The sequence below is a fragment of the Accipiter gentilis genome, chromosome 17, assembly GCF_929443795.1.
Source record: "Accipiter gentilis chromosome 17, bAccGen1.1, whole genome shotgun sequence".
In the NCBI taxonomy this organism is placed as follows: Eukaryota; Metazoa; Chordata; class Aves; order Accipitriformes; family Accipitridae; genus Astur; species Astur gentilis.
Genome location: NC_064896.1, coordinates 4,994,709 through 5,110,735, shown reverse-complemented (window position 1 = coordinate 5,110,735; position 116,027 = coordinate 4,994,709). Strand labels below are relative to the sequence as shown.

Genomic DNA, 116,027 nt, shown 5'->3' with positions numbered 1-116,027 from the left:
CTGGAGGTGAGAAAGCAGCACAAGAACTGCAATGCAAGCCAGGGAAAGCCTGGGCATCCAACACTTGGGGCTGCTCATCTTGCCAAAAGCAACCCTCAGCCCAACTGAAAGCCATTGCACCCAGCTACCCAGCACTGTTTTCTTCAAATTTTGGGCAAAAATCCAGTAAAAAGGGAAGTCAAGCACTGGGGAGGGGGTATAAAAATCATAGCTTCCCCTCTATTCATCACAGCCCGGAATTGTCACAGGCAGGATTCAGGCTGACTGCCAAAGTGGAAATTGTATCAATATATAAATATTAATATATATTTATATTTTTATATATTATATTTATCTTATAGTTATATACCTGGCAAGCTGCCCTGGTGACCTGGCTGCCCGTCTCACACCTCTGCCCCGTGGCCATCGTCACAGGACGCAGCCGTCCCAGCGTTGCCGGAGCCCTGACACAAGGCCCTCTCCGACAGGACCACGCCAGACAAGGTGAGCAGCAGGTACGGAGGATCAGTGTCCTCCCGAGTTTCTGAAAATCTTTGGGGAGAAATCATCTCCCCTTGTTTCCTCCTCCATTAACCTCCAGAGATTCCCATGGATTTTGACTGGAGTCCTGCCAGAGCAGATTCATAGCTCCCGCATGTTATTTTTATGGCCATTTTAATTAAAACCAATAAATTCCGGAGGGGAAGAGGGTCTTCCCATGGTGAAATATGCTTTGTCGAGTTTGCAGCCTCTGAATAAATCAAAACGCCGCCGTTAGCAGCCGCGGCTGTAAATCCCCCCCAGATGGACCCCAGCTCGCCAGGCAGATGAGCAACATGAATTTTCCTCCTCGACAGCCTCAGCATCGCTCTCGCCACCTCGATTTGATTTAAATCCTCTTCTGTGCAGGGGCTGTTTGGAGGGGGCAGAAGAGGCAGCCTCCCCCCGTTATCCAGGATGTGGAGGAGAAAATAATACGAGCTAAGGCAATGGCATGGAGAACTTCCTAAGAGGAGCAATCCCCACAGAAGAGCAGGACTCAAGCCAAGAGAAAGTGTCACTGATAAAATTCAGGGTGCAGAGAGAAGTCCCGGCTGCCCGGGCATCCTCGATCCTGGCTGGGGACTGACTGGCACCAGCGATGGGGGTCAGGACTTGCAGGAGCCATCGCTTCCCTTCACCTGCTGTATGCACGGTCCTCGGGCTCCATGCATGGCAATAGGGTGATGCTTTCCTCTCAGACTTGACCTCCCTACCTCAGTTTCCCCAATTTTGGAAACTACATCCATGGCAGTAGCCCAGCTCAGCAGGCGGAGCAGCAACAACGGCATGCAGGCAGATGAACAGCACAGCCCTTTAAAGATTTTCCATTTGTTTTATGTATTCACTGGGTTTATTTTTAACATTCCAGCTGAAAAAAATAAATAAAGGCTGGAGCTGAGCCGAGAGGACATGTTTGCTGGAACCTGTCAGGATGATTAGTCCTTTGCAGATAACTCCTTGGAAAAGGGTCAGTACGGGTTCTCCGGCCATGCCGGGAGCTGAGCGAAGGGATGAGCCTTCTTCCAAAGAGCTCCTCAGCCACGCTTAAAGCTATTTTGCACTCCCCGATCTGACGTTTCCCTCCCGCCGGGAGCGATCAGCAGCCGGACTGTGTCAGAGCTGTGCAGAGCAGAGACTCGCCGCCTTGCTCTGGGCCTCGGAGGCTGTTTTCACCCCGGGAAGGTGTTTAAAGCCTGTGTGCTGGAGGACACGCACATGCAGGACATAGTCCTCTGCCCTGCCTGGGTTTTCGGTGCCTCCTTGCAGAACCATCACAGGAATGGAAACACCTTCCAGGCAGCGAGGCTGATGCATCTCATGAGGATGCAAAGTGCAGGACCCAAGGCAGATATAGCACATTAAAACCATCCCTGTGTTCCTAATTCCTGCCTGTACCCATCGCACTAGCCTTCCAGGACAAAGCCAGGACCACTGCCACCAAAACCCTTGTACCGTGATGGCAGAAACCCACCACATGTCATTGCTGCCCCCTCGGTCAGCAGCCCAGGAGCTGTTTACCATCTGAACCATCGGATGAATGAAAAGCTATTAATTCCCTCCTAGGTGTTTTTATGAGGCTCTTGATGAAATATCTGCATGCTTTGACACTGCAAGAGCTTCATGCTGGCAGAGCACTACGCACACTGAAAACCCCATCTCGAGGGTTGAACCAGCTGCTGGCCTTTCCTCCATGTCCTGTGTCCCCTGCTCCGTTCCCTCCTGAGCCAAAAGCACCCAAAATTGCAGCAAACCATCCTCCCTGGCCGAGCCAGCTCTGTCCCAGGGCACAGGGCAATGAATGAACCCACCCCCAAAGCAAAGAGGCGACGGAGACACCCCAAACATGGGTTCCCACAGCCCCTGCATCCGCTGGGTCTCCAGGAAAAATAAGGCTCCCGCCTCTCTGCTTTGCAGACCCTGAAAGGGGGGGAGACCCGTCAGAGGAGGGGGGTGGTCCTGCCCCAAGGATGGTAAGCATCCTTGGTAAGGGGAGGGTGACCTTCAGCATCCCACAGAGCCCAGCTCTGCTGAGCAGGCGGTGCTGATGGGTCCGTGTTTGCACCCCCACCCTGCAGCATCCCCCTAAATCCCTCACCCTGCAGCAGCATCCCTCCTGAACCCCCCCCAGCATCCCTCCTAAGCCCCCCCAGCATTACTCTCCAAGTCCCTCTTCAGTATCCCCCCTAAACCCCTCACCCCACAGCAACCTCCCGGATGTCCCCCCAAATTTCCCCCCCCAGCATCCCTCCTAAGCCCCCCCCCAGTGTCCCTCTAATTCCCTCCCCCAACCCCCCACCCCACAGCATCCCTCCCAAATCCCCTCGCAACAGCTCCCCAAACCCCCTCAGCATCCCCTAAACCCATCCAGCACCCCCCACCCCCCAGCATATGGGGGGAGAAAAGGCAAAGGGGGGAGGGAACAGGAATTGGAGGAACCTCAGCTTTGCTTTGGGGACGAGGGGGCTGTTTGTGTCCCCCCCCTTCTTCCAGACAAAGAAAATCCAAACCAGCCATAGCACCGAGATAGATCGCACTCCCCTTCGAGCCCGGAACCCCCCCGGGATGCTCGGGGCCTCCCCCGCAGCCCTCGCTGGCTCCGAAGGAGGGCGGCAAGCAGGGATTGGGGGGGAAGCAGGGACCGAGGGGGGGGACACACACAAACAGGGATTGGGGCGGGGAAAGCAGGCAGGGATGGGGGAGAGGCAGGGATGGAGACGGGGGGGGGGGGGGGGGGGAATGCAGGTAGGGAGCTGGGAGGGGGGGAGAAAAGCAGGGAGGAAGGGATGGATGGGGGGAGGCAGGCAGGGATGGGGGGAAAGAGAGACGGGAAGGGAGACAAGGACCTGTCGGGGGGGGGGGGGGGGAGGCAGGAGTGGGGGCGGGGGGGGCGACAGATAGGGAGTAGGGGGGGAGGGTAGCAGGATAGCAGGCAGGGAGCGGGGGGAACAGGCAGGGACGGGGGGGGTGCAGGCAGGGAGCTGCTGGCGGGAGGTGGGAGGCAGGCAGGGGTGGGGGCAGGCGGGTGGGCAGGGCCGCCCCCGGCCCCACGTGGCTCGGGGGACACGCCGGGTTTATAAAGCGTCCCCGGCCACCGCACGGGTGCGGGAGACGGCGGCGGCGGCGGCTCTTGCCGGGAGCGGGATTCGAACCCGCGCCTTTCGGATGCGCCCGGTAGCCACGGCGGGGCCGCGGCCGGCAGCGGGTCATGGAGCTGCCCACGGAGCTGCCCACGGAGCTGCCCACGGCTGCCGCTACCACCTGGGGCAACGGGACCGCCTGGGCCCCCCTGCCCGGCCACGGGGTCAACGAGACGGGGCCTCAGCGGGCCAAGAACGCCACGTCCATCCTCATCGCCATCGTCATCACCGCGCTCTACTCCGTGGTGTGCGTGGTGGGGCTGCTGGGCAACGTCCTGGTCATGTACGGCATCGTCAGGTGAGAGCGGGGTGCCCCGGCGGCACCCCACGCCGGCCTCGGTCCCGGGGAGGGCGTGAAAAGGGCGAGCGAGGGAGCGTGGGGAAGGCCGGGGGCGAGAGGGGAGCGTGCGTGGGGGGGCGAGCGTGCACCTTGGGCGAGCGTGCATCGAGTGCGAGACGGCAGCTGGAGCCGGCGTGCACCGGGATGAGTGCGCACCACGTGCGAGATGGCAGGAGAAGCGAGCGTGCCCCGGGACTGGGTGCGCACGGTGTGCGAGACAGCAGCAGAAGTGAGCGTGCACCAGGGGTAAGGCAGCAGCAGGAGCGAATGCGCACCAGGACCGAGCGTGTGCCGTGTGTGAGACAGCAGGGGAAGCGTGCACCGGGGATGAGTGTGCACGGGGTGTGAGACAGCAACAGGAGCGAGGGTGGGTGTGCACCAGAAGCTTGTGAGCAGGTAGCACCGAGATGGGTGTACCCGACGGGTGTGATGTGTGTGTGAACGGCGTGTGTGCGAGCACACACGTGAGCGGGGGGTAACCAGATGCTGTGCGGGAGGAAAAAGCAAAGACTGCGTGTGCATGGAGCAGCGCCGGGGTTGCACGGAAGCCGACGTTTGGGGGAGAAGCTGGGGGGGACATACCCGACCCCAGCAGCTGCGTGTTCCTCGCCCCTGCGTGGGGAGCCGAGGGGAAGAGGAGCCGCAGGGCTGGTCACATTGCGGTTTGGGAGAGGCGAGAGGCTGGCAGGGTGTTTCTTTCCAACGAACAAATGGCAAGAGCTGCCCTATTCTCAGGGAGGGTCCCGAGCCCCTCACGCACCCACCCCACAGCCAGGGGAGAGGGGCTGGTGGGCTCCCACTGGTACCTACTCCACTCCGTCCCTGGGACCTGAGATGCACAGAGCACAAATTACCCACCCCAGCCCATTCCCAGCTCCACCGCGAGCTCCTGTTCGTGCCGTCGGCACCTCCCGCAGCCGGCTGACTCCTGCTTTTCTCTAACAAAGAGCAGGAGCCCGCATTGCCCAGCCCCAGCTCACACCACGGCCGAGCTGTTCCCCAGCCCCCCCAACACCAGGTACCAGCTCCAGCAGCAGACACCCACTCATGTCCCAGGGGAACCCCGAACCCCGCTTTGACTCCATCCATCCAGCATTGCAGTGGGAAAGCAGGAGCCAGGGCAGGACCTTGGCTGGCAGAGGCACCTCTGCCGAGGTTTCCTTGGGCAGGGAGGGGGTCTGCTGGGTCTCTGCACCCCAGGACAAGCAACAGGACCCCAATGCTCCCCTTTTCAGTAGACGGGGCACAGTGAGACGCTGCTATACCCAGCCCGGTGCTTGTGCCGGGGTGCAAAATTTCCTGCCCCTTTGTCCGAGATGCTGGTTGATGCTGTCTGGGTAAGATGGGTTGACATGGCCAAGGCTGCTGTTAATATGGGACAATAAAGCCAAGTCTTGCAGACCACAGGACCACCACCCATGGCCCCCAGACCCCACTGGCAGCGGAGGCAGGAGCCGCGCTCATCGTCACACCATTGTCGGCGACGGCACAGAGACTTCGCCACCTCCAGCCTGGCAGGAGGGAGCAGGGGGTCTCGCTGGGTGCCTGGGCTTCACAGCACCCCCTCCCACACCGGAGAGGACTTGTCCTGGGGGGCCCAGGATTCATGGGGTTAATCCCAGTTCCCATTGCCCCAGGGAGGGGTTGCTGTAACTCCAGCCGGAGCCAAAACCCTGGGGCCAAACCAGAGCTCGTGGCTGGATTTAGGCAAACCCCCCAAATCCTCATTTTTAACCATTTCCACCCCCCCACCCCCCCCAAGCACTTTCAGTCCATAGCGATGGTTACAGGAGGTCAGCACAGCCTGGCACTGCCTGCGCACGAAATAAATGCGGTGACTCACCGGGGGGAAGGAAACCAGCCTGAAACATGTCCATGAGCCACAACAGACTGCCCATCACCCTTGCGCCTGGCTCCCTGCTCTTTGGGTAGCTCTGCTGTGTATTTTCCAGCATCCGAGAGGGTGGGCGGATGGGTAGCGGGACGGGGGTGTCACTCTCTGACCCTACCCAACTGGATGGGATTTTTCATCCACTCGAACTAGCTTTAAAAATCAACCTTAGACTGAAAAAGCAAATTAAGGTAATTGTTGCAGAGACATACGCCACATACGGTGTCAAGGTGAAGGATGAGTGTTATTAGACCCCCTCCAGCTGGTTCTGCTCTGTGAGAAGAGGGAAGGCATTTTAAAGAGAAAGCTTTAATGTTCAAACAACATCCTCCCTATTTAACTCACTAAGTAACCTAACGTTACCCATGCTTTAGAAAGCCTGACTCTACAGCATCCACAGGTCCCATCGCCGTGGTTTCTAGCCCCCCATTTTCCAACCCACCAGCTGATGCTGGAATTAAAGACATCTCCCAAGGAATGAATAAATGCCGTCCTTCGAGTACCTGCGACTGGAGGGGCTGCGGACACACACGGAGCCCAGCACGTGCCTTTGCCCCTTATGTGGCCGAGCCCACGTGGAGTTTCACAGGGGTTCGTTGGCAGAGTTCCTCCACGTTGGCAGGGTTTAGGCCAGGACTAGGTAGGCTCCACCAAACCCATGTCCACGCACGATAGGGCTGTGAAATGGGATCAGCTCAGGTTCAGACCTCACTGCCGGGAAGATGCTGGGCATTTGCCTTGCGGCCCTGGGGACACCTCCCAGTGTCATGTCCCACCACCCTTAGGGCCCATGCAGGTGCCTGGGCAGCCTGCAAGCATGGCTGGAGAGCATCCTGCGGGGCTCAGGGACCTCGGGGTCCCTGGGGATGCAGCGCTGAGGATGCCGCAGAGCCCGTGCGTGCCAGGGAGCAGGTACACGTAGGATCCTGGTCCGCAGCCCCCAGCTGAGCTCCCTGAATGGGCAGCCGGCACCCCAGAGAGCCGAGCACAGCCGAAACCCAAAGCACTTCTTCTTACCCAGAGCAGCCGAAAGCCAGCCGTGTGCCCAGAGGGAGCTCAGCCTGCTCAGCACCCTCCGTCAGCAGCTCTGATGGAGACCGGTGCTGCAATTACCACTGCATTGTCAGGAGCTTTTAAAAATACCCCTGGAAGCAATTTGCAGCTGCGAGCTCAGGCTTGCGAGTGCCCATGTCCCCGCAGAGCCCATCAACCCCCCGCCAGCTCCCGCACAGGCTGCAAGGGCATCCTTATGCTGGGCGCAGGTTTTGTTAAGCCAGGCTCTTTAAGGCGGTGGCTTTTAGCAGCTCCAGGAGTTTTGCAAGTGGTTTCTTTCACTTATTTATTTTTGGAGAGGTTTGGAGAGCTAAGGGGTCCTTACCTGGGAGTCCAGTTGCTGGCATCGCTGCTGGAATGCAGAGCCGCCCTGCGCTCACTCCATCACCTCCAGCCTCATCTCTCCCTCAGCACCTTCCAGATTGTTTCGTTCAAGTGCATAACTTCCCAATCAAGGCGCTCACTTAATTGCGATGGGTTTGGCAGCCCGGGGAGCTCCATCAGCAGAAGCGGCCGGTTTGATCTTCTGCGCGTGATAAACCTCTTTCCTGCTGCATCGGCTTCGTTTGCAGCTCGGGGAGTCACCAGGATTGACCCCCCCCACCTGTGCAGTGGGTTTGACCCTCAGCCCAATCCTGGAGGGGGCTGAATCCTGCCCTGAAACCCCAGCTCTGGGGGCTAAATTTTCATCCCCATCATCCCAGTCATCCCCATTGCTGCTTTGCCCTCACCAGCACAGCCCCATCCTGCCTGGGGAGGGGGCTACAGCCCCGGCCCCCCCAGCCTTCCCACCCCTGGCACATCTGGCAGGGGGTTGGGGAAGCGCTTACCCAGCACGGCCAAGCACGCCTAGCAGAGCACGGCGTGAATAACTGATTTTTTCCACTTTACTCAAAAAGCAGAGATCAAAGAAGTGTGAGTCTACCTGAGACAACTATTTTTTAATCTAGGTGAGGCAAAACCTGACAATAACACAAATTCTCAGCTTTTTGTTTAATTTGGAATGAAACTTTTCTAGGAGATGCATTTGCAAAAGAGCTTGGAAAATAAAAAGAACCGAGAAGGACTTTTCAAAGAAAAGACATTTTTTATGCCATATTTAACATTTTAAAAAGTTCAATTCAAATATTTCCACCCTTGAGCAGGGGGCTGCCATTTGCAGCCAAAGGTGAACAAGGAAGGAACACTCTTGGTGCTGGATGCTGGTCCGAGCTGCTATTTTCTCCCAGAGAGAAATCGTTTTTGCAGCTTCCACCTCCCAGTTCTACTGACAGCATAACCCGATGGGTCTCTGTCCCTGCTGGCACAGTCTCCTGACCCTGCTGAGATGGAGAAAAGGATAAAGAGAAGGGAATTGATATTACCATTGAGGCCAGGAACCTCTTTCCTACACCAACCCGCTCTCCTGGTCTCTAGCCAGGGCAGCAGAGCAGCAACCATCTGAGATGGGCGCTACTCAATCCCCTCACTCCAATTTACCCCAGGTACCCCGTCACACGATGGGGTTCTTCTATGAGCGATGCCAGTTACCTTTTCATTTGGCAATCAAGGCGTCCCCCCCCATGCACCAGGGCTGAATTCAGCCCCCTCTCTGTCTCGGGCTGAACCTCACCCCGGAGATATTAGGGGCAGGTTTAGCCATGCAGAGAGATGCTTGTGTTCAAACTGACACTTTTGTTAATTAATTAGGGTGCATCTAAATGAGGCTGGGGCTGCGGAGGATGCTCTGAGCAATGGGAAGGGAGTGCAGGCGTAGCCCTGACCTCAGTAAACAACCGGAGGGTGCCGCAGAGCCGCCCCGACCCAACCCCAATGCATTGCCCTTTGGGGACCCCCGACAGCCCCTTCGGCAGCAGGGATGTACATCCATTTCAAACCAACCGCGCCATTCAAAGCATCGCCTTGAGCAACACCTGCAGGGCTGGATGCTCGGAGGACACACACTCATTCATCCCCGCCAGCCTCGGCGCCCACCGAAACGATGCCTCATCACTTCAGGAAGGGTTTCGGCACTCACGACCGGGCATTTCTCTTACTGTGATGTGACAAGGACCAGAGCTGGTGTGCCAGCCATGGGTGGCTGCAGCCCTTGCCAAACACCCCGGGGGAAGCCACGTGCCGTGGCCGAGGCAGCCAGGCTTCCCCAAAGGCTCTAGAGCTCTAGCCTGGCTAATTGGGCCGCTTCCAGATGGCCTGTTTCCGGGGGTAATCGATCCAATTTCTGCAAGTAAGCTCAACAGGGAAGCAAGCTAGATAATCACGATTTACTGGGTGGAAAATCAGATAAAGGAGATTTCAGGAGGTAAAGGACATTGCGCAACTGATTCAGGGAAATGGAGTAAATCGATTTAATTGGAGAATTGATTTCTCTGCAAATTTCCTCAGATTTCCTTTGAATAAAGGCAACCACGGGAATGAGTGTCACCTCCCCGGTCAGGTAACGGATAACGGCTTCGGCAGGGTCCAAGCCGTGTTGTGCAGGTGCTCGATAAGGTCCCAGCTCAGCATGTGTCAGTGCAACCCCGTGCTCAGGCACCAGGACTTCAACACACACTAAACCCTCGTACGAACACAAGTATTTTCTCAAGGTGCTCCCTGGTCCATCTAGAAAGGTGCTGAGCACAGCGGTGCTGCAGAAAGCCACATTACAAGCCCGTACCTTTGCCCACCACGGGTGATGGCACTTTGTGAGCAGCCAGAGAAAGCCGGGCTCTGCCCCCTCATCATCATATTGGGTGTGCACACACATACTTGAGCACGGTAAGCCAGCCCTGACCACCTGTAACGGCTCCCTTCTCTGCCACCCCCAGGTACACCAAGATGAAGACGGCCACCAACATCTACATCTTCAACCTGGCCCTGGCAGACGCGCTGGCCACCAGCACGCTGCCCTTCCAGAGTGCCAAGTACTTGATGGAGACCTGGCCCTTCGGGGAGCTGCTCTGCAAAGTCGTGCTCTCCATTGACTACTACAACATGTTCACCAGTATCTTCACGCTCACCATGATGAGCGTGGACCGCTACGTCGCCGTGTGTCACCCGGTCAAGGCCCTGGACTTCCGCACGCCGGCCAAGGCCAAGGTCATCAATGTCTGCATCTGGGTGCTCTCCTCCCTCATCGGGGTGCCCATCATGGCCATGGCAGTCACCAAGTCAAAAGGCAAGTGGCTTCTGGGGAAAGATCCCCTCCTTTCCCATCTGTCCATCCCGGGGTGACCTGGCAAACCCAAGGCACGTGGTCCTGTAGCAGGTTTGAGCTCAGTGATGGGCATCCCTCCATGGGACCATGAGCATGCCCTGCCATGGAAAAATCATCACAGTGTTATTTTCCATCTTGGCTGCTGAGGTTGGAAACTGTCCCAGAAATTGTCCTCCCCCTTCCCCATCTCCAGTGCAACCAGTGCCTCTCCCCAGCTGCTGGGGTACAAATCAGTGCAAACCACCCTCAGTGGTATTGCAAAGTCCCCAGCTGGACCACGCTAAGCTCCGCAGCTCCTGTGTGAGGACACCAGCCCTTGGCTGCTAGGAGAGCTCTGGGCATCTTGAGGAAGTGGACAGGTTTCAGTGGAAGGTGACACGGGGTCGTGGCCACGATGGGGGTTGGGAGGAGATAGCGTGGGGATGGCCCAGGAGGCTCTGCAGGGACCAAGTGCCTGGGTCACTGCACCCACTACATCCCCTCGGCACCCTGTGGGCAGGGGACTGGTGGCACAAAGCTCCTGGGAAAGAGCTGGCAGGTGGGCACGCATCTCCTTGTGTTTTTAACAAGCGTTCACATGCCTAGCCGTGACCCAGCAGAAGGCAGGCAGTATTCATAGCAGACGCTCTACCGGCTCCCTCTTTGATCGTCCTCTCTCCTACAGACGGGATGGTGCTGTGCACGCTCCAGTTTCCTGATCCTCCCATCTACTGGGACACTGTGACCAAGATCTGCGTCTTCATCTTCGCCTTCATGGTCCCCATCTTGGTCATCACCATCTGCTATGGGCTGATGATTCTTCGACTGAAGAGCGTCCGCCTCCTCTCGGGCTCCAAGGAGAAAGACCGCAACCTGCGGCGCATCACGCGCATGGTGCTGGTGGTGGTGGCAGCCTTCATCATCTGCTGGACGCCCATCCACATCTTCGTCATCGTCTGGACGCTGGTGGACATAGACAAGAAGAACCCCTACGTGGTGGCCAGCCTGCATTTCTGCATCGCCCTGGGTTATACCAACAGCAGCCTCAACCCCGTCCTTTACGCTTTCCTGGATGAAAATTTCAAGAGGTGTTTCCGAGAGTTTTGCCTGCCTTTCCGAGCACGCGTGGACCAGAACAGCTTCTCCCGTGCCAGGAACACCACGCGGGAGCGCATCTCCACCTGCACCCCTTCTGAAGCCCGCAACAAGCCGGCATGACTAGACGTGGGCAGCCTCCAGCGGGGCTGCCGGGGCCACGGAGGGGACGACCTGCGCTCAGAAGTGACCCAGGTCACCACCACGGAGCTCTAGCAGAGCGGTGGCCCGGGCACTGCTCCGTAACACCGCTGGGTTTATGTTCAGACTGACAGCAAGTGACTGCAAAGACTTTTTTTCATCCTGGAGAACCAGGGATGGGGGAATTGGGACTCACCAAGCAATGTAGGGAGAGGACCAAAACAAGAGGCAACCTGGGCAGAGCTGCTCTGCTGCTGCTTCCACCGTGGCCGGGGACAGCCGGCAGCTCCATACACCCAACAAGGGCTGTCACCCTCCGACACACGGCTATTGGCAAAGCCTAAGCATCGTGGGACACCATGATTGCAGTGACCAGGTGCTTCTTCTCCTGCATGGGCCAAGATGGCACCACAGCCCATGGCAGGAGGGGAAACACTCCTGTGGCAAAAGGGAGCTGTGCCGGGGGTTGATGCCACATCATGGGACTTCACTCCATCCCCCTCTGAGCTGTGTCCAAAAAACGGCCAGAGATGGGAAGAGAAAACGATGCCGCTTCAGAGACACTGTTATCAAAGAGCTCCAGATCCACAGTAAAAATTTTACTGGAGTCCTTCACATAAGAACTGCCGCGGAGGACAACTTTCTACTGTTAATGTCATTACTGTATTATTTAGAGACCTCTGACTGCAGCCGTAGTCACAGATGTGATGCTGGGAATTCGGATACGGCCAGGGGACGGGTCAGGGGATGAAGCAGAGCACATTCCAATCTCACCCTGTGTCCACGTGGCAATGCCAAATTCCCCTGGCCCAGCATCCATCAGGGTGATGGGGAACCGCTCCTCACCCATCTGCCTCCAAAGACAATTAAACGGGAGAAAGATCTCATTAAGGGAGCAACTGTGGGGACTTGAGGAGTTTCTCACAGTGCTGAAGCAATTAGGATGGACTAACGGGCGGTGCTGCGAGGTCTCTTCCTCCCCTGCCCATTAGGTGAAGGATGAGCAACAGCGCTGCCCACATTTCCTTTAGCAAAGCCAAAAGGGATAGGATGGGGTATTTTTTTTGTAGGAGATGGGAAAAACATCACCATCATTTCATAATTCCCCAAACAGGGACAGAGGTTGTGCAAGCACTGAGAAAGGACGCACAGCCTGCGAGAGGCAGAAATTTTGGGATTTCATGCTCAGCACTCATCTGGATGGAGCAGCCATCCCTCCGAAGAGGCGGCCGAGCTTGAAGGCAGGGCATCCTGCAGGAGCCACTGGCCAGGGACCTCTGGACCACATTATCTGCTGCTAAACGATGACTGATGGGTTCTCCCAGGCTTCCGCTCCCTGAACGCCCCCGCCAGCCCCACGCCGGCTGCAAGCGGCATCCGGGAGCCGCGACTTTTCCTTCCTCTCACCTTCCCACTGCCGCGGCTGCAGCCGGGAGGTCAAACGACCTGAGGAGGAGGAGGCTCAGAGGGAGCAGTAATAGCATTTAGTGGACAAATTGATGCAGCTGGAGGAAGCAAGCAAGTGCCCGGGTGCACCTGGGGCTCGTGGGCTGGATGGAGAGTCTGGGTTGTGTCTCTGGTTTTTCCAGTTGCATCAATTTAGCCTAATAAAGGCCATTACCTCTCCTTACCAGTCCAACGTTTCTCCAGAGCCTGTGGAAATTGCAGCCTCCCCTTTAGGAAGGCAGAGCTGATGAGGCAGCCAAAACCAATTTCTTTTTCAAAGGAATCAAACAGGATGAAATTGCCCATTTGGATCTCAAATGAATTGCCACCAAAGCATGCAAAAGCGATCCTCATCTGCCTGCACCGTGTCCTCCCGGCCTGAGCAAAAGTCCCTTGCTCAGCGTTGCATCAACCTGGACATCTCCAGCTCCTTGGGATCCCTTTGCAGGCATGGATGGAGTCCTGGACCACTGGCAGGGCCACGCTTGGTCTCCTCATCCTCTGCTGCTGCAAGCCTGGCTGCTCATAGAGCATCGGGTGCAGGAGGGTGAGCAGGATTGGCTCCAGGGCACGAATTGGGCGAAAACCCCCAGGGTCCCGAGAGGCTGAGCTTTGGCTCCATGAGAAGAGAGACTAAGGTTTCTAAGGTGGCCCTCTGACCACCCTTCAGCTCTCCACCTCCACCCGCCCTGGGGGCAAAACCCTCAGTACCATGTGGTGGGAAAGGCTCTTGGTTTGGAAGCGAGGTCTTGGCAATGGTGGGATGTCCCAGCAGGGCTGGATGTCCCCGCAGGGATGGGATGTCCCACGCTGTAGACCAAGACATCTTGGGTTTCACTCCAGGCTTCAGTATGAAGCTGAATTCTGGCTTGATATCTCAATTTGGGGGGCAACCCCCAAAAATGTGATGACCCAAAATCATTGAACTCTTTAACCTGCCTTAGCCAGTGCCTCAGCGTCCCCTAGAAACACCGATCCTGTGATCAAGTCTGGTAAAGACATGAACGAGAGCAGCGTTTCCAACCGCAGCAGCTGCTGAGAGCACAGCGAAGAAACTGGGGGACATGGAGGAGGTGAACCCCACCATCCATGGATGGGGCATCTCTGCCCCAGCGCAGCCCCTTTGAGGACACGCCATCGTGTTGGGGGGGACTGAGCCGCAAGTGCCGGGGGCTGTGGGTTGGCTTGGGACTCCGTGGGCAGCTCCCCAAAGCTCAGCCACCCCATTTCCCATCTCCACGGAGCCTTTTTGCCAACTGCCAAATTCCCACTCCGCTGGGAAATGTGCCTGCGATGGCCTTAAAGCGGGTTAAAAGGCTTCAAGTCATTATTTTTTAAATGCAGCCACACTTGGGCAGAGCTCAGAGCCTAGGACACAGAGAGGATCGTGGCTTTTCTTAGCTTAGGTTTTGCTGAAGAAAAAAAAAAAAAAAATATTCCTGGGGAAAAGGGGATGCTGATGACAAACGCCGCACCAGAGCCCTTGCGATGACACCGACCTAGAGCATCACCTGCCTGCCCATTTCAGCACCATCCCAGCAGGCACCCGAGGGCTGATCCAGCTTCTCCGCGCAACGGCAACCCCCCAAAAACCAGCTCCACCAGCCCCTCGTTTGGGTTGGGAAACGGGGGTCGAATCCTGACCCAGGGAAACCCCACTGGGAGCTTATATCTCCCCATGCAGAGCCATGCCGCAGCTGGGACGCTCGGAGGGCTCTCTCTGTATACTTATATATATATATATATATGTATATCTCTCTGTCTATAGCTGTATGAAATTAAAGTGACCACGGGTCACCCCATCCCGCCCTCACCCCCCCGCTAAAGCAGCCCCCTGCTACCTGGTGTGTGATGGAGCCCGGGCTCCTGCTGAATCCGCCGGGTCCGCAGCACCAGCCGGGACTTTGCAAAGTGCTTCAGCCAGTATTTCCAGCTCCAGCCCTCATGATTTTGGGCTTTTGATGGCATTTCTGTATAAGAACCGTGCTTTCTAAAAAAATAAATAAAATAAAATGAGAGATAGCAAGCAGTTTCCAGCTCTTCTTTGACTCTCAGGCACTGCAGATGAGCAGGGTCTGGCTCAGGGTGGTGTTTTGGGGAGTGATGGGAGAAGAACTACCTCTAAATTCAAGTTTTAAAAACTCTCCCGTACTGGGAAAAACCCACCTTCATAAAACCCCGAGCCCCTTTTAGCTGAGGTTATTTTGCAAGCCCCGGTAACTAAAAGCCTTTGCACCGCACTGGCGGCATTCGAGGCGTCCCTCTGCTGCTGGTCGTCAAGATATAGTTTTATTTTAATAGCCCAGCAGCTCAAACTCAGGTCCAAATTACATTTGTAATTTAAATGCAAATGAGGATTTAGTGAAAACGCAATGGAAAGAGGTGTTTGAGCCTGTAACTCCACTCTCGCTTAATGAGACTTTGGATTTTACAGTATTTATTACTTCTGCCATGTAGATTTGTGAAGTATTTTGTGAGTTCCCAAAGAATGGGGAAACCGTAAAGAACACGGGGTGGATGCAAAAACCAGATTTCCAGCCTGGATGTGATTTGTAGCAGGGGCATCGCTGCTCCAGCACCCCTCCAAGACCCCGCTCCATCATCCAGTGCCCTCGGAAAACAAATCCAGGCACCGACTCCAGCGATTTCACAGCCCAGTTAAACCAGCAGCCAGCCCAGTGAATAATGCAGTGACGTGTGCCAGCACACGGGAGCTGCCACGCACCTACAAGCTATTTCCAGGGCCCGTCTTTGCAGTCTAATAACACATTTGCTACTGCAGAAAACGTTCTTGGGAGTTTTTTTTTTTTTTTAATTAATCCACCAAATAATGAACCCTAACGTAACAGGCTTTATTCTTACACGTGTGATTAATTATGAAGCCGCCTGTTTCTTTGTCTGCACCGCAGGTTTAGGCTGACTTCGTAATTGCATTATTATGCATATGGAAATGAGTAAATCTGGCTTTCCTGGCAAGGACGCGGGTGATATCTCCCACCACCCTTGCTCCGGAGCAGCCTGGGGTGGATTCAGGCTCTCAGCCCTGAAGAGATGCTTTTTGACTTGCAATTCATCATTTAAAAAGAAAAAAACCCCACTATGAATAATTACTAAGGCTTCCCCCCCCCCGCCTCCTTTCATAGTTACAAATTCTGCTCAATTTGTGCTATTTTATTCCCTGCACAGGCGAGACTGGGAAGAACACGCAGAGCCCAGGGACCGGCCGTGGGGGGGTGGTTGGTGTCCCGTGGGAGTGCCGGGGCGCTTCCACACAGGGAAGGAGCCGAGCTCCCATTCCACAGCTCTGGAGGGATGTTCTGAGCCGGGTGAGAAGTTTTCTCTGCTTTTGGCATGTTGCTAAAGGAGATGAACCAGGACTTCAGCAGTTTTGGGAGGGGGCAGAGAGCTCCACGTGTCGCTATTTCAACCCAATTCCCATCTCCCAGAGACCCAACGTGCTTCTCTACCAGGAGCAACACCAGACCATTGCACACCCCAGTTATACTGGGATATACTGGCCAGGTTCCCAGCCTTAACAACAGGACTCAGGGAGGGGAGACCGCCCCGTGCAATGACCAAACTCTCTCCTTCACTTGCAGATCCATCATTAAAGACCCACACGACCCGACATACTGCAGCAGGCTGTTTAATTAGCCAGCTCCCAAAGCCCAGAGAAAACCACACGGCCCTGCCAGCAGGCAACTTGGCAATAATTAAAGCTCGTTTCCTCTTTGAGACAGGAAAAGGAGAACAAGAAATCAACTCAGTATCCCCCAAACCCTCATGAAGACGTAATTCCCTCCCAGCAGATCCTGCAGGAGCATTGCACAGGTAGATTTTTTTGCACCCAGAAAAGCAACACGTTAAAAAAACAGAAAAAACGCCACTCCACTCATCGCTCAAACACCACAAAATGTGCTTTTATTCCAGAGACAAAAGCGCCTTACAATACCACAGCTCATCCTCCACAGATGCTAAACGCCCCAAATCCCATGGTCCCATCTTTTGTCTGTAAATTAAAACCCTTTTACTCACTTCTAATAGCAACAGATGGGGATCGGGAGTGCGGGATTGGAGCTGCCGATCGGGGACCCCCTGGCAATGAGAAAGAGTCTGGCTGTGCCGGCGGTGGAAAACCTCTGCCGTGTACTGAGGCTGGACCCTGGCACAGCCAGGGATCCCACCCAAATCCTACCACAGGACCCAAATTCCTCCTCCTCATCCCCCAAAATGCCACCACCTTGCTCTGCCGGTGCAAAACCTCATTAATGAGATGTTTCCCTTTCCTCAATTAAGCTGTTTTCCTTTGCTCACCCTCTCCACCCTGCGTGGGGGCTCATCCTTCCCCCAATTTCCAGCAACTTCCCATTGAAGTGTCACTCCAGCTCCCAAGACAACGCCGGCTGATTCATCAGCTCCGAATATTTTAAACTCTATTGTTCTCCCAAGCCCTGTTTTCCCCTCTTTCTTGAAAATACCAGCGGGCTCCCTACTCACGAGGGGATGTTTTGCCCTTCCCAGGAGCAGGAGCAGCCCCTTGAGAAGGGGTGGATGGCAACAATCCCATCCTATTTGGGAACGACTGGGGTTTTGTTCCCAGCTGCAGGAGATGGAGGAGGGAATTGCATTGAGCTCCTGGCAGGATCTGGCCCTGGGGGGAGCACGCAGGATGATACCACCACCCTGGTCCTGCTTGTACTGCAAGAAGTTGCCCAAACTTGGGGGACGGATGCAAAAACCTGCCCATGCTAAGGGGCCAGGGAGTAACTGGAAGCACTGGGATGGGGGCTTCTAGCTCACACGGCAGGGAAATCTGGGGAAGAGGTGGAGGTTGGGCAGGACCAGCATGAGCCGACCCCTCCATGAAGGTGTCCCAGCCCCGGGGTCGGTGTTACCCAGAAGGGACAAACCAGCCCTTGGCCACGATGCTGGGCAGGCGTTTGCTCTCAGAGGTTATCGACTCCGTTTGGGAAGCAGAGCCCGGCCACCGGGAGAGGATCCCAGCTCACCGACAGCTGAGGCGATACGGGATGACCAAGCAGGAGGCTTTTGGCAACTGAGGAAACAAGGAAAATCCTGCTCGGGGAGGAGGAATCCTCTCCATCCGCCTGGCCTTGTGCCGTGTGCCTGAAGATGCTGCACCCTGATGGGGACACCCCGGTTCAGAGGGACAGGAGCTTCCAGGAGCTTCTTGGTGCAACCAGAGCAACTGGGCTAGACTCCGTGGGGAAAAGCCTCCCCAGGTACCAGCTTGAGCCCTCGCACTGGCTTTTCTTGGTTCAGTTTTGCATCATGAAACCCTTCCATGTCCAACAGTGGGACTGAGAAGGAGGGATCGGGAAGACCTGCCCTGAGCTGATGGTGAGGGAGACGCTGGGAGCGGAGCTGAACCCACTGGGGACACCAGCCCCAGGGAGCAGCAGCCAGAGGGGTAACGAGGAGGGGAGAGCCAAACCCCAGCCAGCCCCAGGTTTGCACTGGGGAGGTTGCAAAGGAAAAGGTTTGCTGCTGATGGGCGACGGTCGCTGGGATGCGGTGCCTCGGCCAGGCTGGTCGGGTCCCTGCCCGGCTGCTCCGCGTGTCCCTTCCCCTCCATGCTGCCAGTGACACCTCGGGGGGGCTCCAGCCCTTACCAGGGCAAGTTTTGTCCTTCCTAAAATCATTTTCCACAGGGTTTTGAACAGCACATCACCTCCACAGAGTCCTTACCTTCTTAGGGAGACATTCACGCCACCCAGAAATAGCACCAAAACCCACACCTCAAACTCCCTGGACCCCAAGCCCAGTTTGACTGACAAATTTAACCCACCTGCATCTTACCCCAACCCCAACCCCAACACAGCCGGGGCCGGAGCCACCTCCTTCCACCCGGGCGCTGGGAGCCCCACAGAGTGAGCAGCCACTCTTCCAGCCCCCGCAGCCTGTCCTGGTTTTGGCTGGGATAGAGTTAATTTTCGTCCTAGTAGCTGGTATAGTGTTATATTTTGGATTTAGTATGAGAAGGATGTTGATAACATGCCGATGTTTTCAGTTGTTGCTAAGTAATGTTTATACTAACTGAAAGATTTTTCAGCTTCTCATGCTTGGCCAGCAAGAAGGCTGGAGGAGCACAAGGAGTTGGGAGGGGACACAGCCAGGACAGCTGACCCAAACTGGCCAAAGGGGTATTCCATATCATGTGACGTCATGTCCAGTATATAAACTGGGGGGAGTTGGCTGGGGGGCACGGATCACTGCTCGGGAACTGACTGGGTCAGCAAGTGGTGAGCAATTACATTGTGCATCACTTGATCTGTATATTCCAATTATTTTATTATTATTATTATCATTATTATTTTCTTCCTTTCAGTCCTATTAAACTGCCTTTATCTCAACCCATGAGTTTTACTTCTTTTCCCTGATTCTCTCCCCCATCCCACTGGGGGGGGGGTGGAGAGCAAGCGGCTGCGTGGTGCTCAGTTGCTGGCTGGGGTTAAACCACGACAGAGCCACTATGACTTGTCAGCATCACCCCGATGCCGGAGGAGTCCCATGTCTCCCTTTATTAAGTCTCTCTGCATTTCTTAGCTATAAATAGGTCAGCAAGGTTCGAAGCGAAGGGCGTGAAGTTGCATGAAAAGCAGCCGCCGAAGCAGGACTTTGCAGAGCATGGCACAGCCGTCTGTGTCACGGTGGCATCAATGGGCTTGGAAAAAAGGTGGCAAAGCAACTCAGAGTGGGGTCATTTTTTTTCCCTGGAAGGGGAAGTTGTTTTTGGAAACATTAACATTGAGCTTGTCACTGGGAGTCAGGGCCAAGACAACGAGCAATTTCCCCATCAGGTATCCAGGACCAGCAGGTCACATTTGATGGAGGAGCATCAAAAGGAGGGTGACGGTCCCCAGGGAGCAGCATTAGCAACGAGATTAGTGAACACTCGCCCACGGCTCAGCCCGCAGTGTCGGCACATTATGGGCTCCATCTTTGGCAATAAAACACTCCCCATGGGCCCACATCCCAACTTCACGCTTACACGGAGAAAAAAAAAACCAAAACAAAGCCCTTTGCAAGCCCAGCGCTGCAACCACCAACCACAAACCCGGTCTTTAGCGGTGGGAGAGGTGGGTGCCTGCAGCACCCCCAGCCTCATGCTGGACCCTCACCAGCTGCCCGCCGAGGCTGTCCCTGACTGTATATCAAAGCTCTTAAGACGTGGGAGCAGCGGAGGCAGGAGTCTGCCGGCAGCCCAAGCTGCTCCCAGCACCCACCAACCACCTGCCCAAAGCCCATCCCTGGCCGGAGGCTCATTGAGGAACCCGCTCCATCCCGAACTAATTAAGAGTAAACAGACACCAGCGGCTCCGGTCACACCAGGATGCAGAAATTTGCTCTGTCAGTGCCAATATCTGCGCCGGAGCGCACACACGCGTCCAGCTCAGTTCCGACAGAGCCGCTGTCAGCACCCAACCTGCGGCAGGGATGTGCCAAGACATCTTCCAGCCGTGCCGGTGGGCCCAAAGATGCCGGGGATGGCCCGGCAGGCAGGCAGGGTGTTGCAGGGAGGGTGATGGGGACAAACAGGTCCCCACAGGGCCCGTCTGCTCTCCCTATCCCACTTCTCCCAGTCCGGCGGTCCAGCAGTGTCCAGCGCCTTCTCCTGCTGCCATCCCGCGGCCGTGTCCCACAACTGCACAAGTACACCCACGTACGGCACCGGACACGGTTATGGCCAGGCTGGGACCACCGCAGCACCCAAGGGTGGTTCCGCACCCCTACAAAGCGGACACCCATCTCGACCTGTCCCCAAGCACCACGGTCACAGAGGACCGGCCCCACGCTGCAGCGGCTCCTTGCCCAGGGGTGGCAGGAGGCCAAGGTGTCCTCTGTCCATCCCCATCTCCCCCCTGAGCACGGGCTGAAGGATGCTGAGCACCTGCTCAGCCCTGGGCTCCCCTTCCCCAGGGCCACCTCGGTGCAGATGCCAAAGCCGAGCTGGCAACGCGGCTCCCGTGGCAGCTCAGGGACAGGAACGCGGCAGGGTTTATGGAGAGAGGTGGCAGGAGGGGACACGAGAAGCCCTTTCTGGCGTAACCACCCTCAGATGTGATCCCAGAGCAGGCCCGTGCCCACCCAGGGAAGAGGGTTGCCCACCCCTCCAAACCACAGGAAAACCCAGGGTTTATAAAAACTCAGTTTATTCCAAATGTTAAAAGATTACAGGTTTTTTTCCTCTCTTCCTCAATTAATCAACCAAAATACTTTACATTTTCTTTTAAAAAAATTCAACCTATTCTGAGCCATTGTACAAGTCGCAGCCCCCCACCCTGCACACACCCCCTGCTTCCCCCTATTGCTATAACTTAACATACAAAATTTAATCTTTGCAGACCCCCTTCTCAGTCCAGGTACCTGGAAGGCAGCACGGAAAAAGAAGATGGGGCAGGCCGGGTGCAGGGAGCAAGACCAGTTGGACCAAGACCGGCAGCAATGGGGAGGGAGTCCCATCGTTTCAAGCAATTCAATGCATAGCTGGGTTTTGGCTGTCTTCTCAGCAAGGCCCTAACAGCAAATGAAGCTCCTTCCTCAGCAAAGGAAAGAGAAAAAATTAAAATAACAAAGTCCCCACCCGTGGGATGGATTTTGTTGGGTTTCCAAAGGCAATGGGAAAGAGCAGGAGTGGCTGGGACTGCAAAAAGCAGTGCTGGAGGCGGCTGCTCCAGGCAGGAGAGAGCGGGGGAACCTGCTCCCGGCCTCACTGCCTGGGAGATTTTGGCTCAGATCTGTAAGCAGTGATGGGTAGGAGGCAGGAGCCCCCCTTCTTCAGCAGCCACAGCTCTGCGTTCAGCGTAGGGCAGGCATCATCCAGTGGCGTTCCCCCTCGCAGGCTTCCAGCCACCCGGCAGGATCTCCCCACCGCAGCCACAAGCATTGGGTGCGAGAGGAGAGAGCTCCCTGGGAGCGTTTCTGCTGCGCCGAGAGATCTCACCTGGAACGAGCCCAGAGGGCTTTGGTGGGCAACAGGAGACAAATCCAAGTCGGAGAGGTAAAAGATGTTTAGGTTAAGGGGATGGAGGAGCACCCAGAGATGGTGAACATGGGGACCTCAGAAAGCCCAATGCCCAAACCCTTTTGTGTAGTGAAGCACAAGGCCCTCAGTTTTGCTGGGCCAGGAAATATTAAAAAAAAAAAAAAAAAAAAAAAAGCCAGACAAGAAGTGGAAAACCCATCCACAGTACTGAGATCAGTTTAGGACCAAGCCAACCCGGGGGAGCTGACAGAGCACCGGGCACCACAGGAAGACAGACACACGCTTGCAGAAGAAAACACAAGCATCCCTGAAGACCCCTGCTCCAGCCACGCAGACGCTGCCAGGGCCCGGCTCCGGGAGCCTCCTGCCCTCCCCACTGCCATCGGCGGGAGACCAGAGCTGGAAACTGGGCACCCAACCCAGACAGAAGGTGGGGGTGTGTGTGCGGGCCCCGTGATCCCGCTGGGCTCGGCTGCGCAGCATCACTTCATCAACTCTGCTCCTTGTCCTTGACCAGCAGCACTGTGTGTTGGCCACCGCTGGACACGGCCAGGACCGTGCGGTTTTCCAGCTGCTTGCCCGTCATCTCCACAGGGCTCCAGACATCATCCTCCTCCCCTGTGCCCAGCTGGTAGTTGGTGCCCATGCCCCAGGCAAATGCTCGTCCTGCAACAGAGGTGATGCAAGTTTGCACTTCAAAGTGGCTGCATGATACGGTGGAAAGGGGACCCACCAGCCAAACCCAAGAGGACTTCACACCCAGGCAGGGGGATGAGCAACAGGTGCCAGAGACACCGGCAGCGGGAAGAGGAGCAGTGCTTGGCAACTCAAAGAGACGTTTCATCACACAGCTAAGGCACTGTTTTGTCCCCAGGGAGCAAACCAAATCCATCAGCCCACTACAAACCCTCTTTTGCACCTGCCATGGGCTGCAGATGCCATGCACAAGCATGCACAGCACCAGAGCACAGAGGTCTCACAGCACCAGAGTTCAGGGTGCAGAGAAGGGACCGGCAGGCCAACGACCCCCTCCTGGTCAACACCCTGTTACGAACCTTGCTGCCAAGGGCCCACAAAAATATTTGAGCAGCTGCTGCCCAGCTGCCCCCAAGGCTGAGTGGTCGATCAGCGCCAGGACCTGGCTCCAGTCCCGACCCAGCCAGCAGTGTGTGATGAAGCTGTACGGGGCCAGCCGGATCCAGGGGGGCCAGGCTGGGCAGAGCACCAGGATGGATGGATGAGAGGTGGGGAGAGTAGTTAGGACAACATTCCCAAGCCCACGGCCCCGGCACTCACCGTCACTGCTGACGGCGTAGCCGACTGACGCACCGCACGCGACAGAAGAGATGCTGGGGAGCTCTGGGATGACCGTGGGTGTGCTCTTCTCCTCCGCCCCAGCCCCAAGGCCCAGCCGGCCGTACTCTGCCCTGCCCAGGCTGTAGGCTTTACCTGGAGCACAACAGATGCACAGGAGAGGTGACTTGAGAGGAGCAGAAGCCCACAGCAGGCCACAGCCAGACCCTCTCCTGCCGGTCTGACTCCTGGAAGAGCGTCACTCCTCTCTATGACACCCTAGATCCCAACCAGGAGGTGCGGGGTGGGATAGAGACCCTTGAGCTCCCCAAAATCAAGAGAATGGGCAGGTGCCTGGACAGACTATTGAGCCTGTGAGAGCAGAGTTCACAAGTGACTCCGGGTTCCTGTCATCCTCCCTGCCCTTGGCTGCAAATTCACGCCACCCTTGTTGCCTTCCAACACCAAGCACTTGCGAGGGCTCTAGTACATCACCCTCACCCCAACACCTCCCCCAGCTGGGACGAAGGCCATGGGAGTCACCCCCCCATTCCACTTTGTGCAACTCCCAGCCCATCAGTCATGCCAGTGCTCACCCTCTGAGTCGACGCACACTGTGTGGTGCTGCCCACCGGAGAACCCGACCCAGGACTTGGTGGAGTTCTTGAAGCATGTCAGGTTCTGCGGGGAGAAGCAGGGCTCGGTGCCCTGGGTCCCTGCGGGGTGGGACGCACAAACCCAGGCAGATCAGATCCACAGGCACAGAAAGCCCAGGCCAGGCACCAGCACTGAGCCATTCACCCTAGGGCTCACCCCACCAGAGACTAACACAGACCCCCATGACCCAAAAGCAAATTTCTGCTCAAACCCACCAGCTGCAGGGGCTGGGACCTAAACCCAGAGCTATGCAGGGTGACCCCCCCCAGACCCGATTTCCAGCTCCGGTCCGGTGTGTCCGGTGGGCGCTTGGTGTTCAGGATCCAGGGTGCCCAGCAGCATCCCCCCCAGCAGGCCAGGGCAGCATGGGACCTGGAAGTCTGCAGCCAGACCAAAGCAGGAACGAGATCTGGAGGGACATAAGCGAGGCTCACCCAGCTGGTGGTAGTTGGAGAGGCCAAATCCATAGATGTGTCCCTCCTGTGTGATGGCGAAGGTGAAGTAAGCCCCGCAAAAGGCATCCTGGAAGCGCATTTTGCCTCTGTTGCCTTTGCCTTTGACAGGGACGCGCTGGGGGACCAGCAGGCGCTCTGGGGGCAGGAGACAAGGCGTCATACAAGGTCTAGTGATTTACACTCTTTCCATCCCCCCTTAGATACAGCTTGCTGAATCCAAGCAACTGATTTACACACAAGCCCATGAGCAGCAGGGGAAGAGACTGGGTCTCTTTGCTCCTCTGCAAAGCACAGAGCTGGAGACGAAGGACACAGCACCGTGCGCCTCCGAGCACCAAAGCAACTCACGCAGCCCTTTCCTTCCTCCTCGGTTGGCAAAGAGCGCCGGCACTCTCCCCAGCTGGCCCTGCTCGCCGCAGCCACACGTAAAGAGGTCACCGTCCACCGTCAGCATCACTAAGTGGTCATTCCCTGGGAGGAGACGAGGGAGAGGAGTGAAGCAGGAGTCATGCTCCATGAACCCAGCAAGACCCAGGGGCTGAGATCCCACGTGTAAACCCCAGCTGTCCCAGCTTTCTAGAATTCAGTGGGGTTTGCTGCACTGGATACCTTGACACCAGATTCTGGCACAAATTAAAAACCCAGGATCTCCCTTTTCCTGATCCCAGTTCCCCAACTGAAACTCCAAAGAAGTTTCTCTGGGAAGGTTTAGGGGCACATGCCCCCTCCCTGCCTCTCCTGGGCCCTGGACAAGTTCCCTGGTTGCTCTGCTCAGACTCCCCAAGTCTAGAAGAGGCCAAGCGGTTTGACCGTGCAGGCTCGTGGTTAGGGCGCTCTTGTAAGGCATTTTACATCAGATTGTGTCAAATATTAACAATACCATTGGGGCTAGAAGAGACACAAGGTCTGTTCTCTCAAAAGCCAGAGAAGAGCAAGCACACTCTTGTACCTGGCTCAGAGCAGCCAAGAGGGAGGAAAAGGACATGGACCTTCTGGACCTTCACCTTCTCCCGACAGTTGCAACAGCCTCGTGCACCAGCCTGACCCACGCACACCCCAGGACCTTGCTCACCTGAGACAATTTTAATGACAGGTGCACTGAGCTGGAGCAGCACAGGAAGGGAGCTCGTCTTCATGGGCTCCAGCAAGCCGATCACCCCGTTGTTATCCTAGGTGGAGAGACAGATGCGGGGACATGAGTCACAGAAGCAGCAGCCATCAGCAGAGCTTCCAGCATCCAAGAAATCAACATACCCGAAAAGAACCCCAGACAAAAACCCTGCCGTCCTCTGTCAGCGCGGCCGTGTGACTGTCCCCTGCAGAGACCTGCACCACCTTTTCCTGCAGCTCCACCAGCCCCGGTGTGGTCTCCGACCCTTCTGCTGAGGTGTCACGCCCGAGGGCGCCTTCATCATTGCAGCCAAAGGTGTAGATCTACAGATAAAGAGCGAAGATGGTCAGGATCATAGAATCATAGAATAGTTGGGGTTGGAAAGGACCTCCAAAGATCATCTAGTCCAACCCCCCTGCAATGAGCAGGGACATCTCCAACTAGATCAGGTTGCTCAGAGCCGTGTCCAACCTGACCTTGAATGCTTCCAGGGATGGAGCATCAACCACCTCTCTGGGAAACCTGTGCCAGTGTTTCACCACCCTTGTCATAAAAAATTTCTTCCTCATACCTAGTCTAAATCTCCTCTCTTCTAGTTTAAAACCATTACCCCTTGTCCTATTGCTCCAGGCTTCTCTTCTGCAGCCTGAACATCCCCAACCCTCTCAGCCTTTCCTCACAGGAGAGGTGTTCCAGCCCTCTGATCATTTTTGTGGCCCTCCTTTGGTCCCGCTCCAACAGGTCCATGCCTTCCCTGTGCTGAGGACTCCAGAGCTGGACACGGTGTTCCACGTAGGGTCTCCAGAGGGGCAACAGGTAGAGCGTGAAGCCAGGGGACAGAGACCCACCAGGCTGAATTATCCCTTTGACCCTCTAAAATGTAGTGGTCCGTGGCATGGAGACCACCCTCATCCCCGGTGCTGGCGTGAGCTACACGTCTGGGCCGAGCAGGGTCTGATTCAGACCCCCTGCTCCAGGACACGTCCCAGAGCTTGCAGGGAAGCGCGGCTCAGCCTCCCCACACCCCCCAGGTGCTGCCCCCTCCACGCTGCACTCACTTTTCCCGTCTGGCTGAGGCACACCGTATGCATCCCTCCGGCTTCCACCTGCACCACCATCTCCGGCAGCGGCACCAGGGCCGGCTTCTTCCTCTCCATCACGTCCTCCCCCAGGCCCAGCTGGCCAACATCCCCCTGCCCCAGCGTCAGCACCAGGCCGGGCTGTGTGCGGTGGGATGAGTGGCAGACTGCGGGGCAGAAGGGAGATAAATGCCATATAGATAACATAGGGGGAACAACGCTTCCATTAAAGGCGGTCTCTGGGAAGGGGGAGGGAGAACCCCCAGGGATTTTTCTTACTTTTAATCTTCTTCCTTCCAGGAGACTCGTCTTCTGGCACCGGGCTCTTCTTCGCAGTGCGTTTCCCTGGCATAGTGCCTCGGACCTAAACCCCAAGGACGCCCTCTTAGGGGGTCACCCACGGGGCTGTCAGTGGTTTGGGGTTCCCCCCCCGCCCCGCCCCGGATCACCCGAGGGACCAGCGACCGAACTGGGACTGGAGCACCGATCTCCGCTCCCACTTCAGGCTTCCGTGGGTGTCCCCGGCCCGAGCCGTGCCGCCACGCCGCCTGTCCCGACCCCACGAGCCGCGTGGGCCGGGCTCCCCCCCCCCCCCTCCCCGCCGTTTGAATTCCCCGCGCCGCCGCCCCCCCCCCCCGCCCCACGTGGGACCGCGCAGGCCCGCGGCCCGGCCCGGCCTTTTCCTCCCGCCGGTTGCCGCTCGCCGGGACGGCCGGACGCCCCGAGGGGGCTGGTCGGGGGCTCGGCGGGACCCTCCCGTCCCTCCCCCTTCCACCTCCGCTCCTCTCCCCGTCGCCCTCCTTCCCCTCGCCGCTCTCAGGGCCGCGCCGCGCTCCCACCTCCGCGCTCCGCCGCCGGTCGGCCCGCCGCCGCGCTCCCTCACCGCGCATGCGCGGGCGGGGTGTGGGGTTGTGTGTGTGTGTGTGTGCGCGTGTATGTGTGTGTGGTGCGCGCACAGCTCCGGCCGGTCGGCGGGACACAGCGCCCTCTGCCGGCCGGCGGCTCCGCGACCGGCCCCGGGCACCCAAAGCGGCAGAGCGGGCAGGGCAGGCAGGGCAGGGCACGGCAGGGCAGGCAGGGCAGGACAGGCAGGGCAAGGCAGGACAGGACAGGACAGAGGGGGCAGGGCAGTGCAGTGCAGTGCAGGCAGGGCAAGGCAGGGCACGGCAGGGCAGGCAGGGCAGTGCAGTGCAGGCAGGGCAAGGCAGAGCAGGCAGTGTAGTGTAGGCAGGACAGGGCAGGACAGGCAGGGCAGGACAGGGCAGGGCAGGGCAGGACAGGACAGAGTAGGCAGGGCAGGACAGGACAGGGCAGGACAGGACAGAGGGGGCAAGGCAGGGCAGTGCAGTGCAGGCAGGGCAAGGCAGAGCAGGCAGTGTAGTGTAGGCAGGGCAGGACAGGACAGAGTAGGCAGGACAGGGCAGGACAGGCAGGGCAGGACAGGGCAGGGCAGGGCAGGACAGGACAGAGGGGGCAAGGCAGTGCAGTGCAGTGCAGGCAGGGCAAGGCAGGGCAGTGCAGTGCAGGCAGAGCAGGCAGTGTAGTGTAGGCAGGGCAGGACAGGACAGAGTGGGCAGGACAGTGCAGGACAGGCAGTGCAGGCAGGGCAGAGCGGACAGGGCAGGCAGAGCAGGCAGGCAGCTGCTCTCCTGGAGGCCCCTGACCACCCTGCGCAGGCTTCCGCGGGGACTCCCGGTCAGTGCGTGCTTCGGTTACCAAGTGCGTTAACTTGTCCTGGCGTCCTACCTCTAAATAGCAGCGATTCGTACAGTCTGCATAGCTACCGGCTCAGCGGTACAGCGATAGCTCTGCAGCAAAATAGAAGATATTTAACACAAGGAGAGACTAATTGGATGATGATAGTGAAGCAAGAGTATTAACAAAATCCGGCAGGCCCACACTACGAGGTCTGGCAGCCAGGACCACAGCAGAGATGCCATCTAACAGAGGTTGTCCCTGAGCCATTTGATGAAAATATGACCTTATGTAACTTACTTACACCCTATTTGATCTGTTGGGATTGGTTTGCGTAAAAAGCAACAAGTTCAGTAACACCCATGCCCCTTGCGATGCCAGGAGGTAGTCTGAAGTCCATCAATTCTAGGTAGTTAAGTGAGAGAGCACGAGTTGATTTCAGACTGTGAATTTTCCAAAGCACCTACAATAGCATTTTGAACCATTTCAGGTGTAGCAGAGATGTTTGCAGTGGCCTTCTGCAGCTTGGGAATGCCCGACTGTGGAAATAACGATTGCATTGAGTAGATGTAAAGTCGTTGACCTTTGTACTGGCGGATTAAAATAATTTTGTTTATGACATAAGAGCTTTAGCAGAGGTTCCTGCCCATGGGGGTGGAGGACTCACCCTGCCACAGAGCCAGGCATCAGAATGGTGGGCCACCACCACACGTGCCTTGAACCGTCGCGATGCCAGCAGAAAGAATGCCTTCAACTGTTGGGTTTTGAAGAGCAACTGGGTTTTATTAAGCACATTTGACCCACTCGGACTCTTCAAAGGGGTCAGATGATGTTTGGACAGCTGGTTTCTCAGCTGCTGTCAGCACTCAACCATTGCTTTGTCAATTGTAATGTCTGGAATTGGGACCCATGAATTTGTGGTATTTTTGGCAGCTTGTGCCATTAACATCCCAAGTAACGTTCCAGGATTCCATTTGTTCAAAACACAGTATTGCTTGGAACCACAGATGCATCCGCACAACCAGACTCCTTAGAGTCCCTTTATCGGGACTTTTGGAACTTGCTGGTCCTCATAATTACAATTATCTTAGAGATAAAGCCAAAAGCTTTATTTGGCTTCCAGTGGGGGTTTGCCGATTGTTTAGGGCCGACTATAGGGCTCATCCCCATTGCGCTGCACCATCCTCATCCTTTGTTACAGACCACCCCAGCTTTTCCACCATACCACTGCTTTTAGTGGAAAACCTGCTTTTATTCTTGAAACAGGAACTGGACTAAATTTCCTGTAGCATAACAAGATAGCAAACTAACAGTCCATACCTGCAACAGCAAATGCTATCTCTTGCCTAACAGGATGAGTCTTTCCTGCTTCACTCAGTAGTTCTATTCCAGTTAATATGTAAATCCACCCCTCATGTTCTAGACCAAAGGCCTACATAAGCTATTTGGCATTTAATAGCCTTTTTAAAACAGAAATCAAGTTCCTAATTATGTAATTGTTATTCCAAGCATGGATCTCTTCAGATGAGCTGATAAGACATCCACTACTCAACTCTTTCCCTTTGGGTTTCAGATGGGGCAGAGCCAGGATATGCAGCCAACTGCTGCAGGGTGGCAGTAAGTGACTCATGTTTGTGCTTTAACCCTTTAAGCAGAACCTCCACAAAAGCCACCCATCAGCATTGTTCTGCTTTTGGGAATAGCCCAAGAGTGGACTTGTCATTCCCCCCACAGCAACACACCTGCGGTAGAGGAGGGTGAACCATTCTGGGTTTAGCCCTGAACAGCTGATACAAAGATGACCTGCTCCTAATCCAGCCTGAACAGCTAATAACACAGGTTTGAAGTGGGTTTCTGCACCTTTCACCATCACACTCCAGAGAGGACACACAAACAGCACACAGGAATCCCATTTCTGACTCCCAAGTGAGAGGCACCAACAGCAATGTCCAGGATTTCTTTTGTACTCCAGGACTAACCAAGCAATCGCTCACAAAGAAACGTACACCAAATTAAAAAATGTTTATTTAGTTCTCTACTGCAGCTAGATACAGGTTTACAAATCAGTAATACTTTGAGGTCTTATTTCAGGTAACAGGGATGCACAAATTACTGCTCCCACCCACATCTGATGAGCCACCCCTCCAGTATCAGCTTCCCACAGAATGTTCTTGCCATACATTAGGCTGAATCACATCTTCTTCCCCAGCAGCTGGCATCAAGGGTGGCCCCACTGATGGCTGGGGTTGCTGGTCTGCAGGCCAGCTGACTGCAAGTCCAAGTCCACACACAGAGCACGTGGTGGCTTCTTCTTACTGCTTTCTTACACCCCAGGCCCCCACCCTTTGACAGCAGCTTTCAGGCATGTGCATGCTGGTTCCACCATAGCCCCATGGCTCTACCTGCTTTCCTCATGTGTAGCTCACCCACACAGGCTCACCCCCAGGCCCTGCTTAATTGCACAACCTTTGCTATGACCAGGTACACTCGAGCTGTATCTGCCTCAGCATTCTATTCTGACACAGCAAGAGGCCATTTAATGAACAGTTCCCTGCCAGAAGCATGTACTTTTGGAAGGCCACCAAATGCAGCCATCTTCTGGTTCCAGCCTGTTCCGATCTCTGTGGCTACATTTTGATTGCACATGCTGCATGAACTGAACCTTAGCTACCACCTCTATAATTATGTGGGCCGGTACTCTCAACATACTTACCCTGTCCCACTAGACACACAGATTCTTTTCTGTTAGCATCTCATCACAGTCACCACTGTCTGCAACAATTTAGAAAAAAAAAAAGTTAGTCCAGCTACACATTCCCAGTCCTAAGCAAGCATGACACGTGCCCACCATGTGCCCTCCCCCAGCATGACCCCAGTGCTCCACCGACATCAATGATGCCTTCTTTGCAGGGGGTAAAAAAGTCTGCTCTGGCACTGATTAACAGAAAAGGGGCAATTACAGGAGTCTAAGCCAGGGCCTTCACAACTTTCCACTAAGTTTGTTTCCGCTTTTTCCCCAATTCCTGTAAAACACAGGTAAGGCCTCAAGCTAATCAAATATCCTTTACATCCACTTTGCCAAGGATTCCCCCCGCTTTAAAAAGATTCAGAAATCAGCCTCCCTTTCCCCTATCCATCCAAAGTCCAACAAAAAACTTAGAAGCTAGGGAATGCTTAAGCTCAACTTTTGCTGTTAAAACAATGCCTCTAAAGGCTGCATTGGTATCCAATTACTTCAATTCAGTTTCCATAAGCCACTTAAAAATAGCTCACTTATTTAAAGTATTAAGAGAACCGTGTAACTATGCACAGCCAACAAATATTACAATATTAGTGCAATATTACTCACCTCCCACATCAGTGCTCCACTCACTTCTAAACTTGAAAAGTTGGAACTGGAAATAATAAAAGGTATTTTAGGCAATTGCTTAGAAGTTTCTCCTTTTCCCGTTCTCCCCGACTGGCACGTGTCTCCCCATGCCCCCCCCCCACCCCTAAAGCGATTTTGAGTGGCAGAGCTGTTTCCTGCATGGTTTATCTCCTCTGTCACCGCCCGAGAGCTCAGAGAAGCAGTAGGAATATGCAGGCTGCAGACTCGAGGCCCGGCTTGTTCTCCAACGTCGTGGAAAGGGACTGTACGTCACAGGCCCGAAGGCCTACGCTCCCATGCGCCACACGGACAGAGCCGAGAGAGAGCGACTTCTCCGGATATCCACGTTGGATTGGCGTTTTAAAGCACTACGGCCACCTTCACCCCCAAATCCCTTGCTCCCCAAAGCTCAGACGTGACCCTACGGGGGATACTCACGTCGGGAGCGAGCTGGACGAGGCCGGGCCGCGGCAGGCGTCAATGCAGCCTTAGGAAAGAGAAAAAGAAAACGGTGAGGAGCGGCTGAGGACAGTGCGGCCCCAGGGTGCCCCTCAGCAGCGCCGAGCACCCAGCGAAAGCCACTCACGGCCTCTTATTAGCGCAGAAACAGGGACGCAGCGTCCCTACAGCTGGCCACAGGCAGCGTGGGCCTTCACGGCCGCTAGGACCCCGCACCACAGCGCGGGGAAAGGGAAGAGAGGGGGAAGGCCGCGGTCCCACCGCCAGTGCCAGACTCACCTCCCGCCGCCACCGCTCCTCGCCGAAAAAGGGAACGAACACGCCTGCGTCGCGGTATTTATAGAGCGGACGGGGGCGGGGCTAGGGGGCGCATGCGCACTGCGCGAGAGGGGTGGGACAGTGGGAGGGTGTGGGCGGGGAAGTGGGCGATGCGCGGTGGCGGTTGGCGCATGCGCGGTGGGAAGGCGGGAAAGGCGGCCGCCCGCGGTGAGGGGTGGCCATGGCGGCCCAGCGCCTGCTCCTGGCCCTGTCGTGAGGTACCGAGTGGCTGGAGCCACGCACCGCCAATCCTCCGTTGGCGAGGGGCAGAGTCTGAGCACCCTCCCCCCCAACCCTTCTTCCCCTCACCGAGGCGTTTAAAACACAACCACAAAAGCAGTTTAAAAAAAAATCCTAAAATACTTTTATTCAATAATTAAAATCTGTTCATGAGGAGACTGATATACAACGCAATGATTTTAGTCTACAGGTGTACTGTACAGGGGGAAGCTGTGAGGGAAGAAGCCCTCCGCCATCTCCCACAGCAGGGCCGGGGCAGGCCGTGGCCATGGGGTGACGGCAGCCCCGGCCCCGGTGTTGGCACAGCACGGAGGAACCACGGCACAGCGAGGCCCACCCCGAGCAACGAAGGAGACAGGTTTGTGAACAAGGCAAGTCCTTCTCTCCGTTCCCATGCCCTCTTCATCCTGCGATATTCCCTTCTTCACGTTCAGTGGCATCTCACACATGGGTTAGGTTTTGTGCATGATACAGCAGTGGCCGATAACCAGATTTTTTTAAAAAAAACCACCACATTGAGGAAGAACCAATATAAGATCATTCTCAGAAGAGAAAGAATATCTTAAGGTCACTTTTTAAACCTCTTCTTCCCTTCCCTTCCACCCACACAGTGAAATTATCAAGTTTCCAGTAGGTTTAGCTGTAAAAATGAGAAAAGGCAAGTTTCACCCCGATTTGGGAGAGTAAAAAACATTTGTGAGGAAGCCACAATAAAAAGAATTGACTACTCTCACAGCTTCCCCAAATTAAAAAGTTTTAAAAAGGCAACAGTCATTTCCTGGTTCTGTAATTTGTTAAACAAGCCTAGATACCTCAAGACAGGATCTGTTAACTTTGCAGCAAGTGTGAGAGAGTGGGGAGGGAATGTTTTATACATTTGCGGTTTTTGTTTTTCTTTTTTTTTTTTCTTTTTTTTTACAAAAAGATGCAGCATATGTTAATATCTACACAATTCCCTTCCAGGACAACAAACTGTTGGTCAGTAGTGATTCAGGACATTAAAGACATGACAGAGACACAAGCAAAACCAAAAAAATACGAGTCACATGTCAGTTGTCTGCCAGGTCAGCATCTGCGCAGGGTTCTCTGTACACAGCTAATATACACACATGCTTCCTAGCACATCCACTCTCCATTCCTCAGCTTTCCAACACTAGAGCTGCCTTTTTTTTCCCCTCCTCTTGGTAAGGAGGAGGAAACGAAGGAGTTGCACTCCCAAAAGGAGTATGTACAGCCAAGAACTGGGCCTGTCCGGGCTGAGAAAGGGAGCTGGGGAATGAACCGCTCATTCACATGTGCATGGTCTCCTGGCAGAGATGCTGGCGCCAGAGCAGAGGCGTATTGCTGAGCCGCGCGAGGTATAGTGTTCAGTTCCAGCCTGATGGCACATGAGATGTGTTTGTTCCAGTGAAATGCTACATTCAGACAGGATTCCCCTTTCCCTGGCCGAAAGCCCTTTTCTGGATATGTTTTGAAGGCAAATCTTGGAAGAGCCAAGGTTCCACCCTCACCGTATTGCCTAAGAGAGGGACGCAGAGAACTCGCAGTCCTCTCAGGTCTCTTGCTCCCTTCTTGGAAGACTATGGTCGATGGTACCTAAAAGCCAAATGAAAAATCCGAGTGTCATCCTTGAAACTCAGGTTAAATGGTTACCAAGGCACTACAGATAGCCAAAAAGAGTAAACTGAATTATCTCTTAACTCTCAGCCCTCATTGAAGCTGTTAACATCAAACAATTTCACCTCCGCCTTAGAAAGCTCTTGTGCTCTGCACTCAGCCACACAGAGCAACTGTTGGGGGGGGGGAAAGAATCACCTGGGCCATGATCCACAGGTTACTTCATAGATAATATCCGAGCTAACTACCAAGGTATTTTGTGGCTGTGGCTTCTGCTGCACGTCTCTAGCACCAGAAAAGCACACTCCAGCTGCAAGGTCACGCTGGTTTCAGATACCTCAAACCAGCCACTGGTCACTTTTGAGTTTGCAGGATCAAAGCCCCCGTTTAAGGAAGAACAACCCACTTCATGTCTGCTACTCCTCCAGTCACCCTACACCACCAAGACCGAAAGGGACACTAAATCTCCAACTGCATACAGGTCATTTTTCTAATGTTTTGCCTCTCAACAGTACCCCTGCAGCACAGCTTTCCCAACAAAACTGAAACTCTAAGCGAGTAACGTGTTCTCACTCACCTCGTGAACTGCTTGCTGTCCTCGTGGACTTCCATTTCACAGCTCTTAAACTCATTCAGCTCCTTCCGGATGGCAGCCTACACAAAGAGGTAGAGATCTTTTTTATCTCCTGCTAAGGCATACATATATTTATCCTCTCTCCCATCTCAAGTGAGCTCAGACACGGCAAGAAGGTGCTGTACCTCCAACAGACCTGCTCAGGGCTGATCTGTACCACCTTTCAGTGGTGAGGAGGTAAAAGGAGGTCTGATTGCAGCAGCCACCCCAGGTTTCACGGTCTGTTCACACTAGGCTGAGTTTAATCTGCCCCACCTCCTCCACACTGAGGGCTGGGCAGTCCCCTCAGGTGGCCAGGGAGGACAAGAACAGATGGCTTCCCTGCCAGCTTCTTGCCTAGTCCTGCCCCAGCCTGCAAGGAACAGCACTCTTCTGACCAACGCCCTGCACCTCACTTCTATCACTCAGAAGGTGAGGCAGAGGCCACGCTGGTGTGCAGACCATGCTGACTCAGGCTCCATGTCACCGCTGAGGGGGCAGGAAAGCAGGGCTGGGTACAGCACACATGGGTGAAGGGACACTGGTGGCACCTGGTGGGGTGGCAGAGGGAAAGATGAGGAGGTGAAGCAAAAGGAACAGAGCAAATCTCCTCGGCTTATGCTTTTTTGCATGGGACACCCTGATCTAGCTCCCCTCCCTACACCTGGGGACGGGACACTCCCTGTTACCTTGTCAGCTGGTGTTAGCTTTGTCCATGGCTTATCTGCTCGCCGGTCATAGTCTTGAGCATCTGTTACTTCCACATATTCGTTAAACCTCAGGATCTTCCTGGCCTGCAGCTCTGCCACTGTAGGCCTTTGGCTAAGCTGAACACCAGCAAGAACAAAGAAAGTTAGTTTGTGCCTTGTCCACAAAGCAGTCCAGGACTAAGCATCCCAAGCAAAACTAAAACCAGTTCCCTCATTGGGCCTGAACCACAGATACTACTACGTCCTGCTCGCAGCCTGCAAGGGACTAGGCAAACCCTCTTACAGACAGTGTAATCTTGTTTGGATCACAAGGCCAGGCTAGGGCAGAACCAAGGCCACATTGCCAAGGAGAAGGAAGACACTGAGGGGTTGGGGAACAGCCATTACAAGGGTGGGCCCTGTGTGACACCCCTAAACCAAGCAAGCCCGTTCCCCGCTTCAGCAATGGCAACCCTCACATTTCAGACCCACAGGCCCTTGGGAAGTTTTTCCCAGCCATGAGTAACAGCCACAGGTAACTTGGACGTAATAGCTAAAAGCAGCTGTTGCTCTGCTCAGCTTCTCCCACACTGCTGTTACTTTAGAAATAGGTTTTAGGGAGCCTGGTGTGAAAGTCGTGGCCACTGAAGTACTGTGTTAAAGCAGCCAGGCCAGCACCAGCAAACCTTTCAAGTGCCAGGTGCCAAATTTAGTTCTCATCTAGCTTGTTATGCTTGATGCCAGCTCAGATCCATCACTGACAAATGTGGCTGCAGTGCCAACGGCTCACTGTTGATGACAGTCCACGTTCCAAAGTCACTGCAGTCAGAGGGCACTGGGGACACTTACACAATAGCCCCGTGACTTCACCCACAGCAAGGTACCTACGATGTGCTCATAGCCACCACCATCCCCGACAGCTCTGCCAGATGGCGATCACAGCACGGAGGCCAGCAGTACCTTTCTGGTGAGCCTGCGTTTGATCTCTCGCTTCTCAGCTTGACGGTCAGCTTCATTTTTCGCTGCCAAGGGAAAAAATAAATTTTTCCTGTAAGCATCACAGGCTTTGAAAAGTGCTTTCTGGACCTGAACAAAGGAGAGGATCGAGCTATATCAGATTATCCACATATCTGAAAGCTCACTGTAGCATGTCTGCACTTATTATAGGCAGAGAGTGCAGTCCAACTCCACTGTGCAGATTGCTCCTCCCCAAAGCTATTATACAAATAGTTTAAAGAGAATAACAGCACAGATAAATATTTTAAATGGAAACTTCCTGAACTGACATTTCCCTTTCCTCAAGATGTTTATTTAAAACTTTTTCAGAGCAAGGTATGGCCAAGAGAAACACCATTGACTGAGCCATGGACTGCTGCTTTTTGGATCAAGCAATACAATGCTGTAATGTCTGAACGACAAATAAAAGTCCAGCCCAAACAAAAACACCTTTAACAGTCCTTGCTGTGTAACATCAGACTCTTAACCAGTTCACATACTTTTCCCTGAGGTGTCAGGCAGGGGACAAGTAGCCTTTCTATAATATGATGCTTTGAACTGTATTGCTTGGTACCACTGCTAAGGTCCGATTTTATCCAGAGCCAGTTTCTGATGGTAACAAAGTACTGGGAAAAAACAGTGGAACTGCTTTACTACAGCAATATAACCAAAGCACAGTCCTCCATCGCTACACTTCAAGCAGATTCCAGGTATGTTTGGACTAAGATATTAAAGGCAAACTTTATTACTTAGGACCACTAGAGAAGCATTACTCACGTTGAAGTATGTTCCTCTGCTCCAGTTCTTCTGCTGTTGGTCTCTGACTCAGTCGCCTAAAGAAAAGCATGACAAGTGCATAATGTTTTATCTGGTCCTTCATCAGCAGGCAATGAAGAATACAACTGCTTGGTTTCAGTGCACTGATAAGCCTCTTCGAAACCCCTCATTCACTAATGGAGGGAGATCACTGCTGCCCTGTTTTGCACTCTCCTCCACTCCAACAGCTGTTCACCCACAGGCAGAGGTTAGGAAAGCGATACGGCCTCTCAGAACCTCACAGACAGCTTTGCAGAAAGCTCAAGCAGACAGCACAGCCTGGACTAGCAGCAGCCCCAGTTTAATCCATCACCTAATGCATTTGCACTCAGCCTGCATCTATCCACGTCTTTATATGCCATCCATATTTTACAGCAGTAATGTTTCTGTAGTCCCTGAGATTTTCCCGTCCCAGTCCATTCAGTCTCTGGAAAGAGGGGCCTGTCAGGGGATACTGCTCAACTCCAGGAGGAACTTCCAACTTTTATAACCGAGGAGGAAAAGCAACACTTAGCCTCCCAGCCCTGACCCAGCAGCAGTGCCCAACCACCCATCATATCCAGCACAGGCTGCTTAGACAAGGCAAGCGCTTTGTCCGATTCCACCCTCACACACTGTGCCAATGGCTCAAACGTAAGACCCTCCTCCATTCTTCATACCTGATCAGCGTTGTCCCAATCTGGTGCCGAATTTCGTTCCACTCCTCCTTGCTCTTCCGAGGGAAGACAATCTTCTCCTCCTGTGGTGCAGTTGTGTTCCCCAGCTTTATAGCTAGCGTGTCTTTCCTCTTCACTTTGTTAGCCAGCGTGCCTGTGGGGAGGAAGAACAACGGGATGCAACTGAAGACTGCAGTGCCTGAGCACTGCGATATGAGCCACGTGCCCCTGGCAGTTGTGCTCTCCCCTGGGGCTTGCTTTCCAAACTCTGCACTACAGCTCCAGAGCTAGCCAGAGCTAGTCACTACAGCAACAGCCAGCATTCCTGCGTGATGCCCACATGCTCACCTAATGCTATCCCACCTGAAGGGGTGGGACAGCACAAGCTGTTGCAGGAGCCATCTGCAACTGGAGGGGGTGCATCTCAGCAGATGAGCATACAGGTTTGGCTGTAGAGCCTTTGAAAGAGCGAGGAAGAGGACATGTGGTACATCATGAAACCAAGAACCAGCTGCTTTGAAGCACTGTGTGAACCAGCTCTTTGATTCTGATCTCAACACAGCCAGCCATGAGTTCAGCAGAGAAAAAAAAGCCAGCTGCAATGTCAAAGCCTTACTGTTATGGCTTTCATCTTCTTCCTCATCCTCATCATCTCTGTACAGGATGGGGCCCTCCGAGTCAGAGTCGCTCATCCCTTCATCTCCTTCCTGCTCCTCTGGCAGGACCTGAGGTACCAGTTTCGGGATGACTGTGACAGATGGCACATCTCCAATATACACACGAGGGCCTGAATTCTGCTCCTCTTCCTGGTCATCTTCTTCCTCTTCCTCATCGTCTGGACTAACAAGAAGCACACTATTACATCTCAATGCATGCCACAGGGGCTGGGGAATACCCCTGAGATCAACACCTTGTTAGGTCTCCTCAACCCATAGAAGGCAGATCTACGGGTAGCGCAGGAACCAGAGATGCAATCCTGCACTGTCCCCTCTCTCCAAAGCACAGGGAGCTCTGGCAGAGGAAATGCCAGAGGCAGGTTCTTTGCAGAACCAAACAGCCCTCTCAGCCCCCTATTTTGGGACTTGCAGGTTCAACTCTGTTATAATACAAGACAGACTTTTTCTTACTTCTGTTTTGCAAAACGAATGGCTAAGGAAGGGCACAAATGGAAGAAATCCAGGCCCTTGTTTTGTCTTGGTGCAATTAAAGACAGGCCAGGCCTGGATTCCTGGCATCAGCCTGTGCTTGTAGTCTGCAACCCACTTCCCTTTGTGAGCAATAAAATCCCAGAAACAGGGTTAATTTCACGGGGAAGATGCAGGGGCCCCCTCCTAAGAGGCTGAAACACAGATTCAGCCAACAGACAAAATGGTTTGTAGGCTGTTGCAAAAACCAGCAAAGAAACTAGCCCTGCCCGCAGCCCTCCTCACCACCACAGCCTCACAGAGGCAGGGAGTACACCACCAACACGTCAGAGCCCAGTGTGACCCACGCCACTGCTAGGTGTTTACTGCACGCATGTACAGGAGGTACTCACACTTTCAGCATCTCGATGGTGACAGGCAGGGATCTCGTCCTGCCCAGGGTGCCATTGTCTTCTCCAAAGCCATCGTTCTCAAAGAGCAGCGAGTGAGCCCTGTGTGACCCATCGGCAGGCGGGGTGACAGGCAGAGGACTGGCCAGAGCCTGCTGGATACGGATGTGCAGTGGGATCTGGGGCAGGCGAGGCAGCACGTGAGGTTCGCCAAACCCTTGCTCTGCCGTCCTCTTTGACACTTCCAAGGACCTGAAGTCTTCAGGAGGAGGAGTCTCTTTGGGTAGGTCCAGGGAGCGCGGAGGGTCCAAGACAGGGGTGGAAGCAGGCAAGGGCATGCGCGGAGGTTCAGGGGGTATGTGCGTGGGCAGCGGCGGCGAAGGCGAGGGTGGTGGGTAAGCAGAGGTCATGTGCATCGGTATCAGTGCGGGGCGGTTAGCTGTCACTGTCCTGTCATTCGGGGGCTTGGAAGTGATAGCTGCCTCTGACGTGTTGTTAGGCAGGAGACCTCTCTTCGGTGGCAGAGGAGGGGAAGGCTTGGACAAGCCTGTACCACTGTTCATTGCTTGAGAAAGTTCAGCTGAAAATAAAAACCACAAAAGCCACTAAGTTTAACCGGGCATTTTCCAGATACCCTTCACCAGTGTGGAATAAGCATGGCAAAGCACTCAGAGCCTTGGACCAAGCAATGTCTGCTGCTTTTCTACTAGAACACCGTGCCAGAAATAACCAGGTTGCAAGCCTCTAGTTTGTCCTTCCTGCAGCAAAGGTAAGATGGGAGAGCAGCCAGAAACAAGCAGGATGGGAGACGTCTGTGCATCCTGCTGCTTTGGAGAGAGAGAAACAGCACCAGCCCTCAAGTGACAGCAGATGGAGCTCACCCAGATCAGTGCACTGCCTCAGCCAAGGAATGCAGGTATGTAGGGCACTTTATGGCTATATTTACAGCATTAGTTTGCAAAGGAATCCGAGGCATCCCAGACTCCAGTTGTGTTAACGGCTCCCTTGCACATCAGAAAACTATTCAGGAATTCTCACTCAATGGCAAAAGTCAGCAGAACTGCAAGCAGCAATGTGCTCTCCCCATTTCCATTCATCTGCCAGACCCAGCCCAAGAACAGCTTGCTGCCAGCAGCTCCTGCCTGTTTCAGGATGAGGTTCTGCTCTATTCCCTCTGCACTCTGTTCCTTAAGCCCCATACAAACTTCTCTGCAACTACAAAATAACTAGCAAAACTTCCAAAAATACCCAAGAGCCTTGAGTCTACATATACTTTATCTGCTCTTGTGATGGAAGAGAGAGGGAGAAACAGAAACCGTGTCATATCACGGAAAATGCCTGCAGCAGGCAATCTCAGGTTCCTCAAACACCCCTCGGTTCCTAAGGAAGAAGTTGCACCAGCAAAAACTGCTCTTGCTTTAGGAGTTTGTAGCCTTTAACATTCAAGTATCAATGGCTTCTTGGGCTGGGCAAGGTTTTGCCCGCCTGCTTGAAGAGGATCAGATTTACTGCACATTTCACCTGAGGCGGTGATGGTCACAGCAGAGGCCCCAGCAAGGAACTGGGAGGAATCCGCAGTACCAGACACCACAAGAGGGTGCTGCAAGCGGTGAGTGTTTCACCGTGAGTGTTTCACCGAGATAAGGCTGCATAACTGGAGAGAGGTGGGCACATTTTTGGGATGTTTAGCATTTTCAGACTTTCCCCTTGTAGATTAAGGGCCAGATCGTGCAAGACACCGAGTGCCCTCAGCTCCCATCAACTTCAGCCCAGAGGGATTCCAGTATCTCCTCAGCAGTGCTTGAAGCCTGACAGGACCAGGCTCGAGTCACCTTTGGGTAGTAACAGATTTTGAAAGGAACCAAGCAGCTGGCAGAAGGAAGAGACAAAAAAAGGCTGGGTGCCACTCAGAGCATCCTCCCCAGCCAGCCCGTCTCCCTTCAGTGCGATAAACCCAGTACACCAACTGGCACAACCTCTTGTGTGTGACATGCCACCGAGGACAGCACCATTTGCCCTGCTTGCTTTTTCAAGCTGATGCTGATTAAATTCCCACTCCCCAAAAGTGTTTTGGAAGCCTTATTTTCAGCTGCTGCATCAGAACTGCTCAGAGAATGAATATAAGGGAACATCTCCACAAGGGAGCAAAGGGGCGATCTGCACACTAACAGTCCTCCCCTGCCTTAGGTTAGAATAGCAGCACAAAAGCATACACATGCCCGAGTCAGAGCATGCATCAAAGACCTGTGGAGAGCTCATGAAGCCAATTCCACTGCTGCTGTTTATCCACAGCAACAAAACAAGGCTCACATAGCAATGACTGCATGCATGCCGCAGTTAGAGCTCCACCATGCTGGATGCATGGCCAGGCAGAGAGCTGCAAAGTCTCTCTCTGCATCTGCATTCTCATCCAGGAGACAAAAGAGGGTCTGGCTGCTCTCCTCTCCTCCACACCCCTGCAGCCGCAGGTGCTCTGAGCCCAGCCCTGTATTGTTGGAGAGAGGCAGGCTGGGTCTGAACATAGGTTTGATAGACTGCTGTCTTCAGCCACATTTTTTGTTCCGCAAGTACCTCCTGCAATTAGCGCTGGGGCATTTCAAATACCATCTGTGATGCGTGCCAGCAGCTTAAAGAAAACAAGAAAGTATTTCATCAAGTGCTCAGGCATGGTCAGACTAATCAAGCTGGTCTGGCACACAGGAGTGTTTAATACCGTATCGAGGTCACTTGCAAAACCTGCTAGAGCAAGGAGAAGCTCCAAGCAGAACAGAGATGTAGTTTGTACTGAAAGCAGTGGCCCAGGCTCCTTCAAATGGTAACTTGCACATGATCTAAGCTTTTACCACTGCCTCCGAAACCACACCTGGGTAACGCCTCCAGTTTCTGTGATAAGCACAGATCTGTCTGATCGATCTTCCCAGAAACCTCCTTCCTGACCTGTACTAGCCTCTGCTAATCCAAGCGAAAGATTAGCAGGTGGTCTGTGAAGTACGAACAGGCCGTCGACTGATGGAAGGTTGTCTCATTTACTCCAGCAATGTTGCATCTTTAAGACCTCTAAAATTCCTAAAGAAAGCAGGGACTCATTCAGCTTTAAGAAACTCTTGCCAGATCTTCTGCTTAGAAAAGTTACAGAGAGAAAAACATTTAATTCTTTAAGTGGGAAGATTCAGCTCAAATTACGGTTGAGCCGATTTATCCATGGGACAACACTTAAGGACAAGCCTAATATGGCAATACCCTAGCCACAGACCTTTGAGAAGGTGCCTGAATATAACCAGGAAAGTCTGAATTATCCCTGCCAGCTCCTGGGCTCTCCACACTAAGTGGAAACCACACAGCCCAGCAGTGACAGCCATTACAGACATTGTTTCATTGTTTGGTGTAATGTGGATTTTTTTGGTGGTTTGGGTTTGGTTGGTTGGGGGTTTTTTTTTTGCAAAGACCAGCTGAAAGCATCAATTCTCACTGACCATAGTCTCACAAAGCAAAAATCTCATACACCATCCACCAATCCCAGCTGTCCCTGTCCATAGCTGAATCCCAGCCCTCAGCGAAGCATCAACATGCAAAGATACTGTCTTACAGTTGACAGAGAAATGCCTTCCCCTCTCTCTTACAGCACCCTGACTCCTACCAAAAGCAGGCAGGGATTCCCTCCTGCAGGTAGCTGTTGGAAACACGCATGTCTGACAAATTGGATGGCTCATGGCAGAAGACTCCATTAATTACCTTGTTCTCAGTATGTGTGCCCTGGCTAAACACTGGCAGATCTCCTGAGTCCAAACTGGACTGTATTCAGGAAAGATGGTCATCATCATCATTCATGATACAACATTTGCTACATCATACATCCCTTAAGAAGGGAAAAGACTCTCAGAACAAGGGCTCCAGAACATCCCAGGGTACAAAAATCAGCTTATGGAGGCACTTACCTATTACTGAGTTGCTATTTCTATTGACAGGTTTGGGAGGAGGGACGGGAGGCTGTTTGGCAGGAGCTGTGCTGGTTGTACTCGTGGGAGCAGTAGTGTTGGCACTAGCAAGAGCAGGGGGCAGAGTCCTGGGGGCTGGGGAAGGGGCAGCTGTGGAATTGACTGTCTTTGCTGCAACAGGGACTGTGGTGGAGTGTGCAGTTTTTGCAGTGCTGCTGGCAGGCGTTGGATCCTTCGCCTGCACTTCATTTGTCTCCTGGGAAGTGGAGGGAGGTCTTTTTGGAGGAAGCAGAGGCTGTCTGGGAACATATGGCTCCTGAGGTGGTTCCAGTTCGGGCCCAGAGTGGCTGCTGGAGGAGCCTGCAAAGTGAGACAGCTGGGTTTAAGAGACTGGAGGACCCAGAGTGGGGTGGGAGGAATCAGACGAGAATTCAAAACTGGTCCGGGGAGAATCTGGAGCAATCACTTTTGCACACATCTGGTTTCTTACCCTGTCTTTTCTTTGGTTCCTCAGCTGGAGCAGGCTTCCTAAGGCTAGGTGACTTTGTGGCCTCTTCCTCCTGGCTGGCCAGGTTACAAACCCCGGGACCACCGATTGGGACTGTATGGCCATTTTTCAGTGCAGGTGAGTTCAGCTTGTCTGGTTCTTCACCATCTGCAAGGGGATGGGAAGGGAAAGAAGCAAATGGAAAACACTCAGAAAGCAGGAGACAGATGAGATATGGCTGAGCTGACTGAACCACCATCGATCCACACCAACTTCTCTCTGGCTTCTGAAACAGCTGGTCTTCAGTCTACCTTCTGCAGAGGAGTGCACAGCAACACCAACTAGCTGAAGCTGAGAGCCCTTGATTTCATTATCAACAAGCAAAACAGTACAGCACTGTATCCCATCAAGTGTTTTTCTTCAGCAGCCTCTTAATCTACCACCTTGTTTAGAAAGAATGCTACTGCATTTAGGACTAGTATGCCCAATGCTGTGCCACAGCCCAAGAAAGCTGCAATTGCAGTTAAAAGCCTCCAGCAGCTTCTGTATCTACCCAACATTACACAGCATTCAAAAATTCTCTGCTGCAATAAAAATTCCAACACTAGCCAAGTAATCTACTGGACATGCAATAATAGATTTTGATAAAGTCTTAAAATTAAGTTGAAGCACCTCTATTTTCCTTCTGCTTCTACCCTGAATTTTGCACAAAAAACACTGCTCTACCCAAAACATCCCATAACAAGGCATATTTCCTCAATATTTTTACCTTTGTTTTAATCAGATGTAATAATACATCTCCAGAATCTGATTTAGTTCATCTTGACTATTTCTGCTTTTACAGATTCTAGCATGGAGTTTCCCAAATGTTAGAAGCGAGACCTCTTTTGGAAAAAAAACCATCCTTTTTTCAGCCCATGCTTTTGGGGAGCAGTTAAAGCCCTAGTCACAATGAGGAAATACTCAACCATTCTCTGCCTCTGTAATTGCCCTGACAGGACAAACTCTTCATAATATTATTCCCAAATCAGATTTAGCATCCACTCTAATGGGACATTGCCCATTTTAACTGCTTTCCAACTCAAGAAAACTTGAATTGATACATCACCAATTTGATTAAAAATCCTTAGCATTTTCAGCCTACCATCTCTCAAGCAATTGCAGTGTATGGCACCATGGGCCACCCAGGTGTCAGACCTCAGCATGCTCTGGTGGTCTGATTTATTTGTTATTTATTCCACAGCCCTCATCACCTCTTCTCTCCCCCCCAAGGTATTACCTCCCCTCCCCTAACCTGGCATTATTCAGAAGCCAAAAGCAAAGATGCCAAGCCGCCAAAAGTTCCCCAGGCTTTCTTTTCTGCAAAAAATAGCCTTGGTTCCTGAGAGGGGATGGAAGACTGTGCTGCCTCACTTGCTTAACTGCCCTTCCCTGAAACGCAGGAAGTGCAGACAGCACCAAGAGAGAGTTTCCTCCCCAGCCAGGGCTGAAACTCAAGAGGTGAGCCAGAGCTTTTTATAGCAGCAATTGCCTCTGGCTAGTTGAAGTCTTCAGCAAGGGAGATAGGAACAGCATGATCTAGCTTTCCTTACCACTCAAACCTCGCATGCCCTTCTCTGGCAGGGAGCTGCAACACATGCAGAATGCTCCTGATGGCCTTTTCACACCACCTTACTCTCAACTTCAGTTCCAGTGACCTCCTTCAAGGTCACCACAGTCCAACGCTATCTTCTTTCCCTCCTGTAAGCCCAGCACAACCTGCTGACAGCCAGCCCGCCCAGACAGCAGCAGGGCCTCCTCTCCCAGCTGCATGGGGTTTGAAAGCCTCCACTATACCTCTTCCCTACCTCCTCACTTGCTCGTCTCAAAGGGTTTCCAGCACTTTTTCCCCTAAGAACTTGCCTAAGAAAATTAACTGACCTTGTAAGAGCAGGTTTTAAAATTGCAAGCAAATACAATAACCTACCACCCCCATCTTATGACTGCCCAAGTGTCTTAAACTCATAGAAAGGATTAAGATAATGCACCTTCTAATCTAACCCTCCTGACAATACTGACTGCTCCCTCATACCTTGGGTTTGCACTTTGTCCAGATTATAGCCATCTTCTGTTTCTTAAGCCAGATCAGATGACTCAAAGCAGAAAATAATTCCAGCTCTTAGCCACGCTTCTGTTACATCCTTACAGTTCGGAAGATCTCTCCTCTGTCATCTCTAGTTGGAAGTTTGTTACCCAAAGCCTTTGATCTCTCTTCCACAGTTTCATCCTGTGACCTCATACACTTTTGTACCCCAGTGAACTCTTCCACCAGCATTTACAGCCTTGGGTAGTTGTAGATGGCTTTCATTACAGTGTAGCTGCAAACAGCTGTGTTAGGACTTTACCTCTCAGTTTTGCTTTCAGTGGTTTGGTCTGAAAACCACTTTTTCACCCCCACTTTTCCACTCTGCGTCTTTCTTAGAAGAACCCTGAAATTTGCATTAGGTTAAGGCTGCCTCTGCAGTATGCCTTTTGAGGTGCAATTAGACATTGCTTTAAGCCAAAGACCACGCTGCCACCCAGAAAGGTGGGCTGCTATCCCACCACAAGTTCCTGACCCTTCCCTTGTACCCACATCACCCAACATGCAGCCAGGTGACTAGATGATGGTCTGGCTGAGGAGTTATTTTGGCAGGGTAGCCCCAACTCAGAGACATCAGGGATGACAGAAAAGGGGTAAGACTTCTTTGACAGCAGCGCAAGTTTCAATAAGCTTGGCCGTGACTACTGTGACACCATACCATGAAGCATCTCATCTATAACTCTTTAAGGAAATGCCCTACCCAGGCAGCTCAAAAGTCATTGATTGGTTTCTTTTTCCAAGCCTAAGGCCTTTGAACCTGAGCTCCGAGGTCAGCGCCTCTCCCACAGCGGTTAGAGTGAAGTCTGGAGTGTGATCAGAACGAGCCAGAGATGGCAAGTGCAAGCGTGACAGAGGAGCTTAGCAGGACAAGACAAGGTGGCTGGAGCAGGACACGTACAAGAGGGACAGGATAGGAAGTGACACACAGAACACCCCTCCCCACTGGCAGCAGACAGGAAGATGTCCAAGACAGGCATTGCACTTTCTTAGCAACACCTTCCTCACTGAACAGGCTGCGTTCCTTGCCAGGTGCAAAAGTCAGACAAGAGAGCAGATTGAAAGGGGCAGGACAAACAGACAGGAACCACATTAGCAAAGAGCCCTGAAATTTGTCTCCCGAAAAAGAATGGCTACAAGGGTGAGGTTTTGCCAGAAGATCAGCTACACAGAACACAGACAGGAGGAGGAGAAGTTCATTTGCAGACTCACCCTGCTCAGGGTCTTCCAACAGAACCCCTCTTTTTACCAGCTCCTCTCTTGGCTTTCGCATAGAAATCTTTCGTTCTAAAACTGATATTAAATTGAAAAAGAGCACTCAGAAAACAGGGTAAGCTGGAAGTTCAAGAAGATACTTTCTTAAAGGGATCCTCTGGAGGAAATAAAAGGGCTTCAAATTTCACTGTTTTTTGCATGGATTAAGAGGAGGGAGGAGGGACTGCACGTTCAGGCCTGCACTTCACACTAGATTGGTGATTGTGGAGCAAACCCTCCCTCCCCACAGCTGCTTGGGGAGGTTCCTTGCAAGAAAGGAATTTATTTGTCTGAAACTACTGCTCCATGGCAAAGTGTTTCTGGAGAGATTGCAGGTGCCAGCCCATCACCAAAGTCACATTTTGGTTCTTACATGTCTCAGCACTCTGGCTTGTGACAGCAAGCCCTTCTCACTAGCCAGATGGCTAATGGCAGTTTTCCCAAGTGGAAGAAGGGACTCCCACCCAGTCCCAATTACTCTACCTTCTGAAGTCTCCTTAAATTTGTCACTGCTTTTCTTTTTCCTCCACTTCCAGGGTTTGAAGATCTTGCCAAAGCTTGAAAACTTGCTTTTCCTCTTTGTAGGTGGCGTTGTGTCACCAGATTCCAAAACGTCTACCCCCATGCCGGCATCAGTTGGGGGGTGATCCACCTCTTCGGCTGCACAGAAAAGAATAAAGAAGTTACCTTCATGCTGCAGATAGCAGCTGCCACCTCCCACCAGCCTGCCCCCTGCACACTGGGAAACGGTGGCGCACGTTCATGCAAAGAAGGTAGCAAGACTCCATGCCTTCATGTAACCCGTCAGCATTTCACATTAGCTTAGGGAGACAAGAGTGGGGTTTCCAATGTTAACAGTGCAAAGAGTAACCGATAAGAGGCTTTCTAATGAAACAAGGATTAGTTTAAATTTGCAGTGTCACAGTTTTGCCCAAGGAACACAAATCATTGCTGCAGTTTCTCATCTTCAGCTGGAAGCAACTGGTGCTAGACACAAGTAATTACATGAACATAAATACCTTCCAGACTGCAGAGCCGACTTTCATGACTGTGTACACACACTGAAATTACCAGACCCATTACAACAGCTGTATGTGCTAGAACTTAGCCTCTCCGATTTTTCCTTCTATAAATAAGGCCAGCAAAGCCAGCCAAGAGCAACAACTACACAGGAAAGCAACACAATACAGGCCTGCGCTCCACCTACTGTACTTGAAGTCTCTGGAGAGCAACACAAGAAGGACACGGAGCTGGGAAGGGACACGCAAAAAAAAACCCCAACTTGCTACAACAAAAAAAGCTCATAAAGAAACAATTTGCAAAGCAGAATCAGAGCACGCAATGCTAAGCTGGTGACTATCAATTCTGGCTTGCCTGGTGTTGCTGTTTTCTGGGTATTTGATGAAACATAAGGGAACACTTACAATCAGCAGAATCTAGCAATGCCTGCAAAAAAATAAAAATCAGAGCGCACACAACCTAAGTGAAGCCAGCTGGTGGCCTACTTCATGGTCTTAATTTACAGACCAAGAATCCCTTGGCTTCAGCACTGCAAAAGACAGGAGCACCCAAGCTGCGTTGCAGAACTCCGTGAAAACACGCAATATCGAGAACAGAGCCTTGAGACTTCCTACAGTCCTACGACGCAGCCCTGCCAAACACCGCATGCCGCAGGCTGAGGTGCCGTGTTACAAATTGCACTTGCGCGTCTTATTTTTGAGCCTCTAAGTCAAACGTTCTGGAGTTTGCAAGCCTTCTGGGATCACAAAAGGCCTTTTAGTCAACTTCAGACAAGCCTGCATGACGTGCCTGCAGAAAAGACAATACCCCGTAGGCCACGCAGAAAGTTCAGCCAAGAATCCCATCTCCTGAGGCTAAGAGATTGGGAAAGGAATTTTAGGGGAAAGCCATTTTGCACATAGGACAAAGGGCTAATAATGTATCTGCTATATGCTACAAATATCCACCAAGGATACAGACCCAGATGTGAAAAAGCAGACTCCCGTCAACATGGGGAAGAGCAGGTTCAGGACAGGGGAAAAAAAAAAAAACAAACGGGGAAAAAAAATGAGTTGTTTGTTGGAGCTCTACCTGGAACCCTGTAGTGCTGCCTAGCATAATATTTTAGACCCCAGGAAGCATCAAGCTTGGGGAGCCGCAGCCACAGGCTCCCGAGCAGCCTCAGACCAGATGGGCTGGGGCCAGGCTGTCATGGCGCAAGACTGCAAGACAATTGGACCTCAGTTTTTCAGTCTGAGCACAAATGAAATGGAAGATCACTGAATAATAGGGAAGAGAAGAGCAACAGAGACCATGTTAGCAGCACAAGGGAAACCAGAGAGTATTTCAGTAGGAGGATCTAGATCACCCGCAAGAAGTGCAGTCTAACGGAACAACGGAGGAAGAGGAAAGCCAGCCCAGGACTCCGGTTTACCAAGAGGCCGGAGTGGCAAGGAAGTGCCACTGTGCTAACCAGCAGGAAAAAAGGCTTTTCAAAGCTACTGTGGTGATTTCAGACTTTATTTAAATTACATGACCTTTCCAGTTCTGTACAGGTTTCTCTTCTCTCACTCATGGGGACTCTGGATTTCACACAGTGGTGGCTGATGGGGTTTTTCTGTTTGGTGGTTGGTTGTTTTAGGTTTTGGTTGTTTTTTTTTAGTATCAGACCCCTAACAGAAAGCTCACTCAGAACCAGAGAAAAGCTGATGCCAGCCAACATTTATTTGAAAAAGCAAGATCAGTTCAGCATCTGAGCCGCTTAAAAAAAATCTGGCTTCGTAACAGGAGAGAAATTGGGTGGAAAGTAACATACAAGATGTCAGCACCGATCTGTGATTTCTGCCACTCTATTCTATGATTTTCTGCTGGGAGGGAGGGGAGGCAGTGGGGACAAAAAAAATGGCACTTCAGGCTTCCAGAAACCCAAGAGGAATTGTCTGGATGTTTAGAGGCACTTTCTTCAGAGACTAGAACATTAGCCCTGGAGTTGTACATGTAGTTTTAAAAAGCAGTATTCACTTTGTTCAATAGAGCGTTCCCAAAGTTTACCAGGCAGGCAAGACCGCTTGTCATGCACAATCTGTGGACCAAATTTGGATCCCAAGTACCACACAAAAAGGCATTTCCCTCACCTTTCCAAGGAGCAGTGACAGCGCTGAAGGCAGTCGTACCGAGCTCGCTTCATGTATATCCTTTCCCTGAATTGCTCTTAGGAATGTAACTTATGTGCTGTTTGCCACCCAAGGTGTCAGAGTGCTGTACTAAGCAAAATAAGTTATGAAAAGAAAACTCAACCATCAGGTCCACAGATTAATGAACAGAGACCTCAGCAAGCTGTGATGTCTCCATTTCCAATTAGAGGGAGAACGACAAGCATTCCCCTGCAACAGTCACCTCCAAGCAGCTATGGAGGAACAGTGGACATGAAAGGATGAGCCGAAACTGCAGGAGACACACGATATCCCCAAAGCAGGAGCAGCAAAAAGCAGGGAGGGTGGGGGAGAGCCCACATGCGAGTTTTACTCCAGGCGGAAGAACCTCTTTCAGCAGCTTCTGCAGTCCAGGTCTGGCTGTCGAATCAAATACCATCTCAGGGTGGAGTTTCACACCAGGTGCCTGACTGCCATTAATTACAATCATGCAGGTTAATCCAAAAGCTAGGTTTCACAAAGACATTCAGCATCAATATCGAATAACTCAGTTTTTGCTTCCCCGCCATGCGACTTCATCAGCCATGCCACCAACTGCTTGTAGGCTAGTGCTGTGCATCAGGTCTTGTCCAACATGAAAACACTTGGTTTTGCTGTTTTATAATCAGTTCAGTGTCTAAAAACAGCCACACAAGACAGGCATACCAGGCACCCCTTCACAGCATAAAACCACAGTCCTAATAATTTTCACCATCCCTTTTGCTCTGTGCAGAATAAAACTTGATACACGTTACTAAACAATGTGAACGTCCTGAGACCACTACAGCCCACTGGGCAATACTGATGCCATGAAAGCAACTTCCCTACCCGATACAAAATGGGATTCATTTTTTCCAGTTCTGCAGCACAGGCTGCTCACAGGAGAGCTTGCAATGCCCTTCCACAGCACTCTTCCTTTTACCATCCATAATTACCACATGGACATAGACATTTAAAACAGTCTGTTGTGATGCAATTATGAATTACATTTACTGCTAATTAGCAGGTGGATCAGCAGCTGTAGGTGTGCTTTACTGATATGTATTTTAAATAACCTCATTGTTCGGTGATTGTTCACATTAGATAGTGTTCATACTCCCTCTGAAAAGGACTGTCCCTTCCATTCACAGCCCATTTCCAGCTCAAATTTCCATGAAATGGTGCAGAGAGGACATTTCTTGCCCAAGCGGCCTTCACTGTGAAGGAAGCCTCAGCAAGGTGGATTCTCTGTGCCTCCTCTTGCTCTGCTCTACAAGTTACAGGAGGGTCCCTAAGCCGCTTTGCAATGCAAGGCAGAAACCCCTCCTTATCCGAGTCATGCACTCGAAACTGCTAAGGAACCACAGCACAGTGCTTGAGGAAAGAAACCGGGCAAAAAAAGATGAACCGCACTTTTAAGTGAAGGGTGAGAAGCGTCAGGAAGCTGATGGCCTTGCCCAACCCGTCCCTTGCTCAGCACCGCAGCTGTTTACTTGCATGGCAAGTCTGTGCCCAGGAGACCAGCCTCACCTTCCTCACTGCGGTCCCAGGCTGGAAAACCCATTTAAAATTTATATAAAAGTTTAAATGAGGTCATGCAGGTGAACCCAGGGGTGTCCTCATTAGAAGGTCAAGAGCTTTTCCAATAAGCAGGTCCCTAATGTGCCCCCATGCCAAAGCACGACCTCGTTTAACCTTTCTGCAAGAATGACATGAAGTACCCACTTCGGAAGAGTGACCCTGAAGTAGGGAGAGCCCCACAGAGCCCACCCTGACACCAGCACGCCATGCCTAACGCACTGCCCCGCAATACAGCCCCATTTGAGAAAAGCTCCAGAATAAAGCATCTACTGCAACTTCAGCTCATTGTCCCAGGCAAGCGTGGGTGATTCTCCTCTAGTAGATGGCCTGGAGCACTCAACCTGCCATGCCTCCAACAGACCCCCAGGACCCAGCAGGATCTGGGGAGGGAGCTATGCCCTGGCTGCTATCTCCCAGCTTCCCTACCAGAGCCTGCTGCCATTTCAGATCTTCTCTCTGAAACACTTAACATGTCCTGATCCTGTTCCATCAAAACAAGCAGGTGAATTTGAGCTGTTTAAACAGCAGATTTGTGTTAACCCAAAATGTTTAGACTGGAATAGTCTAGGGAAACGTCACAAAATTGGCACAGCCTGGAGACACAAGAAGGCAGAAAGCTCCAGCAGTGCCAAGCAGCTAGGGATGCAATTCTCCATCAGTACGCCTGGCCAGCTGGTCTTTCAAACCCTCCCCCTGCAGACTGCTACACACATTTACACTCAAGTCTTGCCATTAAGATGCAGGCAGAAAAAAGCTCTTCTCCCACTGCACCTTGTGTTAGGTGCAAACTGTTGTGCAAGAACACGGGTGGTGTTGAGCTACTGCTGTAATGTCTTTTTCCAGAGAAGACAAACCCTTTCTGTGCAAGAAGGTGGAGACTTGCAGTTGGTCTCCAAGCTCGTCACGCAGTCAGCAAGTGGCTGCAGTGCTGCATGTGTCATCTGCTCCCAAAGCTTTTGTCAGGCTTGGGACTGCTATTCCTATGAAAGATGGTAACGCTTTCACTTCTACCACTACTCTCAATCAGTCAAACCAGCAGAGCCAGGATCCGTGGGGTCAATTAAAAACGCCATACATGAATCCCACATGTGTTCACACCATTGCCATGCACACACAACAGCAAGCAGCTATCTAGCTGACCTTTAGGAAATACCACAATATAAATGTAACGGTTTAATGGTCACACCATGGTCCAAGCAAGGAAAGGCCATCACATGAGCAGATATAGTTAACCCTCTTCAGAGATCAAGCCCCAGAATACCCTTTTGTACAGCAATGCACTACCAGCCTAGAAAAAGGCACAGCAGAGACTTCAGGTACCAACATGAACAAACAAAAAGTTTTTCTTTCATTAAGGATCACCTCTCATAGGGAAGATACCTGCAACAGTACATGAGATAGCAGGACCTCTGATGCATAGTATTAAAAAAAAAATTGAACCAAGCTGCATCTAGTGTAGGTGATTGCAAAATTAGTTCTAGTGAATTTTTAAACCATTTTAACTTGGGCCACACACCATCAAAAACCAGCATGGCTATGGAGAAGTTCTGTTTTTAACTGGTACACCATTACATAAGCTAAAAATCACTTCAAGATCCAAGTTGGAGACCCTAACAAAGCAAGACTGAAGGCTGTGAAGAAATCAAAGAATCTCATCCCAGATGCTGACAATTCGTATTATATTGCTTTAAGCCCGGGAGGGAAACTACTGATTGCCAGTGTTCACGAAGAAAATGGCACAATCCTTTAAGGATGAAGGGTCAGTGAGCCCCAGGACAGGACTGCAGACTGAAGCTGTTAGGAAAAGACCGAGAACATGCTGCTTTTCTCCCTAAAATATCTCTGCAGACATCCAAGAGTTGGTAGAGCAGACTTTAACTCCAAAAGAAGATGTGTCTCACCACTGCCTGCACTACAACTGGCTCTTTGCCCCAGTCCTTTGCAGAGATGTAAGATCCGGTAAATTCTATCTTCATTAAGAGACATCCTCACAAAGGAAATGAGAAAGCATCAGTATTTTACTTTGTAACCAGACTTGCATAGCGTGTAAACCATGAGCTTGAGCCCGATTCTTTCCATCTGCAAACCATAGTTCACCCAGAACCTGATCCACTTCTTATCATAGTAGTTACTACAGGATTCCCACAAATCCCAGGAGTTTCTCTTCATAAGGAGCTCACTGGGCATTTCTGTCTCACAGTCATAGCCTCAAGGCTCACATCCAGACAGAACTGCAGCAGTGAGACTGTGCTACAGCAAAAGACAGTGTAAACACTTAGCTGAGAGCTAAAAAGCACTCAGACAAATTAGGCACTTCAATGCCACAGCAGCAACTCTGAACATTTCTGCTTAATCACCTTTATTTTCCTAAGTTTACACACACACCTGAAGTTCTGCTATCACACAAGCCCAGAAGGTGCATCAGAACTTTTGCTGAGAATGTGGCTGCTCATTATACACCTCACCTCACTGTACCTTCAGAAGCGTGTTTTGCAGTACAGCCTGGACCTAAGGCTACAGCGGGACCGACTGCCTCGCAACATCGAGCCTGCACTGGCTAACACTGTGGGACTGCAACAAACCCTCCCGTTGCCAAAACAGTGTTGATGCACAGACTGGAGAATAGTTCAGCTCCCTCGTCTTCGCCAGGCAGAGCAGTTAAGGATCCAAAAAGCTTTCAAGCAAACAGCTACAACTCAAAAAGCAAACAAAGGCTCTTTTGAGGGAAATGCTGTTAAGGTTAAAGTATCAAAAAAGTGCTTTAGGTAAATGTTTTTAAGCTTCCTACAACAGCTTTAAAAACCATGTGCATTTCCTGAATGGTCCAGGGAAGACATGAATCCTGACCTCACAGCAATAAAAGGCTGTGGTCACAAAACTGTCTCAAATAGTCCCAGCCCTCAGCTTCCCTGTTTTTTGTACGTTTCTCATCACCATAACCTTCACAAGACCTTTCTTTTCAACAGCATCCTGCCAAAGTTAATGCAAGAACCATCTCTTCAAGTTCACAATTTATTCAGTAGGAACTATGCAAGCTGTGCAATGAAAAAAGACTTCAGATAGCAAATGACCAGTTGAGGAAACACCAGGTCTGCTGGAGTCCACTCTCCAGCAAAGGACAATGTCATTGCACCAAGTGAGCCCCCACTCCCCTGAAAATTACCACCATCTCTGGTACTTGATGAGAGAAAGAGCCCAAGATTGTACAGGTCAGCTTCTAACAGCACATAAATCCAAGGAGAAGATGCTGTTAATCTCCAATGACAGTACGAAGACGACTGAAGTTTTACTTCTCCCTTCCACTCTTTCAATACCACTTATTTTTAGCAGCTCTTGAACAAGACTAGCTGGAGTGAACTGGGGGTGGGTAAGAGCGAATCACTGGTTTAATCTGAGCCCTAAAAATACTTGGTAGGTATAAAGTTATAAAAGTGAAAAAGAATGAGAAAAAAATAAATCTGTATCTCAGGGAGTTCCTCCATGTGCAAATGTCAAAGGTTTCTCTAAAAACCAGATAATTCCACTGTACAGATGAGAGTAAGCAATTCAGCCCAGACAGCTGACAGCAAGTCTGTATGAGATAAAAGGGAACAGCATGATGCATAAAGTCTCCTCTTATAGTGAGTATATAGCAGTCCTAGCACTGGGAACAGCACCTAAGACAGAGACCTGGAAATAACACTGACCTACACGCAGTGTTCTGGAAGTAGTGCTACTTCCAGGACTTAAAGCAAGGTTGTGTTTGCTACAGCCTGCCAGTTACTCATACCTCACAGAGTAGAGAGAGAAAACAAACAGGAAGGTCACTGCCAAGCCACTTCTCCCCCAAAAACTACTATAGCTGCCCCAAAAAGCTGGGTGACATTACACACAAGGAGGTAGCTCTGGGCAGCTTTGGTCTGGTCAGACTACCGGGGCTGGCTCCTATGCCATTCAGGTGAATTTACCACTATCCAAGTGCTTTGCAAAGCTAGTGTCCCTGAACCTGGCCATGCAAGACAGAGGCTACCTCTAAAAACGGCAGCTCGGAGCCTGTCTGAAGATCAGCAGAACGTGTTGCACAGCAATTGCATGTGACATGAGTAAGAGAAAGGAAGGAAATAAGAGTTATTTCTCTGGCTTCTCTTCCCAGCTACCAAGCCGGGCGCAGGTTACACAAGCCCCGCATTCCACTCCTCCCAACTCCTCCGTTTCACCTGCAATCCTGCCCTGCCGCAGCCCCAAAGTTTCCTCCATCTCCCTTGCCCTCCATTACTCACCAAAAGCAGCTGGATTTACCGGTCTCGAGAAGTGCGGCTGCCCCATTAAATTCTTTTCTAAGCAGCTCTCCGGGAAGAGGCAGGAGAGGGAGAGAGGAAAAAAAGTCTACCCTGAGAGAGCACTTTAGTCCTTTAAAATTATAAATCCACCCTTCGGACTGGGAAAGAGCCTGGCGAGCGAGGCGGCTGCCAACTCTCAGGCAACCACATGGGTGTCCGACAGTCCAGCGCAGGTCCTGTTCTCCCTGTACCCCATGGCCGGGCACTTGATTCTCATAAATAGGCGGCTGTGCCAGCTCCCTTCACGCAGGAATGCCTGTCATTCCAGAGCAGAGCAGGCTAGGGCCGAAGCTCAGGAAGGGGAGGAGACAGCCAGCCACGCTCCAGCCACTTAGCTGCATAATCCAAATCATCAACACCCCTCGCTCCTTCCTCGCATCAAGTTTAGCAAGAATGAAGAAAAGCTGGGAGCGAGGAGAGGGGGAGACCGGCGTGCTTTGCTCAAGGAAGGGCTTGGAGAAACCATGCATGCCAATACACGGAGGGGTTTCACCTCCCAAACAGGCTCAAGGAGGTAATAACATACCTGAGCCTGCAAAATACAAACCAAGGCGGTCATGAATGAGAAAGCATGGTACTCTTAACTGTTGTAGGAGCTGCACCGTCCTAAGAGTAAAGGGAATTTCAAAAAGAGTGCCTGAGCTGATACATATCTATCCAGACATATAATAATAAAAATACAATTTCATAGCAATTCCTCTCTCTGCTAAAGTTACCAGGAAGAAGATAGGAGCAGGGAATGTGTCTTCTCGTTTAATTGAAATTTAACAAAGGAAAATTTAAATTTAACATGGAAAGTAAGAGTTTATTTTTCATTCGTGTGTCACATCTTGATAGGCAAGGTAACAAATATGCCCTCCTAACATTTGCATCACAGCAAAGATCTCCAGAGTTTAAATATGTCCCCTTGGATTCTTTTTCATCAAAATTTGCGTTAGGACTTCAGTGAACGTACAGATCATTTCCTGCCCCTGTACGCCACAGAGGACTGGGAAAACCTTTAAAGATCAAGAAGCTTAATCTTAACTCAAGGGAAAAGGAAAAATAATTTTCAAAAACATACAGGAATGTGCTGCGGCATCGCACCAGTGACTAATCAGGAACCTGAACCTATCTGACACATCCAGGTTTGCTCTCTCCCACTGTAGGAATGGCTGTAGGAAAAAGCAGTTTTAAACACACCAAGATTTGCTGCAGCCCTCAAGGTCCCTGTCCTTGTCAGGACAGCAGCCACAGTGCTTCAATATCGCTGAATATTACTCAGGCAGCCAGGAAGAGTTCAGGACAAGCTCACTACTGCAGCAGTCCCAATAGTAAAAATCTTCTATTCTGGGAAACAACAAAATCCAGATTGTCATTTTGGGCTGGTGCAGCTGGGAACAATCAATGCTGCACATTAGTCAGACACCCAAAGCGAACGCCCGCTTCACAGCAGCAGAGATCGCCATTCACAGCCGCATGTCGCAGTGGGAGGCAGTTTTGCAGCCAACACATCCCAGGAAAGGGAAGGGGCTAGTTTTGAAATCTAATAAAACTCCACCTCAGCCACAAACACACCTGGAAGACGTTGATGCTCTTGGTTCCTCCACTAACATACTAGACATGCCATGGGACAACTTGCACATCCATTCCTTTCTTCCAAAGCACAGCTGCAAAAACACAGGAGGAAGCAGGACACCTCTGCACCTTCTCCACCTGCATCAGCACCCTGCTTGTCCTTCAGCCCTGCCTGCTGAGCAGATGACCACCATCCCCATGGACAGCAAGAGCACGGCAGCAGGAGCAGGTGGAGGAGCAAGGGATCAGCAGACACGTGGAGGCGGAAGAGCAAATAGCACTCTCCTCCCTCGCGCAGAACATATGGACGTTCCTGAAAGCATTGCTCTTCTCAGCCTCCCACCACCAGACATCTCTGTGCTCGGAAGAAGAGCCTGCATTTCTGTCTGGTCAGCCACAGCAGTCAGCTTCCAAGTACTTTTGATTTTCACCGTGGCCAATTAACATACTGATTCACAAGGCATGCTCTACCTCATTTAAGACGCTCTGCTTTGAAACAAAGAAAAAAGCCATTTTAAAGCCATTTAAATATGCTGCCATCTGGCAGGGGCCCACAAAGTTTGGAGATAGAGGCTGGAAGACTTCTCCAAGTCTGTAAATCAGCTGTCCAGCTTGGAAGGAGGTCTGGAAAAAATATCCCTGCATCTAGGAATGCTACAGAACTCTAAACACTGCATCTAGACTTGCCTGACTTCCAAGGAGATTAAAGCCATTGCATTTTATATTGCATTTGCTGTGAATTAAGAGTGCACAAAGCTCTGCTGAAGAATAGATGACACATGGTAGGCTGTTAAAGCACAGCAGTACAATCATATGCCTGACCCCTTATTTCTACATTAGTAAAACATGAAACGTTAGCTTAAATTTCATTGAAAGAGATTTAAACGAATGCATTTAAATTCACAGCAGCTGCAGTCCAAGAGCACGTGCAACAGTTACTCAGGCTCTGGTGCTGCACAGTAACTCGCTAGGCTGTGAAAACACAATCATGCAATAAAGCCCTTTCACATTTCTGTATCATTGATCAGGCCTTACGAACCACCACAAAGAAAATAACAAGACTATCTGGCAAAAGCACTTGTAATAACATTTGTACCAGAAGCATTAATATTTGCTTCTGAAACACAGGGCTGTGGTGCTCAAGGTGCAGAGAGATACAAATCTGCATTGCAAATTGTAACTGGCTTTGGACTTCAAACATCCTTTAGGAGTGTCAGCCACAACTCTCTCCTCTTTGGGGTAGAAAGAGCAAAAACTGCACCAGAAAAGGGCTGAAAAAACACAGAGAACAGCAGAAATCCAAACCAAAACTAACACCAACATCGTTATTTTCATGGTGGATTCCTGGCCAGAAAAACCTGCCAGTCCATCCTTCAGTTCCATCTCTGGAAAAAAAGGTGCAAATTCTGCACCAGCAGACACAAAGCAAAAAAATGTTCCTGTCTCAACTCTAGCCCAAGCACAGAGTGTAGGAGCAGCCATACGTACTGGGCTCTTAAGTAACCCTTTGCATCCATAGTGCTTTGTTTCACAGGTAGGGAAAAAATATGGGACAAAGCAATCTGCCCAAGTTCCCCGCCAGCAGCACATGAAGAGCACAGAGCACCGACACTCAGGGTTTAGCACCCCGTCAGGTAAGGCTGCTTCAGCTCTACCAACAAGCAGTGAGACAAAACCTCAGCCCCCATCCAGCTGGACATCTTGGATAAAGGAAAATCCACATTTCAAGTAAGGACAAGTAACAAATGTTCAAAATTCCCATAATAATGCAGAAGGGCCATCTGACTTAGCTGCACAGCAACCAGAAGAAACCAGAGCAAAGCCTTTACTCCTCAGGGACAGGTGAATACCTTTATGAGAAGGAAGAGCTCAGAATAGCAAGGAGCTTTCTACAGGAAAGCAAAAAGGGATACAGCTGATAGTCCCTTCAATATTTTCTTCTAAAAACGTAGTAACCAAGAAATCCCAGTTACATGAAAATTTTACTGGATTTCAGGAGAGTCAGATGGCTAAAACAAAACAAGATGACTGGTTACAGGCAGTAAACACCCAAGAAGTGGGGTACATCACTTTCCTCTGAAGTTTCATTTCCTCTCCATCCAGACCAGCATCCGATTAAAAACCCAGTATTCACATGTTAATAGTCTGTTTATATACGTTGTAAAAGGAACTCTTCTGGATTGTTTCACTTTAAAATCTAATGAAACCCATAATGAGCACAAATATTAGCTCCTCTAATAAAGACACTGTTGTTCACATTTCAGTTCACACCAACATGAAACACTGCATTCATCTGCAGTGACTCAGACATTTATGTTCCATGATTCAGCCACAGGAACATTAAAAAGGACTCTTGCATTATCCCATCCGTGCACACGGAACTGTCTATTTAAAACCAGTGATACTGGGTGTCTTCCTTTAGAGCCCATCAGCAAAAGACTCCACAGTAGCTACAGATGTTCAAGGCTCTTTCCTTGCTGGAGATGCACCCACCTGAAACGCTAACACAGGCCCACGGTACTATCTTACCAGGAGGGTTGGCAGGGAGAAAAAAAAAAGTGGCTGCACCATGACTCTGGATGCATTTCACCACAATCTGTTTGCTAGCAATCCTCAGCAGCTTTGGCAGAACAAGGAGAATATTAAAAAATATATATATTTAACAGCTCTGGTTACCTACAAAGATGATAATTTCTGGGCTGTGCTCTGAAACAGAGCATGTGGAAGAGTTATTAACTACAACAGCAGACCAAGGGGAAGCAAGTGGGTAGGAAGCCGAGTAGTCAATCTCAAAGGTCACAAGCCAACACAACGTGACGCTCTTCCTTTCTCCTCACATGGTATTACAAGTCAGCCCGGTACCCGGTGTGGAAATGGAAAACGGTTTATTTATAAGCCAGCTGGTATTGCATTGTTAGGTTTTGTATACTTTAATGAAAGGGCGCTGGTTCGGATGAGACAGAAAAGTGAGGTAACCGCTCCTAAAGCACATGATTTCCTCCGTGCTTCCTGTGACATTTCCAAGAGGGAAACTCCTATTTCCCAGAGCATTCCAGTCCCCTTGTCCCCACCAATTAGTCAGCATGGCGATAGCAGCTGCTCGATCTCAGAAAGCGAAGGGCAGTGGATCTAGCACACCAGGGACTGTCTTGGTGCCACCATGTATGTGCTGGTGGTGGGGAAGGTGACCAACCCATGTCCTACAGCAGCCCAGATGTTGACCAAGACGGAGCACAGCTGGAGGATTGCTCTGGGCTCAGCAGCAGCCTCTGCCAATGAGCTGACTGACAGCACGTTCAGTCTCATGTTTAGGAAGGGAAAATAAAGTTGAGGACATGCTGCTGGAAAGCCTCGTGATCGCAGCGGGTGGCTGGAACACGAGGAATCACTTAATTGTCACAAGGACCAGGCTAAAGAAAATTGCATAGTAGGTCTTGGGGCCAAGAGGATATTAAGGCCAAAATATCCCCTGGCCTTGTTTTCCAGCAGAGGAAGCGCAACTTTCAATGAGAGCACATTTTAGCCAGTACTGAAAACATATCATCTTCAATGCCTCCTCACCATTCACTATAATTACAACATATGCTAAATATTTTCTTGTTTACTAGTGAGGGAATGTTGAGGAATGTAATCCTGACAAAATTAAAGATTCAGTCACATCTTGGCTAACTTGATCACCACGGTGATTCATGGCTATGCCATCTTGAGGCAAGGGAACCTCCAAAGCTGACAAACTACTTTTTGGAGCACCTTGAAGCAGCATTAAAAGAAACACTGGTTAGAAGCCAAAGAAAGCATGGATATAGGACACATTCCAGCAAAGCATCAGGCATCAGCAAAGCATCAGCATATTCCCAACAGTGAAGCACTCGGAGGCAGGATACCCATCTGCCACTTCCAGCTATATTATTAGGAACACATTAAGCAAAAACACAGAGAACAAAATTACATTAATTATTCCATTGTTTAGGGAAGAAACAGGCATGGCATTTAGCTTAACTCTTGTTTAACCCTCTCCCACAGCAAAAACTAAGCTACTCGAAGAAGAACCTATAAAACTGATATCACCTAAGGCTTCCCATTGCAAAACACTGGAGATAATGCATGACAAAACTAACAGAGCTTCACCACAAATCAAAAATATATTCCCCTTCTTTCAAACCAGTACCCAGCATGTGCTTTTAAGACTGGCACAGCACAAGTATACAGTGCTCTTCCTAAGCGAGCGGCTGCAGTACAGACAGGCTAGACAGTCACATCCTCCATGTTAACCACCTTATTGGACAAACCTAACTCGCTCAAGACTTTACAGCTTTATACAGACATTATTCAAAATAACCGAGTCCTTTTGCAAAGAGGTAAGTCCATCTATGCTACCTATAAAACTGACAGGACAAATTCTGTTAAGCACTACACTGGAGACTGCAAATTAACAGCAGGAATAGCAGTAAATATTAAACCTCTAAAATAAGATTAATTTGAAATTAACAGGCAGAGGTAGCACTATATTTAACTCTAGAAGCTACTCTGCAAGGTAGAGGTCAAGGTCCACAGGCTAGTATTCCTGCTCTGATTCATTAAGAGATTCATGATCCCAAATTTCTCTTCCTACCTCTAATCCTTCAAGATGACAAACTATGTCTTAAGTTGAAAGCCTCTCTGCCCACATGCCGGCTGCAAAGAAAGGCAGCAAGATTCCTCTCTAAAAGTCTTGTTTCCTCTTTTTGACATTTCACAAAAATCTCAGCAAGTGCACTTGCTCTTCATATCTGAAGATGAAACTGCAGCAAAACATTTTAGTATTTCCTCTGCCTCCCTAAAGGGCTCATTGCAGGCACACCGCACCACTAAGCCAAATTATCCTTCAACACCTAGAGCTCTTCAGGCTGAAGTTACATTTTTTCCAAATTACTGCACTAAGCCAGCCAGTGCCAGGGCATCCTACCATCCTTCACTCACTTGGCTCTGCCCAGGGAGACTTACAAAAGCGCCTTGGTTTAGCTTTTGGGGAACACCCAACTTCCCCACCGCACCTGCTCTGCTTTAATTATTGACTAGGCTAGAAGCTCCTTATTAAAATGCAAGGCAAGTTTGGCACACAATCTCAGCCTCTGATCATCTTGAGCAGATACATTTGGAAGAGAAACCCAAATTCCCTGCCACAGTTCAGGAATTAAAAGAAATGGCAGATAGATTTGGCTTAAGGCACTTAAATTCAGCAAGGAAAAAAAATACTTTTTGCACCCATGCAACTGAAAACTCTCATAAAATTTGACATTTTAAACCACAACTTTAGATTCACACACAAACATCAGGTTTAAAAGCTTCCTTTCAAAGGTACTGGTTTTTCACAAGCCATTTCTACCAGCGTGAATCTAACAGATAATTACAGGTTTGACCTCCTTCTATTGCACAAATATGCCTTTTGAAACAATGTGGATAAATATTTGCCCAATACAAGAAGACAACTCCAAGAGGAACCATTCCAGTTTATCAACTTTGTGATTCATGTTGATACAAGCTTTATTCTCTATTTAAGGAACAAGATAATGCTTAGGAAGTTCATCTAGCCAAATATGTTTCATATATCTACCATGGACCACCCTAAACAGTGGCACGTCCAGACCACGGGTCACACCCAGACAAGAGCCATCAGCAAGACAGTGAGTGAACCTCAACCTCAACTCTCCAAATATTTACTATTGCTCAACCACCAAGGTGTCTCCAAGCAGCAGCAAGGCTTAAGACTGAAACACACCAAGTAAGAGATTGCTGCCAGCGTGATTGGAGCAATGCTTGGGTTTGTGTTGTGAATCATCCCCTTCCTTACCCCTTTTGAACTGGCTCGCTGGGGAGAGAATTATGGAGACCCAAAGGAGCCAAAAGCAAAATGTGAGCACCCTATCTAACCCCCTCAGGCTTCTCCTGAAATCCCAGCCCCTGCCCTGATGCTCCTCTGTTTTCTGACAGCACCAAGAGCTCTTGTGAAAACAAGACGGTGACAGACATGAGCACCAAAAGCCACCCCAGAACAAGGCACAAAAAGCAGACGTGACAATTGCAAACGGGTAGCTTACATCCCAATACATATACAGACTGGGTCCCCAAAACCAAACGCTGTTGACGCATCACATTGACTCACACAAGCTGCAGAGACAATGCCATGGCAATTGTTTACAGTGTCAAGGCCATTTCATATAATTAAAGGAAATATCAAGAGATGAGATAACACCAACAGTTCAGAAGGTACAGCTAATCCTAGCCTTGTAAGAAGCTGTTTCTCCCAGAGTTGCTCCCTCTCTTGCAGATGCGACCCTTCACACATTCCCAGAATCCTCATTTCACAGAATTTCACCTCATTCCCTTGCTCCTGCATTTGTAGAGCAACAGTAGTGACCTTATTTAGGAGCACATAGCACCATACCAAAACAGCAGTTGAAAACCCTTTCTGAGACTATCAAATAATGCTCCTGTCTACTCACACTTGGCATGGTTGCATGTGGGGCTGCAGACCATCTCTGAGCACTGCTACAAGCACCACTGCTGAGAGGAAATGTGGTTAAACCGAAACAGGACTGTTTCTGCCAGTAAGAAGTTTGACTGTAGCCCAGCATGACCACTGCAGTCCATCAGGACTGGCTTTGAAGCAGCCAACTCAAATGCCAACAGCCGCCTGCTCATAACAGCCATGAGCTCTGCAAGGGCGAGCTACTCAAATATTTACTCACCTTCTCAGACAAATTTTGCAGCGTAAGAGTTATAACACACTACTATTTCAAGTACATAAGCTAACAAGCTTACAGCCAACCCAGGAAGGCTTATGTGAGCCGTAGTCCTACGTTCACTTGCAACGTAGATAACCCCCAAGTCAGTGGGCTAGACAGAGCAGCATGATTCACCTTGCTCCTGCCCATGGCAGCCTTTGTAAGGCTCACACCTATGTTAAACACCTCGAGATAGGGGCTCGGATCAAAGAATGACGTGGCAGCGATTAGGCAGCCACGGAGCTCCATTGGACATCCCGTGGCTCCATGAGGTTACAATCTACTTCCCAGCGCTCAAAGAGGTCAACGCTGCTGATGAGGGAGAGAGATCTCACAGGCAAGTATCAGTACAAACTCCCCACCGTGGCATCCACCAAAGAGTTCCCACCTCAAGATCCACAGCAGGCAAGACTGAGCAGCATTAAAACTCCAGTTCAGGGGTTTTCAGCTTGCAGGAAGAATGAGCAAGAACTATCTTTATGGTGCAAAGGAAGCCACAGAGAAAACCAGGTACATTTGGATTAACTAACTTCACGAGGGTCTGTGCCTCCTATCAGATGATATTCAAAGGTGCACAAATGAAAAGTTGAAAACCATGGCTCCAGTAAGCACATTCTTCAAGCAGTAGTTATAGTAAGGATACATTAGAGCAAGCATTTGAATTGATGCACAAAATTTAGGGTGTGTAAACATAAACATTAACCCATTTCTCCATGCACACTTTAGGTTTGAAATGGGGAGTTTGTTCTTGCGCTGGATTCCCATCTAAAAAAGCTTGCAGTAGGTGCTAGCTCCCTTGCTGTAAGAACGCCATCCCAGGGCTTCCCCCAAGGTGCCTGAAATTACAGGCTACAACGACACCATCTGAATCCTTTACCTTTTCAACAGCAGGGCTAGCTGGCCCCTGGGCACTTAAACTGAAACTTCCAGCTGGTCCAAAATCCTAGATGGCCCCTTCGCTACACCAGCCCATGTCTTCTCGCTGCCTTCTTTGAGGCAGCCCGGACACATGAGTCATTAGCAATGCTGAAGCCCACTTCTGCCATAAGGGAGCTCCTCATAGCTTCCAAAGCAATCCTCACCTTCGCCAAGGGAGTAGAAAGAAAAAAAATTAAACCTCACCAAAAAATCTGCAGTTCTTAACGAGATTCAGATCAGCCTTAGGAAAAAAAAAGAAGAATCAAAGCTTGGAAACTAAAAGCTGACTGATCCTTTAATGGAACTTTCCCATATTTATGGAAATTTCTGGTTTGGCACAAAAACATCTGCTCATTTAGTGGGTGTTGTAGAAATCACTTCTATAGTGATGCTGAAAGAAAGAGGCCTGTTTTATTGTTAATTGAGCCTCTGGCTACAGAGTAGAGGAAAAAAATATTTTCCCTGACTTTGAAACTCAAATTCTAATTCTCACGAGGCTGTAGGTCTATACCTCTTGCACAATACGCAGTAGTCAATTTCTGTCCATAACTGCAGAACCATAAGTTGCTACGTTTTGCTCTGCTGCAACCAAGAACATAACTTGACCTGGCAGCAAAAACACCATTATTCCAGCTCATGACAAACCCTGCACAAAAGTCAGGCCACTAAAACTTGGAGGTCTGTGGGCTCAACAGGAAAGCAATCCTGCCTAAAAGAACATGCATTAGGGCTTTTCTCTCTCCTCCCTACGCCATCGTTTTGGTTGTGTTTTCCTGACATTGGTTACCCTGCAATATGAGACTGCTTAAAAGGATTACCTTGAGTTTGTTTTTAAAAACCCCACCAGTTACTTTTGTTTAGAACAATTGCTACAGGCTATCACAGATGCAAAATCAGGCTTTCAAACCAGAACTGACTATATTCTGCAAATACGATAGCCCGGGAACGGTCTCCAGCACAGGAACTCACTCAACTGCAGACTCTTGATGCCAGGAAGGCATGACGAAGGGAAGTCTCCTTTTATACTCGTCCTTGTTCTTCAGTTCCTAAACATTTATTTAGGGATGGGCTCAAGGGATCTTTGCTGTGGAAGAGTGAATGGCTTCATAAGGCAACTGGGTGCTCATTATCAAACTCATTTAAAAAAAATATAAATCCAGCACCACTAGGAAACAGTGCCCCAGACACCACATCCCAAAATTAACTCTAGGAAGACTGATCAATACTTTATCCTGAACAGGAAAATAAGAAAAAGCCCCGAACAGATAGGGAGTGTCAAGGGTGCCAGACTGACTGGTATAATCCCATTATAGAGCTATCCAGAGCAAGGAGTTTGCTCAATATTTGAGAGATAACAGGATTAACTTAATGTTCAACATCATTTCAGCCTAATAATTGCAGAATCACTCCTAAGGCCCTAATGTCATTGATTCAACAGGGGATTCCCATCAACCCCCCCACCAGCCCCAGCTTTGAAAGCACCGTTCATTAGCGTCAGCATCTTAAGTTAATTACTTTGAGAGATTTTCCTTTCCTCCCCAAAGCGAAATGTAACTTAACCCCTGCAACACACAAGTCTTGAGCAGAACAAACTTCTACCTTCCCTCCAGGAAAGGATGATGTTTACTTTCCTAATCACCACTAACATCTCCAAGATATAACTGTTAAGATCAAAGGGCTGGGGGTGGGGAGGCAGCTTTTTCAACATTTCGGTTGAATTTCAACGAAAATCATCACAGAGGCTGGTTATAGTCCTCTCAACGATCAAGGGTCAGCCTCAGACATCTGCCTTCCTGAGATGGGGAGAAGGTGTTGATCTACCCTTTGAGAACAGAGATACCAGCAGATCCGTCCAGTGACGATCACCACCGAGTGAGTCTTCAGGAGTTATTTTCCTTGCCAAGCCATGACTCACTGTTCACCTAGTCTTGGAAATGAGTCCCTTACTGCAGCCGTGCTGGGGAAGTACAGGGAAAACATACAAAGCAAACAGTACACAGAGCCATTTCCTAGCCCGCGGGAGAGAGCTGGGAAGAACCACAGGAACCGGGCTGTGTTTTTTCTACAGGATTCTTATATGGAGCACGGAAAGTTATTAAATTCCACCTTTTCAAGCACAGGAGGCAGCTTTTGTTTGGGCACACTACACCAATTAGGCGACCCTTACTATTCTGCCCCTAACCTGATGCAATTGCAGCACGCCGCTGAGTCACCCCCCCATTTCACAGCATCCTGCTAGCTCACCGCCTGTGAAAGTCGACATCCATGACCACTGCTTGGCTGCACCTTCTCAGTTTGTTCCTCACCCCCCCCCCCAAAAAAAAAAAAAAAAAAAAAGAGGGGGAACCCCAGGGCCCTGCTCTTGCTGGAGGGGGCAGGAGGGGGGTGCCCTACAGAAACTCAGCTTTCCCGGGAAAACACCCTGGCAGGGGTTGCGACACGCAATTCTCCGCCTCTCGGGGGTGAAGCCGTGGCAGGCAGCACGCCGGTGCGGGACAGGGGTCCCCGCCGAGCCCGAGCCCCCCCCCCCGCCGCCCGGCCCGGTGCCTCCCGCCACCTGGCGGCCGCAGCGCAGAGCCGCGGCCGGCGCCCCCCGCCCCGGGTCGGCGGGGACACACGGCCCGGGACGAAAAGTAAGGAGGAAGGCGAGGGGGGCGTGTGTGGCAGCGCTGGACGGTGGGGACCCTCTGGGGACCCTCTGGGGAGGGGTGAAACGCGGTCACAACAGGCAGGGAGGGGAATGTGGCGGTCCTGCAGCAAGCACCCGTGTGCATCCCACGGGAGAAGCCTTGGAGGGGAGGTGCTGTCTCAGACACAGATCTCTGCACCCGTTCTGGCCGACTTTAGCACGATTTGTTGCTATTTCCAGCTCTAGATTTCTCCAGCGACCACGCCGCGACCTCCCCGGTTAGCAGCAGTGACGCCCCATACACCCGAGATGAAAGCGGGTTTCCAGGCTGAAACGGAAGATGCTGACAAAAGGAGCGAGATGCTGCAAGGAAATTGTACAGCTGAGTTACGCCAGCGTACAAAGCTTCATCTTACACAGCCTTAAGACAAGCGCTAATAGGAACCAGGATCCACTGCAGATCCTGCGTCTGCAAAGCTCAGCTCAGCAACCGAACAGCCTGAGTACCAACAGGCTAAACTGATCTGTAAGTGGAATTTAGTAACTCCTATAAATATTATCCTACAAGAGAATACAAATTTATAACAACCCAGCTGGTAGGTCCTTCAGAAATCTTAAAATCTATGCTTCACAAAGCAAGACAAAACCAGGCTGCGTTGAAGAGCAATATTGTTCCTAAACACGTCATATTTATCACTGGTCCCATCACAGCTGGATTGGTCCAACCTGTAAAAAAGCCACACCAGATCTCTGGTTTCTTGTTGCACTCAAGTGTTTTAGGAGACAAAAGACACCTTCAAAAATCAGAGTCAGGCTCCTTTTCAAGACAAATGAGAAAGAAACAGATAAAGCGGTGACATCGACAGTGACAACATGCAACTGTTAGCAACCGGACTGCAGATCAGCACCGGCCCTGCAGCCCAGCGGGGCCTGAGAGGCAGCTTTGTTCAGCCAACGGCTCAGCTAACACTATTTACAACTCACAAGGGCAGCAACGTTAATGAGAACATTCGGTATTTTGTTCTTAAAAAGCCAGGTTTGCCATTCAGCCTGGACACATTGCTGCTGTGTGAACTAAGAAAAACAGTAATAACAAAAATCACTTCATTTATGCTAAACCCACTTACCTCTGGTTCCAGGCAGGCTCCTCTTCTACCCCCAACCCCAATAAAATCAGCTACTAAAATCCTTTGACAGATTTTACAGGCAGCAATGTTCCAGAGAACAAGGTGATTTTAAGGTCCAACAAGTTGAAAATGAAAACTAGAAACTCTCGAAATCTGACCCTTCTGCTCTGTGCCCTACTTACTGAACCACAATAACTCCACACTCACTATTTTACAGTGAGTCGGCCTGAATTATCCAGAGGATTGATTACATGTCCTACAAGGTCTTATCTCTTAATACAAGGAATAAGATCATTCAATTCAATCATGAAGCACTTCAGCAGATACAACATTTCTCACTCAACATCAGCCTTTGCTACTATCTTGCTCCAGCCAGCCTGGAGGCCAAAGCATCTCATTCCCAGCACATCCACAGCTTAGCCACTAAACCACAAAACCAGCAAAATTAACCTCTGCTTTCCTCCAGGCAGAGCTGTCTGTAGAAACTGCATGGCCATTTACGACAACAGCTTTAAAAGTCACTTGAAATGGGGTGCCATGGAATTACAAGGTCTCTGGCAGGTCAGCAAATAATCTCTGTAAAACACTCGGCTTGCAGATCAGGAGGGAAAGGCAGCAAAAATTCAGACACCTACTCAAATCATAAGGGGCTTGTTCGGGGGTGGAATTACTGCGTATTTATTTTCTTAAATGCCACACCAACTAGTAGATGGATAGCTGACCTGAACCATTTGCAAATACAGCAGGCAGAACAGCAGCACTGGCATCCAACTAACTGCCCCAAGCAGCCTGACAGCACTCAGCACGTTAATTACACTAAGAACAACTAGAACGTCCATCGCAAATTTAAGAACAAAAGGCTGTCAGGATAACGTCCTGAAATATTCTGTGACCTTGTCAAGTGCACTTAGACTTATTTACAATAATGCTTTCACACAGGTAAGCAAGTGTTCTATACTGCACTTTAAAAGTCAAACTGTTTCCGCTGAGATCAGTTCAACCCTCTGGTAACTCTGACTAAGGAACAGTAGAATTTTGCCTTTCTGTGTGCTTGCAAATTAGCACACATCAACTGTAATTAAATGTTTAATCTCAGGCACTTTGACCACTTTGGCTCTCTTCTATTGTATTGCACAAAGCACTTGTATTGCCATATACATAATATGCAGCATCTCATAAGGGAATCGCAGCTTCTGTGTCTTCCTGGAAGAAAAACCTGTTCTTTTGTTCTAGAACAGACATTATAAAGAGATTTCCACTGGCTAGTTAGCATTAACTGTTCTTCTCCGGCAGACTTCAGAGCTGTGTGACAGTGAAGCGCTCAACACCACAAAGCTCCATGCTTTATTCTGCAGATCAAAACCAGAAAACAACGAATGCCATCTCCAGCAGCCTAGTTTAAACTAAGAACCACATCATCAAAACACTTTAGTTCAACATAAAAGTGCACATTTGACAAGATTTCCCTAAATGCTGCTGAACAGTTAGTTAAATGCCTGTCCTGGCAGCAGCCTCGAAGCAGCTGATTTCCAGTTGAAACTTAGTCATCAAAAGGGGATTCCCACACAGCCAGTCTTGAGCATTGGCAGCAAGTTGAAGAACCCATGAATCAGAGGCTGGCCTTTCATCCAAGTTCGTCAGCAAATGCAAAGAATAAAGCAAAGTGCCCTCCACCTCACCATCTCCCCTCCTGCCCCTACTTGGACCCTTCCTTTTTTGAAGTGCATCACCCAAAGTACTGGAATGACTGTCCTAGAGATCTAAAGCCTTGTTAGGTTTCTGAGGAACAGAAGACATTGAGAGCAGCATGTATTTCCTCCTCAACCCTGACACCCTGTGGCAGTCGCTATCAGATCAGAGGGAGGTGCCGGTGGAGACCTTCTTCCCATGCAGGCAGCTCCATCTGGCAGCTGTGGTCCTTGCAAAGTCCCTGTCTCTGCCACCAGTCTCCGCTCCACTCCAGAGGTACAAGATGGGAACTCAAATTCGTGATCCCTCCCCTTAGGTTCAAACTAACAATCTAAAAGCAAAATATTTTATATCCTAGCACCCACTCCCTCAGCTTTCACTGCTGCTAAACACAAAAGGCTTCATAAACAAAGGAATATCAAGAAGAAAGTCACTTGGCAGACACCTTTGAAGCAGAAAACTGGTTTTCCTGAACAGGTTTTGTTTTCTCATAACAGACTGCACATCCGTAGTCTTCTGCTCTCTTCTACTTGTACATGGTGCCTACCCAGAGGAGATGCCGAGCTTGGTGGGCCTTGCTGAAGAGCAGCAGCAAAGGGTCCTGGCAAAGTGCAAGAGGGATCCCACACTCGTTCCACGCATCGGCCAGCAGCCATATGAAAACAAAGTGATATTTTCAGATCCCAAGGCAGCAGGCTGATGGAAGCCAGTGGTTAAAGCATCTTTTGGACAGGTCATGGTCATTGCACCTTTACCATTGCGTCCATCTCCCTTCTGAGCATTAGTCTTTTAAAAGACAGCAATACCAGAACATGCTCGGACAATCTAGCCCTGGAACAGCTTGATATGTCTTTCTGATCTCAAACTTCCTTTCAGACAGCAGGGCTGCTAGAAAGTTGGCAGCAATGGATGTATACTAAAAGGTACTGCTCCTACAGACATGCTCTGAACCAGAAGTGATCTAGAAAACCTGCTACCTATGCACATGTGGTGATCATGCACTCATTTCCATAATGGTTTTGAACCTGTGAGCATCTGAAGGTATGCTCTCATTTTTAAGGCTAAAAATGGGAATCAAGTAGCCAGCTATGTGTCCTGCCAGGAGCATGTAGCACAGCTGGTGGCATAAGAAGCAAGTACTTGCATTTCTAGCAGCTTCCCCTACTCAGACTATATTTGGAGCCTAAGTCTCCAAAAGCAGCAGATTCATATCACACTGGTTTCCTTATGAGGCATGTAGCCCAGAAGTCAGCATAGATGCTAAACCAAATTACTTCTTTGTTTGCACAAAGGTTAAGGACTCAAAGAGTATTTCCTATTTTTAGAAGGAAAAGAATTGGGAAAAAGTAGCACAGCAGGAGGTACAGGGGATGAAAGTCAAAGGGGATGAAAGTTAGCCTTGAATAAAGAAATAACTGCAGAAGATTCTTAAAGCATCCATAAACTTAGCATTTCAAGTGCTGCTCTAAAAGAGCAGCTTTGGGTAAGAGCCTGTGTGTGCAAAGGCTACTTCACTAATTTCCCAAAATGCTTCACAGCTGTCCCACAGAGATTTAGCTTTTAGGGAAGCTACCAAGACATTCATATTCCAATGCCTGCAAAGGAAGCATGTAGCCACAAGCAGAAACTGTAAACAGAGCACTGAAGTACAGGAGGTCAAAGGACCCCAGAGCAAACCCTTCCCATGAAGAAAGGCATTGCCATGCTCCCTCCACAGCTGTTCATGAGTGATTAGCTCAAACATTACCAGACAAGTGAACTGCAGGCCTGCTTCTATGTTAGGTCAATCCAACACCACAACAGAGCTTTCAAGGAACCACAGGCACAAGGTGAGATTTGCCCCGCCAAGCACAAAGCTCCCTGCTTCTTCAATATTTTGCTTTTTAAGATCTCACAGCTACCATTTCATCTGCTTCTAAGTCTAAGACAACAATCCCTTGACTAAGAAAAAGGTCCAAACCTAGCTCATATCATGCTAAGATAAATAAGTGGTCTTTGGAAAGGGGTCTGGGCAGCAACAGTGTGGGCAGTAGATGGAACAGCGGAAATAGGCTCCGAAAATAGAGTTTGATCCTTCACCCGCATCACAGGAAGGATCTGAAGAGGGGAAAGGTATTCCAGTGACATTTCCCTTCAACAGATCACTTGTGTAGGTGGGACCTTGGAAAGCAGGGAAACTTGGCCCAGCAATGTGTGTATATTTAGATTTCATTTATTCCTCTCACTAACCTCCATCCTCCCACCTGCCGCACAGCTCCGCTGACGACTCGGGGGCAGCACTCTCCCTCCAGCACTGACTACACAGGGCTGTGCTCCAGCCTCACACCAAGGCACAATCCATCGCTGCCACCTCTCAGCTTCTACACAGAACCTGGCAGGTTCCCACCACTTCAAAACTTCTTCCATCTCCAGTAGGTTTCACAGCATGAGTCAGTAGCTGAGGGCTCAGGCTGACAAGCTACACAAGTTGCTGCGACTTGAGCAGTTTACACATTCGTTAAGCCAATGCCAGTCACAGCCTATAGTGAAGTAATTTGGTTTTGCTCAAGTCCAGCATTAGAGTGAAAAACTAAGCCACCTGATGCTGTCCTGCCTACTACACATGCACATCCAAATTACTGCAGATAACTGACATGTGGTTACTTAAACCATAGTCACCTGCTCAGGGCCACATCCCAAGGCTTGCAAAAAGACTCTGTATGTTCTTTTCTATATTTGAAATACAACCCAGGGTAGGGTTGAGAGCAATTTTAAGTTGCATACCTGTTCTAAAATAACTGTGTATAGAAAAGCTCTGCAACTTCACTGCAGCTGCCTGGAGACCATGCTTCTACCAGTCTTCAGGGATGAGCATGAATTAAAATCTGAAGACAACAGCAAATTTCATTTTTAATTAGCCAGGGCAGCCAGCCAAGGAGGGCTCCCCCACCCACCCATGGCTAGTGAAGCCTGACAGCTAAAAAGGATTTATGCTTCACTGTGCAGTCCCAGTGGCCATTCGAAGCACACCAACTCTGAACACGCGCCAATGCAGTTAAAACAAAAGCCAGCCATGCAGCATTGTGAATGCAGTTAATATACAACCAGTTAAGGACAGCAATACATCAAAAAGCACCAGGCTTTGAGGGAACAAAGGGCATCGACTTCAGCTCAGCTCCTGCACGCAGCTCCGCCTTACCTCATCTCCAGTCTCAGTGCCGGGAACAACCCAGGAGTCCTGAGCTTAGCAGCACTTGGAGAATGAGTGTCCTTAAAAGCAAAGTAATTTTAAGGAAATAATAATAAAAGACCCATCTGCTTATTCTGCCTTTAATATGGGGCTCTTAGCTCCAAGCACTAAGGAGGCAACACGTAAAGATTCACAACCAGCTGTGTGGGGTGTCTGTGCATGCAAAGATCAAGTGCAGGTCCTCCATCCTAAACTTGCACAGCTGAATTTGTTCAGAGGGAAAGGGGAGGTAATTTTACTTAAGTTGGCAAAATGCAAACAGAACATAAGGTCTTTCACATCCCAGGCCACCAGTGCTGCTCAAATCAGGAGTCAAAGCTCTTGGTAGCCTCAACAGGCTCCAACCCCATGTCTCACTGATCTACCCCAAAAATAGAGTTCAGCTGCACGTAAAAAGGGACAAAAAGCTTTGTGATATGAACACAGCTGGTTGTTGGCAGTCCCAGCAGAGGCCAAGTCCTGGTGAATAAGCAGAGCTCACAGTGTTGCTCAAAGCCATCCCATTAATGCAGGCTGGAGAGATGGAAAAACTCGCGCTGCTGCTGTCTGTGCTTTGTCCTGGGGTTGAGCGGGGAGCTGTCATCTCCACAGCCATTGCTTCAACATCAGCTGCCAGCACCACACTCACTTTACCCATCCTCCCCCCTTGAAAGTCATCATTTGGGATTAGTTTGCCACGAGCAAATCATAAGGGAAAGCAATCACCACAAATTAAATGTGCACCTTACAGGCTAACAATTAGAGGGCACAGCAGCAATTCTTGCCACCAGGATTATAAGCATGGCATGTTTTTATGGATGTACTCTTGGCTCATAGCTGTTCCAGCCAGGTCATTGGGCTCCAACAGACCAGCTTTGTATGAAGTCAAAAACTGGCCTTCAGCAGACAGGCCTGGTACATCTGCCACACCAAGCACACCGCACTGCTGACGAGTCCATCGATTCTCAAGTTTTAAGGATGGCATCACCTAGCTGCATAGGAATAATCTAGAAATAACATTTATGGTCACAGAGTTGCACTTCACTACGAGTTAGAAGTCATTAACTGCAACATCATGGTCCACAAGATGCGAGGTCAATATGCTTAATGGAGACTGCCTTCCCACAGTGCAGGCAAGAGCTTTCGTGCAAATCTCATTTCAATGGGAGGGAAAAAACGGCCATTTAACTCATGTCTTCCATAGCCATTTAGCAAACAGATCGAAAAGCTATTCAAGGCAATCTCTAAGCCAAAAATCTATGAGTTTCAGTTGCAACCGTATCCTCGCATCAGTTAAACCTAACAGTGATGAGTTTGTTTGCCTCAGGGCAAGTAGTACAAAGTGCCTAAAGCAAGAGCTTTACAGCCAAAATTTTGTTTAGTAAAAAATTCCTGTATCTTCTGCAAGAAAAAGCAGCCTAAAGAAGTAAATACAGAAAGAGAAGTCAGGAGCTACCATGAGCTGATCCTCAAATCGCATACCAGCTCAATGCTTCTAGCCTCTTACCTATTAAGAAAGGGGATGTTGCTTGTTTTCAAGAGTTTGGGATAGCCAATAGACTTGTAATCCATGTTTCACAGATGGGAGATTTCAAAAAAGATCTTCCAGATGTACAACACAGCTTTAATCAGATCCGGTCCACACCATAAGTGCAGTACAGTTGCAACTGATGCATCTGCCAAACTAGCTTGTTTTCTAATCATCTGCTACATTTGAATTGAAGACATGAAGTTTAAAGTAATAAGGTTCTTGACGATGCTTAACCAAGGATGAAAGAACAAGTCCACAACATGCGGTAAGATATCCAAGAGTGTACTCACCAGTGTTCTCTTCCATTCCTCTTGCACACTAGCTTTCTGAGCAATTCCTACAAAAACAGGAAACAAAATTGACACACAAATTAAAATTCCAAGTGTGACCAAAGCTCAGGTTTAGTTTCACTTCTCTATCAGCTCTGCTCAGTCTACACATAACCAGCGTGGAGGGAACCTAGAGTAGAAATCCTGCCCCAGCAAACTAGGAACAAGAGCGTGTGGCATCTTCACCCCTCTTTGAAGATATCAGTAGCCTCTAATCATGCACATGCTGTGTTGGAAGGAAAAGAGAAACAAAATTTAGGTGTAATAATTACAAAGCATCAAATGTTTGTTCCCAGGGAAAACATTCCACATATGCCTCTTCAAGAAGGCATGTGTCTGCTGTAAAGGGCAACAGCTAGTGCTTATCTAGCAAAGGCAGAATAGCACGTGCCCAGGAAGTATTGTAGATATCACACAACATCAAGAAAGTTCTGAATGTACTGGAGAAGACAAAAAGGAGGAACTAGGATTTTAGTAGCAAACCCAGCTTTTCTCTGGAGAAAGTTCTGAAATGAGGTGCAAGAGGAACTAAGTTTGGGGAAATCAGGAGACATCTTGTTTCTGATATATTACGTAGCACAGTAAAAACATGCTCAGCATTTTAGAAAAAGGGAGCTTCTGTCCTGAAGAGCTTGCAGTTCCAACTAAGACAACCACAATAGGAAATGTCAACAGGCACAGCATGGGGTGATTGAGAAACAGCTAAAAAATAAGCTTGCTTCCAGTGCTGAGGAGTCAAAGCTAGCTTTTATGCATAGCCCATTTCAGCCTAACCCTTCCCCACTAAGTCTAGGACGGCACATCACCTTACCTCCCAGCAGCAAAGTTTCTTGGCTGTAATGCAACATCAGATCAGATGGATCATCTCCATCTGATAATTTGCTGACTTTACAGCACATGCTCAGCTTGCGCGACAGCACTGGAGCATCACAGGGCTGCGGTGTCAGAGGAGATAACCCTACCACACCATCACTGGAAGTGCGCCTGAACAAGCTATCGCCAGCAGGGCTTTTAAGCTTTGCTTTGCTGAACTGTGTGGGTGAAACACTTCTTTTGATCAGACAACCATGCTCCAGGCTACTTCTCTCTGTTGCAGCTAGAATACCATTGCAGCAATATTCTTAGATGGGGAGGAACACCTTGACAAAGCCATTAAACTCTCAAAACATTGTTGGCAATCACAGCTTTTAAACAGCTTAGCAAAGAGAAGCCCTATCTGTGCAGACTTCTGGGCAGCAAGTCAGTCGCCCAAGAACATCACATGGTCTTCATTTCAGAGGCAGATTACCACGAGGTTACTTGGGAAACACCCTCAGAATCCCTCCAGCTTAATCCATTAACACTGTTAAAATGCAGCTAACTTTCACATGCATTTTGGATTCATGATTTGGTACATCCACATGACATACCTGAAGGCTGCATCAAGGACACTATTTGCAAAAACTAGAACAAATGGTCCCCACTGAAGGTGGAAGAGCCATAATGATTTTCACAAGTATCATTATAAAGTCAGCATCTTCACACAAACCCAAACCCCCAGTTAGTAGCAACTCTACTGTACAGGGCATTTGCAGGTAAGGTCTCCCTGCTTGCCCTTTTCAGTAAGCCCTTCTGGGAAGGGAAAGCAGAAAGGAAACAAAAGCAGACACCTCAAAACCTACTTGAACCTCACATAGGTGACAGCAACCCTCCTACTCCCCCAGAGCCACCAGGGAGTTCGGTTTAATTTGCCTTTCAAGGGCATTCCTGCACAGGCTGCGCTGAGCTTTGCATATTACAAGGGGCACATTTGTGCCTGGAATACTAATCCTGGCAGCCCATCACTGCTGGACACTCACTGTATGCACCAAGGACATCTGTCATCGCCTGACAGCACGGCTGGAAGCACCTCAGCCTGTACGAGGAGGGATCCTTCTGAGCAAAACACTAAATACACAATCATCTGATTATTAATAGAATAAGCATAAAAGGCACATCGAAGAAAGAAAAAGCGATGCCGGGTTAGAGCAAGAGGAAGCAAAGTCAGGACTCCCACAGCATTGCCACGAGGCTGCCAAAGCAGGAGCGCACGTCTGCCCGCGCTAAGAAACAGGCACTTTCTCACCAAAGCAATGGATTAAGTAGTGCAGATCCTGCTGCCAGCGTTAACTAGGACCGGCTAATTGGGAAGCTGTATTCTGCAACAGACAGTTTGAGATAACCTGCCCCGCAGAACTGAAAATTCCTTTTATCCCCTACTGTCAGACGTTTCCCAGATACAACGTAAGCCTGAGAAAACTCGGATTTTGCATTTCCTTTAGCATGACACATGCTACAGCTCCTCTGAATATTCATGTCCTCAAAGTGCTCACACATTCCCTGGGCCTGACAGCTGTGTGAAATTCCTCTGTTACCAGAGAGCCGCCTGTTACCAGCACAGCTCCTTTCACTGCTCCGGGACACACCGCCTGCCCCTTGCTGCTGCTCAGCATCACAGTGAGCAGAAGCATGGCCTTTGTCTGGCTTGTTAGTTCAAACACTTTGCTTTTTTTTTTCCTCTTCGTACCAATCTAAGAATATATTCTTGTTCCATTGACCTGTCTCTGAACTCTCAGCAGCAAGGTGATGGCTTTTTTCCAGCTAGGCAGCTAATCCACACACAATAGAAAATGACTGCTCCGCAGCCATGCTCTACTATATTCTACACTGTTTTCTACCCTGTTTCTTCAGTTTTCACATGCTCTCTGCTAAAGCATGGAATTTCATCTGTCCCAGCTCTACCTATGTGCTCAGCTCCATTGCATCCTCCTGAGGATGTGGTCCCACAGCAACCCAAATGGACCAAAGCCCAGACTCTGGACCTCCTCCCATGCCTTCCCCACCCCTTCCTTGTGCCAGCACTGATCCAGCCGCCCAGAGAGCAAAGCTGACCAGATGCAAACCAAGCACTTTCAGAGGAGCACACTGTGGGTTGGGATGGACAAGATCTTGACAGCCCTGGCTCCAAACACTAAGTCACCACGAAACTGCACACTAAGATGCCACTGTTTTTTCCAGCCTCGAGCAATCCACGTTCAGCTACAAGCTTTACTGATTGCCAGCTTACCCACTTTCTCATAGTCTCATTTTCAGCAATGCTTACCCAGACCTCTTGAACATTATGCTTTTAGCTTCCTCCACAGTGAAGCTCATTAGCTGTACCACTCTGTCCTCACAGGCATTTCTGATCTAGGACTGCTCATGTCCTCCAGCAACACTGAACAGCTTCCTGCAAAAGACTAAGGGACATTTCCAAAAGTCCAACTAAAAACCAAGCCAATGTTGGTTGTTTTTCCCAACTAAACTAGAAAACTGACAACTCTTCCAAACAGAAGTGGCACATTACTTCTCCGCAGCGTCTGCTAACAGGCTTGCCTTAGGCATGGAAAGCCAGTTTCTATCCTGGCTCGGCTCTAAATCACCATTCCAGAGGGGGACGCGACAGCAGCTGGGCAGCTACTACAGGGCTCCTACTGTAATGAGAGACAAAACCGGAGGCTGTCTTGGAAAAAAAGCACGTGGGGGAGAGAAAGGACGTTCTTATAACAGTCTTGAACTATATCCATCAGCTGGAGGGAGAGGGAAGTGTTAACAAACATCCAGTAGCCTGAGGAACAAGGTCCTGCATTAATACAGACTGTTACCAAGTGCTCCAGTGGCACAGCCATGAAATGAAACCAAACTCACTTGACAACCTCCTAGAAGATACTTTATTTTGACCTAATACGGTGCTAGTAACAGTCAATCAATAAACAAATATAATACTAATCCATTATGCTAGTTCAGTCCTTTGCTTTGCACCATTTTTAAATTATGTACTACAGTATCACCCAGAAGCCCAAATCCCGAGCAGGTCCCCACTGGACCGCATGACAGATGAGGCTGCTCCTGCCTGCAAGAGCTCACAATTATAACACGAAAAAGTGGACAAGAAGAATAAGGCTAGATGGGAGGCTGAGGCCAGGCACAGAGCAGCCTGCTCTTCATCACACAGGTTATCTGGGGAGGTTCTGAGTTTTCATCCCTGGCTTACCAAATTTTACTCGAATGGTAGAACCAAGCCATCAGAAGGCCTCTTCTCAGTGCATCAAAGCCAGCTGCAGATGTTTCTGAAAGGTTGGATTCACAATAAAAACTTCCCAACTGCCCCACCAGATCTGGCTGTCCATCCCTTTTTATAAATGCAATTCGAAAAACCAAAATCCCAACATTTTATTCTCTCACCAATCAATTACTCATTCCAGAAAGACAGATGAGTGGATTTTTGCAAAGCTGAGATAACTCCACCTAACTCTATGGGTACGCTGTCCGTGAAGCCCCATGAAGTCCCCAGGGGAAGGGCTAAAGTAACTCAATTTATCTGCCAGCTGTAAGATTAAAAGCATGGTAAACAATATTAAAATTCTGTTCTACAAAGCAGAATAACTCAACAGCACAGAACAGCTCTCCCAAGGGGCAGCTTATAGCACGGGTGCACAGATGAGAGTTTAAATATCACAAGGGAGATTCTTAAAAAGCCTAAACAAATCAACCATGCCAAATGCACTACTATAAATTACAAGACAAGGTGTGAAGGTAGACTTAACCTGTTGTTGGACCAAGCAGTACAGAGGGGAAGAGAGAGATGCACAGGCCCTTCTTCAGGTCAGCAGAAGCCAAGAAGCTTCTCTGTTTTTCTGACTTCATCTAATAACAAATCAACTCCACCTAAAAATCTTGGTTTGCTCACGTCCTTCAGTTATCATGGTTTGAACATCGTTTGCTACAAATGGTATGCTGGCTTCAAAATCCTCCAAGCAGCCTCTGCTGACACAGTTTGTTCTGCACTGATCACGCACAGCGCAACAGAGAGGTCAACTCCTGTGCATCCTGGAGGTAAATCAGAATATTCCCCCTCAATAAAATGACACGGATTAAACCAAGTTGTTCTCACAGCCAAATCTGGCAACACAACAACAATGAACAGGGTGCACCAATAATTAACAGCCCTGCAGCTTCTCTCTCTTCGCAAGGACCCCGACACTTCAGACTGGAACATGGCTTGCATTTCTTCACTTGTTGGAAAGCAATCACTTCAAGCAGGAACACAGCAGCTGTTTAGCACAAGGAAAGGGCTTTGTGGAAGAAGTGGGAAACTGGAAATAATCAGAAAAATAGTATAACAACTATAAATGCAATTTAAATAGAACACTAGAATAACTAGGGTTGAGAAACCTAAATACAGTAGATAGCGCAGCAAATGAAACCAGCAGATTTTTGTCATAGATTTAACATTTGATAACTGGCTCCCCATGCAAACAGCAAATATTTTTCAGCAGCATGGTAGCTGCCTGTGGGTGGCACAGTAATATAACATTACCAGAGAGGAACTGGAAAAGGGAGCTGCATCCTCCGTGACTGTGAGATGTGGTAGGCAAGTAGGTTTTTTCATCACTTGCGCAAAGTAAACCTTAAATGCTCATTGACACGCTGTGCAGAACATTCAAGTGGGACTCCAGATCCACCTTCACTCGCAGCTCTGCTGCTGACCAGCACATTGGACCCCGGACAAGGCCCTTTCTCTAACTGTGCCTCAGTTTCCCCCTCTTCAAGAGGGGATTAACTCCTACTGTAAAGCAATTCAAAACCAAATTAAAACTTGCAATACTCTATTTCCTAGAAACCACTACCTTATTTAGGACTCCCACAGTAGCACATGGACACCTCACTCGGCTAACAAGCCAAAACCAGCAAATCTTTTTCATATTTCTGCTTGAAACGATCATACCAAGTCTCAAAAAGCCACTGTAGCTTCTCTAAGTTGTTTCAGTTCACTGAATGAGCCATATTTACCAAACCTTAAACAAAAAGCCAGCAGCCTATAGGAAAGCACGGCACTGAGATGAACAGAGCATGACTTCTAAGCCAGCTCCCAGCGACAAATGCTATTTCTATTTAGCTATCAGTACGGTAAACACTTAAAATTCGCCTCCAGACCTTTTGGCAGATGATCAACCACTCTGGAGGTGTGGATGCATGCAGGGGAAAAACCCTGCAGTATGAATATAGCAAACCAGCTTCCCTACTCACTGTCCTTGAAGCAGCTGAAGGGCTCGCTCACCTCTACCAAAATTATCTTCCTGATAAAAACAGAGGGTAAAATTAAAACAGAATGGCTGATTCATGCAGAGGACAGATGCTCTTGTTCTTATTATCATGGAAGCTGACACAGGAGTAAGAGCATCCAAAGGGAGGTAGCAAGGCATGGCTATTCCTTGATCAACCTCCCAAAAGATGGAAGCTCTAAGTCACCAAGAACAAGAGACTACTTACCCTCTGGATTCCTGACTGACAGCTAGACTGTAAAACTTTAGATTTACCTCTACTGTTGAGTAGATTTGGAAGTTTTTCCCTAGAAGGCTTGACAGATGTACTCATCACCTGCAGGTTACCACACGTCTGTGTGCAGCTGGTATTTAGTGCCCCATCCTCTCAAAACTCCATTTCATCAGCTGTCTGCCCAACATTTAGCAATGCAGGTTTCAGCTTGGAAAAGTTTCATAAAAGACAAGATTTTAGCTTGGCTCAGCAAGAAGGCTCAACACCTAAGACTAGAACCACAACAGTCAAAACTCACCACCACCACAGCTGCAAAACAATTCTACTGCAGAAATCTTTTCAACAGAGGAAGATGTATATTTAATTATAACACAGAATAAACAAAATAGCCCATTTGTGGAGATCAGAGATGAGAACTAAAAGCAATCCAGGCCTGGCATTTTAAAAAAGCCAGAAGAGCAAGCTTGATATAATTAAAACCAGGATATTAAAGATGTTCTAGAAACACACTACTTAATCCATCAACACATATGAAACCTTAAATGTGAGTGTTAATAAATTCTTATACTGAAGAATGCAATTCACACATTTTGCTATTAACCAGAAAAGTCTGGGCACACCAAAAGGAGAGAAGGAAAAGAACTGATGTATTTGTAGAGCAGTTTCCACAGAGGGTCCCAGTTATCCAAGTACCCAACTCATTTTTGCACAGTGGGACTTAAGAAAATGAACCAGGCTCCACCAGCACCTGCTTCAGCATACTGCAAGCAAAAAAAATTAATATTTGAAGTACAGAGCTCATTTGCCCAAAATCTAAGCTGTACTTTCTATTTCTCCCTCTTTCCAAAAAGCATGGAATGACAAACTGAATTCTTGACTACTTAAGTCCCATATTAGGAATAACGTTATTGCTGCTTGAGCTACCATAGCACCAGAGCATCCCTAGCTAGCTACAAAAATACCAGCCGAGTTTCTGGAAGCCTAGACCACAGACCAATCTCCGCACCAGAGCAAGTTTTGTATAAATTAATTAGTGCAGTAATAGGAAGCACACACAGGAGATCAGGAAATGCCTAGAGTCCAATTCACCTTTCAGAGTGTTATACTAGTGTAAAGGGAAAGCATTCAGGAGTGTGGTCCCCATTCCTCAAACTTGTGAATATTAAGAACAGAAAGTCTTGAAATGCCTTTTTTTCCTAAAGGCTATAAACCAACACACAACATAGTAAACACTGAGCATCTAAGATTCAAACTCAAAAGTCAACCTGATTGCCTTAAACCACCACCAGTAAAAGGATTCATTTTCACCCAGATCTTTTCCAGCTTGTTGCATTGCCACAAAAACACTAACCTCAGCATTTTTTAAGGGAGAAAACATGGTAGACAGGAGGCTCAGAAGATCTCCCTTCCAAAAGCAACTAAAGGTCAGCTTGCAGCTCCTGTGAAATCCCAGCCCCAGCAGTACCACACTTGTTTCAACTCTGAACTGGCATGTTTCCATCATGTCTTTCTGCACAACTGATTTCAGCACAATAGGGCTTGTCAGAAATTAAAATTCCTTTGTGATCAGTACATACCTGCTCATACAACAGTTTGTTCTTGTACTACACCTCGCAGGCAATTTAAATTTACTCGAAAAACCTCTAACCAACTCTATCCGTACAGAACCATGGACACAATTAGAAATGAGAAGATTACTGACTCCAGGGTGAAGAAACTGCAGCAGCCCAAAAGCATGGGACAGCTTGTCTGAAGCTAAGATCCAATACTGCAAAGTAAGCAGACTCATAATAGCAACTTCACGACAGAAATAAATGCATCTGCCGACTTGCACTCAACTGTACAGAAGAAGTTACATTTTTTTCCCAGCTTTAACAATTATTTTCCACCCTTTTTGGATTTGTACAGAGACCAACGAAGAATCTCACACCTCTGCCACAAGAGACTGATCAGAGATAATCATCACATTCATTAGGTCTCAGCACTGCATACAGCACTGATTCAGTGAAAAGGCTTTACTGTTTCTGAGGAAGCCTACAGCTTTTGAAGTAGCAAAAGCTGCTTTTACGCCCCAACAGGACCTCCTGAGAAAAAACTGCATCTATTGAACAAAATCCATTTTAACCTGATGAATGCTACTGAAAACATGAACTCAGTCCTCTGCCTGTAGTTGTCTGCCATGAAGCATAAGAATGAGCTTGTTTGGATGTATCAGCAACAAAAAGCTCCATCCTCAACATACCATTAAGGCATGCAGTTGAGGACTGTGGGTTGCACATATCATCTAGGCTATATATAATCTGTGTCTGCATTGCACTGCAACACGCACCCAAAAGGCGCGTAATAATAGGGTTACTTATTTACCTCTGGCTTCTCGGGTAAAATACAAACCACCTTTGCCTTAGTTTTGTGGTTTCCATTTTCGTCAAACTTTCAATGAAAACAAAGTAGCTGAGTACATATTGCAATGCTGTGGTAATGCCCCTGCAATTATGACTCGATAGACGATTTCATTTGCAACCACCATTTCCTCACCAAAATGAGGCCACTCTGCCACAGCCACTGCAAAGCCAGTTGCCAAAATGTTTCTTTTTGCCTTTTTTAAAGAAGCAACAGTATGAGCTTAGCCACTATCAAAGCACTAAAACGAATTTGTCAGAAAGCTCACCTGAACTCTGAAAAAGCCAGCAGCAGTTGAGGCAGTGGCCGAATTTGCAGTCCTGCCATGTGGGTCTTTCCCAAGGCACCTCGCACATTCGTTCCCCGCCGCATGTCCGACTGCTTCCTGGGATAAACAGACCGCAGGGTACGTGCAATCTGATTAAACCCCACGCTTTCACTGGTGCACATTTGAGTACATAAAACAGGCACCTCTAATCAAATTCCATACTGAAAGGCAACACAATGTTCCCACTTGAAAAAATGCGAGATGCAGGAAACCTGTGCTGTGTAGTTGTCTTTATCCACCTAAAGTATAGAGTCAACCTCCTTAACCAGACACAGCTCAGCTATTTAAAATTAAATCTCTTTCTGAATGGACACTCTGGAATCACGTCACTGCGTCTACAGGAGGCTTAAATTTCATATTTTCATTCAGATTTTGCCATACAGTATGCAGTTCAGGCAGAGTTTGCAATTCAGTTGTGGCCTTATTTTTTCTTTCACAGTTTCACTACAGTAATTTCTAATTACGTCTGATTAAGATATCGAATTTCCTTAAAGAAACCCTCCCCAGGCAATTTATTCTTCTTGTGTTCCACAGCTCCAGCTTTAATAAAAAGGTGCCCAAACCATAACTAGGAAAACAGAGAAATTAATTCCCACTGCGTATCTGGCAAACTCTATAATGTAAGTACAGGCAGTGAGGCATCCCACCACGAAAACAAGCCCATAAAGTTTCTGGACATTTCCTTTAAAAAAAAATAAAAAATCATTTGTAGTTCTCCATTGCTGTGCACCAAGTTTATGAAGCAGCAACACAGTTTGCATGAGGATCGTGCTTATTACAGAAATCTGGCCTCACGTGCCCTAAATTGATTCTAATCTCAGGGGAAAGCTGTGCCTTTCCTAAGGCTCTTCCAAACACCTCCAGATAGGGATCAATACCACTGCTAATTCACACATAGTCATTCATCTTTCAGACCTGTTGGAGGTTTTGGACTGATACACTCCCCCAAACCTCAGGGAGGATAATCTTAAAAAAGGTGGTGGTGATCTCCTGAAACTCCACCATGAACAGGAATGTTTCTTTCAGCCTGCTCCCATTCTCTCATTACCATTCTACTAACTCTCAGTTTAGAGATGACAATTTCCAGCCAGCACATTTAGCTGCATTAAGAGCTCAACAAATTATCACAGCTTCTTTTCAGCCACAAAAGGACCTTCTACCGTAACAATAGCTAGAAAAACACCCAACTGAACAAGCAAATCTCACATCACGCCCTGCAGGCGGGCAAGTTGATCTGGTCCAAGAAAGTAAACCCAGTGAAAACTGCTCTCCTACCAAGTGTGCAAAATTAAACAAGAGGAATCCATTTCAACAGCAACGAGCAGATCAGTGAACAGACAGGACACAGAAGGAGAAAGCATCAAGTATCTCAAACACATTTCCAAGGCACAGAAGCCGCTAGCTGAGGAAATGGCTTCAGCTGGGGTGTATTAACTGTAAGCTCACTGGAGCCGGCTCTCCAGTCTGCATACCTGCCACAGTGAGCTCCTGGTTCACAAGTGGAGAATCTCCCACACAGGAGACACGCCTCAGACACGAGCGCTCAGGGTACGTCCAGCACCTCATAGCCCTGCCTCGAACCAGCACAACTGGGTGGTTTGTCAGATCACTTGACTCTGGATCACCTTGAATAAATCCATCTAAGAGCTAAGTGAGAATTATATACACCTCACAAGGTGATATAGTAGAAGTCCAATAGGAGAAAGAGCCTGTTAGGAGCTTCAGAAGAGAATGAAAATCCAGTAAGGAAAAAATCCTTAAAAAACGAGCAGCTTCAACTGTAAGCTATGACTTTCTGGTGACCTCTCTTGTATGCCACATTCAGCCTTCCTGTTCTGTTCAACTGCTGTGTCCTTGGACATCACAGCAGGATCATTAAAACACTCCATGACCCCCACCCCCCTAAGCACAGCTATCAACTAGCCAGAAACTGCTGGTTTGCTCAGCAAACAAGACCTTTTATTAGGTGCCAGCACAAAGAATGGTTACAAAAGTACCCCATACTCCCTCCACCTACACTAGCACTTCCAGCAAATTTTAAACAAGAGAACAGATTTAACAATATCAGAGCAACAAAACAGATGAAAAGGAATGAAACTGAAGGAGAATGTGATCTCTTAAACAATGTAATATGGAAGAGGCATATTAAGAAAAATGTGAACATAGCAGGACCTAAATCCATACTGAGCCATGTAAACTCAAAAGAAACAAAAAGTGCTTTGCTACACTTTTAAGACTTCAAAGGTAGCTCTGAGTAAGCCCCAGGAGTTAGAAACCTGCGTGCATATCAGGCAGCCGCAAGTATAAGCCGAGAGCATTTCTGGAAATGTAAAAATATGCTGAAATCATGTTAGGATTGTATCCTTACCTACAGCTGGAAAACTTACTCATTTTAAATGAAAGCTGACATCAGTCATGTGAAACACACCTTGGTTCAGTTCTTATAGAAGGTAGCAGGTGGTAAAATATTCCATTTTAAGGAGAGAAAAGATTTTTCAGCACGGCCCATGCTTCCAAGGAGAAGTTGTTAACCACAGAGTGACTGCACAACACATACCCACTCACGTTCAACACCTAACCCTGTTAGATACGTCCACAGAAAGCCACACAGTCGAACGCCCTCTCCATCCCTACCCCAGCACAACATGCCCTTGTAAGGAACAAAACCCACCACTTTGACACTGCTGACAGTCATCTCCAGCACGTACACTGTGACTCGGCACACATTCAGACTTGCTGCATACATCTGCCACACAAGGTAAGGAGCTTGGTCCCTGCATGTAGGGCTTGCAACACTGCATGTAAACGCCCAGCACACCATCACTTCTCACTTCTGAATGTGAAGCCAAGCTGTTCTAAAAGGACACCTCGTAGTAAGATGGTGAAAGGAAGTGTTTGTGCAGATTATAATGACCTACAGTGACAGGTTTATTAAAGGGAAAATCAGTTCTGCAATAAAAAAAGATATTGAGGAATAGCTATTTTGTTGTAAAAAGGAACTGAAGCGTGATCCAATCTGACCCAGCGTCACACTGTAAATTAATGATGCTTACAGCAATCTTCAGAATTGGTAGGTATCCTTTCCCCTTTGACATAAGTCAAAGTTGGACAGATGATGTAATTCATCTGAAGGCCACAGAGGGTATTTGTCAGCCAGTTTTGGGGTTTGCCTATAAATGGAGATTTCCTAAATGACTTCATCTGAGGAACACTTCAATTCACAAAGAGGTGTCCACAAAAAAGTGTTTCGATACACAACAGCTGCATAACAGCAATAAACAGCTACACCAGAATACAGTGAGCTGTAAAACACCCACACACGATCAAACACAAACCTGCAGCAGCTTTCACTGGGACTTAAGCTAAGAGGTTTGCACTCTCACATCCCAACAGAAGGACTGAGCATGCAGAAAGCTGCAGGAGCTCTGCCAACTATCAGTCATTTGCTTCATTGTAAATTTATTTGCTGGAAACTGTAACTGCACCTTCTCTGCAGCATCTCCTGTCCCTCCAGATGGGTCAGGGAGCTCCAGGGAAAGGCAGCCCATGGACTGAGTTGTAACCGCTCTGCAGCAGGGACTAGCTCAGACCACTCAACCAAACACTTTCCTAGCTCCATCCCAGTTTCAGCAGCCAAAGGGAATATAGTGACTGATTTCTTCAGCTGCCCTCCCCATCACTAAGACTTCCTTTCAGCGTTGGGTTAGGTCTGGGTATTAAATTGCTGCAGAGTCAAGCTTTGCGTAGGTTTTTACCATAGCACAAACTAATGAGGTCTCTATGTCCCATACCTGCATTTGCAGCAAAGAGAGCACACCACAATAAGAACCAATGCACACCAATTTCCCTGATGTCTTGCAAAAATATAACACAGTAGCGCATTTGGGATAAAATAAGCTTTTTGTCAGGAGAAAGCATTCATCTGTGTGAGCCAAAGGAAAGAACAGGCTTCCCACAAAAATGAACGGGACTGAGTAAAAGCCCCCCCAGTAACAAACCATCCTAACCATTTATTGCTCAGTGAGGCTCTTCCATGCCTGCAGCATCACAGCTCTTTTGGGTTTGTTTGAACTGAAAAGGAAACTGGATAAACAACTAAACCTGAAAGCTTCATCAAGGGAGCAATTCAGTGGCAAGCACCAGGTGAGGGCATGCAGGCACAACCACCAAACACAGATCACAGCAACTGCACTTGCACCCCAAAACAGCTCCATGCAGAAGACAACAAGCCACAGTTTCACAGGCGCTTGACAGCGCACAGAGCAGCTCTGCTGCCCTCCTCTCTGCTGGCATCAGGAATCTCACCGAGCAGCTGACCCCAGTCAAAACCAGCCTGGTCCAGAAACAGCTGGTTTTAATTCAATGCAGTTCCTCAATTTGTTTGTCACATGGCCCACAAACAGTTGCTTGAGTGGAAGGGAAGGGACTGAATACACAGGACCTCTTCTTCAGCAGCTATAGCAGTTTTAGGTGTTTACACAGCTGCAACCCAAAACAGGGGTCTCGCACTGGAGAGCACAGCTTGCTGTCACAGAGAAAGGGATAAGATTGGGTTAGGAAGGCATCAAGTCAGGCTTCCCAGCACCACAAACAGGCTTGAGAGATCTGACATGAATCATCAGATCCTGCCCACTCCTCTAGTCCTTTTCCCACAGCAAACACAAGGGAAAGGTGCCATCCTTACCTTTCGGTGCTGTTTGAGCCAGCTAGATCACCCAAGTCGTGAGTACCTATGCTAGATACTCTTGAGTAGGTAGTATTATGATAAAACAGGATTATTTACTCATATTTATAAGATGATTTGAGATCTCTGCTACAAAACTATACACTTAGGAGCAAAAACCTGAAACACCAACAGATCCCAATGCACCAGGATTTGCCAGCCCCAGGTTTTGAAATGAGCAGGACCTTGCTGTTCATAACCCAAGGCCAGGCATGACCCTGGAATTCCAGTCCAACCAGTTCTACCCTTTCTGCCCCTCATTCCTCCCATTTTCTTGGAACAACAGACAGCAACAAAACCCCACCCCAATCTACACCGGAATAAACAATTCATTGTAAACCCATGCAATGGAAAGCCACCTGCTCCCCCGTACAATTAAAAGCATTTCCAAATTCCAGCTCTCCCTCAGCCAGCACAGACAGATGGACACAACAGGCACGCACAGAAAGCCCGCTCCACTTCCAGCAAAGCCTTTGTACTGCAGCGGCCCGAGACACAAAGCCTAATGGCAGAGTCTGCCTCCACAAGAACTGTTTTGTTAAGGGATCACAACATAAATCAGCAATCCTCCAGCCACAAAAACAGCTCAAACTCACATGTAGGCCAATTAAACTTGCAATCCGCTAAAACACACATGCACTCTCTCTGACTTCTGGGGACTGTCTCTCTCAACTGGCTGATCAGGTCCTGCAATCTAGCTGACATATTACCTGCCCCAGTTGTCCCTAGATAGTAACTGTGACTAATTTTAAAATGTAATGGCTCAGTCATCACCACTGACAACTACAGATTTTCACTTTCTTGCACACCCTCCTCCCATTCAATGCTATGTTACAGGAAGGAAATAACCTCTTTGCAAAGGAAGCTATAGCCCTGAGACCCAGCAATAAAACACTGAAATGGGAGACTAACTTCTGCCTTGCTCACTCCTGCAGGACCTGCCCCCAACAACATAATCCCTCAAGTCTGCAGGTATTTAGGCTAGACCTGAATTCTCAGCAGGAACAGGGCTGCACTAGGCAAATGGAGCACCTGGCCACCAGAGAACCACTGCCGATTATTCAAACAGATACTTGCTGCTGCCTCTGCCAAGACAAAAAATCAGTGCAAGAGGCCACTCTTTTAGTGCTTTCCAATGCACACCAAGCACAACAAGCAGAGACTGCAATCTCCCTCCCTTCTGCCCTACTTGCAGTCTCTGTGTGCCATTTAGGAAATCTGGCCATCTGCAGTATGCTTCCATTTGAAACACTGGCTATTGACAGGACTGCATTCCCTGTGTGGTTCATCATTACCCCAGCAGACCTGAAGCAGATCTGCTACGCCATAGCTCCCAGGCCCCTGCAGCAGCTGCGGCCGGCACAGCAGCAACCTGCACCCAGGCAGAGCCCTCATTCACCCACGCAGCACTGCCCTCTGTGCCACCCTCCCTCTCCACACTCTGAGCACAAGGGGAGGAATTTGTGAAGGAATTTGTGAGCACGGTGTTGTGTGTCTCACATTGCCTAAGCACCAATTCTTCCAGTCCCCTCAAGCGTACTGGGAGCTCTAGCCACAAGACCCATCCTATCAGCACTGCTCAGGAACTGTTTCCGTTAACTTTTGGCTTTCAACTCGGATTTCTTTGAAGACAAATGCTAATATCCTTAAAAAAAAAAAGGTTCACCAATCCAAAACCAAAGACTCATCACTCTTATGAATCACACAACATTATTATTTCTCCTGCCCATCACAACAGAAATGTCTCACCTTGCAAAACAATTCCTGTGGTTGCCCAGGCTCACAAAAATCTATCCCATCTGAATGAAACTATTCGACAAGCACTCTGATAAAAGACAGCAAATATTTCTCCCCACAATGGCTACTTCAAACACAGTCAAACAGCAATTGCAAGACAGCTCAGCTCGGTTAGCATCAGCCATCAGAAATACAGCTTTCTAGCAAGTAATTCTTTTTGAAGACAGAGCCTGTGGGGACCCTAAATTTAAGACTCAAGCCTGCAACTGCAAGAAAGCTCCACAAATGCAGGTTTGGAAGATCTCATGTCCCAGCTACCACAGTCAGAAAGCAAGGACAGAACTGTTTCTGCCTTCAAGGCTGTAACAGAACAGGCAAATAAATCCAGGACCTCCACTTCACCTGCAAAGTCTCTGTGTAACAGGAAAAGCTTCTCTGATCTCCGACTGCAAGGGACAGGCATGGAAGGGACACCTACAGTAATGCAGGAGCTCATCACCATAGAGGGTGAAACAATAAAATCACTGATGGAACTGAGCCGCTTTACTGGCTGTTTTTGAACAGCAGTTTAACCCCAAAGATGATTCATCTTAGGGACACGGGCAAAAGTCAGTCTGCTGCTGGTAAACCCTGCACACAGTAAGCTAAGCACAATGATTTTTAACCAGCATCTCCTCGACAGACTCTTGGCAACAGACACGTTCTCCTCCTGTTTAATGCAGATACAAATCCATTCCCAACAGATTCCTATTTCAACCGCCCTCGTTGTCACAAGCACGTCACGTGCCGTATCAGAACCAGAATTTTGGACGAGAAAGCTTTATTTGCTTTTAAAGCATTCACGCTCAAAAGGGGTGCAAGGATGAACAGAGTGGACAATCAACGCAGGCCTTCCCAAAAGCAACCGCTAACACCAACTTCAGACGAGGCTTTGTTGAATCCCAACTCATTAGCAGCATGGTCATCCATCCCAGAAGTGCTGCTCACTGAGGACCCATTTACCTAATGCACTTCTCCAGGATCAATGTTGTGCTCTAGGTTCAAGAATGCACCATATTTTTATAGGACATGACAGCAAGACAACACATGGCTTTAAAAACACAAAGGAACACTATCCACCCCATTATCTTGATTATGCAAATCAAACCCCTTGCTACTGGTATTAAGAATGAAGGCTCAAACAGCTTCCTGCAGCAAAGTCACCTTGGAAATACCTAAGAATTTGAGCTTCCAGTAAGACAGGACTAAACTGCAGTTGTAAAGAGTGTCCCAATAACTTACGGAGCCAACAGATAATGTCAAGCCCCGAGGGAACGATTTGTGGAGAGCACAGGAGGACTCACCATAATCCGCCCACATATGATCAGGTAGTTCTACGATCTTAACTGATAATCAAAAGGTAGTAAACTAAACATCTTGCACCAACATGAGGAAATCGACTCTTTGCATTTACTTAGCAATGCAGCCACACAGCATGGTACAAACCAACCTAAAGAAATGCTCATGCCAATTATTAAAAAAGCTAGAGTTGTTTCAGTACTCATTACATGCTCCACAAACACAGAATATCCTTCAACATTAGTCCCCTATAAAAATGACTCTGATCAGCAGAACACATTAATGAATCGGCCATAATATTCACAAAAAACCTGCAATGAACTGAAAGTGAACTCCACCCTCTCGTTAAAGATTTAACTGCTATAGAAACTATGATTAAATATACAGGGCCATGAATCAGCTACGTGAAATGGAGGTATGCCTTGGTAATCATGGAAGCGTCCAGCACTAGCAGGCAGACTGACATTTCAGTCACCGAAGACAGCCCCCCCAGCATCTCGTAACTGCAGCATCGCGCAGACAAGCAGCTTTACCAAGACACTTCACAGTTCCCATGAACATTTAATCTTTCTTACCTTTTGGGTTGTTTGGTTTAGGGGCTTGCTTGTTTTTGGCCATGCTCAAAGCTGCATGCACTCATTACAGGAACAGTGCGAACAGTTTCCAAATCCATTTTGACACAACTGGATAAAGCACCTAAAACCAAACCCCAGATGCCTCTGGACCAGCTGTGTCTCTCTGCACATCATTTCCAATCAAGCCTGCAGAAAAGCTGAAGGAAGATGGCAAGGCTTACCAGCAGTTCCCCAGTCTAGAGTCTGAACAAAGTGGATTTAAAAGAGGTTTAATTTTCCCAGAGACTAATGCTCTCAAATCAGAATAAATCCTCCAAAAGAAGAGATTATCCATAAATTTACTAGTTAGAAATGTTAATATATCCAGTGTTTATGCAAGGACTGCTCCTCTCTCCATGCAAGAGTACCACCTATACAATTTCATACTAAAGGAGAAACAGATTTCTGCTAGTTTCTCCCCCTGCCTCCCTTTCCACACTGAAATATAGCACAGCAGCTTTATAAATACCACTTTCCAAGAGCAGCAGTAATTTACCAAAAAATCAAGGCAAGCTTGTTCCTAATACACTAGGAAAGCTCTGAAAAATCCTCCCCTGCAAAGGAACTTAAGACAGAAAACAAGATCCACAGGCAGAAAAGTCCAGTGTGAAACCTGGAAAAACAATCAAATTTAAAAAAAATGCAGAACTAAAACTTCAAATTACACATTCACAAAATATAGGACATGGTGCACATTAAGAAACAACTACTTGAACACTGCTGATTCAACCAGAGCACAGCAGCAATACCCATCTGCATTGCCGGACTTACCCAACACATACCTGCTACTCAGACAAATGCTTCCTCCTGTTATTCATATTCTATTTACTAAAGGCCCCATCTACACACTGTACGACACGTAGTACGATGGGACCCAGACCAGTATAACCTGGCTGCTAATTATGGCCCTTAGGGCCAAGATGCATTAATATGTCCCTCTAGCTATAAACACAAGGATGACTACGCCCTCACTAAGTACACGTAATCTTAGAGAGGATAGACAGGAGGATGAAACAGGTACAGGAAAAAGTGACTTGCCTGACATCAAACAGCATGGCAGCAACACAGCTGGAAGCTAAATTAGGCCTGTCCACCCAAGCATCCTTATTTTCCCTGTACTCAGTCTAGTTGATAGGTAGACAGAACCCAGTCATTAGAATACAGATTGAAGGCTTCGTTTTGAAGCTAAAAGCAGATGAGAAATAGTACTGATTAATGTAATCACTAGTGTCAAACTGATTTTGGAGATCCAGCAGTCTCACAGCACTCTCTCATTCTACTTTCCAAGCCCGATGTGTTCACACAGGTTTCTGCATGCCTAACGCTGGTGACCGGACTGCATGCACTGCCATGCGTTCAAGACACCTCAGAAAGCCTGCTTAATAAATTAATCCTGAAAACTCCCTTATTTATTTCCACCAGATGCATTCTGTGTAAGCCCACCAACACACCCCAGAGAAGCCGAATACTTTCTTAATGCTCCCAAGTAACAGCCTTGCTGGGTAAGGTACAGAGGGAGCCAGCCTGAACTCAGGTATCAGCAACAGCAACTGAGCAGCCCATGCATGAGCCAAGTTTTCCAGCCCAGGAACTTCCCCCCCTGCAAACCCTATTTATCTTCTTATTCAGAAAAAAACAAAAAAAATATTCCAGTATTTATAAGACAAGTGAAACAGAACAATAACAACAGCAAAAACCCCACTTCTTGTAATGTTAGGCGTCAGGTCGAGTTAGCAGGTATGAATTTTCCTCAAGTTTCCTCGCTTTGCCAGTGCTGGCCCTCTATTAACTGTCTTCACTTTGTTCTGAACAGGTAACAGAAAAGCCAGATGGCCTAAAGCCATAGCTAATTTCAAAACTGCCGTAAGACAGCAAAAGCCAAGAGAGCCTTGACAGCACTCATTTGACAATTCCACCCAAAGGCTGATATTACTCTAAAAAGGCACAGCTGAGCCAAGAGAAATCGTGTTTAAGCATGCCTGCAATCTCAGGTTTTTTCTGTCAATAATTGTGGGCCTGTATGTTAAAAATTGATTTGGAAGTACAAGATGAAAAATTCTTTGACCTTGCTCACCTCTGGCCCTGATCCACAGCCAGGAGGAACAGGATACAGATCAAGTTAGGAGCAGGATATAAGCACTAATTTAACTCTCAGCACAATGTAAATGAAGCTTCAGTGACTCTACAGGGTACATGCCACTTCTCGCCTGCTACTAATCAAAAAAAGTGAAAAAGACTTTGCTTCTAATTATTTGTTCTGTCTTTCAGCATCACACAAACACCATTTACAGGGGAACAAACACAAATGGACTTAACAACCCTTCTCCTACTTCTGCCATTTCCCACCTAGCAGTAAATTACACCTGGTTTGCAACAGACTAGACTTACTGTCCCCAACAATAAGACCACCACCCTTGCTAGCACAAATCAGACAGCTCCTACTTCTAGGACCCAGCTGATAAAGATCACCTAGGCAGCACAAGGTCACTCCATACAGGAGCACAGATCAGTAACTGAAATTCTATGGGTCCATCCAGATTTCCACTGTCAACATTGCAGCAGAACAGCTTTAAAAAAATGCATTCCCACAAAACCTGAGGCAGCCTGTTCAGCCAGCAAAGACCAGTCCAAACCCTCTTAACCCTGCTTCTATCCCTGCGTAAACCCACTGAAGTCTCTTCTGCACTAGGATACAAAGGCTTGCTGGTAATAGCTGTACCTGCAAACCTGCTTCCTGCAGATCTTGGCAGTACACCAAACCAGCAAAAACTTTTAGACAGCTCTGGAGATGAGAGTAATCAATAACATACCACCACCAGCACTTTTACGCATCTGCAGGGGAGCTCTTGCCAAGGCAGAAATGATATTGATTGAAATCACACTTCCAGCAGGCCCTGCTAGAACAGCTGATTACCCCAGACCTATACCAGTTAATTTAGTTGGTGACATAAACATTACTGATTTGACTTTAAGTAGGAGAGAAGAATTAGACAACAGAACACAACCTTCAAAAGCATGCGAGTACAGAAATGCCAAAGTCCCCTTAACTGGCTTAGACAGTTACATGCTTTGTTCAAAGCTCAAATTCTCTGAAGGCAATGACCTTTGGCTTTTCCCCTGTCCATAAGCACCTCTGGAAACTTCACCTCCATGAGCACAGTCCCTGCAAACCCACTGAGACATGGCCTGCAATCCTAACCTCCTACCTGAAGGCCACGTTTAGCAATAACCTCTTTTTTTGCTAAGACACCCTCTGCAACATGGTGTTTGTAACACCAAGAGAGAGCCCTGAGCATGCCCAGCTGCTAAACGCTGTGCAGACACCAATCAAGACAGTGCCTCTCAGACTTTGATCTAAGTTTGCAAATCAAGGCTTCTCAGTAGGACCCAGGCAAAATTTTTCTTGCTTGCACCCTTAAAATCTGTCTTTAGGGAAGAAAAGCAGGCACATTCAGAAAGATTCAGCTCTCCCGCAGGCAAGTGTAAGGCAATGAAGGAAGCCCAAAAGGGGCTGCCTCCAGTTTAAAATCAATGGTGGGAATTAATCTTGATGGATTTTAGACAACGAAATCTAATCTACAGCAACACAGCTCTAATTAGGGGTTCACTTTTGTGGATTGCCTAAAGGAAAACCCAGCTGCCAGTACCTCACTTGTCTGCAAAGAGGTTCATCCTTGTAGCTTAAGCTTTCTGGAGCTGGCAAAATGAAAAGGTTCAAACACTCTAGTTCCAGCGCCATGAGGCTTCACCAAAGTCCAATGATCTTTACCAAATCTGTTTCAAAAGGCATGCAGCTGGAGTAGTCAAGGAGCTTAGTGCAGGAGCTAGAGAAGTGCCAGACTTGCACAAACAGACCTCATCAGTATGCACCTTATTTTGCCCCATGACATTCAGCAGACATGGTTAATTAGTTCGTGATAATGCATTGCCCATCACGACTTCTGAACTTAGCTGTGCAGCTGGTAGGTAAGCAATTCTTAACCGTGTTTTGTAATCAGCATGCCAAAAGCACAAACACAAAAGAATAAAGTTAACAATCTGTTTACCCATTCCCCCCTCCTCCGATTGCTGCAGCTAGCCAACGGCTTGGGAGGAAAAAAAAAAATTATCTATTTTCAGGATTCAGCAGAGAGAAATCATTTGGACTGCTCTCAATTTTCCTATCTTTGCCACCGGTGCTTCATGTTATTTCAGACAATTCATTCAGTTAGGAGATGAAGCCTGTTCCTTTGACTAATAGCATTAAAAGCCTCTCTCTGGAGATAATTAGTCCTCCCTCCCCCATCTCTTCCCCAGTGCAACGTGGAAAGAGCATACAGTCATCAGTAAACAAAGAAATTCAAACAGTGTGACAACCAGGCTGTAGCTGGGGAGAGAGCTGCCTCTCACCTCCGTATCACAGCACAGCTGATAATCAAAAACAAGTTGACACCACAAGCACTAGAACGAGCAACACAAGAACAGTATCTATAGATTAAGGGCTTCATTTAGAAATCAGGAAAACAGCACTTCCTCATTTGCAAGGAGCATAAATACCAATGCACAATTAGTCATTGCTAGAGGTTTTGCGTGGTCACCTTCCAGCCCCGAAAGGTTGATCTGAGTCACTCAAAACCAGCAGATAAGAGGGAGAATCGGGAAATCTGCAGTCTTTTACCTACGAACCCAAGCCTGTCACCCTGCCATCAGCAAATCACACCAACCTCCATCCACACCTCAGATCCTCATGAGATACAAAAGGTCCTCCGGGGCAGAGAAAAATTAAGGACAGTCACCATTTGGAAAGCACTTTGAGAGCCCCAGCTGAAGATTCCCAAAATTCTGTGTATCTATATGCTGACTCCTCACCTGGAATCTGCCCTTGGATTTGGGGGCACAGTTTGGAAGGAGTTAAAAACCCCCAGCCAGAGCCAGCCAAGGGTATGACTGCTGGCTGGTGCATTCACTGCCTGACTAATGCGTGACCCCACTGCGCAGAAAAGAACTGGAAATAGTTATCACCGCAGCATTGACAAGTCAGCAAGAGCTACTAATTAAATGATAAAAATAGATCTCTGAAAGGGCTTTTTTCCCCTCGACACAAAGCTGAGGCTTAACGCTGCCGCAGTTGCACATCCATTAGTTTTCCATGGGCTCCAAACCCGCCAGCAAAAAAAGCATTCTCACACTCACAAAAAACCCACACAGCATTTGTATGCAGAAAATCCCAACTAAACAAAATTAGGGAACCAATTCTGAATGACATGAAGCATCTCTTCACTATGCACGCTCCACTCCCACCTTTAATGGAAGCAGGAACAAGATGACATCTTTGCCCCCAACAGCCGTACCAGCTTCCTTGCACTCCCTGTAGCCCAAAGTTCTGGTTTTGCCTGAAAAATGAACATGTTTTGAGATGACCCAGATGACCCCAAGGATATCTGCAACTTGCTTCATGCACAGCATCTCTTAGAACAGCGACAAAAAACTAGTATCAGTGCAACTTCCATCATTGCGTGGGTTTTGCTTTAAGCCCTCCCCCCCACTCCCCACCAGACACAGGTTTTGTATAGCTTGTAACTGAATATTCATCACCAACTAACAGACCTGCAGGAACTGCAGTGTCAGCGATTTTTAATACATATAATGACCCAACACATGCCAAACACAATGAAATTTGATCAAAATAGAAGCCATTTGTTTAAATACAAGTGATTTGGCTCTCAAAACTGTCATCAAATTAAACTGGAAATCAAATTAACCAGTGATTGAATGAAGTAGAAGGCTGTATAATCACAGATTACTGATCCAGCGGCATGAAAACAAGGATGCAATCACATTCCCCTTGTTTGTGGCAGCCTCTCTGCACTGCCCCGTACTCCCAACAGGGCTCCCCCTCCCCATCTTCCAGGACTTGAGGATGCTCTGTGCCTCAAATAAAGCTCATCCAGCCATTTCTTAGTAGTCCAGAAAGGAAACATTCCTTACAAAAACACCCTTTGAGATACTATCTGATATCAAAGCCAGCCCTGAGAAAGTACAAGCTGACACACTTCAAACCACACTAATTTAGGACAGACCAGCGCAGTCGTTTCCAGTACTGTTTGGACGAACAAGTTTAAACCTACTCTGAATGGGAAAAGGGGGTTGTTACCATCACCATCCAAGGAATTAACTTCAATTGGCATAACTGTGTGCCAGCCAGGTTCCCTCATAAGTGGCCTCATTTTGGCTTTATTTCCCCCTTTTTTGCACTGTCATTTGAAAAGGAATTTAAACTACGTAAAGTTACAATTTTAGGTCTTGTCTACTCTTAAAAGTAATTTAGATTAATTCAAACGGTATGTTTGAAGAGCAACAGGCATTTATACTGAAATCACAGCAGGCAGAGGAATTTAATTACACTCCCATGCAACTTCTACAACACTAGCACATCAAGTTAATTCGGCTGAACCAATCTTCTACCCACCAAGAATGGACCACAGAAAACTTCATCATTCCCCTTCCTTTGTGAGTAAACCCCATTCTGCCTACGACTTGCTGACGTTCATATTTTTCAAAGGCAAGCGTCAAGTTTAAAACGCACTCCTATACAGTTCAAGGTTTCTTTACACATTGGAGGAGCAATCAGAAGCATTCCCACTTCCCTTTCTAGGCTTGTGGAAGCAACAGTTAAACACCCTAATGTTTGAGAAGAGGGGCTTTTTACTTCATTTCAGCCTCGATTAAGCACCTTCTCACATCACACTCTTTTTTTTCCAGTACCTCCAGCCCTAGAGAGGGGCACCAAGCCCTCACCTACCTTCACCTGGACAAACACAACCCAGTGCAAGGCAAAGAGGTAAATAATTCATCTGCACGCAAACAGAAGGAAAGAACAATTAAACGAGAAAGCACAGCAGGGACGTTTCAAATTTCAACCAACATTAAGAGAGAACAGATCAAACAAAGAAATACCAAAGGGGCTGCCTCAGCTAAAGAACTTAAAGGAAGGTGAAAGCGCTCTCACAGAACGCAACAGGACGGCAACACCGATGAAAAACCAGGTTTTACTTTTAGTCACAGCCCAAGCCCTTCAGAGGACAGCACCGCGCAGGAATTGGAGCTCCGGCCGGCGCGCTTGCCGCTTGTTTGCTTTTAAAGCAGGTTTAGAGCCTGAGTTTGGACTATGAGCCGGCTCTCGGATGAGTTTCCCGGCCGAGGAAGCCCCCGGCCCGGCCCGGCCCGGCCCGCAGAGCCAGCCCAGCGGGCAGAGCCTCCGGGGAGCCCCGGGGGTCCCCGCCGGGCCAGCCGGGCAGAGCACGGCCCGAAGTGACCCTTCTGCCCCCTCCACCGCGTCCCCCGTCCCCCGCTTCCCCTCACTGACCCCGCGACGCTCACCCCACACCAGCCCCCCCCGACACCCCCACACAGGCCCCTCTCGCCCCACACAGCCCCTCGCTCACACACCGTGCCCCCTCCCACCACCACCCGCAGCGCTGCCGTCGGGGAAAGGAGCCGAGCCGAGCCAAGCCGGGCCGGGCCTAGCCTGGCCCGGCCTGGCCTGGCCACCCCCCGGCGGGGCTCCCCCGGGCCGCCCGCCCTCACCTGCTGCCCGCGGCCGCCGGCTCCCTCCGCCGCTCCCGGGCCGGCCCCGCCGGAAGCCTCGGGAGGGGGAAAGGGGCGCGCGCGGAGCATGCCGGGAGTTGTAGTCCGCCCGTCCGTCGGGAGGCCACGCCCCTCCCTCACCGCGGGCCACGCCTCCGGCGGTAGGACACGCCCCCTCGCCGCGGAAAGGGGCAGTGGGAGGGAAGGGGGGTGGAGTGGGGGGTGATGGGGGGGGCTGGGGTGAGGCTTTGGGGTCAGGGGATGACGGGGTCGTGGGGTTTGGGGTGCTGGGGGGGGTGACATTTTGGGGTCAAGGGGTGAGGGGGGGTCAGGGGGGGTTGGGATGGGGGGTGACGGGGTGCTGGGGGGGTTGGGGTGAGGCTTTGGGGTCAGGGGGTGACAGGGGTCGTGGGGGGTTGGGGTGGGGGGTGACGGGGTGCTGGGGGGATTTGGGGTGGTGGGTGATGTTGGGGTTGGGTGTGAGGATTTGGGGTCAGGGGATGACGGGGTCGTGGGGTTTGGGGTGCTGGGGGGGGGGGTGACATTTTGGGGTCAAGGGGTGAGGGGGGGTCAGGGGGGGTTGGGATGGGGGGTGACGGGGTGCTGGGGGGGTTGGGGTGAGGCTTTGGGGTCAGGGGGTGACAGGGATCGTGGGGGGTTGGGGTGGGGTGACGGGGTGCTGGGGGGATTTGGGGTGGGGGGCGCTGGGGGGGTTGGGTGTGAGGATTTGGGGCCAGGGGGTGACAGGGGTTGTGGGGTTTGGGGTGCTGGGGGGGTGACATTTTGGGGTCAAGGGGTGAGGGGGGGTCATGGGGGGTTGGGGTGGGGGGTGACGGGGTGCTGGGGGGGTTGGGGTGAGGCTTTGGGGTCAGGGGGTGACAGGGATTGTGGGGGGTTGGGGTGGGGTGACGGGGTGCTGGGGGGATTTGGGGTGGGGGGTGCTGGGGGGGTTGGGTGTGAGGATTTGGGGCCAGGGGGTGACAGGGGTTGTGGGGTTTGGGGTGCTGGGGGGGGGGAGGCTTTGGGGTCAAGAGGTGAGGTGGGTCATGGGGGGTTGGGGTGGGGGTGCTGGGGTGCTAGGGGGGATTGGAGTGAGGCTTTGGGGTCAGGGGATGATAGGGTGCCCTGGGGGGGTGGAATTTGGGGGCAGGAAGGATTTGGGGTTAGGAGGTTTAGGGGTCAGTAACCAGGTGCTGTGGGACTTGGGGCTGGGGGATCTGGGTGTTGGGGTGCGGTGGGGTGGGGATTTGGGGTCAGCGGGGGCACTGGGGTATTGTGGGGTGGGGGTCTTGAGCTAGCACTGCAGATGGAGGGATTTGGGGTGACATGGGGTTTGGGGGTCAGTCGGATAGGAGGGTGCTGTGGGGTGGGGATTGGGGGCCAGGTGGGATACGGGGTACTTCTGAGTGGGGGCTTGGCATTAATTAGGACATCGCATGGAGGGATTTGGGGCTGGGGGAAGCTGGGGCCGGTGTGTCAAGGGGGTGCTGTGGGGTGGGGTGTTGGGGGGCTGTGGGGAGAGTGGGGGTGAGGTGTGGGGTGAGCCGGGGATGACGGGCGAGAGTAAAACCCTACAAAAGGCATCTCCCACCTGGGCTGGGCGTTGGGGCAGACCCCCTGCCCTCCCCGCACCCCGACCCCGGCGGGGCTATAGCATGGCTTCAAAGGGACGTGACACTGTTTAGGCTGTCACCAGCCTCCACATGAGTCTGTCTAATTACTGGGATGAAGATTTGACTCTCTAATCATTCAAGTTATCTCATATGGGAGCCCCTGAGGAAACAGGGTGACACATCCTCATTCCCCAAACAGGCGCTCGGGCAGCAGGGCACAGCCGGGGCGCGGGGAGGAGCGGGCAGAGCCATCAGTACATCCAGGAGGCATAAAACCTCGCTGCCCATTCCCTTTCCTGTCGGACGATTGCCCTAAATCACGGGGTGAGGGGTTTTATGGGGCCACCAGCTGGCCCAGGGATGGAAAATCAGGATTAAAACACTCCTGGGGCACACATGGGGCTGCAGATCTGAGCTGCTGGAGGGAGGGAGTATTTAACATCCTCGACCAAACAAGAAAAAAAAAAAAAAATATCTTTTTATATATATTTTTTTTAATTTCCATTCCCTCCGATGAAAGCTCAAATGTCAACAAACCCCCGTTTTCCTTGGATTAATATTTATATTAAAGTTTTCAATCACTGTAATACATCAAATTACAGAAACAAACACTTGCTACACCAGAAAAAAACCCCAAACGCCTCATCCTCACCCACAGCTTAACACCACCTTTCTAACAACCGGCTGTGCTGCGGCGTGAGCAAGACCCCGGTGCCTGGGGTTCCCGGCCATGTGCTCATTTGCCGCCGTCCGATTCCCAGCGGGCGGTTGTTTGTCTGGCTGCGTTGTTTGTCTGGCTGTGCCATTCCCTTCCCGGCGCAGCATCTCCCCACGCCGGCATCCACCCTGAGCCCTCCCACGCCAAACCCCAGCCCTAAATCCTCTCCAGGGAGTCCCGGTGGGGCTGGTCTCGCTCAGCTTCCCCCTGTTAGAGGATCCCAACGTCCGTCCAGAGGTGAGGCTCATGTGTCAGATCCCCTTATGGCAAAACATCACCTTCAAATAATAAAAGATAGGTTGGTTTTATTCGTTAACGTGTTTTCTGAGCTTAAAGGGGGGCACGTGTCAAAGCCTATTTGTTCCCATTGGCATTAAGACCCATCCCAGGGTGGGCACCCCTCACCCTGTGGACCTGCGGCAGCACCCGGCCATCATCCCCACCTCCCAGCACCTCGATGCAAATCCTAAATCATTGCAAAACCACCTGAAATCTCTTGTCCCCGCAGCAGCTCTGCCTCGGCTGGCACCGAATTTGCCTTCCCACACCCTGGCGAGAGGGACGGGGTTTGCCCGCAGAAGCCTGACGTGATGTTCCCCGGGTCACCCGAGAGGTGGAATTAGCCCTTAGCGCCCTGGCGAGGGAAATCTCGCCCCCAAAACCCTGCCGGTCCTGGGGGGGCTGCCGGCACGACTGCACACACGTGGGACACGGCGCTGGCAGGGCTGCAGGCAGGAGGCAGCTGCCTGCCCGATCGATCGCGCTGCGGAGCTCAGCCGGGGCGGGAGCGGAGGTCGCTTACCCGGACAGGGCAGGTTTGTTCGAGGGATGCCTGATCTCCTACGACCCCCCCACTTCGCCCTTCCCCAGGCCCCCTCTCCCCCACCTTCAGGCTCTTTTGTGCAACATTTCCATCGCAGCCTCATTAATTGGTGGCCTCCAGCTCTCTGGCAAATAAATCCTGGGATGTTCAAGGCTCCGTGAGGGATTTCTGCAGGGAAAGCTGCGCCAGGGCTGTCTCCTAGCTGGAAAACCACAGCATTTACTCTCCCAGTGACGCTGATACTATTTTCAAGTCTTACCAGTGCTCCCAGCAACCCTGGGGCCGCAGCATCCTGCCCCCCCGATTTGGGTGGCCTCTCCCTGCTGAGCAAGCCAAGGAGCATCCCGGTGCTGCCGGCAGAGCCGGAGGAGCCAGGCAGGTGGTGTGCCGGCATCATGCACTGCTGGGATGCTAGGAGAAAGCAGGCGATGATGGGAGCCATGACTGAAACCACTGCCGCAGCTCCCGGCATGGCTCCGGCACAGCACCCCATTTCCCACGGTGTGTGCGGGTGCATTGCTGATCCTCAGCAGCTTCTCCCCATCGGGCTGCATCATCCAGGTGGGGGTCACCGCACCGTCCCAGCTCCCACCATCCCCTCGTGACACACAGATCGCCTTCCTCCGTGACAAACCCCAGGCTTTCGGTATCACGGCTTTGGCTAAGCCCTTCTGGAAACACACCAAGCGACCCAGAACTCGCTCTTCCCTTCTTCAGCATGAATATATGTATTTAATTCCCTTCTTCCGTAGCTGGCTCTGGGAAATGTGACTCATCCTTCAGTCGCGTTTGGGGTTCCCATTCCAGCCACGGAGCGAGAAGCCGCCAGGGTGGCTGGAAATGGCTGTCGTGTGTCTGCACTAGCCTGGCTTCGTGGCACGGGGCGAGGGTGAGCGGGGCCGGCTGGGTGCTCACGACCACCCTGCTCACCCCAGGAGAGCAAAACCCAAGGGCAGCCTTCCCTGGGATGGACCTGGGTATGAGGGTCGAGCCATAAAACACCCTTGTTAAAAACACATGGGATGATAAAGCAGCTCGTGGTGGATTCCCACTAATTTCAGCCAAGCCAGGAGCGAGGTGAGATGCTCACCAGCTCACCCTCCGTCCCAGCGGGAACGGCCAGGGACATCCATCAGCTCCCCCGCTCCTCTCCTTCCTCCTCCGACAGCGGCAGCTCCAGTTCTAGGGCCTCTAAACCCTGGAGAAACCATCTTGGAGAGCTAGCAAGGCAAAGCCAGCGCTTACATGGAGCTTCCTCTAACATCTCAGCCAGGAATAATTATTTTTATCGGCCAGAGAAGCCGCTGCCGGGCGATGCACCCTTCCCAGCACCAGCACGAGCAGCATCCCATGCACACATGGCTGGTGACGACGTCAAACTGGTCCGTCACACGGGGAAAACCCTTGTGTCTTCGTCCTCGTGTGACACGTGGGTGAGCCACCCACCGCTGCAGAGGTGCCGTGGGGAATGCGGCACAAACCCCCGTGACAGCTCCCGGATGCTGAGCAGCATCTTTGCAGGAGCAAAACCTGAGCTGAAGTGTCCCAGCTCCAGCGAGGCACGGGCTGCTGTGACAGCCCACAGGAGCTGCTAAAAACCCCAGGTCTGGATGTCAAACCCACCTCCCCAAAGCACCTGGCAGTTAGAGGGACCTCTTCAAGGTGTCAGGAAAATAATGAGAGGAAAAGGCTTTGCTCCTGTAAAGCACTGTGTGCTGCAGAGCTTGCTCAAAGGCATCCAACCCCTGCGGGGAGCGGGGGAGCCCAGCTGGGGCTCTGCAGAGCCCAGCACATTTGCTTTCCAGCCTTCCCCTTCCCCTTCCAGGTGTTTTTAGATAAGAGCATCCATTTCATGCATTCGGCTTTCAGCCCTTGGAGGACACGCTTTCCCCAAGTCCCCAGGGTGTACCCTAATCCCTGTGCCTGGTGGGAAGGGAGGAAGATGGAGCATTTTCCTCCATGCCCATCCAGGCAGGCTGCGGGCAGAGCTCGGGCACCGCTGCCCGGTGCTCAGAGCAGCCACCGGGCAGGAGGGAGCTCGGGTCCCAGCCGCCATCCTGGCTCTGCTCCCGGCTTTGTGCAATGGCTGCGGCACGGGCAGAGCAGGGAGAGTGTTGGGGACGGGGTCTGAGACCCAAAATGCCCCCACGCCGAGGGCGGGCAGCCAGCTCTTGCTAATCTCCCGGGAGGGATGAGGATGCTCCATATTCAGCGTGGGAGATGGAAGAACGCAAGTCACATTTTCTGTTTGCTGGAGTGGGTCCTTGTCCCCTGCCATCCCGTGAAGCAGCCACTCAGCAAGAAAATGGGATGAGGGTGGCGTTTCCCAGCAGCGCTGGCAGCAACAGGGGCAGGGTTGGCACTGGGGCTGGCAGCAGGGACATGGGGACAGTTTGCATGGGGTTGGCAGCAGGGACACAGGGAGAGTTGACAGCGGGGCCAGCAGCGGGGCTGTGGGGAAGGTTTGCAGCAGGGCTTGTAGCAGGGACGCAGGGCAGGTTTGCAGCAGGGATGTGGGGAATTTTTGCAGCAGGGAGGTTTGCAGCAGGGACATGGGGAGATGGTTTGCGGTGGGGAAGGTTTACAGCGGGAAGGTTTGTGATGGGGCAGGTCTGCAGCAGGGATACAGGGCAGGTTTGTGATGGGGCAGGATTACACCAGGGATGTGGGGCAGGTTTGCAGCAGGGCAGATTTGCAATGGGGCACATTTGCAGCAGGGATGCGGAGCAGGTTTGTGATGGGGCAGGTTTGCAGCAGACATGCAGGGCAGGTTTGCAGGGCAGGTTTGCAGCAGGGCAGATTTGCAGCAGGGCAGGTTTGCAGCAGGGATGCGGGGCAGGTTTGTGGGGCAGGTTTGCAGCAGGGATGCGGGGCAGATTTGCAGCAGGGCAGATTTGCGATGGGGCAGGTTTGCAGCAGGAATGCTGGGCAGGTTTGCCATGGGGCAGATTTGCAGGGCAGGTTTGCAGCAGGGATGCAGGGCAGGTTTGCCATGAGGCAGATTTGCAGGGCAGGTTTGCAGTGGGGCAGATTTGCAGCAGGTTTGCAGGGCAGGTTTGCAGCAGGGCAGATTTGCAATGGGGCAGGTTTGCAGCAGGGATGTGGGGCAGGTTTGTGGGGCAGGTTTGAAGCAGGTTTGCAGGGCAGGTTTGCAGCAGGGCAGATTTGCAGCGGGACAGGTTTGCAGCAGGGATGTGGGGCAGGTTTGCCATGGGGCAGATTTGCGATGGGGCAGGTTTGCAGCAGGGATGCGGGGCAGGTTTGCAGCAGGGAAGATTTGCGATGGGGCAGGTTTGAAGCAGGGATGCGGGGCAGGTTTGTGGGGCAGGTTTGCAGCAGGGATGCGGGGCAGATTTGCCATGGGGCAGATTTGCAGGGCAGGTTTGCAGCAGGGATGCAGGGCAGGTTTGCAGTGGGGCAGGTTTGCATTGGGGCAGATTTGCAGCAGGCAGGCAGGGCAGGTTTGCAGCGGGGCAGATTTGCAGCAGGCATGCAGGGCAGGTTTGCAGCAGGGCAGATTTGCAGCGGGGCAGGTTTGCAGCAGGGATGCGGGGCAGGTTTGCGGGGCAGGTTTGCAGCAGGGATGCAGGGCAGGTTTGCCACGGGGCAGATTTGCAGGGCAGGTTTGCAGCAGGGATGCGGGGCAGGTTTGCAGCAGGGCAGATTTGCGATGGGGCAGGTTTGAAGCAGGGATGCGGGGCAGGTTTGTGGGGCAGGTTTGCAGCAGGGATGCGGGGCAGATTTGCCATGGGGCAGATTTGCAGGGCAGGTTTGCAGCAGGGATGCAGGGCAGGTTTGCAGTGGGGCAGGTTTGCATTGGGGCAGATTTGCAGCAGGCAGGCAGGGCAGGTTTGCAGCGGGGCAGATTTGCAGCAGGCATGCAGGGCAGGTTAGCAGCAGGGCAGATTTGCAGCGGGGCAGGTTTGCAGCAGGGATGCGGGGCAGGTTTGCGGGGCAGGTCTGCAGCAGGGATGCAGGGCAGGTTTGCCATGAGGCAGATTTGCAGGGCAGGTTTGCAGTGGGGCAGATTTGCAGCAGGTTTGCAGGGCAGGTTTGCAGCAGGGCAGATTTGCAATGGGGCAGGTTTGCAGCAGGGATGTGGGGCAGGTTTGTGGGGCAGGTTTGAAGCAGGTTTGCAGGGCAGGTTTGCAGCAGGGCAGATTTGCAGCGGGACAGGTTTGCAGCAGGGATGTGGGGCAGGTTTGCCATGGGGCAGATTTGCGATGGGGCAGGTTTGCAGCAGGCATGCAGGGCAGGTTTGCAGCGGGGCAGGTTTGCAGCAGGCATGCAGGGCAGGTTTGCAGCAGGGCAGATTTGCAGCGGGGCAGGTTTGCAGCAGGGATGCGGGGCAGGTTTGCGGGGCAGGTCTGCAGCAGGGATGCAGGGCAGGTTTGCCACGGGGCAGATTTGCAGGGCAGGTTTGCAGCAGGGATGCGGGGCAGGTTTGCAGCAGGGCAGATTTGCGATGGGGCAGGTTTGAAGCAGGGATGCGGGGCAGGTTTGTGGGGCAGGTTTGCAGCAGGGATGCGGGGCAGATTTGCCATGGGGCAGATTTGCAGGGCAGGTTTGCAGCAGGGATGCAGGGCAGGTTTGCAGTGGGGCAGGTTTGCATTGGGGCAGATTTGCAGCAGGCAGGCAGGGCAGGTTTGCAGCGGGGCAGATTTGCAGCAGGCATGCAGGGCAGGTTTGCAGCAGGGCAGATTTGCAGCGGGGCAGGTTTGCAGCAGGGATGCGGGGCAGGTTTGCGGGGCAGGTTTGCAGCAGGGATGCAGGGCAGGTTTGCCACGGGGCAGATTTGCAGGGCAGGTTTGCAGCAGGGATGCGGGGCAGGTTTGCAGCAGGGTAGTTTTGCGATGGGGCAGGTTTGAAGCAGGGATGCGGGGCAGGTTTGTGGGGCAGGTTTGCAGCAGGGATGCGGGGCAGATTTGCCATGGGGCAGATTTGCAGGGCAGGTTTGCAGCAGGGATGCAGGGCAGGTTTGCAGTGGGGCAGGTTTGCATTGGGGCAGATTTGCAGCAGGCAGGCAGGGCAGGTTTGCAGCGGGGCAGATTTGCAGCAGGCATGCAGGGCAGGTTAGCAGCAGGGCAGATTTGCAGCGGGGCAGGTTTGCAGCAGGGATGCGGGGCAGGTTTGCGGGGCAGGTCTGCAGCAGGGATGCAGGGCAGGTTTGCCATGAGGCAGATTTGCAGGGCAGGTTTGCAGTGGGGCAGATTTGCAGCAGGTTTGCAGGGCAGGTTTGCAGCAGGGCAGATTTGCAATGGGGCAGGTTTGCAGCAGGGATGTGGGGCAGGTTTGTGGGGCAGGTTTGAAGCAGGTTTGCAGGGCAGGTTTGCAGCAGGGCAGATTTGCAGCGGGACAGGTTTGCAGCAGGGATGTGGGGCAGGTTTGCCATGGGGCAGATTTGCGATGGGGCAGGTTTGCAGCAGGGATGCGGGGCAGGTTTGCAGCAGGGAAGATTTGCGATGGGGCAGGTTTGAAGCAGGGATGCGGGGCAGGTTTGTGGGGCAGGTTTGCAGCAGGGATGCGGGGCAGATTTGCCATGGGGCAGATTTGCAGGGCAGGTTTGCAGCAGGGATGCAGGGCAGGTTTGCAGTGGGGCAGGTTTGCATTGGGGCAGATTTGCAGCAGGCATGCAGGGCAGGTTTGCAGCGGGGCAGGTTTGCAGCAGGCATGCAGGGCAGGTTTGCAGCAGGGCAGATTTGCAGCGGGGCAGGTTTGCAGCAGGGATGCGGGGCAGGTTTGCGGGGCAGGTCTGCAGCAGGGATGCAGGGCAGGTTTGCCACGGGGCAGATTTGCAGGGCAGGTTTGCAGCAGGGATGCGGGGCAGGTTTGCAGCAGGGCAGATTTGCGATGGGGCAGGTTTGAAGCAGGGATGCGGGGCAGGTTTGTGGGGCAGGTTTGCAGCAGGGATGCGGGGCAGGTTTGCAGCAGGGCAGATTTGCGATGGGGCAGGTTTGAAGCAGGGATGCGGGGCAGGTTTGTGGGGCAGGTTTGCAGCAGGGATGCGGGGCAGATTTGCCATGGGGCAGATTTGCAGGGCAGGTTTGCAGCAGGGATGCAGGGCAGGTTTGCAGTGGGGCAGGTTTGCATTGGGGCAGATTTGCAGCAGGCAGGCAGGGCAGGTTTGCAGCGGGGCAGGTTTGCAGCAGGCATGCAGGGCAGGTTTGCAGCAGGGCAGATTTGCAGCGGGGCAGGTTTGCAGCAGGGATGCGGGGCAGGTTTGCGGGGCAGGTCTGCAGCAGGGATGCGGGGCAGGTTTGCCACGGGGCAGATTTGCAGGGCAGGTTTGCAGCAGGGATGCCGGGCAGGTTTGCAGCAGGGCAGATTTGCGATGGGGCAGGTTTGAAGCAGGGATGCGGGGCAGGTTTGTGGGGCAGGTTTGCAGCAGGGATGCGGGGCAGATTTGCCATGGGGCAGATTTGCAGGGCAGGTTTGCAGCAGGGATGCAGGGCAGGTTTGCAGTGGGGCAGGTTTGCATTGGGGCAGATTTGCAGCAGGCAGGCAGGGCAGGTTTGCAGCGGGGCAGATTTGCAGCAGGCATGCAGGGCAGGTTTGCAGCAGGGCAGATTTGCAGCGGGGCAGGTTTGCAGCAGGGATGCGGGGCAGGTTTGCGGGGCAGGTTTGCAGCAGGGATGCGGGGCAGGTTTGCCACGGGGCAGATTTGCAGGGCAGGTTTGCAGCAGGGATGCGGGGCAGGTTTGCAGCAGGGCTGGGTCTCAGCGTTGCCGCCAGCCCCCAGCGAGCGGCGCTGCCGACCCAGGAACGCCGGGCACGGCGGGCGGAGCAGCCGGGGCGGCGGGGACCAGCCAGGCGGGGACCAGCCAGGCGGGGACCAGCCAGTCCCGGCTCCACCGGCCGCGGGCCGGTCCCGCCCGGCGGTGGGAAGGTTCCCCTCGGACCGGGATTGGGAACGGCCGCCGGAGCGGAGGTGGTTTGGGGCTGAAAAATCCGATGCCAGGCAAAGAAATCGAGAGGCTGAAGGGTGAACGGCAAGCGGTGCCCGGGGAGCCGATTTGTTGCCCTCTATTGCAGCGGCATGTGATGGGCACCCCCTTTGCACCCATCGGGGTGCTTCGTCCCCCCGGAGCCCGGCCGAGGGAGGTGACAGCAGCTCGGGGACACGATCACGAATTACGGCTGCCTCCCGTCCCAGCCCTCCCCCGTGCCATCGCTGCTGCCTGGCTGCTTTTCAAGGACTAAAATGCTCCAGCAGCCACTTGGAATTTACAGCCCACGGTGCCCAGAGCCCGCAGTTCCCCCCCCGGGATAAGCCCAGTTTGTCCCCGGCGAGGACAGCAAGTCGGCTTCCCGGTGACAGCCAAATTGTCGCTCTTAAATCCCAAGCAAACAGCTTATTACCTGCTGCGAAGGAGCAGAGGGCCAGGCGCTCATCCGCTCCCACCCTGCCAAGCTTTCCTTCTGTGCCTGCAGGGATCGAGCTGGTTTTGGAGGGGCGTGTGGAGGAAATCTGGCTCCCAGCCACCGGTGGGATGGCTCCTGGCACTCCAGGGACCCAAAGGTGCCCACCTTGGCGCATAGCCGGGCGCAAAGCGGCATAGCCAGGTAAAAACTGGCTGCAAAAGCAGCGCTCAGCGTCCTGAAACTGCAACGCCACGTGTGCACCCTGATGACGGTGCCGGTCCCACAGCAGTGACCCGCTGGCACGGTCACAGGCCGGCAGGGCTGGGCACGGTGTGGGTTACGCGGGGAAGCGGATGGTGCCAGGGGATATTTTGGGCTCCATGGGCAGGACACATTCTGTTCCCGTGAGCTAAGGCAGCGACTGGGGGCCGGTCCCTTGTCTCCCACTCACCACCCCGCAAAACCCTCACCGGGGTCCCTGGGCAGCTCTGGGGCTCCACTGCTGGCAAGAGACTGGGAGGGACTGGGAGCACTGGGGCTGCAGGGCTCAACTCCGTGCAGTCCGGGGTGACCATGGCAGAGGCTTTGCCAAGGCAGCTGCTCACCGCTGGGAAATGTGTGATCCCACGGGAGACACGGGGGATTGCCCACGGCTCTATGGACACAGGTGCTGGGCAAAGCCAGGGCAGAGACCTGCACCCGCCACCACCACTTGCTTGAGCTGAACCCCTACATCCACCTCCCGCTTGAAGAATTGCTTTTTTTTCCAGCCTGAATTTATCCATCTCCAGCCCATGCAGTGGGTCCAGGTGTCTGCCTGCAGCCATACGGCAACGAGCTGCCAACGCTCAGGGCGCAGATATCCCTCCTCATCTCCAGCCCCGCAGGAACCCCTGCACAGGCTGAGCCCCATCCTGGCCAACTTCCAGGGTAGGAACTTTCCCGACTGCTCAAATCCCTCCTGGAGCTTGGCCGGGCACCAGGCTCGGCGAGAGACGACCCTCGGCACGGCACGATGCCGCTGCACCCTCCCATGTTATGGCACGGCGAGGGCAGCTCAGTCCCGGTAATGCCCATTTTGCAAAGCACTTTGGACTCCATCAGCCTTAAAGCACTCATTCAGTACAGCCCATGATTATTATTATTATTATTTTCCCATTGCATTGCTGCATTTTAAACACAGCTAACGTGTTACGTTTTTAAATTGAGGGCAAGCGTAGTGCAAAAAGATTACATACATTGGGATCATAACTATCAGCTACAGGTAGGGAGATTATTAACACACTTTCTGCCCTGTAAGACAGAAGATGAAAGCTGCCGATAATTTGTATATATGCATAAAAATTGCAGGCCTTGGTTAAACACAGGGTGAGGAATTTATTGGTTTATAATTGTGACCACCTGAAAAAAGGAAGGGAGTTAAACTGATACAGTGACCCAGGCGCTGAGTTAAAGGAGGCCCACGGCGCCGGCTCAGCCCCGAGTTATTTGACGCTATAGCAGAAAAATGGAGAGAAAAATAAAGCAAGGGACTGGTCCTTCCCGGGTGCTCCTGCCGCTGGCGGTCATCTGTCTGGAGAAGCGCTGAGTGCCTGTGGTAAACCCTTTGCAGCTTTAAAATAAAACTGGGGCAACCGGGGAGGAAAATTTGGAGCCTAATCCGGGACTGGATGCTAAGGCCAAGCTTTGCAAGCCTGTAGAACGGGAAAAAAAGGGATTAAAAATAACACTTTCAAGAACCTTCCTGCTTTGCAGCTCCCTGAGCAAGGCTCAGGGCAGCGCTGGCTCCAGGCACCAGCTCCCTCCCGGGGTGAACCCAGGGGACGAGGGAGCTGGGGGCTCCCGAGCAGCCCCCGGGCTCTCCCCTCGGGTCCACGAGCACCCTTTTCCCTCTGCTTTAACGTGAGGCTGTAAAATCCACACGCACACCGCCTGGGAGGTGCCTAAATAGGGCCTCAACGGAGGAGAGGGGCAGAGGAGCAGCAAAGATGGGGCGAATGAGGGGCACGGAGCTGGCATCCCACCCCGACCGGGTCGCTCCACATCTTCTTGCAAATACAGCAGGAGACCAGCAGAAACAACAGAAAGTCACGGCAAACAGATATCGTCCCTTCCTTGCTGCTGGGTGGGCAATGCCACCGGCACTGGGCTGCAAACCGCTCCTGGGGGAGAAAACCTTGGTGCAACGGGGATGCTGGGCTGGTGCAGGGGGGTGCTGGAGCTCGGGCTGCTGCCAGCCACTCCGAAAGCACAGATATATATCTCTGTGTATATAGATATACGCTTTATTTATACATATATATATATATAAAAATAAAAATACATGCACATATATATATTTTTAAGCACCGGAGGAGGTGACCTGAGCTCATGCCCTCTGCTCCCCAAACCAAACCACCATGCAAATCATGCACCGTGCAAGCGAGCAACGCACCCAGCTCCAGCCGGCTGCTTGGAGCCTTGCCCAAGCCAAAATCTCTCCCAGCCGCTGCCACGGCGCAGCCCCACGCTCGCAGCCCTCCTTCCACCTGCCCCAGAGCCGAGAAAATCATCGCAAGGCGCTGACTCACGCCGGACACCGCTTGCTCGGGTGTTGTAAACCGGTCGCCATTCCTGATGGGTTTGCAATTGCTGATGCATCACCCAGGCGCTGGGGTTTAAACATGAGCCTGGCCTGAGTTTGCAGGGCTGTAGGTTGGGTGCTGGGGGGCATTGCTGTTCCCTGGGTGTCCTGACACCCGGTTGGACTCAGTCTCATTCTGGTTATTTGATATTGCTGGGAAATGCAAGACTGAGTGGGGATGCAGAGCAGTGACCCCACGAGATGCCGGTGCTGTTTTCACCAGATGCACCAGGGTGAAACTGCAGCAAAAAAGGATTTTTTTAATTTTTTTTATTTTTTTTTTTCTTTCCCCAAAGGCTCAGCCCCTCCCAGCATGGCTTAGAGACCAGAAACGGCGCCTTTACTTGGAGGATTTCTTCCATTTGAACAAAATGTTTTGCATGCCTCAAAGAGAGCCAGAAGGCAGCAGGAAAAATCCCTCCTCGGACAGAATCTCCCCCTTGACTTGACCCTTCTCTAATGATTGTCATTGAGCTGTCTCTAAAAGATGCCATTTTCTCATTTCTTTTGAAAAAACAACACACAAACACAATTTTCCCTTCTTTGCAGCTGAACTGCCGGTGCCATCCCACCAAGACCTCCAGCCACACCAGGTCCCCGAGACCCCGCAGCCAGACGCCTCTATGTATACAGTAGAAAAGCCACTAGCATTAAAAAAATCTCAAAGCGCCCTCCCTAAAATCATGCTAGACTCACTTAAAAATAAGCTCACGGTTGCCATTCCCAGTATATTTGGGGAATAATGCCACCACCCCCTGGGGCAGGGAGCTCTTACCCTGGCAGGGGCTCCCCTAGGGATGCCGGGGGGTCCCCAAGCACCCCCAGGTCCCCGCAGGGTGTTGTCCCCTCACTGGCTGGGTGTTACAGGGTGACACCCTAAAAATACAGCACTTGAAGGGGGGAGCTTTGCTTTTTTTCTCTGCAGCCCTAAGGCATCATCGGTGGCTCAGCCTCCTCGGCCAGGGCTGGAAAAACACTCTGGGAAATATTTGGAAGCTGTGACTCAGCGCAGGAAAAACTGCTCAGCCCCGGCTGACGCCTCCTGCAAGCCCAGCAAGCACAGGCAGGGCCCCCCCCTGCCCCCCAGGGGGGCTTCTGGTGCCTTGGAAGCATTAAGCTAACCCTTACCTGCGGTTTTTGCAGCTCTCCTCTGCAAGACGTTTGCTAAACCCGCCTGCAGTCACCCGTCACGCGAAGAGGACCCGGACAGACGCCTGGATGGGGATTCCAGCCCAGGGACTTTGGCACAACCAGCAAATCCAAGACCCACCCCCCTGCCTCAGTTTCCCCACTGCCCTTGAGCTGCCCCAAGAGCACTTTTTCCCCAGGCACGATGCAAATAGAGGCTCTGCCCTATAAAACCCCAGCAAACCCTTACCGTGCCAGTAGTGCCCGAGCCCCATCCAGCATCGCTGCCCCCAGCCCCGTGTCCCCACTCAGATGGGCAGCACGGCAGGTCCTGCCTGGCTGCAGGGGCTGGAGGGTCCGGACAGCCCCCGGAGCCAGGATCTGGCTCCTTGCTGCTTTTTGGGCACGCAGCACGGGGATGCGTCTCAGTCAGCAGGGACAGGGCTGGAGCTGGGGGACAGGCAAGCCCTCCTTGGGGATCATATCGGCAGCTGCCAGGGGCTCCTGCCTGCACCCTGATAAGTGCTGGGCTCTGTATCACGGGGCTGGGGTGGCCCCAGTGCCGCTTCACCCCCCTCCCAGCTCCACTGCAGCCTGCTCAGCTCCATCCCAGCAGCAGGACCAGTGCATCCCATGGGACACCCACATTGGGATGAGTGTCGGTGCCCCAAATCCTGGCTTTCTGGGAGGGCA

General features: G+C 50.6%; 3 protein-coding genes, 1 long non-coding RNA gene and 1 other non-coding gene across 10 annotated transcripts; 1 reads left to right on the top strand and 4 right to left on the bottom strand.

Annotated features, from left to right (window-relative positions):
• Nucleotides 1–3,552: 3,552 nt before the first annotated feature.
• Nucleotides 3,553–11,948, top strand: OPRD1 (opioid receptor delta 1). The gene is made up of 3 exons (XM_049820073.1): nt 3,553–3,957; nt 9,754–10,103; nt 10,807–11,948. Exons 1-3 carry the CDS (start codon nt 3,728–3,730, stop codon nt 11,337–11,339), a joined length of 1,113 nt encoding a protein of 370 aa, XP_049676030.1. The 5' UTR covers nt 3,553–3,727; the 3' UTR covers nt 11,340–11,948.
• A 9,034-nt stretch (nt 11,949–20,982) lies between these two features.
• RCC1 (regulator of chromosome condensation 1) lies at nt 20,983–28,222 on the bottom strand. 2 transcript variants are annotated; one of them, XM_049820970.1, is made up of 10 exons: nt 28,152–28,222; nt 26,685–26,769; nt 26,385–26,572; nt 25,470–25,649; nt 25,288–25,384; nt 24,564–24,686; nt 24,195–24,350; nt 23,700–23,819; nt 23,107–23,259; nt 20,983–22,476 (listed from the first exon to the last, which is right to left on the bottom strand). In XM_049820970.1, the coding sequence occupies exons 2-10, from the start codon at nt 26,755–26,757 to the stop codon at nt 22,301–22,303; spliced, it is 1,266 nt and encodes a 421-aa protein (XP_049676927.1). In that variant the 5' UTR covers nt 26,758–26,769; nt 28,152–28,222; the 3' UTR covers nt 20,983–22,300. The 2 variants fall into 2 exon arrangements, with proteins under 2 accessions (XP_049676927.1, XP_049676928.1); XM_049820971.1 differs by lacking the exon at nt 28,152–28,222 and adding an exon at nt 27,245–27,284.
• Nucleotides 28,223–30,107: 1,885 nt separating this feature from the next.
• Nucleotides 30,108–32,260, bottom strand: LOC126047468 (uncharacterized). The gene is made up of 4 exons (XR_007508575.1): nt 32,209–32,260; nt 31,909–31,957; nt 31,450–31,495; nt 30,108–30,872 (listed from the first exon to the last, which is right to left on the bottom strand). It is a non-coding gene; the product is annotated as an uncharacterized LOC126047468 (long non-coding RNA).
• LOC126047591 (small nucleolar RNA SNORA73 family) lies at nt 31,617–31,821 on the bottom strand. Its single transcript, XR_007508616.1, has one exon. It is a non-coding gene; the product is annotated as a small nucleolar RNA SNORA73 family (small nucleolar RNA).
• A 355-nt stretch (nt 32,261–32,615) lies between the features above and the next one.
• PHACTR4 (phosphatase and actin regulator 4) lies at nt 32,616–101,126 on the bottom strand. 5 transcript variants are annotated; one of them, XM_049820458.1, is made up of 15 exons: nt 101,068–101,106; nt 75,987–76,033; nt 74,136–74,206; nt 47,687–47,863; nt 47,162–47,242; nt 43,834–43,998; nt 43,344–43,703; nt 39,412–39,988; nt 38,491–38,714; nt 37,878–38,028; nt 37,180–37,235; nt 36,367–36,428; nt 35,407–35,544; nt 34,682–34,758; nt 32,616–34,083 (listed from the first exon to the last, which is right to left on the bottom strand). In XM_049820458.1, exons 4-15 carry the CDS (start codon nt 47,826–47,828, stop codon nt 34,068–34,070), a joined length of 2,049 nt encoding a protein of 682 aa, XP_049676415.1. In that variant the 5' UTR covers nt 47,829–47,863; nt 74,136–74,206; nt 75,987–76,033; nt 101,068–101,106; the 3' UTR covers nt 32,616–34,067. The 5 variants fall into 5 exon arrangements, with proteins under 5 accessions (XP_049676415.1, XP_049676412.1, XP_049676414.1 ...); XM_049820455.1 differs by lacking the exon at nt 74,136–74,206 and adding an exon at nt 100,283–100,334 and having other exon boundaries at nt 101,068–101,100; XM_049820457.1 differs by lacking the exon at nt 101,068–101,106 and adding an exon at nt 100,283–100,381.
• Between the last annotated feature and the right edge of the window lie 14,901 nt (nt 101,127–116,027).

What these genes read in the sequence shown, in the direction of transcription:
- OPRD1 (XM_049820073.1), top strand. Translation starts at nt 3,728, where the DNA reads ATGGAGCTGCCCACGGAGCTGCCCACGGAGCTGCCCACGGCTGCCGCT. An exon ending in GTCATGTACGGCATCGTCAG is followed by an intron (nt 3,958 to 9,753) that starts GTGAGAGCGGGG and finishes TGCCACCCCCAG; the next exon opens with GTACACCAAGATGAAGACGG. An exon ending in GGCAGTCACCAAGTCAAAAG is followed by an intron (nt 10,104 to 10,806) that starts GCAAGTGGCTTC and finishes TCTCTCCTACAG; the next exon opens with ACGGGATGGTGCTGTGCACG.
- RCC1 (XM_049820970.1), bottom strand. Translation starts at nt 26,757, where the DNA reads ATGCCAGGGAAACGCACTGCGAAGAAGAGCCCGGTGCCAGAAGACGAG. An exon ending in TTGTCTGGGGTTCTTTTCGG is followed by an intron (nt 25,385 to 25,469) that starts GTATGTTGATTT and finishes CTCTCCACCTAG; the next exon opens with GATAACAACGGGGTGATCGG. An exon ending in AGGAGGAAGGAAAGGGCTGC is followed by an intron (nt 24,351 to 24,563) that starts GTGAGTTGCTTT and finishes TCCTGCCCCCAG; the next exon opens with AGCGCCTGCTGGTCCCCCAG.
- PHACTR4 (XM_049820456.1), bottom strand. An exon ending in AGAAGATGAAAGCCATAACA is followed by an intron (nt 38,029 to 38,490) that starts GTAAGGCTTTGA and finishes TCCTCCCCACAG; the next exon opens with GCACGCTGGCTAACAAAGTG. An exon ending in AGCTAACACCAGCTGACAAG is followed by an intron (nt 34,759 to 35,406) that starts GTAACAGGGAGT and finishes CTCTTTGTGTAG; the next exon opens with GCTGCCATCCGGAAGGAGCT.